Source organism: Mytilus trossulus, chromosome 5 (assembly GCF_036588685.1).
Source record: "Mytilus trossulus isolate FHL-02 chromosome 5, PNRI_Mtr1.1.1.hap1, whole genome shotgun sequence".
Taxonomy (NCBI): Eukaryota; Metazoa; Mollusca; class Bivalvia; order Mytilida; family Mytilidae; genus Mytilus; species Mytilus trossulus.
The window spans coordinates 15,631,050-15,755,990 of record NC_086377.1 but is presented as its reverse complement, the minus strand read 5'-3'; the positions used below and the strand labels follow the sequence as shown (position 1 = coordinate 15,755,990).

The 124,941-nt window shown below is 33.6% G+C and overlaps 9 protein-coding genes and 1 pseudogene across 16 annotated transcripts; 4 read left to right on the top strand and 6 right to left on the bottom strand.

Annotated features, from left to right (window-relative positions):
- Positions 1–6,378: 6,378 nt before the first annotated feature.
- Positions 6,379–8,722, bottom strand: LOC134717651 (vitelline membrane outer layer protein 1 homolog). The gene is made up of 3 exons (XM_063580147.1): positions 8,669–8,722; positions 7,384–7,572; positions 6,379–6,567 (listed from the first exon to the last, which is right to left on the bottom strand). The coding sequence occupies exons 1-3, from the start codon at positions 8,720–8,722 to the stop codon at positions 6,379–6,381; spliced, it is 432 nt and encodes a 143-aa protein (XP_063436217.1).
- A 1,012-nt stretch (positions 8,723–9,734) lies between these two features.
- Positions 9,735–12,229, bottom strand: LOC134718583 (toll-like receptor 3; annotated as a pseudogene).
- A 5,534-nt stretch (positions 12,230–17,763) lies between these two features.
- Positions 17,764–39,391, bottom strand: LOC134719447 (uncharacterized). Its single transcript, XM_063582442.1, has 16 exons — positions 39,256–39,391; positions 38,430–38,539; positions 37,600–37,700; positions 36,453–36,547; positions 35,433–35,545; positions 34,698–34,822; positions 33,906–33,992; positions 31,029–31,201; positions 28,985–29,080; positions 27,971–28,099; positions 26,591–26,737; positions 24,141–24,228; positions 22,939–23,036; positions 20,495–20,645; positions 18,976–19,107; positions 17,764–17,984 (listed from the first exon to the last, which is right to left on the bottom strand). The coding sequence occupies exons 1-16, from the start codon at positions 39,346–39,348 to the stop codon at positions 17,974–17,976; spliced, it is 1,749 nt and encodes a 582-aa protein (XP_063438512.1). The 5' UTR covers positions 39,349–39,391; the 3' UTR covers positions 17,764–17,973.
- Positions 39,392–40,657: 1,266 nt separating this feature from the next.
- Positions 40,658–43,821, bottom strand: LOC134717650 (uncharacterized). The gene is made up of 4 exons (XM_063580146.1): positions 43,631–43,821; positions 42,301–42,377; positions 41,230–41,363; positions 40,658–40,774 (listed from the first exon to the last, which is right to left on the bottom strand). Exons 1-4 carry the CDS (start codon positions 43,759–43,761, stop codon positions 40,658–40,660), a joined length of 459 nt encoding a protein of 152 aa, XP_063436216.1. The 5' UTR covers positions 43,762–43,821.
- Positions 43,822–46,093: 2,272 nt separating this feature from the next.
- On the bottom strand, positions 46,094–52,686 carry LOC134719446 (uncharacterized). The gene is made up of 5 exons (XM_063582441.1): positions 52,568–52,686; positions 52,154–52,275; positions 49,299–49,378; positions 47,770–47,884; positions 46,094–46,245 (listed from the first exon to the last, which is right to left on the bottom strand). The coding sequence occupies exons 2-5, from the start codon at positions 52,272–52,274 to the stop codon at positions 46,103–46,105; spliced, it is 459 nt and encodes a 152-aa protein (XP_063438511.1). The 5' UTR covers position 52,275; positions 52,568–52,686; the 3' UTR covers positions 46,094–46,102.
- A 1,642-nt stretch (positions 52,687–54,328) lies between these two features.
- Positions 54,329–58,336, top strand: LOC134718582 (zinc finger protein 239-like). Of its 4 annotated transcripts, none has more exons than XM_063581195.1 (2): positions 54,329–54,405; positions 56,871–58,336. In XM_063581195.1, exon 2 carries the CDS (start codon positions 57,232–57,234, stop codon positions 57,940–57,942), a length of 711 nt encoding a protein of 236 aa, XP_063437265.1. In that variant the 5' UTR covers positions 54,329–54,405; positions 56,871–57,231; the 3' UTR covers positions 57,943–58,336. The 4 variants fall into 4 exon arrangements, with proteins under 4 accessions (XP_063437265.1, XP_063437266.1, XP_063437264.1 ...); XM_063581196.1 differs by having other exon boundaries at positions 54,372–54,474; XM_063581194.1 differs by having other exon boundaries at positions 54,372–54,485.
- Positions 58,337–62,687: 4,351 nt separating this feature from the next.
- On the top strand, positions 62,688–73,280 carry LOC134718581 (zinc finger protein 345-like). Its single transcript, XM_063581193.1, has 2 exons — positions 62,688–62,833; positions 68,399–73,280. Exon 2 carries the CDS (start codon positions 68,458–68,460, stop codon positions 69,298–69,300), a length of 843 nt encoding a protein of 280 aa, XP_063437263.1. The 5' UTR covers positions 62,688–62,833; positions 68,399–68,457; the 3' UTR covers positions 69,301–73,280.
- A 10,757-nt stretch (positions 73,281–84,037) lies between these two features.
- Positions 84,038–95,023, bottom strand: LOC134718579 (gastrula zinc finger protein XlCGF57.1-like). 3 transcript variants are annotated; one of them, XM_063581190.1, is made up of 2 exons: positions 94,917–95,023; positions 84,038–86,209 (listed from the first exon to the last, which is right to left on the bottom strand). In XM_063581190.1, the coding sequence occupies exon 2, from the start codon at positions 86,160–86,162 to the stop codon at positions 84,912–84,914; it is 1,251 nt and encodes a 416-aa protein (XP_063437260.1). In that variant the 5' UTR covers positions 86,163–86,209; positions 94,917–95,023; the 3' UTR covers positions 84,038–84,911. The 3 variants fall into 3 exon arrangements, with proteins under 3 accessions (XP_063437260.1, XP_063437261.1, XP_063437262.1); XM_063581191.1 differs by lacking the exon at positions 94,917–95,023 and adding an exon at positions 94,088–94,196; XM_063581192.1 differs by lacking the exon at positions 94,917–95,023 and adding an exon at positions 87,182–87,281.
- Positions 88,053–90,377, top strand: LOC134717649 (uncharacterized). The gene has a single exon (XM_063580144.1). It carries the CDS (start codon positions 88,053–88,055, stop codon positions 90,375–90,377), a length of 2,325 nt encoding a protein of 774 aa, XP_063436214.1.
- Positions 95,024–95,107: 84 nt separating the features above from the next.
- On the top strand, positions 95,108–111,128 carry LOC134718577 (zinc finger protein 229-like). Of its 3 annotated transcripts, none has more exons than XR_010107409.1 (2): positions 95,108–95,204; positions 104,705–104,972. XR_010107409.1 is itself a non-coding variant. In XM_063581188.1 (2 exons), exons 1-2 carry the CDS (start codon positions 95,202–95,204, stop codon positions 108,444–108,446), a joined length of 1,455 nt encoding a protein of 484 aa, XP_063437258.1. In that variant the 5' UTR covers positions 95,108–95,201; the 3' UTR covers positions 108,447–111,128. The 3 variants fall into 3 exon arrangements, 2 of the variants coding, with proteins under 2 accessions (XP_063437258.1, XP_063437259.1); XM_063581188.1 differs by lacking the exon at positions 104,705–104,972 and adding an exon at positions 106,995–111,128; XM_063581189.1 differs by lacking the exon at positions 104,705–104,972 and adding an exon at positions 106,988–111,128.
- Positions 111,129–124,941: the final 13,813 nt, after the last annotated feature.

Below are 124,941 nucleotides of genomic sequence, written 5' to 3'. Positions count from 1 at the left end.
AAAAAAACAGGCCAGAGGCTACGGACTTTGGACAGGCTCACAAATGTTGCAGGTAAAACATTTTTGAGATATGGTTATCTCCGATATTCAAGATGTATATGTTTTCAATAAATGTCAAATATCAATAGCTTCAGTTGCATGACTACAGTACAATTTCGATACATAAGAAAGTAAAAACACAAAAATACTGAACTTAGAGGAAAATCAATTCGGAAAGTCCATAATAACTTGGCAAAATCAAAAATCAAAACACATAAAAACGAATGGACAAGAACTTACATATTCCTGACTTGGTACAGGCATTCTGAAATGTAGAAAAAAATGGTGAATTAAACCTGTTTTTTTTGCGCTAACCCTCTCACTTTGATGACAGTCTCGTCAAATTCCGTTATAATTACAATGATGCGTGAACTACTAGTAAACAGACACAATAAATAAAATAGTCAAAATATGGGTACAGCAGTCATCATCGTGTAACAATTTTAGGACTATTTAAAAGAACACAAAAACATCTGTCTACAAACGCATTAATTGATTTGCGTGTCTGACGTCATACTCAATAGTCCAAAAGTTAAATAGAATTGACTAGAATCCACAAATAGTTAATTCCATTACGCGATTGAATGATTTTGACATTTGTGGTTCAACGTATTTGGTACTTCATAATAGAAATATATCATAATGACATAAAATAGAACAATATCAAACTGACGGGATCTTTCAAAGTACAGAGTCACGTTATAATTTATCTAATTAGCAATATAGTTGTGAATTGTCTTTGCGATATTTTCAAATCGCCGGAATTCGTGTTGATAAGAATGAATTGATCGCCATCTTCAACATTTATAAAACAGTACTGTAGTTGTTTCGTATTGATCTGCTAAGTATCTATGCCTCCGAAAAAAAAGGAAACTGAATTGAACCAACGCTTATCCATTGTAACTCCTATATGATACATTTCGGTGCAACTTTCACAAGATATAATAAAACTTACAAGTCCATTCAATACAATATTTAGACTGTAATTTCAATAATTTTCCAATAAAGATATAAAAATAGAAGATGTGGTATGATTGCCGATGAGACAACTATCCACATAAGACCAAAATGACACTAACATTAACAGCTATAGGTCATCGTACGGCCTTCAACCACGATCAAAGCTCATACCGCATAGTCAGCTATAAAAGGCCCCCATAAGACAATGTGAAACAATTCAAACGAGAAAACTAACGATCTTATTTATGTAAAAAAATGAACGAAAAAAAATGCAAAAAATAAACGACAACCACTGAATTACAGGTTCTAGACTTGGGACAGGCACATGCATAAATAATGTGGCGGGGTTAAAAGAGTTCACTTATTTTTGTAGTTTTACATGCATAACGTGATATCAGAGTATTAAAACAAAGATCGCGTATGATGTAGGATGACATAACCTCTCAGAGCGTACTGGTTTTTATCGGGACAGGGGGTCTTGTTTTTGTTGGGTTGATTTATATTTGTTTTGCTTAGATATTTGCAATACTTTATAAAGATTTTGTTGTCTCGTCTTTCTTCACCCGGCAAGGTTTTTCTGTTTTTCCCCAACCGAATTTGAAGTACAAATGTATCGTTCCTTCAATTTCACAGAACGATCAATTGAAATGTAAATTGTTAATCCAATCATCAGGTTTAAACATATTTGCTGTAGTTTAACTGTGAAACTTTTAATTTAAATGATAGCAAATCACATTATTATTAATTCAACCGATCCTTATTTTGAAATACAACAATAGGAAAAGAAAAGTCATGGTATCGTTGTGCAGCGTTATTCATGTTGAACTATAGCAAATTTAAGGTTCTTGTTTGTAATGTTTTCACCACCGCCTGATTTATATAGTAAAGATTGGCAATGAATTCCATTGATGCAGCATACACATGTACTTATACGAAGTGAATTATTTTTTTATAATTTCACAGGGTTATGAAAGCGTATGTGTTGCTCACGTGATAAGTATTAAGTTCAAACTATCGCAAAATTGAAATAATTTTAAAATAACAAATTCATTTAAATTTCTACACTATTGGTTTCTGATGTTGAAAAATTACTTTCTTAGGAATCGATAGGTACTATCTCCCATAATACTTTCAATTAATAATTAAGAGCTTTATATTAGAAAACTAGTCAAACATAAAAAGGATTCAATATTCCACTGATTTATTAATTGTCATACAATGTATAACATAGAAACTACACAAATATTTTAATATTTCAATTTCAAAAACATGAAAAATATAATTGCACAAATTAAACAACTCAAATATAGATATTATCACACTTTTCCAATTCCAAAGAACATGAAGAATATTTATGAATTATTTTTCTTACTGAAACGTCTTAATCTCTGCATTCTATAAGTGCATAAAATAATCTGTTTTTTTAAAACCAACACAGATCGAAAATACAACATTATCTAAATGTGTTCAATAGAACTACAACAAGCCTGATCACTGTTATAAATGCATGATTTCTCTAAGCGTTTTCCTTATTTGTACTTACGATTATAACAATATTAATCTCATTGTTTTATCATATATCATGTATATAGAAAATAATTTAATCATTTACCATCTTTCATTATATACACTACATTTCAAAAGTGTGATAACTCAAGAAAATACACACAAATCTATGTACACTGTGGAACAAATATCATGTTTACCTATTATGTCTGGTTGTTTTGTTCACACATCGTTGTCAATATAATGGAATTTGATGCTATTGTCATACAAATGACAGGTTAAGCTAGCTTTAAGACCGGGTTTAATCCACCATTTCTACATCAGAAAATGCCTGTACCGATTCCGAAATATGACAGTTGTTTTCCATTCGTTTGATGTTTTGAGATTTTGATTTTGCAATTTGATTTGGGACGTTCAGTTTTGAGTTCAGTGTTTTGTGATTTTACTTTCTTTATACAGGTTAGTGGACTTTGCAATGACTTTTGATTTATATTTTGTATAAGGACACGTCTGTTTATTCTGTTCGGTAAACACCCGGTTAAAATATAGAACATATATCAAGCTCTAAGTACTAAAATCATACATGGCAGCAGATGCAGTGCAATGAAAAACCATGAAGTGTATAGTTTAGATTTGTTGTGCTATCTTGCGACTTTCAGTCAGTAATTCATAAAATCTACTTTCAATGTATTCAGTATAATGTGTGTTTGTTATGTCGAAATATAAAACATGAGAACTTTATTGGAATAAAATAATTGTCAATCAAAGTACCTTTGAGACAACCTGACTAGCTATCATCATATTGATTCAAATTATGCAAAAACTCGTGAAGATGATTCGGTTATTTTTATTTACATGTGAGAAGTAGGGTAGAAAAGAAAGCGTCAAACGCAGTGCTAGTTTGAAATGAAAAAAAAATGTCATGCATGGGTTCAAAGATACCCGGGTGTAAATTTTAAATTTTATGGACATACAACATGTACAATATAATGAATTAAAATGCATTTAACTAAAGTTTTAATTCGATAATAATGAGGACATAAAACATGACTTTTTTTTATTACAGGCGACTGATGAAGCTGTTGCATTATTTTGATTCTGATCGTTCAGCTGTCGAGATTTGTAAAACGGGCATGCAAATACTATGGCTTACAATAACCCTATCGGAACATTTGTAAACGAGACTTCGTTTCCTATTTATTGTATGCAACTTTGTTTCTCACATTCCCGTGTTTGCGCAAATATGTTGTCATAGGACGAAACGAATATGATTGATAGATATAAGAAAAACAACGTTTAGATATAAAAAAAAATCGAAACATCGAGACCTGTCAAGATTTAAATCGTCCTCAGCAATAAACGTTGGAATTTAATGCAAAAAAAATTGTCATTAACTTCAACTGTTTCCAAATATTGATAAAGAGGAAAACAAACAGCAAACAAAAATCGCCGATTAAGAAGCAATGACACAGTTCTGCACTCAGGAAAACACGTACGTAAACTCGTTGATGGATAAAAAAAAAATCATGAGAAATCAACTTGATTCATCGCTTGTCATTATTATATAATTATTCAAATAACCATAGGCACACAAGATAATTTGTTGAGAAATCAGTCAATGTACTAGTAACCGGAAGCATGATACCATATAGTTGGATGCAAGTGTTTTCAGGAATAAATCTTACATAAAATGATGGACCATCTCAGCTCTTCAACTTTTAACATGTTTGGCTTTATAAATATTTTGATATGAGCGTCACTGATGAGCCTTATGTAGACGAAACGCGCGTTTGGCGTACTAAATTATAATCCTGATACCTTTGATAACTATCAGTATCATCTGCAAGCTCGTGACTACCGAATAAGTACGGAAATGTATATCCCATTTGATTTTGAATATGTTATAGTACTGCAGAGGTGAGGGTTTTCGACTCGTTCGAATGGTACTGGAATAATCGTGTATGTGAAATTCAAGGTATAAATCTTGAAATCAATCAGATGCGAATCCGTGTCGATTATTTTTCAATTTATATAGGATATATAATTAATGTAGTCTAATCAGAAACGTTCTGGATGAGAAGATCTTTATTTTATGTGAATGGCATAACTCATATGAAAACAATTAGAGTTCGACAAAGCATGAAACATGTAAGATGGTTTAACACATATAACCGACCTATGATTGTTCAGAAAAAAAAATCTATTACAACAGTATATTTTATCACTTTGATATCTCAATGTGGAGTCAGTCAAAACATAGGAATAATATTTTATTCTTTATTGCAATTTACACTCATACGGGTAAAGCAAACAACATTACTATAAAGATAATTTAAGGTGGTATGGGTGTCTTTCGCCTCCTTGGATTGTTTAAAAAAAACAGAAAGTCTTAAGGTCCTGACTGTAAATCAAATTAGCAAAATTTGATTCAGGTATACAGATAACAATTATGAATTTGCATTTAAAAGAACAAATTTATAATATTATGAATTATAAATATAAATATTGTACAATTTATTTTCGCTAGATTTTTAATGTTTTCAAATTGATATTTTAAGGGGAAGTAACTCTAAAATAGTGCATTTTCTGAAGGAATCAACATGGATTTATCGCTATTTTGAATTTTAGCCGGGAAAACGCACGGTGACCCTATCTTTTCTATTGATATTCTCAAAGCATTTACTAAGAGCTATATTCTCGCATTTTTTTCACAATTCTATCATTTAATTTAGATTATAATCACATAGTGATGCTTTTTCCTGTATAATCCATTAAAAATGTTTCTTTTTGTCACAACCTGTATCTTGAGAAAATACGTGGTGACCTATCACTTTTATTAATTTTTTTTTGAACATATATCAATAATAACTATATTTTGGCAAATTTGAACAAATTGTATGATCTTTATTTTAGACACCCATACCAACTTAAAACACAAATTAAAAATTACTTCTGTCCAGTGTCTAAATACATGATTCATGGTTGTTTATCTTCAATTTGTATAACTGGGGTTGTTGTTAAGAATGTGTTTACCCATGCAACTTCTAGCAGTTGAGCTCAGTTAAAATCTAGAAAAAAATATATTCATCTATTTTACAAAAATACCAATCTTTGGTCTGTTGTTGTATTTATAATCAACAATTGGAACTGAGAATAGTGCAATGTATTGTGCACATAAAAAAGGTACATGTTTGCAGAATGTCTCAAAGCATCTTTTTTACGTGTAAGGGAAAATTCCAAACACTACATGGACAAAAGAATAAAACAAAAGGTCAGTTTATAAGTTACGTAAGTCGGAACCTGATGATTATATTCATCTACATCATAAGCGTTATAGAATACGTCGTCTGTTTTAACTGTAATTGAAATCAAATAATATGTCAGGTAGAAGTTGTGGTCAAAATATTAACTGACCTGATGATGCCGTCACAAAATGCATTATATTCTTTGATGGAGAGGGATAAAACAAATGGGTGCCAATGACGTTAACATCAAAATTCTAAAAAAATTCTGTACTGCAATATAGAACAGTTAAATATGCCAATGATATTTGAACAGACAATGGTAGGTTTAGGAAAGAAAACTCGATGTCTGCGTCTTATACCACTAACAATGAGACAAACAAAAATACAAACTGAAATAAAATATACAATACAGTTTGCTACATACATTAACATTGTAATATATTAGATAAAAATATTGCACTTTTGTTTTAAGTAAATCAAATCACTTTTTATATTCTGAATTTCCCATCTTGACTTAAAATCAAAATTACTAAAAGTGTTTTAGTGTAGTACATTTTGCTTAAGTGGATACGGTTCTTTATTCACAACAGAAGAATTGAACATCATTAAGTGCAGTATCATCTCCATATCATTGGGTAGCATGTATTTTTGTTTTAACACCACATATGGCACTTTTTGCTGGACAAGCGTCACTCCATTCACCATAGGAGCCATGTGTTGCATGCCCAGGAGAAACGCTCAGTTCAAAATCTAAATATTCATCTTTGAAATATCTGCATCTGAATTTAACGTAGTTGGCACCTGTATTGTCGTAAGTCTACAAAACAATAAAAAAACGCATATTGAGTTTTTTTCACTAAACAAACATTTATGCATTTGGTGTGGAACTTATGTAATTAACCGCGACTTAAAAGGTGGCTTAGGTGGCAGTGTCATCCAAGATGATATAGTGTCGGACAAATTTTAAAATACTGTATACATCAGAGCCTGACATACAGTTTTGATTTTTTTAATTAGGTAAATTACTGAATATATGATCAGCGTTAAAATACTATGAACCTTAATTGAAAATGCAAGTCTCTAAGGTGTTTTTTACATGAAACTACAAATCTATTTTAAGCAGTATAGATATATCTTTAAAATGTATCATATATTTTGACAATTTGTAGGAAATCAAATTCACACTAATTTGTTTTTGTGTCCAATAATTTCAAACTTAATGCAGTATTGTACACAAACAAAACTTCATATAAAAAAGGTCAAATCTAATTAAACTTTTTTCAAAGTCGTTATAATAGGGAATAAACTTAACAACATCATTATATATCATAAAACATGAACACTTTTAAATTAAAAAAATGTGGTATGATTTTCGTCAGACAAATATCTTTCAGAGACCAAATGACATCACATCACATACATTGTTTTTTTTGTTTTCAAATGCCAGTTCAATGCCTATTTTGTAATTGACTTTAATCAAACTTACAAAGGAGATTCGAACAACTAAACATGTAGATTTTGGTTTTTTTTTTGCATACATTTTATATATATCCGTCATAAGGAAATTTGTTAAGTTTTGCAATGGCTCAAAACGAGTTAATATTTGTTACATCTTTGGATCTAATTAACTTACGTTGTATTGATCTACTTGAAGAGAAAATGCAGTAAGAAATGTCGTTGCTGGACAAAGTGCTTCAACTCTCCATGTTCCCCATTGCTGCTGACCAGAACTGGCCGTATCGCCACAACGTTCCCCACTTCTACTTCCACATATAATTTCTATGGCATTCAATTCTGTCCTATCTGCATGTTGTCCTTCGATCTGTCAGTGAAATGCATATAGTATATTAAAAAACAACTTCGTACTTTGTTTTGCCTTTTACATTTTAGATACGTGCGTTACTGATGAGTCTTTTGTAGATAAAAACGAGCGTCTGTGTGAATATATAAAATTTAAATCACGGTATATATAATGGGTGTATTAACAAAGATGTAGTCTGTTTATACTGTGTTACACTGTTCATTTAGGGGTCTCTAATATCTTTCTGTTTGGTGCGAGACAAGACTCATAGATGTAGATCGATTTGTGAACTATAATTATTACTTTTTGTACACTGTGAATTTGATGGAGAGTTTTCACATATTTCCTTATTTTTAAAATATTTTTATGATCTTCTGATACTACTTACTGATTAATATTCATAGCTTAGGAAACTTGTGATTAATTGCTGTTTAAAAATGTATGTCACTTTATGGTGTAGCGTTTACTTATTTGATTACAAAGATCAAACACGTTTAAGTTTGCTCAAGTTTCGATTTAGTTTTAAAAGAAACAACTGAAAGCAGCTACATTATGAATTTAAACGCATGAATTCAAATTTTAATAATGAATAACATATTCATATTTATTACTTCTGTGATTCATCATATACATTTTATCATTATGAAATACAGTAATTATTGTGAATTGTTACATGCACTCTTAATTGTTGTGTTAATAAGAAAACGAAATTATAATTGTTTTGAACAAAAATCCTTAAAAGAATTTAGAACTTATATAAAACAGACATATCGATTCAAAAGAATAAAACAATAATAAATGTGTTTCTATTGTGTTCCATATAAACAAAGACATTAATTATAAATGTTCTGTTCTATTATGGGCAATAATTATTAAATAGAAGGACGTACACAACAAGCACGGATAGACGTTATGCTGCATCGACATACATTGCAATACAAATATGTTTACAAAGAGTGACAATTACTAATAAAACAAAAATAAACCGGATATAATCAAAAGAACATACTTATCTCGTTGGCAAAACTCAAAGTTTATGAATGTAAAAATTTTCAAAAGCTTTCAACACTACAAAATTTATGTGAATTATGTCGGTCGAGAAATTAAAATCTCATACCTTTTTGGCATGTAATTCCCTAATACGGCAAATCCGTTTCTGTTGAATATTCATGTGTACAACTTACAACTTAAGGCCGAATCATGTGCTGTAAAAACACTATCAACACGACTGGTACCACTTGTTAATTAAACATCTTAACTTCCCAAGCTCATGAGTTGGACAGTGTGTCTTTTTTTTATATATTTCATGTCTGCCATTCTGTAGTTTGTTTGTAGTGTATTGTTGACTTTTTTCTTCTTTTCGTCGTTTTTTTATTCTGTCTTATTATTGTGAATGGGGGAACGATTGCATTGTCAGTTACCCTTCGGTTTACCTCCGGTTGGATTCTTAAATGTTACATTAATATTTTCCATAATTTTTAACGGTCAGACATTTGTCAGATACAGCATTACGTTACTGACTATCTTATGTATCCCGAGACACATATGGTTTACTGTATGCATTCAGATTTATCATTGATTTCCCCGCTGTATTATAAATCCATTTGTGGCCTTGTGCTGTTTTTCCGCACTTTGGTCATGTTGCTTTCTCTTTGACTCATTCCCTATTTCCATTCTCAATTTTATTTCTGATGTATGCTATACTGACAGGACACTTTATCAAATACATGATTCGAATGGTTTTGGAATGCCTAACGTCCAATGGTTAATCTTATAAGTATATTAAAGACGAAATTAGAAAACAAATGAATAATTAATGTGTAAGTTGTGTAAGTTACAACGACGGGGATAAAAGGATTAAAATTGTTAAGATAAAATCAAATAAGATAAACTGTGCTGCGAGGACTGGAAGATAAACGGTAAACTGGTAGGTGCAATAGAAAAACATAAATCATCAATAGATAAAACAAATTATCAACTGTCAGAAGAATCAACGATCAACTCTGCATTATGTAGCTGCAATATGTATATCACCATGACTTGACACAAGTAATAAATAAGCTCATCATAGATATCAGGACTAAATTTAGTATGCCAGACGCGCGTTTCGTCTACATCAAAAAGACTCAAAAGTGACGCTCGAATTCAAACAGGTCAAGACCAAATAAAGAACGAACTAAAAATAATCTTGGAATGCTTTAATAAATATTTAAAACAGAGCATATTGTAGGATATATATACAACGCTCCCCAAAAGACATATTGACATAGAAGTAAGTAACAATAGAATATCCTAGGGAAAATAATACAAGTTGATTAACAGCTTTTTTTTCAAGATACATGGTTTTAAACCAGATGTATTTGTAATTATATATGGGTTTTTTTCCTAACAATTCAAGTACAATTACAAAACGCATTTGAATCAATTATCAAATAACCATCATAGAAAATGTTTCCTCAATGCTCACATTATGAAATATTATTGTTACACAGTTGTATAACAAATTCTAAAATGCATATTTAGATTTGGTACACTTATCATAACAATGCTGTCGGTGGATGACCTAATGGCTTTCTCAGTGTTTCTACTGCTGCCGTCCAGAACAGTTCTTCACCTACACCAATTGGATATTTCAGACTTGATGCACTGTCTAGAAGGGCTCTGAGTTGATTCGTCATATGCTTAGAGTCGATATTTTTTAGCATAATCAATAAGAATACATCCCTTCCTTGTCTACGCCTGCGCTCTTGGACGACATCAACCTCCCATTGACATCATTCACTCTTCGCAAAATCATTTGATAAAATAACAACCACTTTCCATGATTTCTCGAGATAGTTATTGATGTTTGCAGTAATTGATTCCCCGATTTCAAAATCTCTATGATGAATGCAAAGTTTCATTCCTTCATCTTGTTCTAGTTTCTTTAGAAACTTTTGGTGAACCCATTGGCGATCTGCATCACAATATACAACAAATGCATGATATTCGAAATCATCTGCATCCTGCAAGGGGAGATAACCTTTTCTTCTGTTGTAATTGATTCTCCATAGGTATAAATAGTTTTTAATGTTTGTTTGACACTTCATTAGTATCGAAAATATCACAGCTAATACCGCAGCAGACAATAACAAGATAATTACCGTGGTATACATAGGATTCCATGGGGGACACTCCTTAGACGAGTTAACATACTTTTGAAGTAACGTTCCATCAAGCGCTGGTGGTGACCTACATTTATATAGCGTTGGATAACTAAGAAGCTTTACTTTAGTTGATTTAACCCATTCTGTAAACCATAGTTGATCACACGTGCATACAAACGAATTATAGCTCAAATCCAGGACTTTTAATGACTTGAGTACGTCTGCAGGGAAAGTTTTTTTGTTTATAATTTTGAGGAAATTATCTTTCAGGTTGAGGTTTCTAAGAGACGTCATATTCCGAAATATTTCACTACCGTCATTCCAATCTGACAGTCTGTTTGAGCTTAGGGTCAAATTCTCGAGTGATTTTAAGTACGGGAAGACATTTTTTGGAAGAATAAAAAGACTTGTTGAGGATATTATTAAATTTTTCAGGCTTACCAAAGGTGAAAATATTTGTTGCATCTTTGTTTCATTCTTAGGCAAAAAATTATGGTCTAAGTTTAGAAAACTTAGATTTGGTGACATTGAAAAAATAGTCTGTGGATTAAACTCCTCTCGATCAAAATGGAAATTTGCAACGTCCATAAGCAGACGTGAAAGAGATGAACTATTGAACGCATAATCGTCTATTTTTTGCAAAGGAAATCCTATCTTCGAGAGTTGTAAAGAATACAAAACTGGGAGGGATGCAAATATATTTGACCGAATTCTCTTCATTGGTATTCTATTGAGTAAAAGCTTTTTCAAATTTGGCAAACATTGAAAAGCTTTTATTCTTATGTCCCCAATGTTATTATCGCTTAAATCTAACGTTTCTAATTTGTTTACTAAACTGCTACCTCGTCTATCCTTTGTACACAATTCCGGAACCTTTGGGAGAAGATTCTCATTCAAACGCAAATCTACTAAATCCTTTGAAATGCCTTTTAAATCAATATGTTCAATCTCATTTTTATTCATATACAGCTTTTGCAACTTTTTTAATGGTGAAAATATCGCACTCTGTAGTTCGGACAAACTATTACCATACATTCCAATAGTTCGTATTTCACTGTATGCAAAACGTGTAAACATATCGACTGGAAGGAAAAGCCAGTTATTATTTTTAAAATATAAAGATCGGAGATTTCTTGTTTTCATTTTCCCAACGGATACCTTAATTACATTCACTGCTAGATTTGTTTCTTGAGCAATACTCAAACTATCCAGATATTTTAAATTGACAAATGCATCTTCATTAATAAACGTAATAAGATTGTTATCTAATGTTAATTCTTTCAGTCTAATATAGGTCAAATTCTTGAATCCATTTTTATCAATATTCGTCAAATTTGTTCCACTCATAATAACAGAAAGTATCAATTCTGGAAATTGTGGGATGTAATGCAAATCCCGTCCCCTACATACAGCTTGACGTTTCTTTGAACGCGTAATTGTGCATTTACAATTCTTGTGGCATTCCTTTTGCATTACAAGCCCTTTGCCTATATTTAGAATACACACCGTCAACACAAAAATGATGTATATTCTCATTTCAAGAATTATCTGAAATAAAGATCAACCAAATAAATTAAATGTCATTTCACCAGATTGAAAGTTAAAGAAGCACTCACCGTCAAATGTATGTTCACCGATTTGATTAAATGCTCTTATTAGATTTATAACCATGTAAGACATTTATCTAAATTCCAAAAGTCTAAAACAAACGATTTCCAGGGCAAGGGTACGATACTATTACCTTAATTTTGTGTAAATTTTACTCTAGAAGCCATCTTATCAACTATCGAGAATAGATTACGCCGACACCAGCCGACGGTCTTATCACACGATATAAACACAAACATAAATACATATAGATAGTAAATGAAACTCGTACATATGGATCTGTCTATGTCAGTTTTATTTAATTTTTAAGCTTAAAAAACAACTGATTTTTTGGTTTTAACTGCATATGAATTTTGTTTTGTAGATTGAATCATTCAATCAAATGATTTACTTTTGTTTAACGTTGATTAGGTGACATTTTTTCTTTTAAAAGTCTAACACGTCTATCATGCATATTCCAATTCTACTTAAGAGGTAAAATTTAAGTTAACATGCATACGTATCTTCGATGTCTCTTATGGACAGATTTGAACCATACTCTATGGCTGTTATTAGGGAATTATTATTTCACTTTCATTCATGATTGAACAAAACAAACAAATCGTAATTTGAATTTTATTTTGTATGTATTTCGTAGCTAGTGACCATTTAAAGAAGCTTATATATGAGAAGATGAAGGCATCAACGAGCTGGGAATCACAGCACAACAAAACTAAAGCAAACATCTTAATTAAAATTCAAAAACTTTAAAGCGTATTTTATTAGTGTTTGTTATTTCATTGCATTCGTCATACGACTTTTGACGATAAAAGGTGTGCATATATCGCAATGTATTACTTTGTGTTCATGGTGCAGGTGTTAATTGATGTGAGATCTGGACTTAATACGTGTTTACAGTTATATTTTAACACTTTTTACCTTTACATTTCTATTTTACCTAATTTTTCCTTCATTGAGAAAGTTTACACCGTAAACAGTTTGTTCTATCAACTACACAAACCTTTTATTCGGCATCTTTCTACATAAACCTTCATTTACACAAATGTTTTTGTTGTCGTCCTTGTTGGATTTGTTTGTTTGTTTGTTTATTTGAATTTTTTAGTCAGTTGCATTGCATGTTTGTGTTATATGTGTTTTGGTTTTTAGATCCCACTTGTTGTCATGTTAACCTACCATGTATGTTTGTGTTGCTCTGTACCGAGTCAGGAATCTGACAGTTGTTTTAAACGCATTCAATTGGTGTATAGCGTTTAACATTTTGCATATTATATACTTTTGGGTATATTTTTTTTATATTTTTTATGCTCTCCTATTTGTAAACACGTTACTGGTGAATACTATGCTCAGTATTTCATCTCAAATGCGGTTTGTGTCTATTTCATTTCACAAAAGAGATTTGTTTTCCCTATTTTACAAAAAAAAACTGTTTGCCTTGGATAAGAAAGTCAGCCTAATACAACAATTTATCATTCCAATGCCCGTTTGACTTGTTGAAATCGATACCATTTACAAATTGGTGTTTGCAAATAATATTCAACTTTACTGGTGTACCCTTATTTTGACTATTTCATTTATTGTGGTCGTTTATTTAACGCATCAATGTAAATATTACAGAATTTGATGAGACTGTCATTAAAGTGAGAGGGTAAGCGCTATAGAACCAGGTTTAATCCACCATTTTCTACATTTGAAAATGCCTGTACCAAGTCAGGAATATGACAGTTCTAGTCCATTCGTTTTTGATGCGTTTTGTTATTTGATTTTGCCATGTGATGATGGATTTCCGAATTGATTTTCCTCTAAGTTCAGTATTTTTCTGATTTTGCTTTTTACACTGCAGCATTTGAAATGAAATACCACTTTTTAAAATTTAGTGAAAAGAAAGCATGCACAGAACCAGAAATTGTTTCAAAGAGTCCATACCTTGTTAAATATAGGTAATTGATTATGGTTCCAACTTGGTCTGTAAACTTAGTTTAAATAAGACTTTTCAATAAATATTAAGAGATGCACTTGTTCAGAGCTTAGAACAAACTAACTTTAAATATAATGGCGATTGCGCTGTTATAATCCTTGTACTGAATTTTTAATTTAATTCTTCCGTATTTGATTTGAACTGATTTGCATTCACATGTTGATTTCTAAAATTACAATTTCCACATTATAAATACTTTCAACAAGGAAACAATTCAGTTGTACTCTTTAAACATCGTAATTAAAATTATAAAAAGTTTAATAGAGCGTGTTATTGGATTTTTTAAATCAGTATTACACATTGGCAAGCATTCGTTCATATTTCATGACCGGATATTCAATTTGGGAATTTGTTTTAGTCATTCATAACACTTGATACTGTTGACAGATCTATGATACTTCCTTTTTAGCTCACCTGGCCCCAAGGATCAGATATTTTTCGTCGTAAATTGTTAAGATCAGGTTCAATCTGAAGCTGTGATAAGTGACAAAAAGGAAAAACTACATGAATAACTATACAATTATTCAAGCCTTGCTTGTCTTTGCGGACCAGATACTCAAGGTGGTATTTTTTAAACTTAAAAAAATGGAAATAAACTGTTTCTGAAAATGTAATTTTTATAATTTTTCTGCATCAATTGCATTTTGTCATGCTTTCTCCAAATTCCCAAAAAATAATATAGGTCACCGTGCTTGATTCCATGATAAACGCGATTTATCCTAAAATTTGCGTCCCCCTTGGTACAGTCAACGTTAGCGCTAAAGTGCACGACGTCGCTGGCACACAATTTCGACGTTATCTCTGCGAATGACCGGAGACATTTTTCAGATGTATAAATATTGCTTGTAAATTATTATCTATAAGTTGGTACTATTGTTTCCAGAAATAAAATCATGTGAGTAACAAATCCCTCTCTCTGTTTGTGGTCTAAGTGAGAAACATCTCAAGAAAAGTTATTACGGACTTTGAATAATTTTTACGGCTTTTAAAATTAAAGACTCGGTAATTTAGAACTTGACATACAGGTACATGCACTGTACACACTCGTATATTATTGCATACCGTATTTTGACCTTTAGATTTATTTTGTTTTGTTTTGGTGGGCTGCTGTTTCATTACAAATATTCCTTAAAATCCCTTTATTCACGTTTTAATCACTGAGAAATCTGGTTTTGTTGATACGAATTTAAAGTTAACGTCGTTTGGACAGTAAATCAAATTTACGTTAATACGTGAAACATTTTGAATTTTTCGAATTAGTTAATGCGAATCGAATTCGAATTACGTGTGAACTCAGCATTATCCTGCAAACGGAACTTCTTTTTTTGTACATAACTTGTAGCACCTAAACTAGGCCTTTACTTTTTGTTTGAATTGTTTTACATTGTCATTTCGTGATCTTTTATAGCTGACTATGCGATATGGGATTTGCTCAATGTTGAAGACCGTACGGTGACCTATAGTTATTAATGGAATTTAAGTTAATAGACTTAAATTAAGTTATCGCTGGGGCTACTCACGGGTCGTGTTTCTTGTTTTAGATTTACCCGACAAGAGTGACGTTATATTCTGTGACGTCAGTTATTCCTTTTTAGAAATTCATCGCAGCAAGCAAGCTGTTTAAATTTTGTATGCGGTAAACTTGAAAACTCGCGCTCCCACTCCTTTTTATTGAACAAGATACTGCTCTTTTGTATTTATTTTTCAGGTTTGTGTCGGTGATAGTGGTGATACAGATTTGACTGATGATGTTAGATCGTTTGCTGTTGAGAAAAGTGACTTTTATTTGAACTTTGAGCATCATAAATATATTCCCGTAAATGGCAGAATTCGCTGCATAGAATCTTAATGTTAACTATGAAATTTTAGGTTTTTGGATAATACAGACTACACTTGTATATCCCACGGTGTTTTCTAAATTTTAAGCACCAGTTTATTCAACGGTGCATTTCATATATATCTATCTTCACATATATCTATATATCTACCTACCTGGCTGCCATATTATCTTCGGGTAACCGACCATAGATCTATCTACATATACATGGTCTATGGTCTATCTATCTATCTATCTATATATATATATATTATATATTATATGAATCTATCATATTATGAATAAAAGCTGTGGCCAGATATCGCCAAACCATATATGTATAATGTTTTAATGGCACCATCTGAGATAATTTCTGTGTCATTATTGTCTCTTGTTGAGAGTTGTCTCATTGACAATTATACTACATCATCTGTTTTATGTGGTCGGAAAACAAAAGCAAAATCTTGTAAAGGAGAAGTATTCAATTTGCTAAAGAATGCTTTTGTCCAAACAATGAAACTATAACTTTGATTTTTTTTTTATTTGGCAAATACGATTGGATTAGTTGCGATTAAAATTCTTCTCTCATAGCGTTGGTAAATAACGATATATTTTTTTTCACCATATAGCGCGTAAATAAAATATCGCAGGTCCATTTCTCTGTCTGTCCTTCCGGTCCTTTTGATTAATTGAATTAGTCAAGTGTACAATTCTTGTTAACATTCTATAAAACTGATATCGTATGGACACACTCGAAAATCAGTGTATATCCTCTATTCTTCAAAAGACTTATGCCATTCGGAAATATTGATTATATTGGAAATTGCCTTGTATTTGCTGTCATTCCGTCATTTCTCTATTATATTTATAAAAAAAAATATAAATAAAACCTAAAATAAACAGTTGCGCTACGAGCGCATGATACGCCCGTCGTCTTATGATTTTGGAAAATATGCTGTACCATGTTTACGACGGACAGACGGACGCGGGCATTTGTATACCATAATATGTCCCGTCAAATTTTTACGGATGTATAAACATATTGTTGGCTTTTGCCTTTTGTTAGATAAAATACGTGCAACGTGGAAGAAATAAGAACTTTGTTCTTAAATAAAAATTGTGTCATTGTTTATATTAGCGGCGTTTACCTACATTTTCCGTATTAGTTTTAAAATATCATTGGTTGCTTGTGATGTAATAAAATGTCAATCATGGGTGATGAATGATAATAAAAATGATAATTGACCTGCAACAAAAGGGTCAGTCGTCTTGAGATTGCTCACTTTACGATATTTTGTTGAAAATCTCAAAGAAACAGTTTTTTTTTTTTATTTCTTATTATGTTATTAGACTGTTATCCTGTTAAGATCGAATGCACTAATACTAATGGCGTAGAATTTAGCATGCGTATTTTTGCCTTTTTTTGTCAGTGTTTATTAAATGTACCTTAGAGCTTCATATTTAGAGATACTGTTGGGGTGGTATCATACTCGAAAACTGCACCAAAAAACCAACAAATCTGGATTAGATACTTTCAAGTAGATATGAAGAGGTTCCAATAATAGCAGGTCCTACGTGTTATACATCTACACAGTCATTTAAACATTAAAAACAGCTTCATTTTAATGTCTTTGTCAGAAGGCGAAATAGAGAAAATACAATGTATATGTTTGTTTGTTTTTATCATTTATTAATTTAACACGAAAATGTGTAAATATTTAACGATCATAAGTACAGTTTCAAAAAGATGATTAAAACTATGAAATGAATGAAAGTACAATTCAGTTGCAATCTCACTACGTAACATGAGTTTGTAATAAAGTCATTACTGCAAAGTTGGCGATAACTATCTATCCTAAAGCTGTTTATGTACCTCTCTAATACCAATCTGAAACATAAGATATCGTGTTAAGAAACTTAAAGACTTCCATAAGAGGAAATTACTTACCAGTATGTGCATTATAATCTATTTTATACTTATTTGGCTTCACAACTATTTTGATCTGAGCGTCACTGATGAGTCTTATGTAGACGAAACGCGCGACTGACGTTTAAAATTATAATCCTGATACCTTTGATAACTATATACGTAACATCATTTACAACAATGATCGACTTCAATCTTTCATACTCTCAGTGAGATTGTGAATAAGTTTAATCCATATCACGTGCATGTTCTGTCTCAAATAAATCAACTCTAAACATGAATTATTATTATCACTTAAGGGCAATAACTCCTATTATAATTCAATCGCCAATTTCGGGATGACTAATCGTTAAATGTGTGTTACTTTTAAGTGTTTCCCTATAATTATCACAATTTTAAGGAAATCAGACTTTAACGTAAAATGAGTCATGAATGTGGAACATATTTGTATCATTGTTACAACTCGTATAACGAATTATTTGACGAGTTTAGTGATAATACCATATTTACTTGTTTAATTTTCATAATTGTCTTTATAAAATATATGAAAAATTCAATAAACCGGAAACAGTTCAATGTTAACATAGCAGTTGGACAAACACTATGTTTGATGTTAAGAAGCTATTTCCTAAATAATAGAAACTTGTAAAACGTTCTTCTGGTTTTTAGAGAGTTATCTCTCTGTAGTTTTGTGAACCACTTTATGTTAGGTCGTCAGAACTAGGATTTGTACACAGTGACTGTATGTAAATTTTAAAACTTATGAATGTGATTGTTGACGAAATAAATACTTTATTTCTTTATTTCTTAATTTTCCTGTTGTTTTTTTTTCTTTTTCTAATTGTTACATTAAGTAATACATACGTTGTGTGAAGACCACATTGACAGTCCAGATTATCTCTGTGCTGGTTGTAACATTACTAATTTACTTAGTTAAACCAACTGTGCTTACCCTCATCTAGAAGTTCTCCTAAAGTTTTATACAGGTTATTATCATTGAACGAGTCTATTGTTCGTTTTCCTTCACAAGGTTTAGGTGCAGGTTCATTTCCTGTCTTATAACCTAGTGGCAGTGGTTCTTCAGCTGAAATATACAGGTACCATAATAGTTTAAATGACGTTATATTCCACATTTTTGCGGAGTTTTTATTTTATGATTTCTATAGATAGGAACTAAGCATGTTGCTAGGTTTAATTTTTGTACTTTTCGTGTTACTGATGTTAATTTTGAGATCAAATTGTTTGTGAGGGAATTTTTTTTATAGCTATATAGCGATATTTAATCTCGCAGAAATTTCCCTACTTACAAAATAAAATGAATAGCGTCCTTAATAGGTGATACAGATTGCGCGACTGTCCTGTATAAGATACTTCATAGTTCTTCTGGAAACCCCTCTCAAAATAATGATGATTTATATAAAATTCTGGATTTTTTTTGTTATTATTCTTTTTCAGTACATTTTACAATAAGTTTGTATTTATTTCACGCCTGTGAATTCTAATTTTTCAAGGTGTTTTATCAAAGACAGCACAGGACAATTTATCTTCAGCGGGAATGTTTAACCTTGCATATCCGAGGATGCAATCAGTTTTTTACCACTGATAGCTTTTTTTCTCTAAAATCAAAATTAAGTCATGCTCTTATAAGTTTTTAACTATACAAATGGCTTGGAAATAAATTGTCATTTGCACACAATTGTTTAAATATTTTGGTAGTTCACTGCGTAAGAGAAAATAATAAATAACGTGGGTCTCTGTGTGAGTAAAACGAACATTTTGTGTTATCATTGATGAGTCTGTCGGTTGCATTTTTTTTTTTAAATATAAAACAAAAGAACTTAGAAGTGGAGTTACAAGTCAATAAGAAAGCGACCAAAATATACATAAAACAACACAAGTGGTGAACTAGTTTCATTATGGACTTTTACAGAGCTGATCAAAAAATCAACTATTGCATGCATAGATATACGAGTAAATGGCATCAACTGCACTGTGTCGAATGAAGATAGATATTTCTTAATGCTTCAGACATCTCCTTTAAACATCAAATGTCTAGTTCATGGTAGGGCATAGCATATAAGAAAATCATAGCCAAACCTGCCAACTGTCACTATTTGCGGGGGATTTCCCCCATGGAGGCTCCCAAATTGAAATTTTGAAAGAGCAATTCTGTCCACAATTTAAACAAACCAATTAATTTCACAATGACATGAGGCTTATAAAGGTATGAAGAAGCCAAAAAACAACATTAAAATGTATTTGGAGGCCCCCTTGACGGTTTTTTAAGACTATGACAGTCATCTTGCACGCAAACCCCCGTAGGCATTTTGAAAAGTTGGCAGGTATGCATAGCAAAATGGTAACCGAGTTATACCAAACCATATAAGAGAACAAAGGGCAAAAGATACCTGTGGGGATATTCAAACTCAAAGTTAAAAGAAAACTGACAGCACCTCGGCAAATATACATACATATTGCAGCAGGCCCAACGTGATATCTTGGTTTTGCTTCATTTGGTAAAACCGGATGAGGAAACTTTGTGTCCCAGGCGTAATCGTTCAGGTCACATCTCGGATCAAAATCTCCGTAGGTAGGTGCATAAAAGTTGTTGTCGCTGGTAACCTTTAAAAAAAGAAAATCTTTTTCGTTAATAAGATGATGTTAACTCATACAGATTCTTTATGTCACATCATAGGGCAGAAACTATTACACTACTGTTAAATGATCATTAAACGTTATTGATTTCATCAAAAGACAATTCGCGAATCATGTGTAGATATACTTATTTTTCTATAAAAGTGTTTTTTGTTTGTTATTTTTGTAAATTACAATTAGAATTAAAAAGAAACGTTCAATGAACAACAATACAAAATCTCATAAATGGAATACCCTATTATTTGTTAGTCCAATTCTAGTTATAAAGTATTTCACTCGTTTAGGTTCTTTCCCATTCCTTGTTTACAAATACTCGGCTTTCTACGTTCTTGTTGAAAGTAAATCAAGAAAACTGTTTGGAACACCAAAAATATGTTATATATGTATGTAAATTCTATACAAATACTACAATTCTTGTTTTATTACGTAAGCTTTAAGCATTGGCGTTATGGCATCATGCCATGATACATTTAACATTCATCGTGCCATGGATAAAGGATAAAACATTCACCGTTCCATGGATAAAGGATAAAACATTCATCATTCCATGGATAAAGGATAAAACATTCATCGTGCCATGGATAAAGGATAAAACAATCATCGTGCCATGGATAAAGGATAAAACATTCATCATTCCATGTATAAAGGATAAAACATTCATCGTGCCATGGATAAAGGATAAAACATTCATCGTGCCATGAATAAAGGATAAAACATTCATCGTGCCATGGATAAAGGATAAAACATTCATCGTTCCATAGATATAGGATAAAACATTCATCGTGCAATGGATAAAGGATAAAACATTCATCGTGCCATGGATAAAGGATAAAACATTCACCGTTCCATGGATAAAGGATAAAACATTCACCGTTCCATGGATAAAGGATAAAACATTCACCGTTCCATAGATATAGGATAAAACATTCACCGTTCCATAGATATAGGATAAAACATTCACCGTTCCATATATATAAGATAAAGCTATCTAAAGGACTGTTATCATATGTGTATGATTGCTTAGGTCCAGTTTATACATCCATAATTTGTTTGATAAAGGCGTTTAATCTCTAGAATTCTTTGAACTTTAAGAAAAGGAATTCAATTTACCCACTCATAATCTATATCACACGTGTATTTTCGTAACTGAAACGGTTTTGTGCATGAATGTGTTTCGTTAGGGCAAAGAAATGGTACTCCATGGAATTGAATATTATATGATATAAAAAAATATATAAACATTAACAATATCGTTTTATCATTTAGATAAATGGTTTGTGTATATCAATTGATTTAAGGAACTTAAATTGAAAATAAATATTTTGAACGTCGCCGTCATCTTGTTTACATTGGTGGCAAAAGGTAGTTCTCTCAACGTCGTCAATCGAAAAAGAAATATCGACGAGAACCACTCGACCTATACACCTTATCGCTATTTAGTCTATTCCTGGAAAAACAGTCATTGATACAACTTCCTGTTTGGGTCACCGGCCGAAAAATGGAGGTCATCAGTAGTGAGCTGAGGGAGAAAAAACTTTAGAAAGTGATCATCAAGAAACTTTGATATAGTATGATCCACTTTTTTCGAAATTAAAACTGAAGTAAACAAATATTTTGTTTGAAGTATTTACGGTAGTTTAAACAGGTCTCATTAAAAGGTATCATGCATTATGAATTGTTTATAAACAGGGTCCCAGATAGCTTCAACTGGATGAAAAAGTTGTGTAAATTTAGAACTTATCCAGAATGGAATAAATAGCGATGAGGTGTATTACTGGTACTTTTGATAACTAATTATATAAACTTATTCCATCATATGCAAATCATATAAGTATTTCAATGAAATAAACATTGGTTTGAAATGTATGTTATTTTTTGGGTATTCAAGTATTTTTATATCTTTGCCTTTAGAAATTTGTGTCAGGCGTTTCCATAATTTTACTTTAACATGCTAGTCCTTTGTCCAAGTCTCGCTTTCAGAGATCAGAAAACGAGCCATTCTACTTGCTTTTTGAACAATTATTCGGGATCGTTTGTTTGGTGTGATGATACAAACATTCACAAATTCGGGGAAAAATCACTTCATTTGGTTCATATAATAGTAAACATAAATTGAAAATAGGACGGGGAGTTGTCAGATCTCTGTAAGTGCTCGGTGGCAAGATTTGCATGTTTAGGTGATGCCTAATCCGGAAAAGTTTTCCAGACCTACAAAATAATAATGTGTAATTTTGATTTTAAAATATTTTATTTTTCTCACGTTTTTGTTACCATCGACCTTGAACCATTCAGTGACAAATTTATTACCATCAATACGGTGTTTTATAGAGCAGAATATGTTTCCTTCGATTACATTACCTACAAAATATATTTATAATGATTATATTTTTATAAACAATGAACGAAGGTGTCTGATATCAAAATGTGACTATGTTAAGCTGGAATGCAATGTAATATTAGACGCTATTAAATTGTCGCATTTTGCTATTGTTCTAATTCATTCGCATGTGTGTGTGAGAGGCGTTATAACATTCAATAACACAGGAACACGATGACAAATTTGGTAAAAAAAACAAAACCAACAATAAATTGTGTATTTATATTTCTAAACGTCGACGTTAAAATTGTTCAGTTTCAATATATCATTTGCAGTCACTACTAAAAAAAATTGCTTTACAAGGATATTTTTTATCGAATGAGTAATACTTAAAGACAATGTCTACCGAGAGGATATTAGAAACAGAATTTAAAACTCTTGGCATATTCGGCCTGTGACCATAAAGATGCTTTTTAAGTGTAAATAATATACTTCATAGTTGCATGATTATGTGATTGTTCAAACGAAATATAGAAATTAGGTAAAACGAATTACTACAGGTTTGCATCAGTGGTGCTACAATCAAACAGTTAAAATGAACCATCATTACCAAAGAAGTGGAAAGTATTATAAAACAAACATTTAAAAGTTATAGTTCTGAAAACAATGGAGTAAGTTACACTTTTTATAAAAGAGGGGCGATAGATAGCATAGATTGAAAATAAACTGACAACGCAGTGGCTAATAAAGAAAAACATAAACAGACAAATAATAGTACACAAGATACAACATAAAAAACGAAAAACTTAGCAACACAAACCCGCTCAAATATAACAATACTACTATGGCCATTGCCGATAAGCCCATTGGTTCAATCCGAGTACTTCGTCTTCCTCCCCCATAATAACAGTCTCCCAGTGTCCTACACGCTCCCTTTGTGTTGTGAGGGGATTGTTCTGGTGGTGGGATTATATTGTAAAGAACACATCTCCATTAATCCTTAGGGAGTGTACTTGGATCCGTAAATCAAGGAGTGCGTCTCAATTGGCGGAATCTCGAAGTACATACATACATTGCCCCTGCTAAAACTTATTTATACTGATATCAAGGTTAACCCCAACCCCCCTATCATGATAATTACTCACCAACAGGATTTCCTGGGTTATTTCCATCCATGATTTTAGCAAGCTTAGGATATTTATTTGCCCATAGTTTATCTTTATATGGAATTTTCTGAAATGATTAAAAATCATATCACATTATTATTTATAAATATCCATGGTAGCATTGCTTTTTTCTACAGCTGACACAGCTAATGTTCTCGTATATTTAGCCCCTAATTTAATTTGTGGAGTATTTGTGACGCTTGTTACAGAAAGTGCAAAGAATTATTTCTAAAAATCATATTTTTCCTATGGGCCGTTGTGAGCCATAGTCTTGTCTCGTTTGAAAAGTAAACGTCAAAACAAATACCGCTTGATTTCTTACATTTCAATAAATGACATTATGGACCGTAAGAGCAACAGTAGTTTATTAATTTTCAAATCAATGATTTTCAAATCTCGAATCGCATTTATTTCAAAAGCAGGAAGACCAGATGACCCTAAAGGTGCAAATAAACACACATTCGATACATTCATAGGCAAGACGACAATAATATAACTATATAAAACATAAGACCGTTTAAACATGTCGGTAGGAAATCAATTCACAGGTCTACATATCGCGTCGTTAATCGTTTCGAAATGAAAATCGTAAAACTTATGTAGTGTGGAATTCAGCCGTTCTACATAAACTCTGTTTGAACAATTTGTGTCAATGAAACATTGACCAGTGTATGAGTTACAACCACACCACCGACGCGATCTGATACGGAAGACGAGGTTGAATATATTGAAACAATATATTACAACATGCCACTTTTATTACAGTAACTATTACTTTCACTATACAGTTTCGTAATTGCCTGTGTTCCTCGACACAGTCATCTGTTCGAAAAATGCGCCGGTATCGGTTCTGGTAAAAACAATGACATTTTCCAATAACACATATCGGTCTTTTGGAAGATTGTTTAGTCTGATACGGGAGTCTCTTAACTTGAATATCATATCAGTTAATATTTAAGATTCCAAGTTCAATGGTATTTTTTCTTGAAGCACTATACCTCCACAAGGATTACGTTTCTAGCATAACATTTGTAAGGATTTTCCATTCTGCTCCGCTGACATACCTCTTACCTTTTAGCTTTACAATTTTCAAACCTTCTCGACTGCTCTTCTAACTTACCTATAATCTTTTTAATATTACTTTTCAAAAACATTTCCCATATGAACCGCTGAAATACCTCTAACATTAAAAACCTTTCCCATCGGTTCACCCAGCTTAACTCTTATCTTTCCAGCATTCCGTTAGTAAAACCTTTCCCATATGATCCGGTGACATACCTCTAACCTTCTAGAATTAAAAATCTTTCCTATCGGCTCACCTATCTTAACTCTTATCTTTCCAGCATTCCGTTAGTAAAACCTTTCCCAAATGTTTGTCTGCTCCTCAAACATAGCTCTACCTGTTCCGACATTACTTTTGTAAAACCTTTTATGTCTGCTCCTCTATCTTATCTCTTATCTTTCCAGCATTACTTCAGTAAAACCTTTCCCATCAGTTCCTCTAGCTTACATCTCTCATTTTTCTACTTTAGATTTGCTATAAGTTTTCCCATCTGCATTTATGGTATACCTCTCATTTTAATTTGTCAGCATTACTTTTTGTAGAACCTTTTTCATCTTCTTCTCAGCCTTACCTCTTCTGTTTCCAGTCTTACATTAGAAAAACCTTCCTTTTCAGCCTTCCCTCTTCTCTTTCCAGTCTTACATTAGTAAAACCTTATCTAATCAGCTCCTCTAGCTTACCTCAAAATTTCTTTTGTTAAATCTGTCCTACCTGCTGCTTTTGCCTACCTCTAGTTTTTCCAGCATTGCCTTTGTAGAAGCTGTCCCATCGGCTTATCTAATTTACCTCTAGTTTTCCCAGCATTGTCTTTGTAGAAGCTGTCCCATCGGCTCATCTAACCTATTTCTAGTTTTCCAGCATTGCCTTTGTAGAAGCTGCCCCATCGGCTCATCTAACCTACCTCTAGTTTTCCAGCATTATTTTTGTTGAAGCTGTCCCATCGGCTCATCTAACGTACCTCTAGTTGTTCCAGCATTGCCTTTGAAGAAGCTGTCCCATCGGCTCATCCAACTAACCTCTAGTTGTTCCAGCATTGTCTTTGTAGAACCTGTCCCATCGGCTCATCTAACTTACCTCTAGTTGTTCCAGCATTGCCTTTGTAGAACCTGTCCCATCGGCTCATCGAACTTACCTCTAGTTTTTTTTTCCAGCATTGCCTTTGTAGATCTGTCCCATCGGCTGATCTAACTTACTTCTAGTTTTTTCCGGCATTGCCTTTGTAGAAGCTGTCCCATCGGCTCACCTAACTTACCTCTAGTTTTTCCGGCATTGCCTTTGTAGATCTGTCCCATCGGCTCATATAACTTACCTCTAGTTTTTCCAGCATTGCCTTTGTATAGCTGTCCCATCGACTCATCTAACTTACCTCTAGTTTTTCCAGCAGTGTCTTTGTATTAGATTTCCCGTCAGCCCCTCTGGCGTCCACTTTAATTGAGTATCGCACATCTTTGTTGAATATGTTCTGTCTAACTATGTTATCTCTTCCTCCACCAATGATTATATGTGCATTGTTCTAATAACACAAGTTAAACTTGATGACGTAGTACACTAAATATCAACTTATCGACTTGTTCTAATAACACAGGTTAAATTTGATGACGTAGTACACTAAATATCAACTTATCGACTTGTTCTAATAACACAAGTTAAACTTGATGACGTAGTACACTAAATATCAACTTATCGACTTGTTCTAATAACACAAGTTAAACTTGATGACGTAGTAGACTAAATATTAACTTATCATCGACTTCAGATATAACTTTGAAATGATTTGCATCTAATAGCATTTTAAATTCTATAGTATTATAGCTTGTTTGGTTCAACTATTAGAATTATTTAGATTTTAAATTGTTGTGTATACATGACGTTAACATCAAGCGTTTTTTTCACCGTTCTCTCCTATGAAAACTGTGTCATTTCGTCTCATGTGAAGAGTTGTCTCATTGGCAATCATACCACATCTTTTTTTTCATATTTGAATAACTGCCCCATTGAGCTACAGAATGAATATTTGGAAATGTACGCTTTATTGTGTTGTCATTTTGTATGGAACGCCACGTCTGCCTTATGTTGATGATCATCATTATATACAGTGGTCACAGCATAATATACCCGTAATAGCATTATATATAGTGGCCACAGTATAATTTTCCCGTTATAGCATTATATACAGTGGTCTCAACATAATATACCCGTTATAGCATTATATGCAGTGGTCACAGCACAATATACCCGTTATAGCATTATATACAGTGGTCACGGCATAATATACCCGTTATAGCATTATATAAAGTGGTCTCAACATAATTATATGCAGAGGTTACAACGTTTTTTGCAGTGGTTACATTATATGATGTTATGACCACTTCATGTAAATAATTCTGTCACGGCTGCATATAGTGGTGTGACCACTGCATATAATGACTATCATTTATAATAACGCAGTCATGGCGTTCATAATTTGGGTCTCTCGTTGACGTTAACTATTTTGCGACTAAATTCAGTTACATTGTATTGTTCATTTTTAAACTATTAAGCAGAAGCCTAATGAGTAAGATAGAAACAAAATCATGCTTATTTTTCGAAAGTATTTCTGTGGTTTAGCCGTGCTGTGGTGGTGAAATAAAACAACGACAGTTCTATTAAACATATATCTGACTTTTTAGTACAATTAACGTTATGCATAAAAAAAAACAATATTTGATGTTTATATCAACAGGAAAACTTGAATACAGTAACTTACGTCATGAAACACATTTTGTTCAATCAAAGCACTGGAATACTGATCGTCTAACATAATTCCTCGTACATCTGCTCCTGGAACATTCTTTTTAGTTCGCTGAATATGATTCTTCCTTATGATGTTTCCTCTCTGAACAAATCAAATCGATTAAATCAAATATACTAAAAGTGTATTGCCTTCTTATAAATTGATGTAGATGTAATATGAAAGGCATTGATACTTATTTCTTAGCAAACAGTGACGGATCCTGGAGATACGAAGCGGACGCTATTTGAAACGTTATACATGTTATATATACATTTTAAATATAATATCGTGCAAAAATTGTTTTGTCGTTTTTAGCTCTGCGTTGTATCTTCAGTTATCAGGAATAACGCACCCCGTCTCACAAATTATTGAACTGCTATCATGGAAAATCTGTTATTATATATATGTATATGAAGATAACAAAGGAATTAATGATTTCATTCATGGCGAATGTCCAATATTCCGAATCTTTATTTGACAATTGTGGTAATGTCTTATAAAGTAATGACGTTACTTAACAATGCATTCGATACATGTTTGCCGTTGGTTTGACAGTTTAATTACCTCATGTAACCAATATAAGATGAGAAATGATGACATCAAATAATCAACAACTCATACATAATGATTATTTTTTTAAGCACCCAACATTAAAAAAAATTGTTTTCATGTAAGACTCATATCCTATATATACTATGAATATTACTCAATGTATTTCACTTGACTGGGCGGAGTTTAACCGGTTCGCTCATAATAAACCAGTCCATCTATAGTTAGGGGTTTAAGGATAAACTCAAAAGTGAAGTGTCAAGTCATTGTTTTGTAAATTCCTCTGATGACACTGATAGGTGATTAGAAATCAGTAAAATTATAACGGCAATCATCCTTATCACACACATCTTCACATAGACCGTCCTTATGCAAATTAAAACGTAAGCTCCGCCCGATCAGTTGAAATAACATTGGTAATATGTACAAAGTATTTACCCATGTCCAATCTCGTCCGCTCATGAGCGCACCGCAGTCACTGGTGAATCTACACATTTCAGATAAATGATTGTATTCAAATATATGATCGTTTCCCTGCAAAATTACATAGTGCACAATGTTACTTTGGTCAACATCTGTATAGAGGGTTATTTTCGCCGGGTGTAATTTTTCTCTTATAACCGCAAATATAACAAAATCGCCAAAATAAATTACACAATTTCAATAGTAAGCATGCACTGGTGTTGCATAAAAAGTTTTAAACCGCTAAAATAGTTTTTACTAGTTTCTTATTCAATGAAAATCATTGTATCTTATATTCAAAAAATATCACGATATTTTTCATGTAATAAAAATCACGATATTTTTCATGTAATAAAAATCACGTTATTTTTCATGTAATAAAAATCACGATATTTTTCATGTTATAAAAATCACGATATTTTTAATGTAATAAAAATCACGATATTTTTCATGTAATGAAAATCACAATATTTTTCATGTAATAAAAATCACGATATTTTTCATGTAATAAAAATCACGATATTTTTCATGTAATAAAAATCACGATATTTTTCATGTACAAAAAATCACGATATTTTTCATGTAATAAAAATCACGATATTTTTCATGTAAAAAAAATCACGATATTTTTCATATAGTAAAAATCACGATATTTTTCATATAATAAAAATCTCGATATTTTCATGCTATTTTACGAAAAAAAACACCCACATTAGTACAACGACTTGCCATTTGTTTGGGATAATTTTAAACGCATAAGTCTGTGCTTTTATCTCTAGTGTTTTGTCGGAAATATTTATTGTAAATTTCTGTATATTCATAGAATGAAGTATAATCATTTCGGACCCTGCATTTCATTTCTCCTATTTTGAATCTATATCTTTCATTTGTAGTGTTTAGCAAGCAATAACACCAGGTTAAGCTTACCAATATTTCTTAAAATATCCTATACCAAATCAGTTAAATAAAACTTTTTATCAGACAGTCTGTTTTCCTATATGTTGGCATTTGCTTTTATTGTTGTTTACTGTTTATGTTGTTCCGATGTTTTACTCTTTAGTTGTTGTTTTTTCTTCCATTTTAGTTTGTTACACGGATTATTTTTTTGCTTAAACGAACAGCGGTGTAACCTGTTACCATTGTATGCATCAGGATTGGAACTTCCTACTTCTTGAACTTTAAAGTACAGATCTTAATTAGTCTTTTGTTATTGAAGATTCGTATACAGACAAATACTTTGAGCTAAAAACCGTTCTATGACTAAAACGTGTGGTTATATAGATTTATATATATTTTTCCATTATATTAAATATATAATTGAAACATCTAATATAGTTTCTGTCATATTCATTTCATCTTATAGCATCATACTCTCTTTTATTCTAAATAATTGCCAAATTGTATATCAGTAAATTTTAATGAAACAACAACCTTATGGCCATGTCAGTACAGTGCAATGACTACGAGAGTTTTAAATGTTAGAGATAAACCTTGCACTGCAAGTTTCGAAATGTAAATCTGTGATTTACAGCGTTGAAATTTTGTCCTTTTAAATCAGTACAATGACTTACTCTAATTGCCTTTTTTAGCAGACTGCAACAGTTTTGCTAGTCTAGGCTTATTTTATGAAGCTGTAGAAACGATAAAACTAGATTAATTTTATTAAAGTAAAAGTTTTTCTTTCCGATAAACCTCCCCTAACTAGTGTTTTATTTGCTATATTTCTAAGAAATTACCAAAAATAAGTCCATAGTACACAGATGCCCCACTTCTACTATCATTTCTTTCTATGTTAAGTGGAACGTGAAAATTAGAATGATCATTCACTAAGGAAAATACGAAGTTTCAAGTTGCATAAACTTCAACTTTATGAAATACTACCTTGCTCAAAACTTTAACCTGAACCAGGACAGACAGCTGCCGAACGGACCAACGGACCAACGATCGAACGAACCGATCGAAAAAGATAATGCCCTAAAGTGGGGCATAAAAAACAAAAATAAATTAAAAATCTACTTACAGCCCATTTTATTCCTGTGTATGCTCCTTGAAAGAAAATATTATGATGCACATGCACACCAACGCCATCACAGTTGACTCCATCACTGCCAACATAACCAACACGTCCAAAATTGTATAAAATATTATCAGCAACTTCATTCTTTGAAGAAGTTAATGATTTTCGATCACCGCCTAGAAATTCATTCAAATAAGATTAAGAATGGAAATTGGGAATGTGTCAAAGAGACTACAATACACCTAAATAATTCATGTAATTGTTGCATAATTTGTTTATATAAAAAAAATCTAGGCTAGAAGAAGCAACCGACGTATTGATTAGCAAGTTTAAGAATTCTATTTTAAATTATATGTCCCATGCTTCAAAAATTGAATATGAACCTTATCTTTATGTTTTCAACTGATTCAGAAAAAAGCGGCCAACTAATTGGATCGCCGTGCACTAATATATCCATCGCGGGTATCATTTCTTCCAAAAAAGTGTTACTTAGTCAGCATTGTGTGTCTTTGTAGTGTTACCAATTTCTTTCTATAGGATGTTACTTGGTACGCTAGCAAGTAAATGACCGACTTAAATCAGCATGGCGGATCTATCGGGTGTGCACAAAGAGCACGCCTTCTTTTGATCGCAAAAAATATTATATATCAAGTTTTTTACGATTTATAAGATATTTTAGCATAAATTTGTTCAAAAAATATATTTCGTTTGAAGCCCTTCATACAACTTTATCCAGTTGTTTTTTTCTGTCAGAAATATTTAAAAAAAAATTAACTTAGGTATGTTTTTAAAATCAGCAGAAAAACTTAGATTCATAATAAAGTATATTTACTCTCACTTTATTAAGCCTCGGTCACACTTTACCGGATAAGACAAACGGACGCCTAACGGATGAAAATAAAAGTTGTCCGTTGATGTACTGACCAACTAAAACGGACGCCTAACGAATGCATAACTGACATGCAACGGATATGCAACGGACGATAAAGGAGACGTTCCGGACAGAACGGATGTCGAACGTACATCCAACGGACGAGTACCGCATAAAACGGACACCTAACGGAAGAGAACCGGATAAAACGGATAAAAAAGATATACGAAAAATTTAAAGGCGATAATAATAATACATGTAAATCGCATTAATATTGAAAATGTTCTGTGTAACTAGTTTTGATTTTTTCTTCAAAATGCCGCTAAAGGGCAGTGTCTGACCTGAATAACATCTGCTTGATTGTGAAAATGTGCCCTTATTCTGAGATCGATTATGAATAATAAGAATTCATGAACCTTAAGAAATCTAATTGGCATTTCTGACGAGAAATTTTCAATTGGAATTTATCCGTTTCAGTTCCGTTCATCATCCGTTTTATCCGTTATACGTCCGGTAGAAGTCTATTTCACATTCGTTCAACATCCGTTTTATCCGTTAGACGTCTGTTAGAAGTCCGTTGGTGAATTTATCTGCCAGACCTCCAACGGATGTATAACGGACACGTAACGGATAAAAAAAGGAAACGTAACGGATGGAAACGAAACAGACGAGTACCGTACAAAAAGGACGCCTAACGGACGTCCAACGGACATTTTATCCGTTGGACGTCCGTTCAAAGTTTTGAACATGCTCAAAATTTTCCACCGGACAGAACGGACGTCGACGGATAAAACGTTCGCTTAACGGACATGCAACGGAGATGGACGAACGCCTAACGGATAAGAACGGACGTCTAACTGACATGAACGGATTGAAAAAAAGTCATCCGTTAGGCGTCCGTTCGAGCTATCCGGTAAGGTGTGACCGAGGCTTTAAAGACCGTTCGCATTTTGTATTAAATACTATATTTATTTTCATACGCCTTTCTATGCGTACAATTGGGTGCAGACCTAGCATTACATAAAGTAACCGCAAGTTAACGCCGCGTGCACATATTTCGTTAGTTTACTTCGAATTACTATAATTACGTTAACGCGGTCGAAATGGAAATTTCTAATGTCTATTGGCGTTTACTCTGTGTCCGTTTAGTCAGTAATAAACGGGCTTTTACTTCAAATTTTACAAATTTATGTTTACGTGCACTTAAAAGTAAACGGGCGTTTACTAGAGATTTCACAAGTGTATTTGTACGTGCACTTATTATGTAAATTAAGAGATAAACTTCATGTTCATTTGTACATGTATTTTATTAAAACAACTGTAATCTACATACTTTTCGTATGTGGGTTTCAAACTAGAACAATTCAAAAACACTTTTAATACGAAATATTAATTGTATTTAATTACAAAAAAGCAGTTCAAATAACTTTATTGACTAGCAGAATTTCTTTATTTTCTTTTTAAAAGTTACATGTACAAATATCGAGACGGATAGCAAGGTTATCCATCACATCGGGAAAATATTTCTATATCATGGGAAATAAGCATCATTGTTGACGTTGCTTCGTTCCCCATTGTTAACTGTCTCTTCGAATTCATATATACCATAACTTGATGCATAAATATTTAAAACGATATTTGTAATCGTAATTCACCTTGTTTGACTTGGATTTATAAGATTTAAGCTTCTGTTTTGTCAAATGTGTATACGCAAATGATACATTGTATTGAAACTCAAAGGGATATAAATAAAGTGTTGTATAAGTACATTTGTACAATCTCCTCAATTTAGACAGACTTATCCGTGATGATTAAAATCATTATAAATGATCTTTGGGATGTCCGAAAAATATACTCGATCTCCGTCTACATCTAATGCTTGGTCTGCACCCAACTGTATATTGTATAAATATTTTAAAATTCGTATATAAGTGGATATAAAATTGTTATTAGTATGTGGATGTATCCTATAAGTTGTATTGCTTTTGGAATAAAGTATTATTACTAACCTCTGATATCGATTCCACCATCTGTATTTCTTATCAGATTTTGATTAATTTTCAAATTGGTCCCTGTTGTTGTTATACCGTATGATCCTGTAATTTGTTTTTAAAAACATGAAAGGAAATCGTATTCGATTAGCGTGAATAAGTGGTATAAAGGATGTATAATTTATAGTAAAGAGACAATAGAAAATCATGATTCAATAGATAATACGATGATATAAATAAATAAACTTATACTTTAAAACAAGAATGTGTCCCTAGTATACGGATGCCCCATCCGCACTATCATTTTCTATGTTCAGTGGATCGTTTAAATGGGGTAAAAACTCTAATGAGGCATTAAAATAAGAAAGATCATATCATAGGGAACACGTGTACTAAATTTCACATTGATTGAACTTAAACTTCATCAAAAACTACCTTGACCAAAAACTTTAACATGAAGCGGGACAGACGGACGAATGAACTGACGGACAAACGGACGGACGAACGAACGGACGGACGCACGGATCAGAAAACATAATGTCCATAAATGGGACATAAAAACAATACAAAGATCAATAAAAAAAAGATATGTTTCTAATATGACGAACCTTCAAGTGTACATTGTTGCTTCGCATCACGGTGCGGAGCTTTTAGTTTCAGTAGACATACACGCCATCTTGAAATTGAAATATCTACCTTTGTTTTGAATACTAAAATATTAACCTTATACTATGTTTTGAATCCTAAATTATTTACCTATGTTTTGAATTCTAAAATATCTAAGAATGTTTTGAATCCTTAAATATTTACCTATGTTTTGAATTCTAAGTCCTGTAAATGTTATACTTTTTACTTGAGGTGCCTCTATTCCAAACTTCCGACAACACTGAAGCGTAAACCCTTCAAGTACGATATTAGCCGAATCTTTTGAAATTCTGCAAGAAAATATTCAGTTTTAGATCGTGTGTCTTCTTGAACTATATTTCACAGTTCATCTGTGATATTTCGTTCACGGGACAGAATATCACATTTGTAAACTATAAAATAGTGTCTCCCTTAGTGAAAAATTGTACCTAGTACTAGGACATAATTTCATGGATGTTTAATAAAAACAGACAAACGTGCAGATATTTAAAAAAAATAAAAGATTTCCTTTCGTTCGAAAGTAGCCAAATCTTTATATATTCTACAAAAAACATTCTTTTTTTAAATTCACTGATTTTCGTTAATCAAATGATTTCCCTTCATTCGATGATAGCTAGAACTTTTTATATTCCAACTATGAAGATAAAGATGACATTTGAATCTTCAGAACGAATCAAATATATGTAAAAAGCAGTGGCGGATTCAGGAATTTTCATAAGTGGGGGCGCTCTGGCTGACCTATATAAGAGGGGGCCCGCTCCAGTCACGATTCAGTTATTCCCTATATAAGCAACCAAATGTATTCCCAAAAATGGGGCCCTGGACCCCTGCCCCCCCCCCCCCCCCCAAATCTGCCTCTGAAAATGTGTAAAATGCTAAATAGGATAAATATATACGTACGAGATGCACGTGTCGATAATAGAAGCTTCTATTGCGTCACCTTTGGCATAATGAGCGTTTTTCAAGGGCCATATGTATAACATTTTAGTCTTCCTATCCACATAGAACTCACCCTAGAAATAATCAAATATAAATGTACAAATGTTTAGCTAATAAAGAGACAATTTGCATAATATAAGATTGTGTTCGTTTTTCTTTTTTATTATTTTTTTCTTTTTTTTTTGGGGGGGGGGGGGGGGGGAATGTTCTGTCAAATAGTAAATTGGAATTAATTTAACCTAATGAATACAACAACGTCACTTTTAATTACTCGGGAGCATATTACTATGTAAGTTGTGACAGAAAAAACGGATGAGCACATTCGTGATATATGAAAGATTGAGAAATTTAGATGAAATATAAAATACAAGGTTGTTGATTGGATCTTAATTATCGAAAAATAAGCGTTGATTTTGTTATTTGACTACGGACTTTCTGTTTCGAATTATCCTCGGACTGTTTTTGTTATTTTACTTTCAATTCATTTCCTTTAATTGATTTTCCTTTATTTTGTTTAGTTGTTTTAGTGATCATCAAAGCTCGTTTAAACGTTGTTATACGCAATGCTTTATATGCTTTTTATATTGGAATAATTTAACTTTCGATGTGACGCGTCTTCTGATTGGCTGACGTTATTTTGTTATGAGCCCATAGACATAATTTAGTCATGTGACCGTAACGTCATCAACGTTTTTTCGTGGTTTTCTACGTTTAAAATGGAATTTAGAATTAAATTATAAGAAATGACTGTAATATTTTTTTCTGTCTATTCGAAATAACATACGCACGTTATTCAGTGTGCACCAAATTTTTCATGTTATTTCTTCATAGACAGAAAAAAATATTAAATGTATTGGAATGGAGTGTTGAGACTTGAAAAAAAGTATTGAATCCTTAAACAATCATGTAACTAGCGTAAATTATTGTCACCGTTGGTCATTATTTGTGTATCATCGAAACGAAGTAGCAGGTAATACTTACAGGTTGGTCAAGTTCAGACAGCACATTTACAAATCTGAAATAGCCACCTTGATTATGGTAATCTACCAAACCAGGATTTTTCTCGTTATAATTCCCTGAAACAAAACACAAAAATATTGTAAAAAGTAAATTCACAAAAATACTGAGCTCAAAGAAAAATTCAAAACGGAAAGTCCCAAATCAAATGGCAAAATTAAATAATAAAACACAACAAACGAATGGACAAAAACTGTCATATTCCTGACTTGGACAGACATTTTCTGATGTCGAAAAATTGTGGATAGAAAGAACCTGGTAATATAGCGCTAATTGTTTAATATTAAAGATGTATTGTTTTATATACTGCAGCTGTCCTATTTGAGCAGTCAAATTGCATTGACTGTATTATTTATATGTGATATACAGTCACTGAACGTATATCACCTTGTTTATGACGTTGACAATGTGTTTCTGTAGAGTTTTATTTATAACGTCAATAAAACATACAGGTTCGCGGAAATTTTACGTCGTCCGCTTCAAATTAAAAAAATGATGTTTTTTACCCTAAATATTTCATTTAAAACCGTTTAAAGAGTTGCAGCATATAAAGAATAACCATACATTGTCTCGAAATATCAATCGGTTATTTGTACTCGGCTCGAAACAGGTAGAAATGCTCGGCACAGCCTCGCTTTCTACCTGTTTCTTAGCCTCGTACAAATAACATTGATATTTCGAGACAATGTATGGTTATTCTATATATATAATTTTTGTGGTATAAGATTTAAAAACTGACATTGATTGTTGACACAGTTCAATGTGGGTTGTTATATTCTTGGTAAAGCAATCATTGCCCGCAACCAAGGAATATTTTTCTCTCCTCTTCACAACATGCTAAGTCACCCACTGGAGGGTTTACGCAATGAGTCAACTCTTTACCGATATCAACTGATATAAAAGTTAACACGTACAAGTAACAATAGGGTTTCGGCAATGATACAGGTAACAACAGGATTTCGGCAATGATACAGGTAACAATAGGGTTTCGGCAATGATACAGGTAACAATGGGGTTTTGGCAATGTGCAAAAACCCATTTACCGCACAATAATTACTTCCCCAAAACAAATAACAAATGGACTCCTTAGCATCAAAAGGTCAATGTTTACCTTTCTTCATTCCGTACATGACTTTTTCTGTGACTGACAACCATTGACCTTTGGGGTCAAACTTAGCAACTTTGTAAGCTTTATCAGCCCAGCTCCAGAACCTGTGAAAAATGTTCAAAATTTTATATAAATAATTTCATGTTTCACGTGTATCTCTCTTTTTTAATTTCTGACATTCAAATTACATAAAAAAATCAAACAAAAATTCTCCAAAAAAATCGCAGAAAAAGCATGGTCATGAATATGATAGAATTAAAATGCATACTAACAAAAATTCATTTCAACAGAACACAGCTTTGTACATTTAAATTCAGGGTTGCATACTATAACTCATCGTTCTTTATTTGGCCCTTTTTAACTTTTATTTAATTCGAGCGTCACTGATGAGTCTTTTGTAGACGAAACACGCGTCTGGCGTATATGCTAAATGTAGTCCTGGTATCTATGATGACTATATTTAAACCATGAAAACAAGCTAGTGTGTTGAATTTTAAAGCACTGTCCAAATAATCGTTATTTGCAAGGTACGATTTTACACATTAACATCACATTGAATATCAGTAGTATGTAACATAGGTCGGCACAGCTTGATGATGGGGTTTTTGATTATGTAATTACTCTGTCGATTTTACATAGTGATTATTTGATTAAAAGTCCAAATATTTGATGATTATTTGATTATTTGATAATCTGGGACTGTATTTTTGCTTATTTTATTATTTTATTTAAAAAAAATATGATTATGTGATTATAAAAGCAGGACATTTGTGATTATGTCATTCCTTGGACACCCCCATGAAGGGCCTCTATATTATATATATATTATTTACCAGAATCCATGTACCCAGAGATCGTCTTCCGGAATCCATTTATATGGTTCTTTTGATTCGTAATGAAACGATTGACCATCCGCACCTGGTTTGTCGATGTTGATATAACCCTTCAATCAAAAAGATCAAATAAAATTCAATACATTTGATGCGACTGTCATACAAGTGCAAGTGAGAGGTCTAGATAGCTATAAAACCAAGTTCAATTCACCATTTTCTACATTTGTAAATGCCTGTACAAAGTCAGAAATATGACAGTTGTTGTCCATTCGTTTGGTGTGTTTTAGATACTAGTATATTTGATTTGAGGCTTTTCGTTTTGAATTTCCTCGGTGATCGGCATTTTTGTGATTTTACGTTCCAACATTATTTTCGAAAGGAACAGAGGTTACATAAATACACTTTTCGATAAATTTCCCGAATTTAAAGTCTGATCATGATCGATTCTAACCTGATATACTCAAAGTAATTCAAAAACTTACTTGTTGCCTGTTTTCATTCTCGTAGAAACACACACAGTAAACAAGCATAAAATTATTATTTAATTTTTTTTTATTGCCTCGTTCTGTAGATTACTTTGAATTTTGGTTCGACAGAGATTACCATGCACGTGTTCAGTAAAAACATACATCCATCACGTCCCCTAAAGTTCATTTGTTTTTAAAGTGGAATACATAATCATTTGATGAAAATCATTACACATATCATTAGCTTGAGGCTGACGTAAAGTTTAAAATAGTTTTAAATGATAGATAAATGCAGCCATAACAAATCTAAATACTTTTATTAAAATAAACAAAGAGACAAATAGATATATTTGACATACCTCATTTGGATATCTTGCTAAGGTCAGAGGTCGATCATTTTCAAAGATTTCCAACCAAGACGTACGCCTGGTGTAATACCCGTATGTAGACATTTCTCCCAAGTCTGTTATGCCAACATCTGGTAACGACACCTGTTGTACCTACACATAAACAGAAAAATGCCAGGCATAAGTATATTTTTACGGGGAAAAGTTTTACTGTCACGGCAATTTCAAATAAGAGATGAGATAGACAGAGATATTCTGTCTTGGTCAGCGTACGACCCATTCTCTCATTGTGTAAAATGAGTAATTAAAGCAGCACTGTAATACAAGACAAGTTTGGCAAAAAGGAAAAAGGATGAAAAACTAAAGCAAAACTGTGTAAAACAAACGCTTATTGCCCTTTTTGTTCGTCGTTTTAACTAAGGAGCATACTTTCTTTGTTTGGAGTCAGCTTGTCTACATTCATGACATATTTAAATTACCTTATTTTGATTTGTTCATATACAGAACACATAAAACAGTGCTTTTTTTCCGAAACTGCACCACTTAATAGCTTGATTAAACTTCTTCTGGTTATTCTTAATTCACGGAGTGCCAGAACGTCCTATCACAAAGTATTTTACCGGTCGAAAATTAATATACTCTAGATACTACGGAGTAAAAAAGTACCGTTTTAAGAGTAGCAGACAACAAATTTTCACGACTGGTAACTGGTTTAAACTTTATCAACTTTCCATTTTAGTGTAGCAGATCACACTTTAAATGGCTGGTAACTGGTTTAAACTTGGTCCACCTACCGTTTTAAGTACAGAAGACGACAAATTTCCATGGCTTGTAACTTTTAAACTTGTCCCACTTACCGTTTTCAGTGCAAATAAACTCATCAAGATACCGGGACTAAATTTTGTATATTATATACGCCAAACGCGCGTTTCGTCTACAAAAGACTCAGCAGTGACGCTCAAATCGAAAAAGTTTAAATGGCTAAATAAAGTACGAAGTTGAAGAGCATTGAGGAACAAAGTTCCTAAAAGTTTTGCCAAATACAGCTAAGGTAATCTATGCCTGAGGTAGAAAAGCCTTAAAATTTCAAAAATTCAAAATGTTGTAAACCGTTACAATTAATTTATAAATATAACCATATCAATTATAATTTATGACAGCACAAAAGTTCTGACTACTGGTCTGGTGATACCCTCGGGGAAATTAATCTCCACCAGCAGGGGCATCGACCCAGTGGTTGTAAATAAACTCATCGTAGATACCAGGACTAAATTTTGTATATACGCCAAACGCGCGTTTCGTCTACAAAAGACTCATCAGTGACGCTCCATGCAACAGACACCAACTTTTCATGGCCGGTATCTGGTTTAAACTTGTTCCACTTACCGATTTCAGTGCAACAGACAACAACTTTTCATGGCTGGTAACTAGTTAACACTTTTCCACTTACCACTTTAAGTGCAGCGGGTGGTATTTTCTTATGGTATTTAACTGGTTTAAACTTGTTCCAAGGTATCCGTTGCCCTCCTGTCTGAAAGTTAAAATGATCGAATACATTTCATCAAATGAATTAGGATCACGCTTTGTGCACACCTCGATTCTTGTTGAAGATAATATAATGCCAAGTTAAATCAAATAAAATTCTAGTTGCTGAACACAGGCATTTGTCTCATAAAAAAATTTTAAAAATCTAGTTGCTGAACATTAATATACACTTGTGTTAGAAAACAAAATTCTGAGACAAGTGCCTGTGTTGCTCAATGTGCTATGAGATCGTTACAGTAACTGCGAGTAATCTTTGCTTGCGTCTGTTCTGGATGTTAGATAGTCTTTAAGATACGTGTATGAAAACGAGCATCATGGTTTAAGAACAAAAAGACAAAGTGGCAATAGTATTTTGAATTCTTGCACTTTTTCCAGGTTATTTAAATGAAATATTTAATCAAAATAAATAATCAAATTAAGATAGTCTTAGAATATACGTACCACTCGAACTTTATCTGTTTTATTTGTTCGGATGGTTAGTTTTCGGGACTCCTTGTTTGTAATGACTAAAGTAGACTTTAGATCAAAGTAACATGTAGGTCCACAAGTTCCACACATCAATTCTATTACAATATCTAAATAAAGAAGGTACATATGACCATCATTATCATCATCTGTTTCATATGTTGCTTGAGTAAAATATATCATTATTCTGTTCTCCAAAAAGAAATGTTACTACCATTACAAGAAAAAAGTAAGTGATACCGATGAGAGTAATTAAATATTTGAAACATTGAATGTAAGGTATTGAAGGATTGAAACGTGACGACATGAGATTCTTCACCGGCACATTCATACATACATTTACGTGGAGCACAGAACTACAAAGAAAATTTATAAAACTACTGATATTTTCTACTTAAATGAGCAACACGATAGGTGTCTAATTTGTAACTGGATCTGCTTACCCTGCTATAATACTCAGGATCAACTTCAGATCTTGGTGAGGTTCGTGTTGCTCAGCCATCAGTGTTTTATAGTGTGTTGTATACTTTAAATTGTCTGTTGGTCGTTTTTTGATATTTGCCGTGTTTTGGTATTTGTAGTGTTTTTGGTATTTGTAATGTTTTTGGTATTTGTAGTGTTTTTGGTATTTGTAGTGTTTTGGTATTTGTAGTGTTTTTGGTATTTGTAGTGTTTTGGTATTTGAAATCGACTTGTGAGTTTGAATACCCTTCGGTTAGTTCAAACACTTCTCGTGCATTATAATATCATATGGGTAAGAGCAAGTGCACACTAAATCAGAAAAAATGAATTTAAAAACTAAAGACAATTCTTGATAAAAAAAAAACACAAACATAAGAGGGATGGTTCCATTGCTGTACGAAAACAGTCGCTACCTGTTACTAGTGGTTGCAATGCGAGTTATTTCCCATTGTATGCCATGTATAATCGAATTGCAGGTTCATAATAATTTAACACTAATCTATAGTTGTTATTTTGTTCATAATGGTTACACTAATTTATAGTTGTTATTTTTAGTTTTTTTTTAGCAACGTTTAATTAACTCACCGTTTCCTTTGTAACTATCAGTATTTATTAATGACAGCGCATGTTCTATTGTCTTCATAGGGGACCCGCTACTCGTTCTGTGTAAATAAGATCAAATACATATATCAAACAAATAATAGTGGACTTGTTGTCATTTATGTAGTATTGTCATTTTGTTTATTTTCTTTGGTTACATCTTCTGACATCAGACTCGGACTTCTCTTGAACTGAATTTTAATGTGCGTTTTGTTATGCGTTCACTTTTCTACATTGGCTTGAGGTATAAGGGAGGGTTGAGATCTCACAAACATGTTTAACCCCGCCGCATTTGTGCGCCTGTACCAAGTCAGGAGCCACTGGCTTTTGTTAGTCTTGTATTATTTTAATTTTAGTTTCTTGTGTACAATTTGGAAATTAGTATGGCGTTCATTATCACTTAACTAGTATATATTTGTTATGGAGCAAGCTGAAGGACGCCTCCGGGTGCAGGAATTTCTCGCTACATTGAAGACCTGTTGGTGAACTTCTGCTGGGTTTTTTTTCTATGGTCGGGTTGTTGTCTCTTTAACAAATTCCCCATTTCCATTCTCAATTTTATTGTTTGACAAAACAAACATAAAATACGTAAAAGCCATAATAAACGAGCTGCATGATTTGCTGTACATGTAGCTGTGATCTCAGACAATATTTCAATAATAGTGCGGAATAATACAGTGACTATATGCATTTTGTTGGTAGGTCGAAATATGTGTGCTTGTTCCTGTCTCCTGTTAGACAACAAGTAGAGTAGATAGGAAGTGTGTAGACTAAGGTATTTTCAAAGGCCTGACAAAGTCTATCCGAATTATTTTGTTAGACGAATACCGCCATTTTCGGTACAAGGGGCAGTCTTTAACTTGCATCTGAGATAGAGTTTATTTTTTACGTGTTTTTCCTTGTTGAAGGCATCACTGTGACTTTTACATGAAAAACAACAATTCAAACACTGTTTCTTTGCTTTTTTAAGTGTTTTGTAATGCATGTACGGATTTTGTGTCGTGGGTGAATATTGCATAATTATCCTTTCATATTTCTTATAAAAAAAACTCTACTTCTGAATGAATATTTTATGTACACTGACAATGTAGAAATACATTCTTGACCTTGACCGTGCTGATCTAAAAATGTCTATAAAACATGTTAGAACAAGAATGTAACCCAAGTATACGAATGTTCCATTCGCACTATCATTTGGAGGTGTCGTCTTTCAAAAAACAAACTTCAACATCTTATAAGAAACATCAGTCAAGAAAAAATGTATATAACAAGCGACTGCGCAGTTTCATCTTGAATTACGGAATATTCTGCTTACCCTTCATTTTTGTCAGAACCACACGGACTAACATAAATATCCATTGTTTTCGCTCTTCTCCAATATCGCCATCTCGAGTACTCGGCGGAACTCGCAATTATAAAAGATATGAAAATAAATGAGAGATACATGTTTCCCCTATGCTGAATTATTCTTGTTTTCGAAAACCACCAAGTATATTTATATATAAGCATAAAATATTTTTATCATTTGACGGAGAAGAGCGGTATCAATGATAATTTCCGCAGGCATTTATAAAAATATAGCCTTCAAACCTATACAAGTACTTTGTTTTTAATAATAAGATTTTATCTGTTAAAAGTTAAATTGCGTTATTTTAAAATTTCACCGTATGTCATCTGCTGGTCAATGTTCGAAATATGTCCTCGAGCTTTGGACTCTTATCTATATATACCACATTTATTTTACTTATAACTAGACCATGATTATTCAATAAAATTGTCAATTTTCATTTTTACGCAGTTGTTACATTGAGTCAATCAAAATTTTTGTTTTTTGACAATTTAGGAAAATGTTGGCAAATTCAAAATTAAGAATAATGATTAGGACAGTCTATGGCCGAAAATGATAATTTTATAATTGCAAACATTTCTACATGTTCAACTGCTTCGGAAAACTTTTTTTTTATATTAGATTTGAGAATTTTGAAATGTTTGAGTTACTACATTTTTTAAGTTAATTTATTTCCACCTCACCCTGTTTTGTTTATTGAACATGAATCAATGTCAACCTAATTTTCTAATTTTCCGTTCAGTGTTTACTTCTTCAAGTAAATTTTCTTTAATATGAACTTAAAAAGATAATTCAACCAAAAATAAAAACTATTTTTGAATGCCAAATTGTTTGTTTTTCGCAGTGAATGTTTTTTCATCGACTTAAAAAAAAATTGTAGTGGATGCAAGACAAAGGTTTAAGGAGTATAATAAATGTAGCTACTGTTTAAACTAAGGTACTAATAAAAGTATTAAATATTAAAAAGAAAAAAGAAAAACACCCAATTAGTTTCATAAAGAGCATATGCCTTTTTACTCCTAAGTGTGCATTTAGCTCTACAATCTGTCGATTGTCATTGTACAACTTGAAGGTCTAATTGTTAATGACGTCTTTACATTGCTGTTGTATGTGTACTAAATGATAGGTACATTTGTAAGTCTTAGATGCAAGACTAGTTATTTTTTGCTTTTGAACTAGCTGTAAGTGGTTGCGAGTACAGTACTATAAGAACTGTCCCTGGTTCCTTATTGGTTGTGGTGATGTATAAGTACTCTTCCAGGTACGGGTTGTGTTTTTGTTAGATGTATCTTTGCTCTGTATTGATCTGATTAGTTCGGCCCTTTTCAACTGGTTTCTATATATAGCTTGTTATTATGCTTTACTGCTACACCACTAATACAGGTAAGGGGAGGGTATGTGCCTTCAACTTAGCATAACCCAAACTCCCACCTCAGGTCAGGAGAATGTAATTCAGTGTTGTCGACTCGTTTGTTGATGTATATCATATTGGTTTCTCTTTCATTATATTGTACAAAAATCATTCCGTTAATTTTTCTCGTTTGAATCGGTAAAAAAACTCATCATAGATACAAGGACTAAATTTAGTATATACGCCAGACACGCGTTTCGTCTACAAAAGACTCATCAGTGACGCTCGAATCCAAAAAAGTTAAAAAAAAAAAAAAAAAAAAGCCAAATAAAGTACTAAGTTGAAGAGCATTGAGGACCAAAATTCCTAAAAGTTTTGCCAAATACAGCTGAGGTAATCTAAAATACACTTTCCATGCAGGGGCCTTTCTAGCTAGCTGACTACATAGTGTGTTTTTCATTGTTGAAGACCTAATTATTTGTTAATTTCCGTGTCATCCGGTCTTGTATGGAGAGATTTTTCAATGGATACATACCACATCTTCCTTTTTCATATTTAGCGTTACTTTTAATTATCATTAATAATAAAACGTGTAATAAAAAAAAAATTAACTTGAAATCTCAAGGCTATATTTACAAAGGAAGAACATTTTGTTTGAATGATTACATGCTTTAATTTTTATTATTTTGCAGTAATTGTCAGACTTGAATATTGAATGGGTCGCAAACTAGGGACTGTTAGGGGTGGAACATGAAAAAAAGTATGTGCATAACGTAAACATGCAAGTAGCTCAAAGGTAGTATTTACGAGTAGTGAAATGTTAAACCGTTGCATGTAGATGTACATCTGAACGAAGATACGAGGCATTTTGGGAAAGAAAATAAACAATAAAACGGACAATACCATGATTAAAAAAAACGAAAAAAGGATAAAACCAATAAACACAAAGCATCGCATAAAAACTTAAGACGTAACAAAACTATTCATATTTGTACTTGAATGTGTGGATGTAGATTTGATTTACAATGTATATCAATTAACAATAACATAAATTAATAATTTTTATTCATTTGGTCCACAACTATATTTCAACCTGCTAGCTTAGCTAAAGCCTGGTAAATTTTAACTTTTTTCTCCATTCTCTTCAGTTTTCTGGCTTTCTTACATTCCACCAGAAGCTCACAAGAGTTCACTCTGTAATAAATGTCATGTGTCTCACGCTGAAGTTTACCTACAAAATAAATACAGTTGTATAAAGGCAAAGATGTCGATGACAAAGTCAACGTGAACGATGTATGCTCATACACTGCTATGTCCGAAAGCCGCTTAGTGTCAGGGTAGAGTTTTATTTTTAAGTCGTTATAACGATTTAGCTAACTTTTTAAAACGACTGAGCTAAGTGGTTATAACGACTTAGCATATTTACCTTGTTATAACAACTTAGCTAACTTTTTAAAACGACTTAACATATTTATCTTGTTATAACAACTTAGCTAACTTGTTTTAACGACTTAACTTACTTTTTTAAACAACTTAGCTAAGTTGTTATAACGAGTTATCATATTTATCTTGTTATAACAACTTAGCTAACTTGTTTCAAAGACTTGGCTTACTTATTTAAACAACCAAACTAACTCGTTTAAACGACTTAGCTAACTTGTTTACACAACTTAGCTAACTTGTTATAACGACTTAGCTAATTTAACTAGTTATAACAACTTAGCTTACTCGTTATAACGACATTTCTAAGTCGTTTAAACAACTTACCTATCTCGTTTCAACAACTTAGCTAAGTTGTTTAAACGACTTAGCTAAGTCGTTATAACGAGTAAGCTAAGTTGTTATAACGAGTTAAATTAGCTAAGTCGTTATAACGACTAAGCTAAGTTGTTATAACGAGTTAATTAAGCTAAGTCGTTATTTTTGAAATAACATTTTTTATTCCACAGAAAACTAAGTGTTTTGAGAAAATATCTAAATTCATAGACCGTAATCGATTGGCACATTCTCAGTCGATTTACTGCCCTCGAAAATGAAAAAAAAACTGTTTGTTTCAACACTTGCTTAATTGTACCGCGATTTCTCGTGCGTCGTCTAGTCTTGTTAAAGTAAATACTGGAACAACCTAACTTAGTTGGCGATTCTGATGTTTAAATTCACTAAACTATCCCCAAACCGCTCTGTATTTTATTTATAAAATTGAGAATGGAAATGGGGAATGTATCAAAGAGACAACAACCCGACCATAGAAAAAAAAACTAGCAGAAGGTCATCAACAGGTCTTCAATGTAACGAGAAATTCCCGCACCCGGAGGCGTCCTTCAGCTGGCCCCTAAACAAATATATACTAGTTCAGTGATAATGAACGCCATACTAATTTCCAAATTGTACACAAGAAACTAAAATTAAAATAATACAAGACTAACAAAGACCAGAGGCTTCTGACTTGGGACATGCGCAAAAATCTTCCACCTTGTGTCCATGCATGCTTCTCGGTTTTGTTAGCCTACATTGAATCAGATCACAAGTTGGCATAGATATATATTACAGATGGAACAGACATCGGGTCACTAACATTTCACTTAACATATATCTGTTACGGAATTTCACTCTTAACTCCTATTTGTTTCTCGTTTTGATGAATGTCAGATCAAGTATATATTTTGTCAAACTGACTACCACAACACAAATATTCCAATATTAGATGTTATTTTTGTCAAAATACATAATAAATGTTTTTAGGTTGTATACCTACCCGATATCAGATAACATTTGTTAACTTCGAGACTTATGCCACAATGCATCTGAATAACTGGTGACAATAAAACGACTTGTTTACGAGGAGTACCATTTATATCTTTCATGTTGTTCTGAAAATCAGTAACAAAAACTTAAATGATGAAAATGACACCTTTACTTTGGTGAGTTCGACTAGGAACATATAAATTAATTTCAGATATACTGTTCCCAATTCTGGCGAACTTTTCTGGAAGTTACATTTATCAGAGACCCTGAAACACAGAAATTGGAAAGTCGGAGACTGTATTAACTACTTCAATATGGGGTATCCATATACCTGTTTTCTTTTATAGACAATAAATCAAATTTGTTGATTGGGCCATCAATTGGTGAGGGGGTCATAGGTCAGTGCTTCGGTATTCACTTGATTTAGTAAAATTGACCTTAAATAGATGTGCCAGAAGGACTTTGGATCTAGTTAGTTTCTTAATGATTTATATAAGTACATTTTATATATCATGTTAGTACCGTAGCATTAACCTATAGGCTGTTCATCCTATTTGATTTATTGTTTTAAAATATGAATATTTTCATCAAATATCTGACAGTTCCTTTTAAATTGTACCGGTTATTCTTCATTTGAAAAAAAATTGTGTATATGCCAATTTTGTACACGTGTAAATCATCGAGACAAGAACCCAATACAAGAGGGTCTGTAGAACAGAGAATAATGGGGAATGAGTGCAAAATACAAAATGTAAACAGAAGAAAAAAATAGCCCAAATATTTGTTCCTCGTTGTTGAAAGTCTCGCTGTGACTTTAAGATGAAGAACAGCCATAGAAGCATTGTTTTGCTTTTCGTTTTGTGTTTGGTGCTATCCATAGACTGATTGTGTGACCAGGACGAATACCATGTATATATATATATATATATATATATATATTCTTTCTTTTCTATTAGAATTCTATAGAAATAGGACAAAAAAATACAACATGGACAAATGCTATATTCAAATAGCTCTTCAACTGTGTCGGCTCTTTTATATTCCATTGGCTTTCGAGTATTCGGTTGTCATGATACTTCTGACGGTGGACTATCACTTAGTCTATAACTTATGTTTTCAATTGTCATTTGTAAATGGAGATAAATTTTTATGGTTAGATAACATAAAAAATATTTTGAATGAATGTGGCTTAACATATATTTGGAATTCACAAACTTTTATTAATTTGAATTGGCTACGTCTTACAGTTAGTAGAAACCTTAAAGATCAATTTGAACAGAATTGGCATTTACTGTTAGAAGAATCACCAAAAGCCATAAATTACAAAGTATTTAAAGATAGTTTTAGTTCTGAAGCTTATTTAGATATTTTAGATAACAAAAATCTTGTAGAATTTTGCAGATTTAGAACGACTAATCATAAATTACCCATTGAAGCTGGTAGAAACAATTATTTACAATGAAGTATTTTTTTTAAAGTTGCTTTGATAAAAAAAAAAAATAAAAAAATAAAAAAACAACGACTGCATGAAATACTCACTTTATAGTCTTGTTCGATATCAAAATCAATATTCAATCCTGTAAACCATTCTGCAGAGTTCAGAACTTTTCCTTTGATTACTAGAAAAAGAAAAAGAAAAGAAAATTAAGGAACTGTAACTGCGAGTACTCTTAATCTGACATGTTGCGTCTTGGTCTTGGTCTATCTTGACTTTTGTGCTGACCTGATAAGCTGCTATTCTTTTGTGCTTCGTGCTGATCTGATAAGCTGGTATTCTATCTGATAAGTTTCCAGTGTTTGGTTTCTAAAAATTGTGGTTCCATTCGTATTTAATTAAGAAATAATTCTTTCATGCCATGCTCTATGCTCATTTTAACATGGGTAGGCATTATATTTGTTAATATCTTAATACCGAGCGATAGCGAGGTATTAAATGTTTACAAATATAATGCCTACCCATGTTAAAATGAGCATAGAGCATGGCATGATAGAATTATTTCGATTCTAATAGGAATATTTTGAACTTTTGTACTTCGAAGCGGACCTACAGTACACGCTCGAAATGTCGCCATTTTGTTTGATGAACAAAAACGTTATAGAAAAAGCAACAGTTTATCAACAAAAAAAGAACAAAAACATTTAAACTGACTTTTAGAATGTTTTTTATTTAATTTACTAGCGAGCAATACCATAAAAAATGTCCATTTTGATCTCTGGCGTTGTTCAAAATTCATCTGACGTTGCAATTTCAATTGTGACGTCAATCACGTGCAGCCTATGTTCTATTCGAATTAGAACATGGCTTTGTTAACAAAGCGTAATAAGGACGTCATATTAGAACAAACGTTTTAGTCCAGTCAAACTAAGATTTAACCTAAAACTAATTGCAACAGAAAATGTTTTAGTTCTAATCTATAGCAGTATGCCCTTTATATACACAGAAAAAAGTCCCATAAAATCTAAATTGAGGAAAACTCAAAATCAGCACTTTTAATTTCCTATGGAAATTAACATTGGAAGGGGAGATAACTCTTACAAAAATGAGTCTTTTTTGGTCAGTTTTTTGTTGTTTTTCTTGAAAGGTATGTACAGTATGATACTTTGATGGGGTTATAAGTTTGTATTTGACTGAAATATATAATCTTCTGCTCATGAAATGTACAAAACCAAAATGGTATGGGTAGTTTTATTTTTTTCATGCATTTTTCATTAAAGAATTTGCAAATTTGAAGCTTATATATATTTGTAACCATTTTGAAAAAATAATGTGAAAATTTGGTAATGTTTATATCTGTATAGTATATTATTTCAGCAACTTACCTATCTAAAGAAACTTTAAACCACAAAAAGAAAAATACATGCTTAATTATTTTTATTAAATTTGAGATTCTTTACCTTGACATGTTGAAAAATTCAATAAATGGTCAACTATTGAATAACGAAATCTAGATTAAAGCTTGATAAAATATATGAAAACACCTTAAAAGTTGTTTATTATACTGTAAAGACCCCTAAAAAATCAAAAATCAATACATTCTGATGGATAGAAGCGGTAAAGTTATAATTTTGTATCAATTTTTATTGATATTTCTGCCTTTTTTGCAAGAGTTATCTCCCTTTTCAATACAAATCTACATAGGAATTTTAAATGGTGATTTTTTTAGTCTTCCTCAAGTTAGATTTTATGGGACTTTTTTCTGTGTATATTTGGGGTATAATGCTAAAGATTAAAACTTAAAAATCTTCTGTTGCAATTACTTTTAGGTTAGGGTCAAATTTATGCTAGATTGACTGGACTATTTGAAAGGTTGGATGATAGCTCATATAAATTGTGAAACATAAACATGATTGTACACAAAGTGTTATCTCCCCATTAAGTCAAGTTAATTTACACAGTCTCAGTGTAACTATCAATCAAACATAAGTACATCGAATAACTTTTGAAACGACAAAGTCAGTTTCATACCTTAATAATATCCTTTTATCATGATTTAGGAAAAAATTTAAATCAATTTGACAAAAGTAAGCACGTATTATCAAGAGGTTAAGGTTAAGGTAAATATGAGCAGTTAGGCCAACAGGGTATATATTCAAAATGGGAAGTCGACAATATAAAGAAAATTATATCTCAACGGTTGTCATATTTTGTAGGTTTTCATCATCTTCCGACGTCAATTTGAAAAAAGCTTAATTTTTTTTTTTTTTTTTTTTTTTTTTATAGATATGCAGAAACTTTTTTCATCTGAATATAGATATAGGAAGATGTGGTGTGAGTGCCAATGAGACAACTCTCCTTCCAAATAACAATTTAAAAATTAAACCATTATAGGTTAAAGTACGGCCTTCAACACGGAGCCTTGGCTCACACCGAACAATAAGCTATAAAGGGCCCCAAAATTACTAGTGTTAAACCATTCAAACGGGACAACAAACGGTCTAATCTATATAAACAAAACGAGAAACGAGAAACACGTATATATTACATAAACAAACGACAACTACTGTACATCAAATTCCTGACTTAGGACAGGTGCAAACATTTGCAGCGGGATTAAACGTTTTAATGGATCCAAACCTTCTCCCTTTTTCTGAAACAATAGCATAACATCACAACATAGAATAGTATTCTTATATAATAAATCAAGTTTACTGGAATATATGAGATGAAGGTACTCAATGGGTGGCCATCGGCTGTTTTCTGTTCTTTTCTGTTCTCCCCCATTTCCATTCTTAATTTTACTCAAAGGGAAAAATATTTTTAAAATGGAAAGGAGAATTCACCATGACAATGAATTTGAAAATTAATCACGAAAAATTACGAAATTTAACATTTCACAGTGAACACAAGACTGTGTCTGAAAAACGGGTAAATAGTATCATGTAGACCTACTTACAAAATGAGTCGTTGTCTTTAAGCACTGTTTTCAATGATGTTTTTGTACAGTCGCATGCTTCTGATACTACTACAGTAGTGATGATCACTAACAAGAACACTGATAGCGAGTACATTTTCATTCTACAAAATATAGAATAACTACGAATGTACAATTGGCGGCTAAAATTATTTTATCATCCGTATTTCAGGAAGACCAATTTAGCGAAAACTGATACCTTCACACAAAATAAATAGGAATAATAAAAAAAAACGTAAGTCGAAAAAAAATTGACAACAACAGAAATTCGTAAAAAAAAAAAAAACAGCAGTCAACATATATAAAAATGTGTTTCTATATATAAGTATGTGGTTGAACATTAAAACAAACGCTTTATATGCATTTTAGGTGATAAAATTTCGAGAAGCTACTCACGTTTTGTCCTTAATTCCTAAAGAGTTGAAGATTAGTGTGCCTGTGCCCTAACGAATCAACTTATAAATGGAGCACCTATTATGATAAGTATTGACGAACTCACACCTACACGCCATGCTATACAAAGGGTAAAACAATTATAAATATTTCAAATACAGATGGTGTATATTTGCATTGATAAATCTGCTTACAATTATAAGATTCATCTGATAAACTTAAAAGGTATCAAATTTAAATGACGTGATTATAATAGGGACTGTAATACATGTACCAAACTTAAAACATTCAATAGTTTTAATCAATAATCCCAATTTTCATATGATGACAGATTGACTTTTAATAATACGAATTTGGACAATAGGTCAGATGAGTAATACAGACAAATTAGTACAAGAAGTCTCCTTTATAAAATTATTGTCAATATTTGCGTATTTATATAAGCAAACAACATGAAATCAATTAAATCAAATGTCTGTCAACGTCACTGTAGAAACCGTCACCGTTGATTGTAAATGTCTACTCCTAGTGTCTATTTGAATCCTGTGTCTGCTAGATTCCAATATTTGAAGGGTGTCACGTAAGGATCGGTATATTCTAACCCTTCCGGAGTACCTGTGATACCCCGGTTTTAGTGAGTTGTCAGTTTGAGCTAAGACTTGTTTTCCTTCTATATCTTCTGTCTCTTTGATATATACACTAACTTTATTTGCATACTGTATTTGACAATTTGCATGAGGTCTTGTAAAGCAGACTGCTTCAATAATTGATAGCTGTATTTTCCAAGACTTATACTTGTTTGTCTTATGTTTTCAAGATTTTGACACGATACTTTCGGTCTGTTGTTATCAAGGTTAATAATGAGGGGGAGGGGGGTCGGAACGTCGGGATCGGGTGTTTTAAAACTCGTTGATTTCAGGATTAATCCTTTCGGGATCCGGGAATTCTTTTTTCGTATTTAGGGATGTCGGGATTTAATTTTTATTTAAATCGGGACCTCGGGTTTTCAGGTTTTTAAGCCTGAAATATTGGGATCAGGGCCCCTCCGACCCCCCTCAATAATAATTCATAAAACTGGGCTGCTATCATGACAACAGATCATGACATATATAAAGGTCTGATATGAAAAATGTCATTTTATAATCTATATATATCAAGCTCTACAAGCCGTATGATAAAATTAGTTTAACTTTTTAACAAAAAACCTGGTCCCACACAAACTAAAATTTGTTAAAGTCCAGAATGTATCAAATGTGACAGTCGGTCGCCAATTGCTTGTATATGAAGAATGATTGAAGCATCGATCTCCCTAGAAAATAAAACAACCAAACGTGTCATTGCACACACACTATGCAATAGCCTCGGTGGCCGACCTGTGGTATAAGAAATTTTAATTGACAAGGATTGAATTTGATTGTCAGTTTTCAGCCGATATTGGAAGATCTGTATTTCTCTACGAACACCCTGTCTGCATCCACCAATAATGTGACCCTTACGAAATAGTGCTGAAAATGGCGTTAAACACAAATAACATAAATACATCAAATATTTACCAATTAATAAATCAAATATAACTTTACGTTGTCTGTCAAAATTTATTTGGAAAAACCTGTGCTTTTCTGTACAGGCGATAATTTAATAATTTAATAATTATTCCACAATATCATATGTCAATTATTTATAAACAACGTATTAGAAAAAAGGGCATAACTCTAGAACGATAAATTACAAACACTCACAGAAGATCGATTTGGAATGGTACGAGTTTTATTTTTGGTCCGAGTTGTCTTCATTCCAACCGGAACGACCTAGATATTAACCTGATGTGTTTTTCCATTTTTGTGAGTCCACTTTTTCCGTTAATATTCTTTTCATAAATATTCTGTAACAGTTATGCGACGCATTAAAACGTAATAATATGGTGAGAATATAGTCTCTTGGTTTCTGAATTAATGGGTTGTCTTTAATATCCATGATCTATAAACGAAAAATTACACTTCAAAGAACAGCTTTTACATACGTTCTAAATTGGAGGGAGTAATTGGTGGTCTGACACCTAAAACACTTCATTGAACAGCTGTTGAACAGGCGAGGATAACTACTGAGACACCAGGAGACACTAGTCTATTTAGTAGTCTCAATACTAGTCTCACCAAGAATGTGTATAGACTTAAATCATGTAAATAGTGACAATTGATACATTTCATTGGTCTCAGATACAGAGAGGAGATACAATAATATATTTAGGTTCCACATAAAATACATGATAATCATACAACTATACATTATGATAGATCATACATGTTCATAATACAGCTAACTCAGTAACTGAACTGTTACATTAATCATGTTAATTATGGTCCTTTTTTTAATTTATTTTCTATTTTGTGGACCATCTATGGTCATGATGGTTCAGCAAATATTAAAAACTAACATAGGGACCTAAGAGCTACGGTTACGCAGCTAATACACATAGAATATTGATATACATAACAAAGTGAATGAATTTTAATTATAGATTATCATTTGTAATAATGTGGCAAATTCATCTCATTTGACAAATGTTTGATTTTATTTGCATTTTCTTTTGGTTATTTATATTTTTCGTTGGCTGAAATTTGCAACATCTTTTTGCTTTCAACTTTAAGGATGAATATTTATCAACAGATAGAAATTTTAGCATATATTTATCATGTAAATACTAACTTATTTAATTTAAATCATTTTTTGTACATAAATAAGGCCGTTAGTTTTCTTGTTTGAATTGTTTTACATTGTCACTTCAGGGCTTTTTATAGCTGACTATGTGGAATGGACTTTGTTCATTGTTGAAGGCCATACAGTGACCTATATATAATAGCCTAGTTGTTGATTTCTGTGTCATTTTTGGTCTCTTGCCATGCTTGTGGATACATGTAGTTGTCTCATTGGCAATCATACCACATCATCTTTTTTTTTATATTTATACCTTTGACAGTCATGACAGTGTAAATCATATGCTCTTTATACATTTGTACATGTTATAGTATAAATGCTCTTTTGGTGAAATATATTTTCAGAAATATTCAAAAATTATTGATCAATTTCTTCCAAGACCTTCAATGACCTACTTCTATTTTTAAATCATTTTCCCAACTGTACTCCGTAAAATTAGATTGACACAAATTTTGGGACATAAATCATTGTTAATTGAAGTTCTACGAATCCAGGTCCATCAAATTTAAGTCCCGTTTGAAAATTTACTATAAATGCTTTGACATTGTTTGAAGAGATTAAAGAGGGCGAAAAAGGGTTATTTTCATGCAACATGATTAGTGTTTTTTATTTCACTATATTTGTACAAGAAGAATGTGACTCAGTCACAAAAGTTTCACTTCAAAGTCTTTATTTTTCGTACAATGTTCACGACAAAAATTATTTCACGTTCAAATTTAAATTATGTCTTATTTCACTTTCAAAGTGAAATTATGTCTTATTTCACTTTCAAAGTGAAATTATGTCTTATTTCACTTTCAAAGTGAAATTATGTCTTATTTCATGTTCAAAGTGAAATAATAATTATATATAAATGTCTTATTTCACATTCAAAGTGAAATTATGTCTTATTTCACGTTCAAAGTGAAATTATCATGATTATATGTCTTATTTCACGTTCAAAGTTACAGTATGTCTTATTTCACGTTCAAAGTGAAATTATGTCTTATTTCACGTTCAAAGTGAAATTATGTCTTATTTCACGATCAAAGTGAAATTATGTCTTATTTCATGTTCAAAGTGAAATTATGTCTTATTTCACATTTTTTCCGTGCAGGCATCCCTTTTACTACCCTCATTAAATTGTCCTAATCCATGCGCGTAGCTACGTTTACGTCAAAAACCCCGGGCGTACACTTGAATTTTGAAAATAAAACAAATAATCGACATAGAACATGTAGAATAAGAAAAACTGGTCAAAAGCACATCAGCCTTGTGCTTCATTTTTCAATGGATTGTAATTTTAAATAAAAAGGGACTAAATTTTAATACTCAAATAGATCATTTAATATATTTGTTGGAATCTTATGTTAAAGTCTGAATCTACTATGAATTCTACGTACTTTTTTTATATTTAAAGCAATTCACTAAAATCATATGAATTTAGTACAGGGCTCTGCAGGCCGTTTATACATGCTAATTATAGTCGATGTTATTCCTTTTAAATATTACTTCCATGGTTCAACACAAAGTTTTATGTTGCACTTGCATCTCAACTTTTGCACAAATCGTGGTACTTTTCAAATTTTAATGATTATCTTTTCTTATTCAGAATGCAAGCCTGTTGGAGAAACCAAAATGCAGGGAAGAAAATTCACATAGAACCTAAAGAAAAAGTTTAACACCTAAATACAGATGCTCCATATATATACATGATACATGTATAAGACCATATTGTAGACTATAGATCACTTTATTCAAGATCACGCAAGATTTCATACTTTCGAAATAATCATAAGTAAATTGTGGTGAATGCATATTGTTGAAAATTAGAGAACACATAAGAGAACACATACTGTATATATATATATAAGGTCCTGGATGTGATATGTTAGAGAAAATCTAAGAGAACACATACTGGATTTAAGGTTTTTAAAGTGATATACGCTGTAAAGGTTTTATAAGTCAATATCATGTCTGAGAAACATAAAAGAGCACACAGCGAGGATTTATCTTTTATGTGTGAAGTTTGTGGTAAAAGGTTTGGTCAGAGAGGTCACTTACAAAGACACATGAGAACACACACAGGTGATAAACCTTTTAAATGTGACGAATGTGATAAAGAATTTTTACAAAAGTGTGACATAGAGAAACACATGAGAACACACACTGGTGATAAACCTCATAAATGTGATGTATGTGGTACAAAATTTACTATGAGTCAGCACTTAAAGGGGCACATGCGAATACACACTGGTGATAAACCCCACGAGTGTAAAGTATGTGGTAAAGCGTTTAGTTCGAGTCACAATTTAAAAAGACATGGGAAAATACACACTGGAGATAAACCGTATAAATGTGGGGACTGTGGAAAAGAGTTTAGTCGGGATATGCACCTTAAAAGACACATCAATACACACACTGGTGATAAACCTTATAAATGTAGTGTATGTGGAAGAGGATTTGGTGATAATGGGAATTTACAAAGGCACATAAGAACACACACTGGTGATAAACCACACAAATGTGATAAATGTGAAAAAGAATTCATTCAAAGTAATGACCTACAGAAACATATGAGATCCCATACTGGAGATAAACCTTATAAATGTGATGTGTGCGGGAAATGGTTTACTCAAAGTACTAGCAGAGATAAACATGTACGAACACACACGGGTGATTAATAAAACAATGAGTATTATCATATTATGTATGTTATGTATACATGTACATTTTTGTATAGTTTTAAAAAGATGTCAGTCACATTCATTTATAACGGAGAGACACACACAAGTCATGTAGCTAGTTATTAGCCTTTTATTAAAACTTTAAAAAAAAAAGCAGGACCGGATAGAGTGAAAAATAAAAAGGCAGAACAGAGATTACAACTAAAAAAAATGCAGGACAAAATTTTTCATCCTAGCCCCCCATAAAACAAATGGTAACTCCCTAACTTTATTATGTTTATCAATGTTTTAATATACATGTTATTTTATAGTTTGATAAATCAATGTCATGATCAAATGATTTCTAAAGTCAACAATTGTTTAATAATATATATAGATTCTTACATTGATACCAGTGGATTATCGGATTTATCCAATCGAGATAGTTAAATTATCAATTTTAAAGTTCGAGCCGCCTCGGCGAGTACTTTAAAATTTATAATTTAACTATCGAGATTGAATAAATCCGATAATCCACGAGTAACTATGTAAGAATCTGTTTCTCTAATGATTAAAAAGACATTTTCTTTTTTTGTTTACCGAAAATCCCCTTCGAGTGCCTTTCACATTGCACGAAGTTGTCAATTTCATTAACACCTGTTATCAAATTTTGGTTCATCCAGTCAGCCAAAAAGGTCATGACCCTTAAAATCATCCAATGATCTTCTGAGATCACCAGCAACCACACGTTGATTAATTTTTTTTATACAATGAGTTCGAAAAGGGATAAATGTCCATAGAATTAGAGAAACATGTATCTCTATTTTTAGTTCACCGACACAAAAGGGCAAGTGAGCTTTTCTTATCACATAGTGTCTGTCGTTAGTGGGCCGTCATTAGTAGTCTGGTTTACTTTTACAAAAGTCTCTGTCTGAAACAACTGAGCCAACATGACCAAGCTAAACCAAACTTGGCCTGCAGCATTCTTAGTGTAATTTAGTTTTAACAAAATGCATCTGATGACCTTGCCCATCAACCAAGATGGCCACCACAGCTTAAAAGAGAACATGTGGATTAATTACAGATTTTGGTTTTTATCTCTAAACATGCTGAAACTAAAGCATCTATAACATAAAAATGATGTGGTAAACATGTTCATCAGGTCAAGATGTATCCACCCTGAAATTTTAAGTTGCATCGATCAGACAACCCTTTGTTCATGTTGTTTGGTTGCTGTTCTTGATCAATGTTGAATTCGTAATTTTTAGGAAATTTTGCAGTTTTTGTTAATTATCTTGAATATTATTATATAATAGATAGAGATGAACTGTAAACAGCAAAATTGTTCACCAAAATAAGATCGACAAATAAGTCAAATGATCAAAAGTGTCACTTGACTGTAATGCCCTACAATGTCAGTTTTTTCGTAAATTTTTGTAAGCTTTTACAAAATATTTTCCTCTGAAACTACTGGGCCAAGTTCATTATAGAAAGAGATAATTGTAAACAGCAAGAATGTTCAGTGGCATGAGATATATACAAACACATCACCGTCACCAAACACAATTTTGTCATGAATTCTTTCCAAAGAAGGGAAAGGCCCCCTGATATAAAACCAAACGACACACAAACCTTAAATTCAACTCTAGATTACCTAATAATATGTTTTCATTATATTAACAAGCTGGAATCCTTGTTTCTTGTAATATTTGCCACTGAACAATAAGTTAACCATAATAACCATTAATCCATCATGATATTTATTCAAATAACAGAGTCATAATTTACTTTAATAAAACGTAGTGTCAAAGAAAAGAAGATATGGTAGGATAGACAATGAGACAACTCTTCACAAGAGACCAAATGACACAAAAATTAAAAGCTATAGGTCACAGTACAGCCATCAATAATGAGCAAAGTCCATACCACATAGTCAGCTATAAAAGGCCCAGAAATGACATTGTTAAACAATTCAAACGAGAAAAACAATGTCCTATTTTATATACAAAAAAAAGGAACAACAAAACATTAAATATGTATCACATAAACAAACGACAACCACTGAATAGCAGGCTCCTGACCAGTTGGGACAGACACATACATGTAAAACAGTATGCAGAATATAGCGGGATCCCAACCCTCCCCTAACCGGGGACAGTTGTGTAACAGTACAACAAAAGAACGAACTATAAAAATCAGTTGAAAAAAGGCTCATCTCATATAAAACATGATAATATGGACAAAATTACGAATACTACAAATACAAGTGAACGTGTCTAGGTACAAAACTGAGACACTAAGTACATACACGAGAGTACTACTAGCAGTTACTGACAGTTAGTTTAAATCCACTACCAACTTTTCACAAAAAGCATGCATCTAAGACTAAACTATCAATAAGTACACATCCAACATCCAATGGATTTAGTGTAAAGACGACATAGACGGAGAAAAATACGACTGTGTGCAATGCCATTCAATAACACGGACTCCTTACACGAGCAGTTTCACAAACATGCTCAATCAGTTGAAATGGCCACCACTACTGAGAGGTGTTTAAAAAACAGACTTATTTATTATTAAAAACCCACACGTAAAACACTAGTGTTTTTGGTGTGGTTCGTGTTGCTTAATCTTTAGCTTTCTGTTATTTTTCTGTTTGTCTTTTTCTGTTAATAGTCATGGCGTTGCCTGTCAGTTTTCACACTCAATTTATACGGTTTGACTGTCCCTCTGGAATCTGTTGTCTCACTTTTGTAACCGGGCCCTTCTAACGCATATTCTTTTTTACAGTTTTTTTTATCTATAATAATTGTGTCTTTACATTCTATGTATCGATTTTCTTTGATGTATCAATGTTCTTTTTCCTTATACTTGTATTCTCTATGTGCCGCTGTGTTGGCCCTTGATTAGTAATTTTATACTTCTTATCTTATCTTTCTATCTAACTATGCTTAAGCAAACAGACAACAAAACAACTTGTGACACAAGAGTGGACATGCCGAAATATCTCGCCTTATTTACTTATCATTTGTACATGTATTATGTTGATGGTCCTAATTATAAAGCTTTATTACATCTGTCACATAAACTTGACATTAACCAAGAAAACTAATCATTGACCAATGAACCATGAAAATGAGGTCAAGGTCAGATGAATCGTGCAAGGCAGACATGTTCAGTTAACAATTCTTCCATACAACAAATATAGTTGACATATTGCTTAAGAAAAACAGACACAAACACTGAACAATGAACCGTGAAAATGAGGTCACGGTCAAATAAAACCTGTACGTGCGACTGACATATAGATCATCAAATATTATCAAACATCAAATATCATAGTTGACCTATTGCACATAGTATTAAAAAAAAAAAAAAACTCCAAAAACTTAATTTTGACCAATGCAATGAACCAGGAAATTGAGGTCAAGGCCAGATGACATATATCATGCACACCTTACAATATTTTCATACACCAAATATAGTTAACTTATTACATACAGTATAAGAATATGTTTATAAGAATAAATGTATATATAATGTATAAGAATAAATGTCTAATAATGTCTTAAGATATGGACTTGACCACCAAATATCAAGCTTGTGCACCGATCTATGAAATGAGGTTGAAGTCAAGTGAAAACTGTCTGACGGGCATGAGGACATTGCAAGGTAAACACATACTAAATATAGTTATCCGGCCAATATTAGTATAAAAAGACAGAATTAACATTTCAAAAAAATCTTAACTTTTTCAAGTAAGTCACCTTTAACCATGAAAATGAGGTCAAGGACCACGAACATGTGACTGATGGAAACTACATAACATGAGGCATGATCTGTTACAAAGTATGAAGAATCATATGGTCTTCAATTTTCCAAAATAAATAATGAAATAAAGAAGTAAACTAACACCGCCATCGATTCACTATCCCTACGTTGAGCTTTTTGCAACAAAAGTCGCAGTCTCGACAAAACACCGTAATACACGGATAATACAAATATATCCAAACTTCCAGGACAAATACAAATGGACAATTATACGATTGAATTTGCTACACCAAAGGCGGTTATTTTTTAAATCACCTAGACAATTGACAGATTTAGAGATCAGTTAATATCCTTGCCAGTGGCGGATCCAGGAATTTTCATAAGTGGGAGACCACTGACTGCCTAACAGGGACCCCGCTCCGTTCCGCTTCAGTGATTCCCTATAAAAGCAACCAACCTTTTTTTCCCAAAAAGGAGAGGGGTACCCTCAGGCACTTGTCTCAGAAAAAAATTCTGATCCAGGAATTTTCATAAGTGGGGGCCCACTGACTGCTTAAGAGGGACACCGCTCCGTTCACGCTTCAGTGATTCCCTATAAAAGCAATTAACCAACTTTTTCCCCAAAAAGGGGGGGGTCCCTGCCCCCCCCCCCCCCTTAAATCCGCCTCTGCTTGCGCTTATATCAGCTTTTCTCTCTACCCTAAAATATTAAACAAATCAAGGATTTGTATAGTCTAACTATACTGTGACAAATCCTTGTCGAACAAGTGTTGTACTACATCAATCATGAAAACCTGGGAACAGTATATAACGTCGTTATATATAATATATTATGTTCCTGATACAACTTGTATTTTTAATCACAATCTGTTTATTATATATACAAACCCTTAAAATATGAATTTATATTTATATAAAAAAAAAATGTTTTTGTCAATCACGCATGAGCGACACCGTGTATTCTTTAGTATTGATGTTAGCAAGAATGGGGCGATTTGGTGTGGGGCGACTTGTCTTACAAACAAAAACTGGAACATCCTAGATATTGACATCGTGATCAATATCGGAAAACAGTGATTTTGCGAATGAAGATTGGATTATCAAGGTTTATAACGTATCGAAGCTTATTTATTTGGTAAGAATATACTCATGTGTAATGAATTGATGGGAAAATCATGGATAAGATAAGATATTTTATTGGTTTAAAACCGAAAATTGTAGGATTAAAACCAAGGGCAAGACAATAACATTGCTAAAAACTTTATCAGGTCAGGAATAACCACCAATTGACATATAATGCTATAGACCAATTGGTGGATAATTCTTTGTTTTTCAAAACAAATTATTCCACCAAAATGGAGCATTGTTTTGTTAAAACCATATTATGGTATGAAATCTTGTCAAACACTCCTAGTTTAGTAAAGTGACATAACATATTGCATTTAATCAATAATTGTATTTGAAGTTTCTTCTATTGTTATCTTGTTAATTCTTGATTGGCAAATTTACCTGTAATCACCTATCAATGGACATCATTACTGTCTGCAGTCATGTGATCATGAGTACAACTCCACAGGTGAATGGAGCTCTTTGTTAACACTTAACTTTCATTATCAAAAGTCAATCATGGTCAATAGTACAAATGTTCTAACAAAAGAATTGTTGTTCACATGCATTCTCAAGAGATGCAGCAGGCTTTGACAAAACTGAAACTTTTATAGGACTCAATAAGGGTCATAAAATAGGTTGCAAGTTGCAAAATCATGCTCCTATCTCACACTAGCATTTAATTACCAAAAACTTGCATTATACATCAATTGGTCTATACCAATATACCTCAATTGGTGGATTATACATCAATTGAGGTATAATCCACCAATTGGTGGTTATTCCTGACCTGTTTATTTACCTAAGAAAACCGAAAAATTGAGAATACCACAGAACACCGCAGAATACTTCTAAACACAGGATAAACATAGGATAACAATCCACAAAAAAAATATTAAATCACTGTTATATTTTTACGTTATTTATTTTTTCAAAGCACCAATGCAATGTAACGTAATATTACCATGATTACTGCAAATTTATTTCTGTTAAATTGTAAATAAGCCACGCATGCAACGACATGTCATAGTCAAATTTGTGACTGAGTGCGGAAATATGAAGATAGATAGAACACTCTAAATATACTACACTACAGAACTACACAAATTACATTTATATTTTAATTCGCCAACTCAAACGAATATAAATTATTTAATAAATAAAACAACACATAAATAGGATAAGTGTGCCTAGTGCCTACAGCTGTAGCAGCCTTTAATATTAACTTAAAGTTTGCATTCAATTTCATTCTCAAACTAAAGTCCTTCACTTTAAATTCAGGCACACTACCACCAGTCCAATCATACAATAGCACAGTTATATACAGTAACAGTAACACTATCAAAAACTATCTACAAAAGAGGAAAAAATCATATTAATATAATGTAATATATGCATATACTCCCATTAACGATAATCATCTCATAAAAGGGGGGGGGGGGGGGGGGGGGGGGGGGGGGGGGGGGGGGGTAAACATAATAACGAATGCTGCTACGTTGAACTATAGGCAAACTTCAAATAACTTAATTTTCTCAACCTACCCCCTTAAGTAATACTTAATCATGCTTTTCAAGAAAATCATGAGGGCATATACCCGTAAAACCGGCAATACAGGTATATGCCATCCAATCAAATAGAACATTTAAACACACACCATGTGCTTGATATAAACACACACACGTGTTTAGAGTAAACAATCACTTGACCGTTACAACGTCCTTTAAAAAATATATTTAAACTACTGAAATATACAACAGAGTAAAATTACTTTATAAACAGATAAAATGCAAATCTAATAATCATGTGATAATACAGTCTGTGGTGAAAACACACTCCCTTGTTCTGTTGGTTGTACTCAAACAAGATATATTTTGTTATCAAATCCATTCGTTCCGATTACATGTTGGTCCTGGTTCTGTTCACCCAGAGATCATTCTCCCTACTTGTATTATACATAGGATTAAAAAAAAAATTATACGACCGCAAAAATTAAAAAATTTTTGGTCCTATATTGGTATCACATTGGTGTTGTCGTCTTCATCCAAAGACTTTTGGTTTTCGCACTATAACTTTAGTATAAGTAAAGAGAAATCTATGAAATTTTAACACAAAGGTTTATGACCACAAAAGAAAGGTTGGGATTGCTCAGAGTTGGGGTAATTGTAATTGTAATTGTTAATCAACTGTAATTGATTACAATTTTTCGAGTAATCATTGTAATCATTAATCAACCAAAAATCTGATGACATGTAATTTAATTTAATCAATTACTTTTCAAAATACCCCTGTGATATTAACCTGTGCAATATCCAAGTGAAAGGTCGTAAATCAATCTGTCATGTCTGTACCAGCTTGATAAGAATAAAATTTTACCTGAACAGATATATTTGTGTTTATAGAGGATCGATAAATGTAAAATATTGTTGTGTATTGAGAGAGAAAGAATTAGAATTAAAAAAAATAAAATTAAAATTAAGTTAAAATATCATGAATAAGGGATTTAATTTTTTTATACGACCGCAAATTTTGAAAAAAATTTCGTCGTATATTGCTATCACGTTGGCGTCGTCGTCTGTGTCGTTGTCGTCGTCGTCCGAATACTTTTAGTTTTCGCACTCTAACTTTAGTAAAAGTGAATATAAATCTATAAAGTTTTATCACAAGGTTTATGACCACAAAAGGAAGGTTGGTATTGATTTCGGGAGTTTTGGTCCCAACATTTTAGGAATTAGGGGCCAAAAAGGTTCCAAATAAGCATTTTCTTGGTTTTTGCACTATAACTTTAGTTTAACTTAATAGAAATCTATGAAATTTTGACACAAGGTTTATGACCACAAAAGAAAGGTTGGGATTGATTTTGGGAGTTTTGGTTTCAACAGTGTAGGAATTAGGGGCCAAAAAAGGGCCCAAATAAGCATTATTCTTGGTTTTTTCGCACAATAACTTTAGTTTAAGTAAATAGAAAATAATGAAATTTAAACACAATGTTTATGACCATAAAAGGACGGTTGGTAATGATTTTGGGAGTTTTGGTCCCAACAGTTTAGGAATAAGGGGCCCAAATGGTCCAAAATTAAACTTTGTTTGATTTCATCAAAATTGAATAATTGGGGTTCTTTGATATGCCGAATCTAACTGTGTATGTAGATTTTTAACTTTTGGTCCCGTTTTCAATTTGGTCTACATTAAGGTCCAAAGGGTCCAAAATGAAACTTCGTTTCATTTTGACAAAAAATTACTTGGTTGGGTTCTTTGATATGCTGAATCTAAAATTGTACATAGATTCTTGATTATCGGCCCAGTTTTCAAGTTGGTCCAAATCGGGGTCCAAAATTAAACTTTGTTTGATTTCATCAAAAATTGAATAAATGGGGTTCTTTGATATGCCAAATCTAACTGTGTATGTAGATTCCTCATTTTTGGTCTTGTTTTCAAATTGGTCTACATTAAAGTCCAAAGGGTCCAAAATTAAACTTAGTTTGATTTTAACAAAAATTGAAATCTTGGGGTTCTTTGATATGCTGAATCCAAACATGTACTTAGATTTTTGATTATGGGCCCAGTTTTCAAGTTGGTCCAAATCAGGATCTAAAATTATTATATTAAGTTTTATGCAATAGCAAGTCTTTTCAATTGCACAGTATTGCGCAATGGCAAAAAATATCTTATTGCAAAATATTGTGAAATAACAATTTTGTTTTTAATTAGAGTTATCTTTCTTTGTCCAGAATAGTAAGCAAGAAATATCTAATTGTAAGAATTTTTTTAATTGGAGTTATCTTTCTTTGTCCAGAATCAACTTAAATCTTTGTTATATATACAATATACAATGTATATCCACTTTTTACTACTAACTGATAAATTAAAATAATCTTTACCATTCAGTGATAACAAGCAGTTTTTTTTACATCTTAATATTTTATGATGTATTTAAATAAGTAGTAATTGTTGCAAACTCCATTAGAAATTTTAATTGAGATTAGTTTTGGAATAAGGGAAAGGGGGATGTGATTAAAAAAATTGGGTTCAATTTTCTCATTTGAAATTTCATAAATAAAAAGAAAATTTCTTCAAACATTTTTTTGAGAGGAATAATATTCAACAGCATAGTGAATTGCTCTAAGAGAAAACAAAAATTTTAATTTCATTAGAACACATTCATCCTGTGTCAGAAACCTATGCTGTGTCAACTATTTAATCACAATCCAAATTTAGAGCTGAATCCAGCTTGAATGTTGTGTCCATACTTGCCCCAACCGTTCAGGGTTCGACCTCTGCGGTCGTATAAAGCTACGCCCTGTGGAGCATCTGGTTATTACTTGAAATGAAATAAAGACGATTTTTAACAATATATTGTGTTGCCAATTATTGTAATAGTTTTGTGCCAATAAACTATTTTGTATTTTTAAACCGTGAATATTTCATCTAATTCAAAATTATAACGAACAATATAAAAAAGAAGATGTGGTATGATTGCCAATGAGACAACTATCCACAAAAGACCAAAATGACACAAACATTAACAGCTAAAGGTCACCGTACAGCCTTCCACAATGAGCAAAGCCCATACCACATAGTCAGCTATAAAAGGCCCCGATAAGACAATATAAAACAATTCAAACGAGAAAACTAACGACCTTATTTATGTAAAAAAATGAACGAAAGCAAAAATGTAACACATAAACAAACGACAACCACTGAATTACAGGCTCCTGACTTAGGACAGGCTTTCAAGACTGATTTCAATCGAAGTTTAAATCAAATTGTTGAGACATCAATTATATGAGTTTTCGTTGATTGTTTGATGCATTCGTATACAATGGTATAAAACAAGTTATTTTGTATAGAAAGCAACGACTGAAAATGAGGCTAAAAATAAAGAATATATTTTAACATGTTTATTTAAGAATTGAATGCAACATTTTGTAACTTTTTTGGGGTGTAAAAGCGTTGATTGAAGTACATTTTGTAGGAAGCGCAGAAGGTTAAGTTTTCATTGTCAAGTTCATATATCTGATGCTATAAGCAATAGGTCTAGAAAAATAATATTTATATTTGGTGTATGGAAGGATTCAATGTCTGTCTGTGTTTTCTGTCACGTTGCTAAAAAAATAAGTACTTGTTTGTTGTCAAATTCATTTTTTGGCAGGTTGTGCAGAAAAAAATCTATTTCAGATGATATTCCTATCCAAGGGAGTTACATGTAACAAAGGTTCTTTCTTTGTTGTCGTGTTTCAGGTTGCATTTCAGTTATGAAATTATGGTATTAGCCAATGGTTAATATTAAACAACATGAACAAGGAGAGACGTTTTAGTTTATGCTCTATTGATTTATTTTGTATTGTTTTGTGCCAATTCCTTTCGTTTGGTTTGGTTTTGTTCTGTTTAGTTTCTATTTTGTTTTGCATTTTACATGTACCCCAATATTTTACATAAATGACATACATGACATACATGTACATGTGTTTCTATACTTAAAAAAGACTGTTTCTGTAACATGATGTACTGAGCTGACAAATGCCATACTGATTGAAAATATTCTTTTGGCAGCATAGTGCTTCTCACAATTTTATCATTTTCTTCTCTTATTCAGATTGCAGGCCAACCTGATAAAACAAAGGACGTCAGTTCACAAAGAAAACGAAGAAAAAAATGTCGGACACATTTAGTGATAAACTCCATGACTGTACAGTATGCGGTAAAGGGTTTGGTACGAGTCAGATTTTACAAAATCATATGAAAATAAATACTGTTGAAAAACCCTATGAATGTATGGTAAAAATGGCGGACACATTTAGTGAAAAACTCCATGAATGTACAGTATGTGGTAAAGGATTTGGTACAAGTCAGAGTTTACAAAAACATGGGAAAATACATAATGGTGAAAAACCTTATGAATGTACGGTATGCGATAAAAGGTTTGGTGTGAGTGGTTACTTGAGGGATCATATGAGATTACATACTGATGAAAAAACACATGAGTGTACAGTCTGCGGTAAGAAGTTTAGTGTGAGAAATTACTTAAATAGGCACATGAAAATACATACTGGGGAAAAGCCCCATGAATGTATGGTATGTGGTAAAAGGTTTAGTTTGAGTAATCCCTTGCAGAAGCACATGAGAGTACATACGGGTGAGAAACCCTATGAATGTACATTATGCGGTAGAGGTTTTACTAGGAGAACTCAAGTGAAGGAGCACATGCGATTACATACTGGGGAAAAACCACATAAATGTACAGAATGCGATAAAGAATTTATTTCAAGTAACCAACTAACGAAGCACATGAAAATACATACTAGTGAACCTTGGGACAAACCCCATGAGTGTACAGTATGTGGTAAAGTGTTCAGTACTATTCCAAACTTAGAGAGACATGAGTATATACACACTGAATATAAACCTTATAAATGTGGAGAATGTGGTCAAGAGTTTAGTAAGGAACAGAGCTTAATACAACATTTTTTTGTGCATTCTCCAAACCAGCCTTTATAATGTATGCATGTGGAAGGTATTCTCCAAACAAACCTTTATAATGTATAAATGTGGAATATGGTCTTTTGTGGTTGGAACTTACAGAGAGAGACACATGAAGCACACACTGTCGATTACCCTCATAAATGTGACACTTGTGATAAACAATTCATTAAAAATAGTGAGACATGGAGAAACATTAGATAAACCTTATAAATGTGATGGACAATACATTCAAAGGATTGACTTACAGAGACACATAAACACATACTGGTGAAAATGGGAACTGACAAAGGCAATTTAGAACACATACTGGTGAAAATGGGAACTGACAAAGGCATTTGAGAACACAAACTGGTGAAAATGGGAACTGACAAAGGCATTTCAGAACACATACTGGTGAAAATGGGAACTGACAAAGGCATACGAAAACACACACTGGTGAAAATGGGAACTGACAAAGGCATATGAGAAAACACATGCTGGTGAAAATCGGAACTGACAAAGGCATATGAGAAAATACACTGGTGAATATGGTAACTGACAAAGGCATACGAAAACACACTGGTGAAAATGGGAACTGACAAAGACATTTCAGAACACATACTGGTGAAAATGGGAACTGACAAAGGCATTTCAGAACAAACACTGGTGAAAATGGGAACTAACAAAGGCATATGAGAACACACACTGGTGAAAATGGGAACTGACAAAGGCATATGAAAACACATACTGGTGAAAATGGGAACTGACAAAGGCATTTCAGAACAAACACTGGTGACAATGGGAACTGACAAAGGCATTTCAATACAAACACTGGTAAAAATGTGAACTGACAAAGACATTTGAGAACACATACTGGTGAAAATGGGAACTGACAAAGGCATTTCAGAACAAACACTGGTGAAAATGGGAACTGACAAAGGCATTTCAGAACAAACACTGGTGAATATAGGAACTGACAAAGGCATTTAAGAACAAACACTGGTGAAAATGGGAACTGACAAAGACATTTGAGAACACATACTGGTGGAAATGGGAACTGACAAAGACATTTGAGAACACATACTGGTGAAAATGCGAACTGACAAAGGCATTTGAGAACACATACTGGTGAATATGGGAACTGACAAAGGCATATGAGAACACACACTGGTGAAAATGGGAACTGACAAAGGCATATGAGAACACACACGGGTTATACACATCATAAATGTGATGAACATTCATCAGATGATAGGCTTGCAGAGACACATGAACACATACTGGTGATAAACATAATAAATGCAGTGTATTGGGAAGTGAGTTTGGTGAAAATGGGAACTTGCAAAGGCAAATAAGAACAAATATGGGTGATAAACCTTATAAATGTGACGAGGTTAAAAAGGTTTTAGCCAGAATCATAGCAAAGATACATATGTTAGAAACCACTCTGTGGATTCATCTAAGTCTTATACGTTCATTTTATCCATGCATTATGTATATATATACACACATTTAGTGTAATCTTTGTTCACAATTTTTAGAGGGAGACAGATTTATACATTTATATAGGTTCTTCTTTTTTTTTAATTCTTTTTTTAAATCACTTGGCACTTCGGCATCCGTCGTCGTTTTCCTCATCGTCGTCATTCACTTTTTATATTTTAAACTTCTTCTAGAGAACCACTGAATCTTCCTTATGAGGTGCTGACCAATTGTTGTTACTCTGTAGCCAGCGAGGGACTTAGTTCAACATAGTACCCTATGGGAAGTACATACAAATGTCTTCTTTTAGAGAACCATTGACTGGAATAAAACCAAACATAGCATGAATGTTCCTTCTGAGGTGTTGACCAAATATTGGTAGTTTGAATCTGATCTATCATCCAAGATGGCCATCGTGGGGGACTAAGTTTAACATAGGACCCTTTTGGAAATACTTGTATAAACTGTCTAAGTTAACAGAGAACCGCAGAATTGAATAAAACCAAACATAGCATGCTTGTTCCTTATGAGGTGTTGAACAAATGTTGTTTCTTTGTAGCTGATCCATCATCCAAGATTCCCGCCAGCGGGATACGTATTATAACATAAGATCCTATTGGAAATGCATACACAAATCTTTTCGTCTAGAGAACCACTGAATGGAAAGAAACCAAACATAGCATGAATGTTCTTAATAAGGTGCTATCCAAGTGTTGTAAGTTTGTAGCCTATCCATCACCCAATATGGCTGCCATGATGGGCATCGGGGGACTTAGTTTAACATAGGACCCTTTGAGAAATACATACAAATGTCTTCTTTTAGAGAACCACAGAGTGGAATGCAATACTAGTATTGAACCAAATTTTGCCTCAATCATTATTTAAGTATCAGTTATGATTTTTGTCGAGCCTGCAACTTTTGTTGCAGAAAGCTTGACATAGGGATAGTGTCCCGGCGGCGGCGGCGGTGTTAGCTCACTTCTTAAAAGCTTTATATTTTAGAAGGTAGGAGACCAGGATGCTTCATACTTTGTATATATAGATGCCTCATGTTACAAAGTTTCCGTCAGTCACATGTCCAATGTCCTTGACCTCATTTTCATGGTTCAGTGACTACTTGAAAAAAAAGTTCAGATTTTGTGTAATGTTAAATTCTCTCTTATTATAAGTAATTGGATGACTATATTTGGTATTTGTGTACCTTGCAAGGTCCACATGCCTGTCAGACCGTTTTCACTTGACCTCGACCTCATTTCATGGACCAGTGAACCAGGTTAAGTTTTCGTGGTCAAGTCCATATCTCAGATACTATAAGCAATAGGGCTAGTATATTCAGTGTATGGAAGGACTGTAAGGTGTACATGTCCAACTGGCAGGTGTCATCTGACCTTGACCTCATTTTCATGGTTCAGTGGTTATAGGTAAGTTTTTATGTTTTGGTCTGTTTTTCTTATACTATATGCAATAGGTCTACTATAATTGGTGTATGGAATGATTGTAAGGTGTACATGTCTAGCTGACAGGTGTCATCTGACCTTTACCTTATTTTCATGGTTCAGTGGTCAAAGTTAAGTTTTTTAGTTTTGGTCTATTTTTCTAATACTTTATGCATTAGGTCAACTATATTTGGTGTATTGAAATATTTTATGATCTATATGTCGGTTACGCAGGTTTTATTTGACCATGACCTCATGTTCACGGTCCATTGCTAAGTTTTAAGTGTTTGTGTTTTGGTCTGTTTTTCTTTATTTATAAGCAATAAGTCAACTATATTTGTTGTATTGAAGAATTGTTAGCTGTACATGTCTGCCTGGCATGGTTCATCTGACCTTGACCTCATTTTCATGGTTCATTGATCAATGGTTCATTTTCTTGGTTAATGTTGATTTTTTTATGACAGTTGTTATAAAGCTTTATATTTAGGTGTATCAAGATAGTATCAAGGATTAGTAAAGAAGGCGAGACATTTCAGTGTGTGCACTCTTGCTATCTTTTATATGATTTCTAAAAGCCAAGTACAATGAAGTAGAGTCATGGGAGCGATACAGGCTCTTGAGAACATTCAGTTTTCTATTGTAAATGAATGGGACTAGTGAAAGCCAGCAGGAAGCTAGTCACATGAAAAGTATCCTGAATGCGAGAACCAAACTTTAAATTGATACGATATTCCCGTGCTTGCATTTCCTATCATGATTTTCTTGATAGAGGGTTACAGCTCACAAGGAAGCTACTAAACCACGAGTTCCAAATGGTGAAGTTGAAATCATCCCTTCGTAAAAATTTTACGGACGCCATCAAAAAACGACAATTTAGGTGAAAAAAAGTCGGGATAAACTAAAAGAAAAATGCAGGACCGAACAGAGTGAAAAATAAAAAGGCAGGACAGAGATTACAGCTAAAAAAATGCAGGACAAAATTTTTCATCCTACATGATATGTAGTTATTTTCACAAAAACGATGAAAAATATATGATTTATGCAGTTTTTTATCTTTATTTCCATCTTGTGCAGCTAAGAAACAATAAAATAATTTAACAGCAGCTTTATTATAACTATTTATATAATCTCGCTAAATATAATCATGATAATGTTGTGTTTTACATGTCTTATGTGGGCACATACCTTTTCATTCTACAGTATACCTAAAAAAAAAAAAGAGGGACAAAAGATACAAAAATATGCTGAAAAACGAGGAAAATCGCAAATTTTTGAAAATATGCAAATTATGATTTTTTGTCATGGTAACTTGTTCAATGACAAATTTGTTTTATTTTCCTCAATACCTTGTACCTTAGTCAAGTTTTTAGTAATTTAAGAACTTGAATGATCACTTTTGAATTTGCAGTATTTTTGGGCAAGATAAGGGCCTTATGCATGTTATGACTTTATTAATGTTTATTTAATTTTGATATATGTTGTAGTTGATAAATCATTGTCACAGTCAACCAATTTTGAAATAACTCGAATAATTCAGTGCCCTTTATCAACTTCTTTTTAGCTCACCTGGCCCGAAGGGCCAAGTGAGCTTTTCTCACCACTTGGCGTCCGTCGTCGTTAACATTTTACATTTTTAACTTCTTCTAGAGAACCACTGAATGGAGTGAAACCAAATATGGCATGAATGTTCCTTATGAGGTGCTGATCAAGTGTTGTTACTTTGTAGCCGATCCATCATCCAAGATGGCCGCCAGCGGGGGACTTAGTTTAACATAGGACCCTATGGGAAATGCATACAAATGACTTCTTTTAGAGAACCACTGACTGGAATGAAACCAAACATGGTATGAATGTTCCTTATGAGGTGCTGACCAAGTGTTGTTACTTTGTAGCCGATCCATTATCCATGATGGCCGCCAGTGGGGGGCTTAGTTTAACATAGGACCCTATGGGAAATGCATACAAATGACTTCTTTTAGAGAACCACTGAATGGAATGAAACCAAACATGGCATGAATGTTCCTTATGAGGTGCTGACCAAGTGTTGTTACTTTGTAGCCGATCCATTATCCAAGATGGCCCCCAGCGATGGACTTAGTTTAACATAGGACCCTAAGGGAAATGCATACAAATGACTTCTTTTAGAGAACCACTGAATGGAATGACACTAAACATGGCATGAATGTTCTTTATGAGGTGCTGACCAAGTGTTGTTACTTTATAGCGGATCCATTATCCAAGATGGCCGCCAGTGGGGGGCTTAGTTTAACATAGGACCCTATGGGAAATGCATACAAATGACTTCTTTTAGAGAACCACTGAATGGAATGACACTAAACATGGCATGGATGTTTTTTTATGAGGTGCTGACCAAGTGTTGTTACTTTATAGCGGATCCATCATCCAAGATGGCCGCCAGCGGGGGACTTAGTTTAACTTAGGACCCTATGGGAAATGCATACAAATTTCTTCTTTTGGAGAACCACTGAATGGAATGAAACCAAACATGGCATGAATGTTCCTTATGAGGTGCTGACCAAGTGTTGTTACTTTGTAGCCGATCCATTATCCAAGATGGCCCCCAGCGATGGACTTAGTTTAACATAGGACCCTAAGGGAAATGCATACAAATGACTTCTTTTAGAGAACCACTGAATGGAATGACACTAAACATGGCATGCATGTTCTTTATGAGGTGCTGACCAAGTGTTGTTACTTTATAGCGGATCCATCATCTAAGATGGCCGCCAGCGGGGGACTTAGTTTAACATAGGACCCTATGGGAAATGCATACAAATGACTTCTTTTAGAGAACCACTGAATGGAATGAAACCAAACATGGCATGAATGTTCCCTATGAGGTGCTGACCAAGTGTTGTTACTTTGTAGCCGATCCATTATCCAAGATGGCCACCAGCGATGGACTTAGTTTAACATAGGACTCTACGGGAAATGCATACAAATGACTTCTTTTAGAGAACCACTGAATGGAATGAAACGAAACATGGCATGAAAGTTCCTTATGAGGTACTGACCAAGTGTTGTTACTTTGTAGCCAATCCATCATCCATGATGGCCGCCAGCGAGGGACTTAGTTTAACATAGAACCCTATGGGAAATATATATAAATGTCTTCTTTAAGAGAACACCGGAATGGAATGAAACCAAACATTGCATGAATGTTCCTTATGAGGTGCTGACCAAGTGTTGTTGCTTTGTAGCCGATCCATCATACAAGATATCCGCCAGCGGGGGCCTTTTGAATGAAATCCAACATAGCCTGAATTTTCCTTTCCGTTTGAGGTTGTATTATTACTTTTAGCCAAATTTTATATGTTATTATATGATTTCAAAAACCCAAGTAGAATCAGGTGAGCGACACAGGCTCTTGAGAGCCTCTAGTTCTTTAATGGAGTGATCGTAATATAACGACTGGATTATTCGGGTTAATTTTGAAGACAACAATTGATTTATTATTGTTATCTTCTTTTTTTTTTTTATCAATCTTCAATTTTGTAGAAGGGATATATTGTCAAAATATAAAACTGGTCTTTGTTTTTATACGAACATATTAGATGCTATGGCAGTTGCTAAATTATAATAGTCATGGATGTTAAAATGTAGGGAAAACAAATCTCAAAAAAAATAACTCTGAAATAAGGAAAAATGAAAATGATAAATTGTATATAGGGGGAAAATCTCATACAACGTAATTCTAAAAAAAGATAAGAAGTAAACATATGAATTAAAAAGACATTATAAACCTCCATTATTGATGTTTGAATCTGGATTCCTATCAACATTTTCATTTAGAAATCTGTATAGAAATGATACATGTTCTAAATCTTATAATTACCAATCACAAGTGCTTTGCTTTCACAAAAAACTAACAATAACGCACAAAAGTATCATGGATATGTGTTGGAAATAAAGTAAAGTAATCTTGTTATTTTCGCGACGTCAAACTGACATATCGGGAACAGATTCATTTTTCGACTGATTTTTATCATTCAAACTAATTTAATTTAAAAACGAGTGCATGGACCCCTGTTTTTTAAAAAGACATTTTAATTTTTGTTTCATTTTCTAGGGAGATTATGTGGACCAAATTTTATAAAACTGTAAAAAGTGCATTTAATTTTGATAAATATACAGCAAAAAAAGACGTTTTTTCTCTCAATATGTTTTTTCTTTTTTACCTTTATTTGTCTGTCTTTTGAATTTTTTAGTCAGTGCGTTGTCAGTTAATGTTTAATCTACGACTTTGGCTGTCCCTCTGGTATCTTTCGTCCCCCTTTTATACTTGTGTGGCCTTCTTGATGTCTTTAGTATGTTATTGTCGTATAGTTGCAATCACTTGTCTACATCTACATCTACATCATACGACGATCCATCAGCATATTGATGACTATACGTCGGCGCATCGCAAACAGACACTTAATAAAATATAATAACTAATGAGTGCAATAATTCAAAAATAATTTTGTGCAAAAACAAAACAGAAATTAACGCATTTACATATTTAAAAACAGGTTGGTTATCTAAGGCAGCAACCATTTGATTTTCGGGGGGGGGGGGGGGGGGGGGGGGGGGGGTTCTGTGCAAACTTTTTTTTTTCGCCTTCGGCGAAGAACAATCTATTTATTTAGCGACAAACTGAAAACAATTTTTTTCTTTCAATTTTAGCATTAAATATAGTGGCAGCTGAGGGTGAAACAAAATTTTTTTTTCCCTCAGGATCCAAAACAAAATATTTTGTTTCACCAAAACCAAAAAAAAAATAGCGCCCCCCCCCCCCCCCCCCCCCCCCCCCCCCCAGAAAATCAAATGGTTGCTGCCTAAATATACTGATTCTGGATCAGTATTTTAAACTAATCCAGTGAGTTAACACTGATGACGTTTTGTGGAAGTGAGTTCCATAGTGCAACTGTGAATGGAAAAAAGCTGTACTTGAAGTAATCTGTTCTTGTGCTAAATGTTTGGTATTGTAATGGATTAGTGAATCTGGTGTTTTTGACTTGCTGTGGTAAGAAGTAAAGGTTTGGGTCTACTGCAATGAGATGGTGTGAGATTTTGTACAGCTTAGATACTCGATTGATGTTTCTGCGAGTTTCAAGTGACTTCCAATGAAGATGGGCAATCATGGTAGTGACACTACTGGTGTTTTGGTGTCTGTTGGTGACGTAGCGTGCTATCCTTTTTTTGTACTTTTTCAATGTTGTTTTTTTTTGTTTTTGTGTATCTCAAGACATGTTGTGAGAAAGGGTGATACCGAGATATTTTGCAGTGCTGACGGATTCTGAAATGTGACATTAAAACATATATAAAGAAGACGCCTACCTATGATCGGCAGGGGACATTGAAACATGAAGCAGACGCCTACCTAGGATTGGCGTTGACAATGGAACATAAAGAAGACGCCTACCTATGATTGGCGGGGGCATTGAAACATAAAGAAGACGCTATCTATGATTGGCGGTGGTGTTAACTAGATTCTCAAAATTCGAATGATCTACTGCTGAATATGAATTCGATCACAATCTTTGCAATTTTGCAGCAACATACAGACTTTTGATTTTTCTACGCTTTCCACTACTATTCCCTTCACCATCTAATTAATTTAGTCCTGGTATGTATGATGAGTTTATTTATTAACAGAGCTTTTCTTTAAAAATGGAAATCGTGGATACAAATTTCTTGTTTTGAGTTACAACAATTCATATTTGGTGAAGAACCACACTGATTCTACCAGAAAATATACTGAAGATGATATTATCCAAAGGCTGGAATTTTTTATCAACATATTTGTTAAGTTTGGAGGATTTATATTTCAACAGACAGTCTGTAATTTAATGGGTACTAACTCTGCACTCCTACTGGCCGATTTGTTTTAATACTCCTATGAAGCGGAATTCATTCAGAACCTTCAATAAGACAAATATTGACACAGATGGACGGATTCACACTAAAATCTATAATAAATGGTTTCCTATTTCTCAGAAGTAACATTACCCTCTGCACCTTTGTATGGTGTTTACATATCTCAGTTGATAATTTATGCTCGTGCATGTTCACACTATACGGACTTCATATACAGGAGTGTGCTCCTAATGCAGAAACTGCTCCAACAAAGATATGATGAGGACAAATAAAAAAATGAAACTCCGTAAATTTGACGGACACCATCACGAATTGGTTAATCCATACACTGTATTTTTGTCCAAACTAACTATAAGGACATGTTTACCACGTGTTAGATTGTGGTTTGTCATTACGTCGTCTGATCTTTTAATTACCGATTTTGACTTATTCCCGATTGAGACTGTTTTGCTGACGTGTATGAGAGGCCGATCATGTCAAAAACCCGATAAAGTAACGCGTTAAAATTACCGCGTTAAAAATCACATTTAACGCGATAAATACAGTTTTAACGCGTTAAAACAAGACTTTAACGCGAAAAGAAATCAATATATTTAACGCGTTAAACTTTGCAATTATCAAGTTTGGGATTTATCCCGTAGGTGAAAATTGACGTTTATCGCGATAAAATATCCGTCGCACTGGCCACATGTGTCATAATAAATCACATTAACGCGTTAAATTCAACACAAAAACGTTGCTACGATACATTATTTTAACGCGTTACATTTTAAAACATCATTTAACGCGTTAAAACTTCAGTTAACGCGTTAACGTCGTTTAACGCGCTAAAACATCGTTTAACGCGATAAAACATCGTTGATTGGAGTTATGGAATAATGTTGCTAACGAATACTATGATCTGTTCACATTTTTTGGAGTAGCGTGTTGTGAAGGCATACAACTTTGCTCAGTGCTCCAAGCACAAAAATCATGCTCGAAACATGAAATCCAGCCATTTGATTTTCGAGTCTGAGTACAAAAATCAGGCTCAAAAGTTTAATGACCGTGAGGTCTGGCCTTGCGAGTCAGTTTTTGTACTCGTACTCGTAAATCAACAAATGAAAATGCTGGATTTCATGTTTCGAGCACGATTTTTGTGCTCCGAGCACTGAGCAAAAGTTTTATGACTTCAACCCCAGGACATTTCAGACGAGGAGGATAATGAAGATATTACATTTCGTATTTCGTCACCCTCTAACGATTAAACCATTCTCCTTAACAAACCAGATTTCAAAAAAGGAAACTCGGTTTGTTAACTAAAAACCATACAAGTTCTAATGTCCTATTTGTAACAGGTATCTTGAACAACATACTACCAAAAACAAGTGCTGCAAATGAAAACATACCCCCACAAACCCAAGAAGATGACACCAATGAAGACGATAACATGTTAGCACACTCAGGAATTAATTACAGCCTTCACTGTAACGGCATGCACGCTGTTCCTTCAACCCCTATGTTTTAAAACAGAATCTTCGAAATTTCCTCCGCAAAACAAAATAAAATGTTAACAAACACTAACCATTATAAAAACTAATTCAGTATATATATATATATATATATGTTTTCCTTTATTTTCTTATAGCTCTTGGTCATATGCTTAGAAATATCTAGTATATTTGAGGATTAATACAACAAAACTTTGTGAAAAAAAACGGATGTCCAACGTTACATTTTTAAACAACTGTTTTATCTCTTATGTATAGTGATCCTATTTCTAATTCTCTGATCTTCCCGAAACTTGGCGGAAGCAACGAAGTGTGTCAGTTCTCGGTTAAATTAAGCCGTTATTTTGTCGAATTTACAAAGGGCCTTAAAAAAGACCAGTGTAAAAACAGGAAAGCCAACGGTATAATCTATAAAACAAATGGAAACATTTATGAAGCACATCAAAAAACGATACTTTTTTTGATACGGTACCAGGTACCCGACTTAGGACAGGTGCAAACAAATGCAGTTGATTTAAACGTATAGATAGGCACTATTAAACACCTATCCAACTTGAAACAATAATGTAAAATCACAACATAGAAAGACGCACTTTGAAATATCAACTGAAATGGTTTTACTCAATCAAATGACATACTAGTATTAAAAATAACTAATGATGAGACACTGACCGAATAAATGTGATTTATGACTCAACGTAAATAAAAATAAAACAATGGGGTTAGAGTCAAACAATATCAGAAAGAAAATCATAACCTTGAACAAAATTCGGACGGACAGAGAGACAGTTTCTTTCAGCTTTACAGGTAGGGCATTCATAATAGCGCCTATTTTAGAGAGGGGGGATAAATAATCTGTTCTCCGTACATGCCATATTACAAAACAACGCAGTATTTAGAGGTCAAAATGTCGAAAATGAATGATTGCGCGGCGAAAAAAACCTCGATGCTCGATGTACGCTATTTAAGGCCTCTTGTTTTAAAATTTATTTTACAAAATTCACCTGTAGAGACTTATTTAAGTATACGTAAGTATACGTCAAACTACCAGTTTATGGTAAACCATAATGTTAAATACAGACATCACATGATGCAAAAAGACGAAGTAAAGTATCTGAAAAACTTGACATATAAACAAAATTTATTCAAGACGAAGCGTAGACAGGTTGACAAATGTAATTCTAAATTTGTTTTTAACGTGTTAAACTAACATTTGACGCGTTAAAGTTGCATTTAACGCGTTAAAATTATATTTAACGCGTTAAAGTTGCATTAAGGGGGCTCCTGGGTATGAATGATTTTTTTTTTCTGATATAGGATTTCGCTTTATTTTTTCATAAATGATCTTTATCATATACTTAAAAGAAAAATGAAATAAAAAAACAGGGTCACCGTTCATTTAAGCTAAAATCTGCCTCTGGAAGAAGCATACATTTTAGTTAATGACCTTTTTTTCTGTTGAACTAATAGGAGAAAAAGAGGAAATATCGAAATAAAAAAATAACTTATGACGGTATGATACTAAACCCCTAACGGGAAGGATTGTGCCTGGTGTTCATATGATGAAATCATAATTTTTCAGTCAGTTTAATTGAAGTCTGGAGCTGGCATGTCAGTTAACTGCTAGTAGTCTGTTGTTATTTATGTATTATTGTCATTTTGTTTATTTTCTTTGGTTACATCTTCTGACATCAGACTCGGACTTCTCTCGAACTGAATTTTAATGTGCGTATTGTTATGCGTTTATTTTTCTACATTGGTTAGAGGTATAGGGGGAGGGTTGAGATCTCACAAACATGTTTAACCCCGCCGCATTTTTGCGCCTGTCCCAAGTCAGGAGCCTCTGGCCTTTGTTAGTCTTGTATTATTTTTATATTAGTTTCTTGTGTACAATTTGGAAATTAGTATGGCGTTCATTATCACTGAACTTGTATATATTTGTTTAGGGGCCAGCTGAAGGACGCCTCCGGGTTCGGGAATTTCTCGCTACATTGAAGACCTGTTGGTGACCTTCTGCTGTTGTTTTTTATTTGGTCGGGTTGTTGTCTCTTTGACACATTCCACATTTCCATTCTCAATTTTATAATATAAGAAATCGCTTAAATTTTACAATTATTTAGTTTATGTACAGCTTATTTGAAAAAAATAATAAAAAATATAGGTCACCGATGAGTTAAAAAAAGATATTTCAAATTTAAAGCCAAAACATGGCATTTTTGCACCAAAGGGAGATAATTTGGAGCTTTTTCAATTTTTAAAGTCATCTGGGGCCAAATCAAATCATTTTTTTTGGTTGTTTTTAGTACCATATCATAAATTTACAACTAATAGTGTAATAAATAAAATGTGTACTGAAAAAATAAAGGTTTAATTTTTTGCTAAAATTTTTGTACCCACGAGCCACCTTAAACGCGTTAAAGTTGCATTCAACGCGTTAAAGTTGCATTTAACGTGTTAAAGTTGCTTTCAACGCGTTAAAGTTGCTTTCAACGCGGTAAAGTTGCTTTTAACGCGTTGAAGTTGTATTAAACGAGTGAAAGTTGCTTTAACGCGTAACAGTTACAGTTAACGCGGTAAAGTTGCATTTAACGCGTTAAAATTGCATTCAACGCGTTAAAACTGCATTTTACGCGTTAAAACTGCATTTTACGCGTGAAAGTTGCATTTAACGCGTTAAAGTTGCATTAAACGCGTTAAAGTTGCATTTGACGCGTTAAAGTTGCATTTAACGCGTTAAAGTTGCTTTCAACGCGTTAAAGTTGCTTTCAACGCGTTAAAGTTGCTTTTAACGCGTTAAAGTTGCTTTTGACGCGTTGAAGTTGCATTAAACGAGTGAAAGATGCATTTAACGCGTTGAAATAACATTAAACGCGTTAAAACTGCATTTTACGCATTAAACTGGCTTTTAACGCATAACATTTACATCTAACGCGTTAAAGTTGCATTAAACGCGTTAAAAATTCTTTTAACACGTTAAACTTGCTTTTAACGCGTTAAAGTTGCTTTTAAAACGTTAAGATAACATTTAACGCGTTAAAGTTGCATTTAACGCGTTAAAGAAGCTTTTACGTAATGTTCTGCTTATCTCAACATTTTCGCGTTAATTGACGAAGACATGACACATCCGGCCATTTAATTTATTAGGTTTCGAGTAAATCTGACGTCTTAAAACTTAGTTAAGGCGAAAGTAGAAAGTTTTTCTGTCATTTTTTGTAGTGAATTGCCTAACGCGTTAAATTATCAATACGCGTTTAAACTTCATTTATCGCGCTAAATGTGATATTTAAATGTTAACGCGTTACTTTATCGGGTTTTTGACATAAACGGCCTTTCATAGACGTGTCACGGTACTTTTATATCCAAAATTCATGTATTTTGTTTTGATAATATATTAGTTATTCTCATCGGATTTTGTCAAATATCGTTTGTAGTTGTAAATGTTATTATTTTCCTGTTGTATTCGTGTGTTATGGTTAAGATACTTAAGCACTCAGTTCATTTATTAGATGTTATACGATATATTTGGTTTACAGTTTGATCTAGAAGAAACACCGATATAGCTAGATAATAAAATTAATTATATAATTACTACCACAATCTTATATTTAATAGTATTGTAATTTTTATATCATATAGCACATTTTATATCAGTATTAAAAACCTAATCTTGAATTCTATCCTAATTCTATCCTATTTGGGGATTTTTTTTTTTAGAAATTCAAATGTGACGTCAAACTCACTTTGTACGTTGATCTCTTTGGCTAACTCAGCTGTGCCTTTTTGTGCAGGTTAATGTTGTATTATGTATTCGATTTTATTCTGTTGTTAGTCACCACTTCGGTGTTATTATTTATATCTATTATATAATCATTTTATAAACTTACTGATTGTTAAAGTATGTCTTAGATGATCTCCCATTTATTTGTATTGCATTTGTAGTCCTGTCATGTATAAATGCCGTCATTTTAATGTTATATTCAACATTGCAATAAAAGCGGGGATTTTAGCTGCCATCAAACCAGATTCAGTAAACTCGTCATATATAACAGGACTAAATTTCGTATATACGCCAGACGCGCGTTTCGTCTAAAAAAGACTCATCAGTGACGCTCGAATCCCAAAAAGTTATCACCAATCATTTTGTTCATAAAATGTTCTGTACCAAGTCAGGAAAATGGCCATTGTTATATTAATTATACTTCGTTTCTCTGTATGTTACTTGTCAAGTGATTGTTGTGTCTCTGTAGTGTTTTGTTCTCTTCTTATATTTGATGTGTTCCCCTCAAGTTTTATTTTGTAACTCGATATTTTTCTTTCTCAATCGATTGATGAATTTCGAACAGCGATATACTATTGTTGCCTTTTTTTCAGATCTAAATGCACTGTTACCAATAGTGGCGGGAATCTTCCACTTTTAATATCTGGTATATTTATCAAATAAGCTACATATATCCTTATGAATACAATGTTTATACATTTAGTAAGTATAATATATTCACGGTAGATATAGTGTCCGGATAGGATCGTGGTTTTTCGAATGATTCGATAGGGCTTTTTCGAGTGAATATGATCAAAAATGGTAACAAACATACTTCCTTTCTGACAAAACGTGATAAAGAAGCTTGAGTTTAATATACAAGTTAAAAGAGGTATGTTAATTATAAATATTTGAGATAAAAAACTTATGATATTATCATTTTGACATTGTTTTTCTTAGAAAAAGACTTAAAGTATGCCTTACAATGATTTTATTCCAAAATACGGAATTTTGCTATTTTCATACATATATCAATGTAAATGTCGACGGAAATGCATACATTGTTCCATATATCCTTAGATATACACTCTACAAAAATTATTGTTAATGCATTGAAAACCACATTTTGAGACTAAATTCATTTCTTCATGTCCGGGTTTTTTCGAGAGCAGTCCCGACTTTTTCGAGTGCTTCCTTGTTTCATTGAGTGATTGTACACATTCCTTATAAAAAATATTATGTGTTGTTGTATTGTCGTTTAAAACAAATACAAAATTAAGGTTAAAATTAAGAACTTTCAAGGCACATGGCGTATTTACAAGAAGAACTTATATAAATCTGTCTCCGTTTAAAAATATTACAAATTGGGATTATAGTGTACACAAAATGTCACGTTGTGCGTGTATACATTATACATGTAATGTATGCATAACATGCCCACGATTTAGGTTAATCCCCAGAGTGTATTCTAACATGTGTATCTCCGATATTACTCTTAATAAATCCTTTTCCAAAAACATCACATTTATAAGTTTTATCTTCAGTAAGTTCAGTGTTTGTTCTCATGTGTCTCTACTATGAATGAATTGTTCATCACTTTTGTCACATTTTATTATGTTTATCACTCGTGTGTGAACTCATATACATTTTGTATGTGTCGCTGTAAGTTCCAACCACCAGCAAACCGTATGCCACATTCTCCACAGGCTTTTTTTCAATATGCACAAAAAAATGTTGTATTAAGCTCTGTTCCTGACTAAACTCTTTGCCACATTCTCCACATTTATAAGGTTTATATTCAGTGTGTATATACTCATGTCTCTCTAAGTTTGGAATCGTACTGAACACTTTACCACATACTTTACACTCATGGGGTTTGTTCCCAGGATCACCAGTATGTATTTGCATGTGCTTCTTGAATTTGTAACTAGTACTGTACCCTTGACCGCATAATGTACATTCATGGGGTTTATCACCAGTATGAATTCTCATGTGCTCCTTTACTTGGATACTTGAACTGAACTCTTTACTGCACACTGTACACTCATGGGGTTTATCACCAGTATGTGTTCTCATGTGGTCTTTCAAGTTACTACTCGTTCCAAACCCTTTACCGCATACTGTACATTTCTGGGGTGTATCACCAGAATGTGTTCTCATGTGCACTTTCAAGTTACTTCTCAAACTAAATCTTTCACCACATTCTGTACATCCATTGGGTTTATCACCAGTATGTGTTCTCATGTGCACTTTCAAGTTACTTCTCAAACTAAATCTTTTACCACATTCTGTACTTCCATGGGGTTTATCACCAGTATGTGTTCTCATGTGCACGTTCAAGTTACTTCTCAAACTAAACCTTTTACCACATACTGTACATTCATGGGGTTTATCACCAGTATGTGTTCTCATGTGCACGTTCAAGTTACTTCTCAAACTAAATCTTTTACCACATTCTGTACATCCATGGGGTTTATCACCAGTATGTGTTCTCATGTGCACTTTCAAGTTACTTCTCAAACTAAACCTTTTACCACATACTGTACATTCATGGGGTTTATAACCAGTATGTGTTCTCATGTGCACGTTCAAGTTACTTCTGAAACTAAACTTTTTACCACATACTGTACATTCGAGGGTTTTTCCCCCATAATCCCCATTATGTATGTTCATGTGCTTCTTCATGTGAGTTCCTAAAGTAAATTCTTTACTGCATACCGTACATTTATAGGGTTTTTCACCAGAATATATTTTCCCATGTCTTTTTAATAGCCGTTTCGTACCAAATCCTTTACCACATACTGTACACTCGTGAGGTTTTTCAGTTAATGTGTCAGACATTTTGTTTTCCATTTTCTTTGTGAATTGATGTCCTTTGTTTCATCAGAATGGCCTGCAGTCTGAATAATAGAAAATAATTATAAAATTGTGAGAAGCGGACAAAAGCATATTCGCAATCTTATAAGCAACACGACGGGTGCCACATGTGGAGCAGGATCTGCTTACGGTACCCTTCCGGAGCACCTGAGATCACCACTAGTTTTTGGTGGGTTCGTGTTGTTTATTCTTTGGTTTTCTATGTTGTGTCATGTGTACTATTGTTTTTCTTTTTCATTTTTGGCCATGTCGTTGTCAGTTTGTTTTAGATTTATGAGTGTTCTAGCTAGAATTTAAAAGGGGCAGGGTGTCAGTTACCATACATGTACATGACAGAGTAGTTGTATTTCAAAATTCATCTAAAGCTTGGCCCTCAAAATCTGTTTTTATTGGTCGTGTTTAGAATTATATTATTTAGTGTAGCTTCATCAAGTTTTGATGAGAGTTTAACTGCACATTTCCAGTTTAGTAAGTTTTTTTTTAATTTTTTTAGTAAGTTTAAAGCTTAAACGCCTTTTTAAAACTATGGAATTCATATGTCTTTCTTGACAATGTATAAAACATGGATTGCCAAAAGTATGATTATCAAAAATAGATTGCAATATATTTTTTTTTGTATGTTCAAAGACAGTTAATACACCTAAGGCAACACTCTTATATAATTTTCTATTCAATTGGTTATTTTTTCCTATTTTTAGTACTAGATAATATTTTAGGAGCACAATTTTGTAATAAGCTTTTTCAGGGGAAATAACACCAAAATTAGTTTCCATGTTTACGTCTGCTTGTCGCTCACAAGTTGAGATGAACGATGTTTCTGTGAAGGCATAGTTGTATTTTGATTACTTCAATTCAATTCTAAATTCATGAAAGTCTTCATTCATACACTCTTCAATCATGTCCATTGTGACTTGACGATCAAAAAGAAAATACCGACACATTCCACACATTCATCATATTTATGACAAAAAGGTACATTGTCTTAATTAAATTACCTAGTAATTAACACCTTTGAAGTCTTATCCACAATAATTGATTGTAATGACATGATTGTAATGGCAATCACCAGGTGTCAGATATGTAATTGAACTTCTGAAATTGATGAAACAAAAGGCAATTTTACCAAAACGGCACAAGGGTTTTTCAGAAAACGGCGTCAGGGCAGAAGGGCGCCGCTTAGGGCACAAGGGCTCTGCGCCCTTCTATATGAAGAAAGATTAGCAGTCAAGAGAATATGACAGCAGAAAAGCAGAATACCACCATCTGTAAGTAATAATCATTTCTTCTGGGAAACCAGTGACCGTCAGGAAAGGCTGAATGGAGACTGGGGAAGACCAGTGACGCTGGAGAGACAGCTGACAACCGGGAACAGACTGGTATGGGCACTTGGGGTCAGCTACCCTTAGTGTGGTTTCCGTGAGGGAACACCAAAGACCGCTACTACACAGAATAAAGAAGTATACCCCCAGAGTCTCCCGAGAGGGGGGAGGATGAGAGGCTCAACCAAACAGATCAAACGGCAACGACTAGGAAACATAAAAGGACAACGACACAGATGGTGCAAACAACTTTGACAGGAGAGAAGGCAGAAGCTAAATGCCATTGTGGAAAGATCTGCAAGAACCAAAGAGGCTTAAAGATCCACCAGTCAAGGTCTGGATGCAGTCGAGGAATTGTTACAGAGCAGCGCACAGATTTATCTGGTGAGACGCTCGAGAATCCTAGCCAGGACACAAACCATAGCGCAAGGAATCTCTCAGCATCAGTCACATTCCACGACAGCAGTCAAAGCTTAAATGATGAGGAGCCTATTGCACAGGCAAGGCAAAGACATCACATCAGAAAGAACGGATAGCATGGCCAAAGATGAACAGCGAAGCCCAATGGAGGAATCTCAACGATGATTTAGGGGTAATTCTAGAAACATCACTCCAAGGATGTGTTGAGAGGAGAATAGAAACACTGACTACACTAGTATATAACATCGGGAAGGAGAGATTTGGTGTTGAGGAGAGAAAGGAAAGGAGTAACATCAAGCAGACGCCAAACAGGAGAGAACAGAAGATTAAACAGCTAAGGAAGGAGCTCAAAGACCTAAACAGAAGGTACAAGAAAAGCAATGAGATAGAGAAGTTGGGAATAGCTTGCATTACAGACAATGTCAGAGAGGAATTGAGAAGAACTAGAAGGGCAGAACAACTCAAGAATAGCAATAAGAAGAAAGCGAAAAATAGAGCAAACTTTATTAAGAATCCATACAACTACACGAAAACACTGTTGGGTGGAGAAAGAACAGGGCATCTTCATTGTAGTAAGGAAGAAGTAGAGAAGTATCTGCATGAAACACACTCAGACAAAGAAAGAGAGACACATTTGGGATATTGCTCAAGAGTTGAAGAAGAAAAACAACCAACGATAGAATTTGAAACAAAGGAACCAACATGGAAGGAAGTTTGTGAGGTGGTAAAAAAGGCAAGAACAGGATCAGCACCTGGGTACAGTGGTGTACCATACAAAGTCTACAAGAAATGTCCAAAGATACATAGAAAACTGTGGCAGCTATTCCGAATACTATGGAAAAAAGGAACCATTCCTGAGAGATGGCAGAAAGCAGAAGGATGCTTTGTACCAAAAGAAAAGGATTCAAAAGATATCTCACAGTTTAGGACAATTTCATTGTTGAGCGTCGAGGGAAAAATCTACTTCCCTGTATTGGCAAACAGGATGACAAAGTATATGGTAGAGAACATCTACATTGATACATCTATGCAGAAAGGAGGTATTGCAGGGTTTTCAGGATGTGTAGAACATACAAGTGTCCTTAGCCAACTCATACATGAGGCAAAGACAGGAAAGAAGAACTTGGCAGTAGTCTGGTTAGATCTGGCAAATGCGTATGGATCAGTACCACACAAATTGATAGAGATGGCAATGGATCACTACCACATTCCAGAACACATCAAGAAAATAGTCTTAACGTATTTTGATGGAATACTGCTGCGATTTACAGTAGATAACAAGACCACAGCATGGCAGAAATTAGAGAAAGGAATAGTTACTGGTTGTACCATCTCACCAATACTATTCATTATGGGTATGAATATCATCATGAAGGCAGCAGAAAGAGAAACAAGAGGTCCAAAGACAGATTCAGGGATTTTTCTACCAGCAACAAGAGGGTTCATGGATGACCTTACAGTAACAACATCATCCCATATTCAAGCAAGATGGATACTGACAGCACTGGAAGAAGTAGTCACTTGGGCAAGGATGAAATTTAAACCAAGGAAATCAAGATCAATGATACTGAAAAAGGGGAAGATAACAACAAAGTTCCAGCTTAAGATCCAAGGGGACGAAATACCAACAATAGTAGGCAACCCTATAAAGTGCCTTGGAAAATGGTTTGATGATACCCTTAAAGACAATACCAGTGTGAAGACAGTACAAACTCAGGTTGTAGAATGGCTTAAGAAGGTAGATAAGAGTGGATTGCCTGGGAAGTTTAAGGCTTGGATATACCAACATGGGCTGTTACCAAGACTGACATGGCTTCTTATGATCTATGAAATGACAGCAACAACAGTCGAAGCTATAGAAAGAAAGATAAACAGTCACCTAAGAAGATGGCTAGAAGTACCACCAAGTTTTACAGCCATAGGCCTTTACAGTAGATCATCACAACTACAGCTACCTTTAACATCAACTTTGGAGGAATACAAGGTATCAAAGAGCAGACTTGTTATGACTCTCAGAGACTTGAAGGATAGCAAGATCAGTGAGGCAGGAATACAGACACGTACTGGACGTAAATGGTCAGCAAGAACTGCAGTCGATCAAGCAGAAAGTATTCTTCACCACAAAGACATAGTTGGCAACACCTGTACTGGTAGACAAGGCTTAGGAATGACACATTTCCAACAGTGGTCAAAGGCAACACTAAAAGAGAAGAGTAGCATGGTACAGTCAGAAATAAGAACAGTAGAAGAAGAAAGCAGTGGAGCTAAGCCGTCAAGGTGCATGTATGAAGTGGAACTTGCCAGAAAGAAAGATCACATGGGCAGAGTAATGGAGGATGGAACCATTCAGAATCTCATTCATGCTAAGGTCAGTGTACGATACACTTCCTTCTCCTTCAAACTTACACCAGTGGGGACTGATAGAAGAACCAAGCTGCAAGTTATGTGGTGAACGAGGTACTATGGCACATATACTTTCAGGCTGCAAGGTTGCTCTGACACAGGGAAGGTATCGATGGCGACACGACAAGGTCCTAAAACATCTAGCAGAAATCCTTGATATAGAGAGAAAAAAGAAGAGAGAGACCATCAAAAACAGAGGCAAACAGATCAGATTCGTTAGAGAGGGAGATACTGGACATGCAACAAAGTCTCAACAGCACTTCATCTTGGACAAGGGCAGTGATTGGAACATGAGAGCTGACATTGGAAAGAAGCTTGTGTTTCCAGAATGCGTACAGACAACCCTACGCCCAGACATTGTAGTGTGGTCACAGCCGTCAAAGATGATAGTTGCAATAGAACTGACAGTTCCTTGGGAAGAGAGATGTGAAGAGGCATACCAGCGGAAGAAGGAAAAGTATACAGAGCTGATGACAACATGTAGAGAGAGAGGTTGGAAAGCATGGCTGTTCCCAGTAGAAGTAGGCTGCAGAGGTTTTCCTGCACAGTCAGTATGGAGGATGCTACAGGCAATGTGAATAGTTGGAAAGGCAAGAAAGACAGCAGTAAGACAGCTAGGGGAAGCAGCAGAGCGTTCATCGTGCTGGTTATGGCATCGCCGAGATGATCTGAGCTGGAAGCCGAGTGCTGATGAGTAGAGGTTTGGCCACCTCTACTGACCCGCCAACCGGAGGATGTAATGGTACAGGGTCGAAACATCTGGTGAAGGTTGGAACCATCTGAAGACTTCAAAGCACCCGGCAGAGAACGACAGGGATTAAAATATGAAGAAAGATGAGCAGTCAAGAGAATATGACAGCAGAAAAGCAGAATACCACCATCTGTAAGTAATAATCGGACTAACGAGACCACTATGTATTTAAACATGCTAAATAAACGTGAGCTGGATTTGCACACAACTTTCATAACTGAAATAGATACAGACAAAATTAACGGTCCATCTAAATCTTTAAAAGGGAGTCTAAAATCGTTGTACATTCAGTTTAAATTTAAGAACTACAACCGGACTGGTTGCCCTAACTTCCAGTTGTGAAAATATGACAAAAATATGCGAAACAAAAGACTGTGCTTGGATCATCCATTTGTGTTATGCAGTTCATAAAACACTGATAATTTGTACAAAATATGTGTACAAATAACAATTTGTACAACATTACAACTTGTACACAACATATATACAGGAGTTAGTGGTTGTTAGTTATATTTATTAAATATAAATTATGTATATAATATACCGGTATAAATACATGTAAGTTAATACTAACAAATATAAAGATGGTTCAACATAAATGTCTAATATTATAACAAACAAAAAAATAAACAATTCATCATAAATGAGATATTATTTGGTTTTGGATTTTAAGGAATCAAACAAAGATTAAAAATCAAGAGTAATTGCATTTTTTTTTCTTTTTCTTCTCTTTTCCCCCCTTTTATGATCAATAAATGTTTAAATGATTTTATTGAATTTTAACTCCTCCTCCCTCCAAAGAAAAAAATATAAATAAATAAAATAAAAATAAATAACTAAGAAAACTTTAAAACAAACTGAAATTGTGCTGAAAACCACCATGTGCTTTACATCTAACCATAAGTAAACCCTATGCCCTACTTGCTGACCTGGCTATATACAGCTTTTGACATTGATCTTTACAAAAAATTTTGAGGATTGTTATATGACCCATCAGGTAATCCGATTAATGCAACAACATATTATAACACCTGTTGTGACTGTTGATTACAGTAGCGTTGATCAGAAAATCTTCAAAATTGGTAATCAATATTTATTTTCGGGTTTTATTTTGTGAAAATCGGGTTTTTGACTTGTTTTACGATCCCGATATCGGGTTCAAATGGAGGGTTGAAAATCGGGATAATCGCCATCGCGAAAATCGGGATAGTTGCAATACGTCTGAAATATAGCAAACAAATGCAGGGGACGAATACTTTTGGCCAGGTACTGTGTATATATGGAATAATAGATACAACTCGTCTAAACATCAGCCCAACAATGTAAGATCTGTAAATTTGCTTTCGCAAATTTTTGGTTCTTCCCTCGCCGGGATTTGAACCCATGCTACTGTGATATCGTGACACCAAATCGCCTGCACTGCAGCCGTCCCGCTTCCAGCTATAACATATTCTAATTATGCTGTGTTCATTATTATAATAAATGTACTGGAATATGAATGACCCCCCCCCCCCCATGAATGGGCCTAATTTGCCAATTATTGTAATGATTGTCTGTTTGTGTTAAGGTTCATCATAAGGAATTGAAAAATATGGCCGTGTTTACGCTTCAAAAATTACTATGAGTACAGACAAACTGGTACATCCAGGAAAGTTTTAAGGCATGGCAGGAACTAGATATATATAAAATTATATTTATCAAAGTTGTACATATATCGATACAGTTTGTTTTGTTTGGTAAGGAACATGTGTTTATGCTATTTATAGAAAGGTCTGTTTGATTGGATATATAAAGTATGCGGGAAAATTAGTATGCACGGGTGGTTTGATAGTAGTTAAAGTCATTCAAGTCATTGCAGTCAAGTGCTCTAGATGCTTTTTTCCAAATAAATAATTATGAAAATTATTTATTTACAGGTTGTTAGTCCAAGAAGAGTCGCAAATATTGATGTTGGTGCTAGTTAGAGACAGACAATTTTCATAATTTTCATTGATATAAAATGAATTACCGGTGTACTTATTACGGTAATACCTGAATAAAATGCACTTGACTTTTGCAAGTGGCTACTCCCATGTGAGAGTTTTGTATTATATTGATAAATGTTTTATGTTCGGTTGAGGTTACGAATTAGAATATAAGTTATATGAAGTCTACGTTTCAGAAAAGAAAAAACTTTAATACCTGCATTTTGATGTGCATTTTTTTCCAATCTGCAGAAGATAGCAAAATAAACAAACACCCGAGTTTCATTTGATACGGTCCACTCAGTTACACAGTTTAAACCTGTTAAATCAGCTATTGTCTACAGGTGTCTATTGTCCATCTATTTTCCATTTAAATCAATACTACTCATAACATTGATTATATGAGGGGAGCTTCTCAATCGTTTTCACTACTTAGTTAATTTTTGCACCTTCTGCAGGAACGAAAAAAAATGGATAGCAAAATCTAGAAAAGTTTATAATTTTCTGAAACATAAAATGCATTTAAAATTTATATATCTAGTTCCTGCCATCCCTCAAAACTGTTCCAGGTGTATAGGTTAGTCTGTGCTCAGAGTAAAATTTGGGGTGTAAATACGGCCATTTTAGCCAAAAGGTTATGATGAACCTTAAGGTGTAAATACGGCCATTTTAGCCAAAAGGTTATGATGAACCTTAAGGTGTAAATACACATCAAAATGCAGGTAAGTTTTTAAATTTCCGAAACGTAGACTTCATATAACTTTTTTATATCTAGTTCCTGCCATGCCTTAAAACTTTCCTGGATGTACCAGTTTGTCTGTACTCATAGTAATTTTTGAGGCGTAAACACGGCCATATTTTTCAATTCCTTATGATGAACCTTAAGGTTCATGTGGACCCTATGGCTAAAATGGCCGTATTTTCACCTCAAAATTTGCTCTGAGTACAGACAAACCTGCGCATCTGTAAAACAATTCAGGCATAGCATGCCCTAGATAACTGAATTTCAAGTATGTTTTATGTTATAGAAAAATAAAACCTTACCAGGATTTTGCCGTGCACTTTTTTTCATTTCTCCAGAAGGTGCCAAAATAAACTAAGTTGGGAAACAGGTTTGAGAACTTCCCCACAGGTAATAATTTAGAGTGAGCATTTTCAATTGACATGGACATTAGATGGACAATAGATACCTGACAATAATTGGTTAATTGAACTGTGTACCTGAGTGGACCACATGTATTTGGGGAATGGACCCCCCTTTTTTTTGGACTTCACTAAAATAAAATTTTGGCGTTTTTTTATTCATTTACAATTTACTACAATGTATAAACATATATCAAGTCTCAACAATCCATTGCTAGTCGATTACAATAATTTTTTTACTATCCATACGAGCCCCAAGTGAAAAAAGAAGCTTGTTGAGACTTGATATATGTTTATACATTGTAGAAAATTGTAAATGAATAAAAAAAAACGCCAAAATTTTATTTTAGTGACTGAGGTCCAAAAAAAAGGGGGGTCCATTCCCCAAATACCTGTGGAGTGGACCATATCAAGGTAAACTCAACTGTTTGTTGATTTTATCATCTTCTGCAGAGACGAAAAAAAGTGTACGGCAAAATCCAGTTAAGTTATGAATTTTCTAAATCATACAATGCATTTGAATTATATTTATCTACGGCATTCTATGCCTTAAAACTTTTCCAGATGCACAGGTTTGCCTGTACACAGAGAAAATCTGAGGTGAAAACACGGCCATTTTAGCCACAGGGTCCACATGAACCTTAATAAAATATTTGTATTTTTGTATTTCATAAATAATCATATTATTTTTCTGACAACCTGAATTCATTACACAAATTCATATTCTTACAATATTTATATCAAGCTTTAAGACATTATAATCATCACTGTTTTAAGTAATCTAATCTTCATGACAAAAACACAATTTTCTGTAGATGTCAATATCTAGGATGTTCCAGTTTCCGGAAGCAGTGGCGAGTTGGTGAAGACGTGGGGCGATTGTTGTGGGGCGACTTTGTCTTCCTTCCAGATACAATAACATCCTAGATATTGACACCAACGGAAAACGGTGTTTTGAGAATGAAGATTATAATACTTGATACAGTGATTATAATGTATTGAAAATTATGTTTACATGGTGAGAATATATTTTTGATTTGATGTGTTGTCATAAAAATCATATAACTTATTTTATTCATGAAAAACATGCACAGGCACTTGTTCCTATCCATGGGCAAACATGATGGGTAGACCGACAATACACCTAATCGCTATTTATTCCATTCCAGATAAGTTCTAAAATTACACAACGTGTTCATCCAGTTGAGGCTATCTGGGACCCTGTTTAAACGATTCACCATGCATGATACTTTTTAATGAGACCTGTTTAAACTACCGTAAATACTTTAAACAAAATATTTTTTTACTTCAATTTTAATTTCGAAAAAAGTGGATCATACCAGAGACATATAATACATATTGTATTATATGTCTCTGATCATACTAAATCAAAGTTTCTTGATGATCACTTTCTAAAGTTTTTCCTCCCTCAGCTCACTGCTGATGACCTTCTTCTCTGGATCTTTACACCCTTTGTAGGGTAACCATACTTCCGTATGTCGAACAGTTCCACCACCAAAGAAAATAAAAAAATAATATATACACGAAGAATAAATTAACAATCGTAAAACAACAACATTATATATACACTATATTTACATTTTTTTTTTTTTTTTTTTTTTTTTTTTATGTCTTTATGTGTTTTTACAAAGGAGATTTACATGTTATATTTTGAATTTTACATGGGAAGTTTACAGTTTAATACTTTTAACATGCAAATAAAGGAAAAATTTGGATTTTTCTTTTAGCAGTTACTTTTCATTTTTATTATTAATTTTTTAATTCTTTTTTTTTATTTTGTTTATTATTTTTGGTTACTAATCGATATTTAATATGATAACATTTACAGATTAGGTTACATATTCACTTTTTAGATAATTAACCAGATGAAATAAAAAGAAAAAGATTTTGGTCTTTGCCCTTTAAAATTCTCCTTTATATCTTTAAAGTTAATTTAACACTAAATTATTCGCTGTGTATTATGAGAACAATTAGTAAGATGATGTTTTTACAACTATTTATAGTTAATTCACAGAATATTTATGAACTGAAACTCTTAAGATTTAATAAGAAGGATTATACTGTTAAGTTTAGTATTAACTCGAATAAATTTTTAAAATGTTTTGTTTAAAATTTTAAATTGCTGTCCTCCCATCCTTGCCCCCATTCTCAGGCAGCCTTTTTCTTTGCTTGGTCTTTCATCACCAGTTGATATCGTGCGTTGGTATGAGGAACACTAGTCTTCTTGATTGGAATTCTATTTGATATATCAGGTCAGATGTGATTCTGTATATCTTTTGTATTTTTGTAATGTCCATTAATACTACTTGAATTGTCATTTCACATGTGAGATCTTCTACTCGCACATTCCTGTTTGTGGTTAGTAGGTTCTTAATTGTTTGTAATATTGGATCTCGCAGGTAATTCCACGCTTCACATTCTATAAGCAAATGTTCTAATGTCTCTTCTTTGCAGTCACAGGCGATACAATGATCTTCGGCTCCTTCTTTGTATATCTTATATCTTAAAGGTTGTAGAATATACGTTCCAGTCATTTGCCAGTTAATAGTTTGATCTTGGTGGGTACTCTCTTGCTGTCTCTTGGAGATTGGTGCTTGATTCGTAGTATTGGATGTATCTTCCCTGGCATGAATATATTACTGTTGAGGTATCTAAGGCCGTTATAGAGCTTAGCTAGAGATGATGTTCGTTCAATCCAGTAGGCATTGATACCTTTTTTAGCTTTATTTAACAGTTCATCCTTTTTCATCTGAATATCTAGCCACTCACTTGCATTTCCTAGATCGTATTTTAACATGATTGTTTTTACTTGAATAAACCAGCTGTTACTATTCATTGACTTGATGCACAATTGCCTCCTTGCTAGTTGTTTTTCTAAACTTTCGTTGGGTTGGGTACATACATTTATGAATAGGGTCATGACCTTTAAGTGTATTTGTGCTTCAACTGGTAGTATTCCCGTCAAGATGTTAATTGCCGGATCTGGTGTATTAGTTGGAAGTGACATCAGTTGTTTGAGCATTTTCTTTTGAAATTTCTCCAATTTCTCTAGATCCAGAGATTGTGGTGTTAATAGATCCATTCCATATAATAACACGGGCAAGATGTAAATTTTAAATAGGTGTATTATAGTTTCCATATCCAGTCCATTTTCACCATGGAAGCCACTGCCAAGTAGAGCATAAGCACTTCTTCTTCTCAATATTTGCTATGATATTTTGCTTCAAAGAGTTCGTTCGGATTATTCCTAAATGCATAGCTGAGTCAACTCTCGGCATAATAGCTTCATTTAATGTATATTCTTCTAGTAGCGTGTCTTTCTTTGATGGCTTAGGTTTGATGTTAATAGCGACGCTTTTTTGGGGCTGTAGTTTATATCCTTCCATGCCAGCAAAAGTGTTTGCCATATTGATTTGTACTTGCATATCGGTTGTCTTTTTGCTCATGAGTGCGACATCATCTGCGCATGCGCTAGTATTGCAGAGTATATTTCCAATTCTACATCCTAATTTTGATGTTTCCAGCATGTTAAGTAGAGGATTGATGTAAAGCTTGTATAGATCCGTATTTAGGATCCCTCCCTGGCGTACTCCTTGTAGTACATTAAATAGCTCTGAAGTTTTGCCATTCCATTTAACTGCACTTGTTGCATTTGTGTGCATACTCTGAATGATTGTCCAGTGTTTATCATCAATTCCAGCATGAAAGAGACGTTTCATTAGATGGGAATGTATGACTACATCAAAGGCTGATTTTGCGTCCAGCAGTACAAGTTCATATTCTTGATTGTTGTCTTTGGCTTCACGGTATATTTCTTCGACCGGTAATGCTGCATTTGCCGGTCCTGAGCCTGCTGTAAATCCTCGTTGAGTTACATTTTGTGTTATAAGAACTGTTGGGTTGATCCTTAATTTCATAATTGTTTCTATCACTTTGTTTAACACAGGTAATACAGTGATTCCTCTGTAATTGGTTGCTATGTTTTTCTCGCCTTTGTTCTTAAACACGGGGGTGAGTAATCCCTCCTTTAGCATGTCTGGTACCTTGCCTTCTTTGAATATTAAGTTTATGAGGTTCAGTAGCAACATTTCCAAATTTTTTCCTGCATGCAATATATGTTCGACAGTGATTCCGTAGATATCAGCTGATTTTCCTTTATTAATTGATTTGATAGCCTTTTGTAGCTCTTCTAGTGTGGCCGGTGGTATATTCTTATCTTTCACCATCTCCGTAATTAATCCTATTTCATATTCTACTTGCTGGTGATATTGTCTATTCTCTAAGACTGTAGATTCCTCTGGAGTTGCTAAGTTTCTAAAGTGCTGTTTGAAGCCTTCCATAATATTTTGCTCACCAGACATACATACATGTATGTCTCCTACGTGCAGATCCATGATAGTATTACCCCTGTGCTTTCTATTGCTCTTTACAAGTTGATGGAATAGTTTTGTATCCTTTGTTCTTGTTTCCATTATGCGTTGTTTCTCAGTATCTTTGAATTTAGCATTTTCAATTCGCACCTGTCGCCTAAATTCCTTTTTAGTTCTCAATCTTTGTTGGTATATATAATTTTCAGGGTCCTTTATTTTTCCTTGCTTGACCCACTGCGCATAATATTTACGCATCTCATCTAGGGCTAACTTTATATCTGCAGACCATACATTCAGTTTAGGTTTTGCGTTGTACCTAGGTTTGTTTGAGGCACATGTAGTGGCAGCATCATTTAGAAATCCATGCACCTGCTCTTAGACGGATGTAGCTTGTTCTAATGTTTCTAGCGGCATGTTCAATATAGAATCTGACTGTTCATTTGTAATGGCTACATATAGGTCAATATCAACTTTATCCCATTTGACAGCTCGGTTTGTACAGTCCTTAGTTAGATTTTTGCAATCAGCATCACTCGAGATTCCATATAATATTTTCATTTTTATAGGATGATGGTCTGACGTGTTGTTCATAATGCTATTCAACACTTGCTTGTGTGTTAGCTTGATTTTTCCAAGTTTATGAGGGAAGTAGTCCAGTTCTGAGCATTCTTCTCCATTGACCTTTACGAATGTCTTTCCTTCATTGTCGTATTTAAGCCCAGTCTCTTTTACAAATTTTTCCAGATAGTCCTTTCTCTTATTTATTCTATCGATGTTTCCTAAGTCTTCGTTTAGATCTCCTCCAATTATGATGTTATGTGTGTCTTGATATTTTAGCACTATTTCATTAAGTTGGTCTATAGTGTCTTAAAATTCCTCATAATGGTCTCGACTTCCCGTTGATGGCAAATAAATTGATATTAATATCAGATTGTTATTATCTTTTCCCAAGACTTCCACGCATTGTATACGCTCTCTTCCGTCATCTAATGTTTTAATTATACTATCCAAATTCATTTTCCATATTTTAGCTACTCCTCCATAACCTCTTGGCAAATATATCGGTGGGAGTGGATCATACTTATCCACCCCTTTAGCGGCATAGCTCACATTTGCATCAATTTCTCCTATCAGATTTAATTGTCCTTCAAATAACCAATGTTCTTGAATAAGTACAAAGTCGTTTTGTCTAATCAGATCCCTAACCGTTGCACTGCATGATTTAATACTTTTACAGTTGAATGATACTATTTGCAGTGAAGTATTTGTGGCTTCTGTTGGTTGTGCTACCTGATCTGCCATTGGAGGCTTTGTTGGCCTAAAAAATGCTGTTGGTGATTTGGGATTAACGGGTTGGCAACTAAGACTTGTTGATTGTGATTAGCTGACTCTATGTCAGAAACATCGGTTCTAGCACTATTGTTTCTGCTTTGCTCGTTACGTCTACGGTCTTGTACCGTAACATGTTTTCTATTATTCGGTTGTATGTACTGAGGCCTGCTGATTGATGTCAATGTTTGCGGTATTGATGGTATAGAGGGTCTTTCCTGTGGGGCAGTGTTATGTACGAATGGCATCTGGATTATGATGATAGGTGTCATTTGTCCTGTATTCTGGTGAGCATTATATATAGGCGGCGGAAAGTTGTACCGAACAGTATCGTTGTTGTTGATAGCATCAGGGCCTAAGACTTGTCCTCTATGGCCTTCATTTACATTATATCCTGATGTCATTATATTGCACCCTGGTTTTAAGCTTGTAGACTCTATTCTTGGCGGGTAGTTCATATTTGCTTGTGCTACGCCATTGCAAACTTTGTTCTTGAGAGGGTTCTTGATGACCTCAGGGTTTGTAGGTACGCTGGTGCTTACTGTTGAGGCTATATTCGTTGCAGCTCTACTATTTTCATGATGTATATCTAGTCTTGCATCAGTGATGTTAAGGCTCTCGGCTACTTTTTGTAGCTGATTTTCTACCTGGTCCATAACGAGATTTGTTAATTTTTCATGGAAGGCTAGTATTCTGTTGTTAATTTTTCCTTGCATTTGTTCATTTAATGGTGTTGAATGCCCCATACCTTGCGTATTATTGATATTAGTACTAGTGTTCATGTCAAGTCTACGCTTCATTGTATTGACTAATGATTCCAATTCACAATTCTTGGATTCTAGGTACTGGCAACGAGTTTCCAGGAGCACTATTTTCGACTGTTCTTCTTTGAATAGTTTTTCTTTCATTTTCAGATGTTCTTCTGCCTTTCGCAATTTGAGTTCTCTCTCACGGATCTCTCTTAGTTTTATAATTGCAACCTCATCTTGCTCAATACTCTCTGATGTTGATGGTTCATGAGTTGGGAATGGATCAAGGTTTGTCCTTTGTGTTGTTTTTTTCCCATTTCTCTGGTTTGTTTTTTTCTCTTGTGCATATTGTTGGTTATTATTTGCTATTTCATGATTGTTATGCAGTTCCTGCCTTTTTGGACTATTTGTTCTTATAATAGCCGTCTCTGGGTTGTTATCTTCATTTTCAGGCAATTCACAAGACTTTACAAATGTTTGGCTAGTATCAATCTGTTCATTTTCATTTTGTGTTGTTTGAAGTCTTTCAATTGTGTTGCAACAGGAGTGGCATGTGAGACTGTTACCACTGATTGTCATGCACTCAGGATGAGCTATATCATTACATATATCACAGATTTCATATTTATCTTCCGTTATGATTGTGTCACATATATTGCATGTTTCAGGGCTTTTCTCAGTTGAGTCATCATTACGGCTACTGCTTAGTTCTTGGGTGATTGCTGGTACGTCATTTTGATGGTGAGACGTTTTACTGTTTGCACCTTTTTTACTGGAGACAGTACTTTTTCTAGTATTTTCAAGTTGACATCTTGGCATATTCGACATGTATAGTCTTCAAGTTCTTCCTTTTCTATCAATTCGATCTCCTTTGTTGAGAGGCGTTGGCAGTTGTAGTGTACCCAATGTCGGCCTGAGTTACAGAATGTGCTTCTTGTTCTACAATTCTTGGTACATTTGAAACATTGAATGCTGACTTTTTCATCTTTATCTGCATATTTCGGTTGTACTCTTTTTCCTTTTAGAGCTTGTTCAAGTTTGCTTTTCATGATCTCATTTAATTTAGTGATGGTTTTGTTCTTATTTCCATTATTCAAATTTTCTATAAGGTTATGTATTTCTTTTATGTCTCTGTCGCCAAAATTTTCAGGATTTTTCCCATTTACCATTATTGTACAGTTAGTAAGGTACAGGTTGACTGTGTAGGCTTTGCCACATTTTTCTTTCATCTTAATAGTTATTTGCACCGTGGCATTTTTTGAACTGTCAGTTTCTCTTTGGATTGTGGCTTTGCCTATATTGCATGGCAATTCCTCGAAGTAAGCAACAGTTGCATGTTTCAGAAGTTCAAATGTTGCTGCATCTGCTTTTATGACTAGTCCTCCGTTTGTTTGCTTGTATTCCATGCTTGTGGAGCGCTGAGTTGCTTCTAGCTTTTTTAGCAGTGCTTTATCTACATTAAGGGAATAATTCTTTATGATCTCTCTGTGTACTTTGGCATCCTCTTTCCTTCTTACGACTTGTATTTCAGAATTGCTCGCCATTTTATTATTTGTTGTCCGAGAAAAGAAACCTCTTACTACTGATCAGCAAAAGGGTACGTCGTGGATAATCACACTATCGACTGCAATTCACTGACCAGCAGTCTTATTTCAGAATATAATATGCGAGAGTCTATACGTACAAAGAGAATGTTTAAGTCAAAATTATTTCCTTTTTGATTGTTGATTTATGGTTCCCAACTGTTTTGTATGCAGTATTTTTATATGGTATTATGTCAGTATAATGGATGGCACTTTTTAACTCTTTGAGCTATGGTTGTTTATCCTTGTTTCTCCAGGTTGTATACTGTATATGGGTCCAATGCACTAGGTTACGATTGATCAGAAATAAGGTACGTCGTGGATAATCCCACTGTCGACTGCAAATTACTAATCAAACGCACTCAGTGTCTACTCGTGGCCTGAAGTTGTTATGGAAACAGAAAGTTAATAATAATATAGTTGGTATTGCTTTGAAATTCTTGTTGATATTGGTTTAAAGTTCTTGTTGATATTGCATTAGAGTTCTTGTTGATATTGGTTTTTAGAGTTGTATTCTTTATTTAAATTTAGGTGAAACAGTCAGTTTGCATAAGTTTGCCAATTTTACGCATCCAAACTTGAGCCAGGAGGGGATCTGGATGTACTCCGTCCTTGTATAGAGTAAAGTTGTACTTGTCTGCTGGCCTTTTGTTGCGATTTTTTTAGTTTTTGCTTTGGCAGTGGCTCAGGTCAACGGATAGTGACGGTGATGCAACTCCTAGTCCCTGATTTATAGTCCTAATGTTTTGGTTTAGTTGGTAGATGTATCTACTTAAGGCGCTGTCTTGATTAATGAATTTGTTGGTATCAGGGTGTTTCTGTTTAATATTCCACTGTTGAATTGAGTATGGAGGAGTTTCAATGAATGTTATTTTGCAGTTGGCATATGGACGTAGGAGTTCTGCAATATTTCGAAAATTTTGAGTGGCGGTTTCGACGGCTTCTTCAGGTTTATGATGTAAAGTGACGTATCTTGTCTTTGGATCAATTGCCGTCAAATCGCATGTACCCAACCATATATATATTGATATGTTATCCAGGTGGCCAATTTTATGGGCTAGATTTTGCTGTAGCCAGTGAAGTCCTTTAGATGTTGTTCTGGACTTTGCACACCAAAATTTTATGTGATGGTCAATGCCTGGTTTGGTTTGTTTTTCCAGGTAGTTGCCTTTACTGTCTGCAAAGAGAACAGGTGTTAGTTTCTTCTTTCCAGTTATTGGAGTGGATGGCTGACGTAAGTATTTATTGAGTTTTGTTGTTGACATACCAGTTATCTTCACTTCTGGGGAAGGGGAAGGGGAGGGGGACAGCGTTCTCTGCCAGACTTTACTCAAATTTAAATTTTAATTGTATTTACCAGAGAATAATTACAGTATTACAGTATTTAATTATATTTTTACAATAAAGTTTAGGAATCAATATAGAGGAAAAGAGTTTGCCCTTAAGTAAAAGTGTTACCTTGACAGATATTAATCCGGTAGTTCTACAGGCCCCTAACAATGGATATCCGAAAAATCGGTTATTTACACAAATTTATGGTAATTTATGGAAATATTTATGTCACAAAATGTATTTCAATTGATTTGTATGTTTTTTAAATAATGTGTGTTGTCACAATTGCTTTGTTTCTACTTATATCACAAAATTTTCTTCTCAGTTTAAAGATGTCGTCTGATTGCTTCGACCTCGTTTTCAGCACCATCAAAAAAAGATGACCTCCATTTTCGCCCCGCGTGACCTAAACAGGAAGTTGTATAAATGACTGTTTTTCCAGGAAAGGACTAAATAGCGATATGGTGTATCAACGTATAGTGGGTCTTTACATGCGTAGAAACAAGTGCCTGTGAATACACGTTTTGAAATACAAATTAAAAAGGTAAACCTCAAACACAAAGTCAAACGACGAATGAATGCATACAAAATATTTCATGTATGAATGTATATTGAGACAACATTTATTTCTGGAACTGTAAACAATGGTAAAGTGCTAAATGAAATAGAAACGGAACAAACGAATCGAAACGAAATGAACAAAAATGGGCCATATTGATAGTGAATTGGTGTACCGCTTAACGAAACGAAATAAATGTTGTTTTTTACACAATTTCCACTTTAAAAAAAAATGACTTAGAGGTACCAATATTAAAAAGGCACTGGCTACGGTTACATGTAATTATATTAAGGTAAAATATATACAGGAAAATTTTTTCTGAGACAAGTGCCTGTGGTGATTAGGTAAGGACCTGATTAATTACGAATGTACCAATAACCATTGAAGCTACGGTTACATAGCATTATTGTTACACGATAAACAACAATGAGACCTGTACTACATGTATGTTGTTGATAATAAAAGTTAAATACATTTATTTTATATTTACAATACATATGATTAATTATTATATACAATTTTAGTTTATTATTTACAATGACAGCTTCTACATATCTAGTAAATGGTTTTTGTAGCATGTTCAAGTCCTACACATCTTTCATGAATTAGGCCACTCCAAGAAGCCATCACTCACCATGCAGTGATGCCGCTTTGTGAATGTCTGTATCTCATACCGTGCAATTCCATTCTGCAATATTCCTCAGTTTTAGAAGATAAGGCAACCTTTTATGTTTTCCATGCTTCTGGTGAGAAATATTTTTTTACTCCAGCAATCTATTCAATATTTTGGTTGGAAGCATTTGGTATAGTTTCATATCTTCTTTTGATATGATTACATTGCCATTCATTACGGGTTTTAGGTTTACCTCAGATTTTAGTAAAAACTAAGCAGTTAGCAAACTTTCCTTTGATGTATCATTTTATAGAGCTGCGTTTGTATCTATAGCTGTATGAAATTTTTCATCCAATACAAAATTGTTAATTGAATAAATCTCCTCGTTCATTTCAAAGTATACCAGTCAGGGGTACTACTTGTACAAGTTATTATACCCCACGCACCGAGTTGCGGAGGGTATAATGTTTTTGACCCGTCCGTCAGTCCGTCCATCCGTCCGTCAGTCCTGTTTCTTGTCATCGCAACTCCTCTCAAAACACACAACAGAATTTCACGAAACCTTTTCAGATAATAAGAACATACTATGTAGTTGTGCATATCGACGGGAAATTGCGATTCAGTTACGCCCCTTTGAACTTATTTACTTTAATGTACTACTGCAACAGTTTATCATCGCAACTCCTCTCAAACCACACCACAGATTTCATAAAATTTTGTAGGTAATAAGGACATACTATTTAGATGTGCATATTGGCAGGAAATTAATTTTTCTTTTACAATTTTTTTTTCTTGCACTTATTTAATTTCTCCAATGACAATGTGGTGACGTGGGTTATGTGAGCGTGCTCACTAAGGTTCTTTAATTTTTATTTACTTGAAGAAGTAAAAAAAATATACACCTATAAGTGAATTAATAATGTTTTAATGTACTACTGCAACAGTTTGTCATCGCAACTCCTCTCAAACCACACAACAGAATTTCATGAAACCTTTTCAGATAATAAGGACATACTATGTAGTTGTGCATATCGACGGGAAATTGCAATTCAATTTTTTTTCTAGGAGTTACGCCCCTTTGAACTTATTTACTTTAATGTACTACTGCAACAGTTTGTCATAGCAACTCCTCTTAAACCACACAACAGAATTTCACGAAACTTTTTCAGATAATAAGGACATACTATGTAGTTGTGCATATCGACGGGAAATTGCAATTCAAAGTTTTTTCTAGGAGTTACGCCCCTTTGAACTTATTAACTTTAATGTACTACTGCAACAGTTTATCATCGCAACTCCTCTCAAACCACACCACAGATTTCATGAAATTTTGTAGATAATAAGTACATACTATTTAGATGTGCATATTTTTCTTATAAAATTTTTTTTTCTTGCACTTATTTAATTTCTCCAATGACAATGTGGCGACGTGGGGTATGTGAGCGTGCTCACTAAGGTTCTTTCATTTTTATTTACTTGAAGAATTAAATACAACTATTAATGAATTAATAATGTTTAAATAATCTCCCTTTAATTTTCTTTAATTTTGTATAAGTATTTTTTTTACAATCCTACACAAAAGTTGTCAAGTTTTGAGATGTAAAATCAAGGTTTTTCCCAGGTTAGCTCATTTTTTTTAATACGAGTTCAATGTTTCAGCTCATTAATTCAATAAAGAAACTGATTGCACAAAGATCTTAAGTATTTGCGCAAGGCCTTTAAAAATTGCACTTTGCGGGCTTGTAAATGAGCAGTGTTCTGAAGATAACAGACAAATGGGATTTTTATTGCCCATGAAATTACACATTAATGCATGATTAGTAAAAAGTCTGCAAAGGGCAGATAACTTAGAATGATATTAGAGCAATGAAATCCTAAGAATTCAATAACAGAAGATACGATGAAGTTTTTACTTACATGTATAATAGTAAATAAAATTCACTTGTATAAGTAGCCTACAAATTTTCTTATATAAGTTTATTTATAATATTTCGTCAAGTAATTGAAAATAACTTGTACAAGTAGTACCCTTGACTGAAAACTGACAGTAATTAGAGTAGGTGTTCAGCTAAATACTTTACTCAGCCCGAGTTGTCAACAAACCAGTCAACCAGCTAAATAACATTTCTATAGAACAATGTAGAAATGGCGTTTTTGACCGGCACCAGCAATATAGAGATTGCAAATATGTTTTTGCCTACAGGGTGCTTCTCACAATTTTATGATTATTTCTTTCTTATTTAAGACTTAAGGCCATTTTGAGGAAACAAAAGAAAGAAATTCACAAACAAAACAAAGAATTCATGTGTGATACTGAAAAAACCCTTGAATGTACAGTATGTAGTGAAAGGTTTAGTTTGAGTAATATTTTGAAGGAGCACATGACAATTCATACTAGTGATAAACCGTGTGATAAACCCCATAAATGTACTGTGTGCAGTAAAGGGTTCAATAGAAGTAATCAGTTGAAGAAGCACATGACAATACATACCGATGAAAAGCCCTATGAATGTGTAGTATTTGGTAAAGGGTTCAGTGGGAGCAATCAGTTGAAGGAGCACTTGAGAACACATACTGGTGAAAGACCTCATGGATGTACAGTATGTGGTAAAAGGTTTAGTTTGAGAAGAAGCATGAACGTGCACATGACAACACATTCTGATGATAAACCCCATGAATGTACAGTATGCGGTAAAAGGTTTAGTTTGAGTAAAATTTTGAAGGAGCACATGAAAATTCATACTGGTGATAAACCCCATGAATGTACTGTGTGCAGTAAAAGATTCAATAGAAGTAATCAGTTGAAGGAGCACATGAGAACACATACTGGTGAAAGACCTCATGGATGTACAGTATGTGGTAAAAAGTTTAGTTTGAGTAGTAACTTGAACGTGCACATGAGAATACATACTGGCGAAAAAACCCATGGATGTACAGTATGTGGTAAAAGGTTTAGTCAGAGAAGTAGCATGAACATGCACGTCATGAGAACACATTCTGATGATAAACCCCATGAGTGTACAGAATGTGGTAGAGGGTTTAGTTTGAGTAAAATTTTGAAGGAGCACATGAAAACTCATACTGGTGAAAAACCCCATAAATGTACGGTATGTGGTAAAGGGTTCAGTGGGAGTAATCAGTTGAAGAATCACATGAGAACACATACTGGAGAAAAACCTTATAAATGTACATTATGCAATAAAGAGTTCAGTGGGAGTGATCACTTGAAGGCTCATATGAGAACACATACTGATGAAAAATCCCATGAATGTACTGTATGCAGTAAGGGATTTAGAAGGATAACTAACTTGAGGAGGCACATGAAAATACATACGGGTGAAAAGCCCTATGAATGTGTAGTATGTGGTAAAGGGTTTAGTATGAGTTATCAGTTAAATAGGCACATGAGAATACATACTGGCGAAAAGCCCCATGAATGTATGGTATGTGGTAAAAGGTTTAGTTTGAGTAGTAACTTGAACGTGCACATGAGAATACATACTGGTGATAAACCTCATGAATGTACAGTTTGTGGTAAAGGGTTTAGTAAGAATCGTTACTTAAAAGGTCACATGAGAACACATACAGGGGACATACCTAATCAATGTACTCTATGCGGTAAGGGATTTAATACGAGTCAGAACTTGGGTAACCACGAGCTTATACAGACTGGATATAAACCTTATAAATGTGGTGATTGTTGAAAAGAGTTCATTTATAGTAGAGACTTACAGAGACACATGAGAACACATACTGGAGATAAACCTCATGCAGGTGATGTGTGTGGAAAAAGATTTATTGAGAGACATGACAGAGATACACATTTAAGAACACATTCTAGGGATTTTCCTTTTCATCCTTATTTACATTGAGCTTGCACAAAAAATACAATAGTAAAGAAGTCAACGCAGAGATAAACATGTACTATAAACACATGACACTTGTGATTAACCTTAAGCTTGTGAATGTTACAATTTATGTATGTGATGTTGTATATTTTGTGCAGTAAATGGGTCGTAGCAGAGATAAACATGTGCAAACACATGCAACTTGTGATTAACATTAGTCCAAGCAGGAAGGCACACTCTAGTCATTTTTTGGCTAGTTTTTTTCTAGTTACAAATTTTGTCAATATACAGTCAGGGGACTTACTGAAATAAGTGATTTTTAAATGATTTTTAAATCACTTATTTGAGTAGCAAATTTCGAGGTTTTGTCACAAATTGGGATTTGTAGTTTTTAAAATTTTACACACATAGGTTTAAATAATATCTTTTAGTTAGTAAAATTAAAAAAATGAACTTTTTGCTTCTTTTAAGTAGCAAGGTTTATGCATTTGATGATATGATTTAACTGAAAATTCCATTTTAGTTGAAAAAAATGCTATAATAATGGCGTTACATAATGAACTGATACTTTCTTAAAAGATTTTTCACAGCAGTGGGAGTATTTTTCCTGTGAAGTTCAATGTTTCATCTTTAAGATTATGTAATAAAATTGTTCTGTTCGCGATAAACATTTCACTGTTCGGGGGTGTTGAAATTAGTGGGGGTTATTAAAAGAATGATCCTTAAAGAAGTGATTTTTGGGAAGGAAATTGAGGTCTGATACTTAAACAAGTGATAGGGTCAGGTCAAATGTAAAGGGGTGTTCTTTAGGAAACTTAGATACTGGTAAGAAGGCACTTTGTTAGAACACCCCTCCTTCAGGAATGGTACAGTTTAAATCGGGGTATAAAAGCAGGAGATATTCCTAGTTCATGGTTAACCGACCGTGCAAGGGCTGTATAGCCAGCATATCCAGAAATCAACGCCACTTTGCTTATTTGAATATTATACTAAAGAAATCGGTACGGGTCACGAAAATTATATCGAAATGATAGGGAATTTTGAATAAAATGTCTGTTTTAACTTTAATTTAAGTGATAGACAGGTTGCCGGGGCAGAAAATAAATATACACAACAATATACACAATTTAAACGAAACATCATGACTGTCGTTGCAAAAATCAAGGTTCCTGAGCTATTTTAAAAATCGAAGAGAGAGGCTTTTAACAATGCAGTATAAAATACAGGCTAAAATGGGTGAAACGTCAAATTTGCAAACTTCGTGTTGAAAATTGGCTAACAAGGTCATTAAACTGTTAAAACAATAACGGTTGCCGGGGTGAAACTTGAATCTTGAATTTCCAAAGAATAAGCAAGTCCAAACCTTGTATGTGTACACGTTGAACTCCAGGTTACCACGTTAAGTTAACATGCCCCTATTTCAAGAACAAAAAAATCACGAAAACATGAAAAATTCACTAAATTCGTGTTCATTGTTTTGATTTTGACCGCCTGACAACTTTACGGAAATATCAGAGTGGTTATAAACAAGGATTCTGTGACGGGCAACTAATGATATCCGTGTTTTAAAGTTTTTAACGATATCAAGCCCGACAGTCCAGTCAAACTATTATCACGTGGTACAATTCTCAAGGCATAATCCTACTTTAGTCCCACGTGGGATTGAACATTTTTAATTGCCTCGAATATAATCGATTTTGTGTTTTTAATTAAAATTATAATATCATTTGATAATTGAAATAAAGACGACCGGAATGTTTTATTTAGTATTTTTGTCGAGCCTTCGACTTTAGTCGAAAAAGCGAGACTAAGCGATCCTACATTCTGTCGGCGTCGTCGGCGGCGTCAACAAATATTCACTCTGTGGTTAAAGTTTTTGAAATTTTAATAACTTTCTTAAACTATACTGGATTTCTACAAAACTTTGACAGAAGCTTGTTTAAGATCATAAGATAATATCCAGAAGTCAATTTTGTAAAAATAAAATTTCATTTTTTCCGAATTTTACTTATAAATGGACTTAGATTTTTCTGCAGGGAAACATAACATTCACTCTGTGGTTAAAGTTTTTAGAATTTTAATAACTTTCTTAAACTATCCTGGGTTTGTACCAAACTTGGACAGAAGCTTATGTATGATCATAAGATTGTATCCAGAAGTAAATTTTGTAAATAAATAAATCCATTTTTTCCATATTTTACTTTTAAATGGACTTAGTTTTTCTGCGGGGAACCATTACATTCACTCTGTGGTTAAAGTTTTTAAAATTTTAATAACTTTCTTAAACTATCCTGGGTTTGTACCAAACTTGGACAGAAGCTTATGTATGATCATAAGATTGTATCCAGAAGTAAAGTTGGTAAAAAGATTACTCTGTTTTTTATGTAATTTACTTTTAAATGGACTTAGATTTTCTTACAATCATAAAATAGTAACAAGAGGAATATTTTTATTGATTTTTTTTCTCATTGTTGTTGAGCCTGCGATTTACAGCAAAAATAGGCGAGACACTGGGTTCCGCGGAACCCTTACAAATTTTTATATGTATAATTACACAAATAAAAGAAAGAAAAGTAAATAGATATTTATTATTATGAGAAAACAGTGTTATATACTCATCCTGTTTTAGTCCCACCCTTTATGTTAAAACACTAAATTTTCCATAGGGGTGGGACTAAAACAGGATTAATATATATATGTGTCTTGAATATTAAACTGGAGTAATATAAAGTTGTTTTTATATATAGTAATCCTGTTTGAGTCCCACCCTATATGTTAAAACGCTAAATTTTCCATAGGAGTGGGGCTAAAACAGGATTCATTAATATGTGTGTCTTACAAATGTATATAAAAAAAAAACATCTTTAAACCAGAATAATAAATACCGTATATGTTTAATTATTGATTTCTAAACAAATGTATATGAAATAATATACTTATATACAAAAGACATTAAAATTGCATTCTAAAAGGGTTTTTCTTTTTGGGTATTATAAGAAAAAAGGGTGGCTAGGAATTTTTTTGGGGAATAAATAGAAAAATGACCTTGAAAAATGACCTTACAGGAGAGACACATACACAATTTTAAAAAAATGACCTTGAAAGTCGACTTTTTAGGACAGATATATGTATGCTATTTAAACAAAAGACATATGACCTTGAACTTTGACCTTGATGAACAAACACATTCACAATTAAAACTAGAGGCTCTAAAGAGCCTGTGTCGCTCACCTTGGTATATGTGAATTAAACAAAGGAAGCAGACACTTCATGACAAAATTGTGTTAAGGTGATTGTGGTGTGTTTGTACATCTTACTTTACTGAACATTCTTGCTGCTTACAATTATCTCTTTCTATAATGAACTTGTCCGTGTAGTTTCAGTGGAAAATGTTAGTAAAAATTTACAAATTTTATGAAAATTGTTAAAAATTGATTATAAAGGACAATCACTTCTTAGGGGGTCAATTGACCACTTAGCTAATTTTGACTTATTTTTGAGTCTGAAATTGCTGTACATTATTGCTGTTGACAGTTTATCTCTATCTATAATAATATTCAAGATAATAACCCAAAACAGCAAAATTTCCTTAAAATTACCAATTGAGGGGCAGCAACCTAACAACGAGTTGTCCGATTCATCTAAAAATTTCAGGGCAGATAGATCTTGACCAGATAAACAATTTTACCTAGTCAGATTTGCTCTATATGCTTTGGTTTTTGAGTTATAAGCTAAAAACTACATGTTACCCCTATGTTCTATTTTTAGCCGTTGCGGCCATCTTTGTGGGTTTGCCCGGTCACAAAATACAATGTTTAAACTAGATAGCCTAATAATTATTCCGGCTGTGTTTGGTAAAATTTGGCCCAGTAGTTTCAGAGGAGAAGATTTTTGTAAAAGTTAACTAAGATTTAAGAAAAATGGTTAAAAATTGACTATAAAGGGCAATTACTTTGGTCATGTTGACTTATTTGTAAATCTTACTTTGCTGAACATTATTGCTGTTTGCAGTTTATCTCTTTCTATAACAGTATTCAAGATAATAACCAAAAACAGTAAAATTTCCTTAAAATTACCAATTTAGGGGCAGCAACCCAACAATGGGTTGTCTGATTCATCTGAAAATTTCAGGGCAGATAGATCTTGACCTGACAAACAATTATACCTCATGTCAGATTTGCTCTAAATGCTTTGGTTTTTGGGTTATAAGGCAAAAACTGCATTTTACCCCCTATGTTCTATTTTTAGCCATGGCGGCCATCTTGGTTGGTTGGCCCAGTCATAAAACACAATTTTTAAATAAGATACATCAATGATGATTGTGGCCAAGTTTGGTTTAATTTGGCCCAGTAGTTTCAGAGGAGAAGATTTTTGTAAAAGTTAACGACGCCGGACGCCAAGTGATGAGAAAAGCTCACTTGGCCTTTTAGGCCAGGTGAACTAAAAAAATGACCTTGGACTTTGACTTTAAAGGATAGATATACATATGAAATTTTAAAAAAGAAGTCATTTGACCTTGAACTTTAACCTTGAATGACAGACACATACATAATTAAATAAGAATGACCTTGAACTTCGACTTTAAAGAATAAACGTATGACATTTAAAAAAAAGCAAATATGGCCTTAAACTATGACCTTGAAGGACAGACGTATACATTATCTAAAATTAAACATGCAAAACATGACCTTGAACCTTCACAAGGAGAGACGTAAACAAAGCTTTATAAAAGGCAAACAGCGACCTGTGGCCTTGCAAGATAGACGCAGATACAATAGAATCATGACCTATGGTATCCTTCTACCGTCATACCTTTTAAACATAAGTAGAGATCGAATCCGGACCAATGGTATCCTCTTACAGTCACACTTTGTCACTTATTTAACATTAGTAGGGATGGAATCAGGACCTTTGTTGTCATCATACAGTCGCACCTATTTAACATATGCAGGAATCAAATCATGACCTATAGTATCCTCCTGTAGCCCCACCAATTAAACATCAGGAGGGGTCGTATCAGGGACTTTAGTATTCTCCTACGTACAATTCTGCCTATTTAACATTAGCAGGGGTCGAATTTGGACCTATGTTATCCTACTACAGTTCAAACTATTTGATATAAGTAGGGATCAAATCATGAACTATGATATACTCCTACACATCAACCCTTTAGTATTGCTTTAATTAAGTTCCTTTCATATAAGGTATATATAGCCTCTGATCGATAGTTGGCTAATTTTCTATTGTACCAACACTTACTTATTTTAAACATATTTCGAGTAACAGTATGGTATAAAACAAAACACTCAGAAATTAAATATGTCCTACATTTTATTATTTCTTATTATTAGAAGAGCAGGGTATAATCATTTGCTTTATTCCGTAAATGAAATTGACAAAGATGAAAAATCCAAATCACTATCATTTAAAAGATATACTTTATGTAAAGTCACACTCTATTTTAGGAGGATATCATAGCTTCTGATTAGATAGCTGCGGATGATAAATAGGTAGGACTGTAGGAGGATACTAAAGGGTCTGATTCAATCCCTATTTTTGTTTAATATGTGGGACTGTAGAAGGTTAACACAGGTCCTGATTTGATCCCTACTTATGTCAAAAAGGTGGAATTGTAGGAGTATACCATAGGTCTGATTCAATCACTTATCTTGTTTTACAGGTGGGTCTTTAGTATCCTTATACAACGATACAGTCCCAACTACTAAATATACGTAGGGATTGCTGAACCTTTAGTAACCTTGAAGGATTGTTGACTAATTTTCAATTATACCAACACTTACTTATTGTACGCCTTTTTAGAGTAACAATATGGTATAACAAAAACATCTAGGAATCAACTGTGTCCTACATCTTGTTATTTCTAGTTATTAGAAGAACATGGTAAAATCATTTGCCTTATTTCTTAAATGAAATTAATAAAGAAAAAAAAATTAAATCAAGATAATTTATTAGATTTACGTATGTTAGTCTCTTCTTTATTTTAGGAGGCTACCATAGCTTCTGATTCGATACCTACGGATGATTAATAGGTGGAATGGTAGGAGGATACTATAGGTTCTGACTCAATCCCTACTTATGTTTGATAGGTGGAAATTTATTAGGATACTAAAGGTCCTGATTTTATCCCTTCTTATGTTTAATAGGTGGGACTATTTAAGGGTACTAAAGTTCCTAATTCGATCCCAACTTATGTCAAATAGGTGAAACTGTTGGAAGATACCATAGGTCTGATGCAATCACTAATCTTGTTTGATAGGTGAAACTTAAGTATCCTTATACAGTCACACATATTATACATGTATAAGTAGTGATGCAATCTAAACATTCAGTATCCTTGATGGATTGTTGACTCATTTCCAATCATACCAACACTTGCTTATTTTACACCTATTTCGAGTAACCGTAAGGTATAAGAAAATATCTAGGAATTAACTATGTCCTTTATTTAGTTGTATCTTATTATTCAAGAAAAATAGGAAATAATCAATTGCTTTATACCATAAATGAAATTGATAAAGAAGAAGAAACAAATCACGCTCATTATCATTAGATATACTTTATGCAAGTCTCTTCACTATTTTAGGAGCATACCATAGGTGGGACTGTAGGAGGATACTATAGGTCCTGATTCAATTCCTACGGATGATTAATATGTGGGACTGTAATAGGGTACTGAAGGTCCTGATTCAAATGAATTCTCATTTTTGTTAAATAATAGGAACCATAGGAGGTGAACATAGATTTGTTTCAATCACAAATCTTGTTTAATTAATATATAGTTGGGACTTTAGTATCCTTATACAGTTCCACCTTTTAAATATAAGTACGATCTAATTAGGATCTTAAGTATCCTTATACAGTCCCACCTTTTAAATATGAGTACAACCTAATTAGGACCTTTAGTTTCCTTAAACAATCCCACCTTTTAAACATAAGTAGGATCTTATCAGGAACTTTAGTACCCTAATACAATTCCACCTTTTGATATATAAGTAGGATCTAATCAGAAGCTTTAGTATCCGTATACAGTCCACCTTTTAAATAAGAGTAGGATCTAATCAGGACCTTTAGTATCCTTATACAATCCCACCTTTTAATGATAAGAGTGCGATCTAATTAGGACCTTTATGTCCTAATACAGCTCCGCCTATTAAACATAAGTGGGGATCTAATCAGGACCTTTAGTATCCTTATACAGTCCCACCTTTTAAATATAATTAAAAACTAATCAGGACCTTTTGTATCCTTATACAGTCCCACATTTTAAGTATAAGTAGGATCTAATCAGGAACTTTAGTACCCTTATACAGTCCAACCTTTTAAATAACAGTAGGATTTAATCAGGACCTTTATTATCCTTATACAGCTCCACCTATCAAACATAAATAGGGATCTAATCCAGAACTTTAGTACCCTTATACAGTCCCACCTTTTAAATATAATTAGGATCTAATCAGGACCTTTATTATCCTTATACAGTCCTACCTATCTATAATGAGTAGGAATGGAATTAAGACCTTTAATATCCTAAGACAGCTCCACCTATCAAACAACAGTAGGGATTGAATCAAAACTATATATACGGAATAAAGCAAATTAGTATGCCCTTTTCTTCCATCATAATTAAAAATAACAAAATTTACTTAATACCTAGTTATTTTTTATATAATATATTGCCAATCTAAATAGATATAGCATAAGAGCGTATTGCTATCGTTGAATATGAGACAACTATCAACCAGAGACTTAACGTTCTTAAATGTACGGAACTTAAGTAAAATTTCATAAGGCAGAAGAATACTTTTTATGTCATGATTTAAATCAAAATTGTGCTTAAAAGAGGGACGAAAGATACCAAAGGGACAGTCAAACTCATAAATCTAAAACAAACTGACAACGCCATGGCTAAAAATGAAAAAAGACAAACAGAAAAACAATAGAACACATGACACAACATAGAAAACCAAAGAATAAACAACACGAACCCCATCAAAAACTAGGACATAATTGCTTGGTAATGCATAGGGTATTGATAGTTCATTAGAAATCAACAGATATTACCACGACACTTACCAAGGAGGAAATTCAGGATAATCATATACCTGTTCTGTGTTCCCTTGGAATTTTAACCGAAGATGAAAAACTTGGTCTTCCTTCACTGTATTAGTTCCATAAATTACATACGTGTCCTTACAAACAACGATATGTTGCCTGGTCTTCCTAGTGTTCCACGAAACCTCTAATTCGGAAGGTCACATTCATGAAAGGGAAGGGGATTGTAGTTACGACGTACGGAACATATCCGAGACCATTTGTGAAACGGTAATTCCATAACGGTCAACCAACTCGTGATGAAGTCCGTAAAATTTACGAGGGGATGATTTCAACTTCACCATTTGGAACTCTTGGTTTAATAGCTTCCTTGTGAGCAGTAACCCTCTATCAAGAAAATCATGATAGGAAATGCAAGCACGGGAATATCGTATCAATTGGGAGATATATACCCCGTATGCAGGTGCTGCTGGAATGTTGCTACTTGGAAATGGAAAGTTCACAATTGGAAAGCTGAAATCATCTCTTTTGTCGTAAAGCTTGTCTTCAACCGACCCTCATTGTCAATTTCTAGATGTAAGTCAAGATATGAAGCCGACTTAACTGTATCTGTAGTATCCTTTATCTCCAATTCGATGGGATAGATGCGTTCATAGGAAGGACTCTAGGAAAATACCATAGGTCTGATTCAATCACTTATCTTGTTTGTTAGATAGAATTTCAGTACTAGGATTTTGAGTATCCGTATACAGTCCAACGTATAGTAAAACATGTATCAGTAGGGATCAAATCTGAACCTTACGTATCCTTGATGGATTGTTGACTCATTTTCAATTATACCAACCCTTACTTATTTTACGCCTTTTTCGAGTAGCAGTATGGTATAACAAAAATATCTAGGAATTAACTTTGTCCTACATTTTGTTATTTCTTGTTATTAGAAGAACAGGGTATAATCATTTGCTTTATTCCGTAAATGAAACTGACAAAGAAGAAAACAATCAAATCACATTCATTTATTAGATGTTCTTGATATAATGTCTATTCTCGATTTTAGAAGGAAACCATAATATGATCTTTAGTATAACTATAATACCACCCCTATTAACAATACATAGGGATCGAATCTGAACCTTTCGTATCCTTATACAGCTACCCATTTTAACAATATAGAAGGATCGAATCTGGACCTTTAGTATCTTAATACAGCCACCCCTTTTAACACCAAATAGGGATCGTATCTGGACCTTTAGTATCCTTATACAGTCCTACGTATTAAACATAAGTAGGATCTAATCAGGACCTTTGGTATCCTAATACAGCTCCACCTATTTAACATAAGTAGGGATCGAATCAGGACCCGTAATATCTTAATGCAGCTCCATCTATTAAACATAAGTAGGGATAAGATCAGGACCTTTAGTATCCTTATACAGTTCCATCTATTCGGCACAAGAAGGAATCGAATCAGGACTCTTGGTAGTCTAATACAGCTCCACCTATTAAACATAAGTAGGGATCGAATCAGGACCCTTAGTATCTCAATGCAGTCCTGCCTAATCAGCACAAGTAGGAGCCGAATCAGGACTTTTAGTATTCTTATACATTCCTAACTATTCAACAAAAGTAGGGATAGAATCAGAACCTTTAGTATCTAAATACAGGTCCACCTGTTTAACATAAGTAGGGATCAAATCAGAACCCATAGTATCATAATACAGCTCCACATATTAAACATAAATAGGAATACATTTTGAGATCAGGACCTTTAGTATCCTTATACAGTCCCGCCTATTCAGCACAAGTACGAATTGAGTAATGACGTTAAGTATCCTGGTACAGTTTCACCTATTAAACCGCAGTAGGGATCGAATCAAAATTATATACGAAATAAAGCAAATTATTATGCCCATTTCTTCCTTCATGATAAAAAAAACCAAAATGTACTTCATTACTAGAAGGTATGTTTTTTTTTTTATACTATACCGAAATAGGTATAGAATAATCAAGTATTGATATCATTGCATATATAAGACATCCAGTTTAAGTCCCACCCCTATGGAAAGACTATAGTGTTTTAACTTGCAAGTAGGGACTAAAACAGGATTAATAAATATAATCCACTTTTAATTATATAACAAGATTCAAGATTAAATATTTTATTAACATATGTTCAGTATAGAAGACACATATATATTAATCCTGTTTTAGTCCCACCTCTATGGAAAATTTAATGTTTTAACATACAGGGTGGGACTAAAACAGGATTAATGTATAACTGTATTACATTTTGGTATTTTTTTCCAATCCTGTTTTTAATAATTGTGTTTCATTCAATTGTTTAGGGAAATATCTATTAATTATTAATCCTGTTTTTGTCCCACCCTTATGGAATTATTGTTGTTTTAGTATGGAAGGTGGGACTAACACAGGATTAATATATAAGTGTGTTTCATTTGGGTCATTTTTTTCTAATCCTGTTTTAGTCCCACCTGGGACTAAAACAGGATATTGCCATGCAATGCGCTCAAAAAAAAAGAGAAGTTTAAAGCAATTAATTTACGTTGAAATACAGGTGGTAAATTTTAATTTTGAAAAGATTTCTCGATTTTAATTCAATTTTTACAAAAAATGCACCGTACGATTTTTTTACGACCGGGCAAAAAATGAAGTTTGGATATTCATCTATCACTTGTAAAAAATTCAGCCGTGTGTTAGGTGGGTGCATTAAAGTCGTTAACTAGACGTCTTTTCTGAAAATGTCACTCGCCTAATATGTGTTTAAAAGTTTATGTACAGCTAAAAGTAAACATTCTTAATAAATAAAATCAAGTACTGTCATCACAATTACAGGTAAGTTTTAGCTTGATATTTTGAAGCCCAATGAGTGAACAAATCTTGCTCTTGTTATCTGTCCTGATTGGTACTTAGCCCACAATGACATCTCAAATAAATGATCGAGTTTCTCCTTCCCACTTCAGTTGTACATTCCTTGTATTCTTTAGAGAGTCCTAATGCTTGAAATTTTCTCCACCAGGCTTTGGACAGATTGAAACGGCAGCACTTCAAGAGAGCTGATGGAAATAAATTTCTAACAATAACCATAACCCGGTCTAGTCTCTACAACTTTAAAATCCATGATCAAGACTGTGTAAATATGAACTAACTAATGACAAATATAGTGTTTAAAAATCGGACAAATTGAGACATCCTTGTATTAACTATGATGGTAAAGTGCATCGGACTATTCGTGCAACAGAATGGACACAAGAGAAACATATTTTCCAATTTTCTATCCACGAATATTGAAGCTTCTTGAAAAATAAATTGTATGTTACAGGTGTCTAGATTATCACAGGTTTACCAGTTATATTGCTAAAAGGTGTCAAGTTAAATTTCTATAACAACTGGCCCCAATAAACGTTGACATATCAGGGGGAAAGAAATAAAAGCTTTTTTGAAGAATGTTATAATCAATAATTATTTCGTGACTGTTCAACAGTAAGAAACAAATTTTCAACATTCATAAACAAGAAATCTTTAAAGATTTATCCTCTATGGTTCTTTTTTGTGTGTGTAAGTATTTGTGTTTTTCTTATTTATAGAAATCTATATTATCATTTCATATAATATTTTATGAAGTTAGTGGGTCTTAACACTGATTAGGACTCCTAAGTGCACTAAGGACTTATACTATGACACTCTTGACAGGAAGGAGTACTATTACATGTAAAAAATATCGTGTTATGTTAGAGATTAATATTTAATGCATAAACTCAAAATACCTGCTTTGACAATAGGATTTTCATCAAGTACCTACTTTGACTATAGGATATTCACCAAGTACCTACTTGGACTATAGGATATTCATCAAGTACCTGCTTTGACTATAGGATATTCATCAAGTATCTGCTTTGATTATATGATTTATGGTGATAAAACTGAAGAAAGTCCCAAGCTTTTTTCTATTTAATTTGGTAAAGTAGTATCCAAACTTTATAACTATAGTGCTATCTATGCTATACATAGTTGCTCTTTTCTGAAAAACACCATAGAAAATTTGATAATTTCGCAAAAATCCCAAATTCAGAAAAGTTGAAAATATGCATTTTTTGGCAAATTTTTTCAAAAAATTTACAAATTTAGTTTACATGCAATCTGAACTAAAATGATGATTAAACAAAGTTGTATCAATGTTACATATGAAAATTAATTAAAAATGCTTGATTCTATTCCTAATCAGGCTCTGTGAATAGTGATTTAGCTGATTTTTGAAAGATTTTACTATGTCTAACAACCAAAAAATTAGAGTGTCCGTTACCATGGCAACCACTCGTTTTTTCCCACTCATATTTATTTTTTTAGCAGTATTTAGTTACTGCTTCTTCTAAGCCATTTATAGATAAAATCTGAAACCCTCATTAATCTTCATGCACAAATTGACAAAAACACAATTTTCCGTAGATGTCAATATCTAGGATGTTCCAGTTTCCGGAAGCAGTGGCGAGTTGGTGAAGAAGTGGGGCGATTGTTGTGGGGCGACTTTGTCTCCCTTCCGGATACAATAACATCCTAGATATTGACACCAACGTTCAAACCAGGAAAATCATATATAAATAGCTGAACATTTCTGACCGTTGAACCCACGTGGGTTTCGACCCGAACCGAAAGTTTTTGGTACAACTGACCAAACTCCAGTATATATTTGGTATATTTGATATATTAACTTTGTCAAAATAGGCTAGTCGCGAACTTATATTATCTATGAATTGAATTTTTCACCGTTTTATTAAAGCTTGGCTGTCCTGCCTCCTCCCCTCCCCCCATTTCCATATAACAACACCAAATAGTGTCCAACTGGTATGTCCATAAAGAAACTAAATGACTATCTGAAAAAACCTGATCTGCCAATAAAGGGAGATAAAGCTCTGACACCTGTTTTATTCAGTGACAGTAAAGGAAACTACCTAGAGAGACAGATAAGACCAGGAATCAGTAGGGTAATCAAATTTTGGAGTGAGAAAGGTAGGACAACAAAGAAAGGAGTCCAGTGGCTAAGAGACAACATAGCCACTAAGATAGGCCAACTCGACAACATCTCCATATATGTATGGCTAGGTACATGTGACCTGACATACTACAACTACAAAACTAAATACGTAGAACTACATCCAGATCCATCTGAAGCCATAAAAGACACAGTGGATAACCTAAATGAAATTGTAAAAATAGTACAGAATTATCCTGGATGCAAAGTAACGCTTCTAGAAGTACCCCCAATCTCGATCTATCATTGGAACAAAAGCAGAGACCACCCAGATATTAACCAGTTTATCAACCAGGACTGTGTATTGGTTAAACACATATTAGAGCTAAACAGCAAAATACGAGAAATAAACCAACAGATACAGGTATTTCCACCTACATTATCAGTCGACATCAGTCATAACCAGCAAAAGAGCTCAAAAAACAGACACAAAAGGGTTACTGACAGATACAACTTCAATCTATACATAGACGGAATTCATCCTTCAGTGCTACTGGCCAGAGTGTGGCTGAAAAATATTGGAAGGTTAGCACAGGGGCATTGTTACCAACAGTAAGGTGGAGTTTGCTGTGGATTGGTGATTAGCAGTCGACAGTGGGATTATCCACGACGTACCTACTCACTGATTGCCAGCAGACTTAGAACCTACAACTGACAGGTACAACTATACCCATACTGATTGTGGAAGACGTCCACCAAGAGGAATACGTCCAAGAAGATAGATAAATAGCTGTATATTCACACCGTCTGTACCATCAGGTCTGAATTAAGCCTAACATTAATAAATATATAATTTTCTTAGCTTAAATATAAAGCTACTTATACAGCTTCTATAAATAAAGAGTTGTATTATTAATTAAATAACTATTATTAATAAAAAAACAAATAAAGGAAAAGCAGGGACATCGCCAGGAAAATATATCTACAGCATAAACAAAATATAGCCTGTTAACGTCAAAGCCGGTACACAGTCGGTGGAAAGCTGTCGACCGTGGGATTATCCACTACGTACCTCTCCACTGATTGTGTACAGCTGACAATATGGAGGACAACCAGCAGATCAGCAAGGTTGGGAGCAGCATACCAAACAAGAGACAGATCACCAAGGACTACAGCCTCAACATCCAGAGAGCACTAATGAACAAGCTAGAGGCAACTAAAAGAGAGGCCCACCTTGAATTTAAAAACACAGGAGGTGGATTGGTCATAACTGCCGACGCGGCTACGTTCGAGCTAATAAGGCAAGCAACTGCAATCTACTACAGTAGAATGACACAAGAAAATATACTAATCCAAGAAGAAAAAGACAAATCAGGCAACATAATTGTACAACACAGCTATAAGTACAACAACAAGGATTACTGTTACACTGTTAATTTCTATAACACCAAGAGCAAGATATTGGTAAACGGAAAAGACCAAGACCGTTTTGTCGATGTGGACCTAACAGAAATAAGACAGATAGCACAAAATGCCAAATGTGGAAAGTCCAAAGTCAATTTAACTCAACTAAACAACCTCATGAGAGAAAGACTGGAGCAGACTGTTGGAGCCAAAATCACACAAGCCACATGCGATAAAAATGTAAATGCTGGCATTCTATGCATAAAATGCAATAGAAGTTGTAGAACACGTAGCGCCTATTGTACTTCAGGAAAGCACTGGGTCCATTACAAATGCCAGAAGATGACATCCCAAGAAATAGCGGAGATAGAATTAGAGGAGGAGAATGACGACAACTATACATGTAAGATATGCAATGGTATTATAGCTATTGAGGGAGAGGCAAAAAACACTCGAACATCACAACCAATTGACAGCCAATATCAGCAGCTCGCCCTACCGACCTGTAGTAACAACGCTTCAAGTATACTAGCAGACGCAGGTGCTGCAAGAGAAGAAGAGGTATGTGAAGCTGAATTATGTGGAATATGTGAAGGCACAATAGAAGATAATGCTGACTCATGTGAGATCTGCCAAAACATAGCCCATTCATCTTGTCTAGTATGCAGTGATGGTCAAACAACTTGCTTCCCATGTATAGACACTATTAAACGAACTAGCAAAATCCAGGTTAACAGCAATATAGATGAGCACCAAACTTGCGTCAAACTGGGAGAAACACCTAAGGAACAGCAAACAACTATAAATGGAAAGCCCCAATCTGAGCCTCCAAACCACCAGCATGCTAACTCAAAGACAATATTGCGTCCAGCAGATGTTTGCATTGAAGTGCCCCCTACAAAAGACTCAAAGAGTAAACAAGACCAAACAGATACTAAAACAAAAGACACGAGAGAAAGAGAGCTGAAACTAAGAAAAGCTGATGAACAACTCAAAATCAGAGAAAAAACTCTAAAAGAAGACCAGGCAAAATCAATACTGCTTGAAACAAGAGTACAATACTTGGAAGCACGCAACTTTGAATTAGAATCACTGGTAACAACAATGAGACGTCGCCTTGAGGAATTGCAGGGAAACAGTAGCACAGCAGACAATAAGAAGCAACCTGGAGAAGAACAGCCCGGAATCTTTGAACAAATGCAGAAGAAGCTGAATAACAGAATGATGACAATACACGAAAAACTAGCATCAATGGTGATGGACCAGGTAGAAAAGCAGATTGATTCCGTAGCCACAAGCCTATTGAGCACTGATAACACCACTAAACAGTATGAGAAAGCAAGTCAAGGTGATCCCAGTCTTCTCCACAAACTCAACGACGATCATGAGAATCCTAAAGATGATACGGCATCAAATTCATACGTAATGAACCTTAACATGGCACACCATATTGTGGATGAAAATATACATCTACAGGTACAGCATAAGCAACAACCTGAATCCAGACAAGACTACCATCAACCTAAAATGACAGCATTTATCAACCAACATATCCAGAAACCAAATATGGCAACATTTATCAACCAAAATAGCCACCCACAACCTATGTTAGCTGGAATACCACTAATACGTAATACTGTACAGCCAAGTGTTCCATTTGTAAACACCATCCCACTGAGAGTATCACAGCCAAGCAACAACAGACAAGCTGACACCCTACAACCCAGAGCAACACACGCACCTGATAGGAGACATGTCACCGTCAAAGATCGAAGATATGCTGAGCACAACAACCAGGGTATACATGATTGCCACAATAATACAAGACTGACAACAACAAGCCATAATCAAGAGCCCCTCAACAAAACCAGAACCCACAACGAGGAT

Bases quoted from the DNA above. Each gene is read 5' to 3' on its own strand.
- LOC134717651 (XM_063580147.1), bottom strand. From the start codon at position 8,722: ATGAATATTCAACAGAAACGGATTTGCCGTATTAGGGAATTACATGCC. The intron at 7,573-8,668 runs GTATGAGATTTT...TTTCACTGACAG, and splicing joins GGGAATTACATGCCAAAAAG to ATCGAAGGACAACATGCAGA. The intron at 6,568-7,383 runs GTAAGTTAATTA...ATTGTTTTGTAG, and splicing joins TTCAAGTAGATCAATACAAC to ACTTACGACAATACAGGTGC.
- LOC134719447 (XM_063582442.1), bottom strand. From the start codon at position 39,348: ATGTCTACATACGGGTATTACACCAGGCGTACGTCTTGGTTGGAAATC. The intron at 38,540-39,255 runs GTATGTCAAATA...TTTTGATTGAAG, and splicing joins TAGCAAGATATCCAAATGAG to GGTTATATCAACATCGACAA. The intron at 35,546-36,452 runs GTAAGTATTACC...GATTATTTCTAG, and splicing joins TGTCTGAACTTGACCAACCT to GGTGAGTTCTATGTGGATAG.
- LOC134717650 (XM_063580146.1), bottom strand. From the start codon at position 43,761: ATGTATCTCTCATTTATTTTCATATCTTTTATAATTGCGAGTTCCGCC. The intron at 41,364-42,300 runs GTGAGTTAATTA...TTCTTTATTTAG, and splicing joins TGATAGTTACAAAGGAAACG to ATATTGTAATAGAATTGATG. The intron at 40,775-41,229 runs GTACGTATATTC...TTTAACTTTCAG, and splicing joins AAACAGATAAAGTTCGAGTG to ACAGGAGGGCAACGGATACC.
- LOC134719446 (XM_063582441.1), bottom strand. From the start codon at position 52,274: ATGAAAATGTACTCGCTATCAGTGTTCTTGTTAGTGATCATCACTACT. The intron at 47,885-49,298 runs GTGAGTATTTCA...ACTGATTTTCAG, and splicing joins ATATCGAACAAGACTATAAA to AACAACATGAAAGATATAAA. The intron at 46,246-47,769 runs GTAGGTATACAA...TTTATTTTGTAG, and splicing joins CAAATGTTATCTGATATCGG to GTAAACTTCAGCGTGAGACA.
- LOC134718582 (XM_063581195.1), top strand. From the start codon at position 57,232: ATGTCTGAGAAACATAAAAGAGCACACAGCGAGGATTTATCTTTTATG.
- LOC134718581 (XM_063581193.1), top strand. From the start codon at position 68,458: ATGTCGGACACATTTAGTGATAAACTCCATGACTGTACAGTATGCGGT.
- LOC134718579 (XM_063581190.1), bottom strand. From the start codon at position 86,162: ATGGAAAACAAAATGTCTGACACATTAACTGAAAAACCTCACGAGTGT.
- LOC134717649 (XM_063580144.1), top strand. From the start codon at position 88,053: ATGAACAGCGAAGCCCAATGGAGGAATCTCAACGATGATTTAGGGGTA.